At 37.7% G+C, this 144,179-nt stretch overlaps 1 protein-coding gene across 1 annotated transcript; it reads left to right on the top strand.

The window, feature by feature from the left end:
• Window positions 1-69,035: 69,035 nt before the first annotated feature.
• On the top strand, window positions 69,036-143,961 carry ANXA10 (annexin A10). Its single transcript, XM_077144521.1, has 12 exons — window positions 69,036-69,211; window positions 91,935-92,016; window positions 94,557-94,651; window positions 122,412-122,525; window positions 123,962-124,052; window positions 125,042-125,121; window positions 135,297-135,350; window positions 135,443-135,536; window positions 137,458-137,553; window positions 139,357-139,415; window positions 141,417-141,539; window positions 143,480-143,961. The coding sequence occupies exons 1-12, from the start codon at window positions 69,194-69,196 to the stop codon at window positions 143,546-143,548; spliced, it is 975 nt and encodes a 324-aa protein (XP_077000636.1). The 5' UTR covers window positions 69,036-69,193; the 3' UTR covers window positions 143,549-143,961.
• Window positions 143,962-144,179: the final 218 nt, after the last annotated feature.

Genomic DNA, 144,179 nt, shown 5'->3' with positions numbered 1-144,179 from the left:
ACTATCTGTGTTCTAGAACTTACAAATTAATTCTGCATTTAAGCAGCAATCAAGTACATGTAAAAATGGCATTTCCATCATTGCGTACGCTTGGTAGCAGAAAATATAAAACTTTCGTATCTGGATAGTAAAAACAGAAGGACAGAGAAAGCATTGTATTGCCTAATGTGTAGCAAAGCCTGTGACCAGTTATCAACAGAATGCTACATTCCAATAAAGGACTCTCAAGCACTCCAGTTTCAACAAGTCACCATTAATCGATACTAATCTAGTGCGAAAACATTTTTAGATTTTTATTACCAAACTAATTGTTCACTAGAACCAAGTGATGAGTTTTACTTTTCAAAATAATATTTTACTATATATTGTTGAGGTTTACTGTTACAAATTCATGTAAGTTATCTCCTTTGATCCTTGCCAGAGCTTTTTGAGTTAGTGACAAAGAAAGTACGTTTACTGTTACTAGATACAACATATTCTGAAGTCACTCATGAGCACAAGGGTTTATTTTTTCTCAAAGGCAACATCATCATCAGATTTCATATTTCTAGAGGCTGCATTCCCATAACTAAGGGGAAGAGACTAATTTGAATTTTCTGCTTATATGTAAATTTCAAATAACCAATAAGGAAGCTGAGATCAAATATCCAGTTTAGAACTTGAATTACTGACTTTGGCTGTATTAATATAATAAACTGAACAATGTAGCAAAAGACAATCTCCTCCCCATTTAACTGAACACTGCACACTTCTTTCTATGACCAAAATGTCATGTCTGTGCCTTATGAAGTGAATAAAAGTTGGTACGATGTCATAGCTTCCCAGCAAAGATTAATGTACTTTCTAGAAAGAAATGTACACTTCATGGCAGACGGAAAATGTACTGGTGGAGAGAATGCACCCTGAAATCATGCTGCTTAGGTTCAAATACTGGCACGTGGAAGGGCCCAAGACATGTTCCATGAATGAATGAATTAATCAATTAAATCGTTAGAACTAGAGCAATGTATGCAACAGTCAGTGGTCAGTGGTAGGTCCTCAGTAAAGACAGGAAATTTGACTCATCATTTTCAAGTGGAAAATCTTCCTCCTTTTCTGTATCTTCCACAAAACCAGAGTTCAATTTTGCCTTATTTGCTTCTAAGTTATCTTCCTTTCCCACTTTTAATCATTGAGATACGAGGAAAGATAATGAGGGTGAGACCAACGACCTTGTATTCTCACACACTGTGCAGAATGGTTTGGGAAAGAGAAAAAGAAATGAGTTCAACCTTAAACAGATGAAAATCACCCTGAAATCTAGAGAGGACACTCTAACTTGAACCTTATCATTAAATCCTGGAAAGGCTGGAAGCCTGCAGACTGTGAGATCAGAGTGAGAATGGGAAAATACGAGTGAATACATTGTTGCTTATACACAACTTAAAGAGAGTTATTTGGGGAATAGACTTCCATTTCCCTCTGTAAACTACGTATAAAAAGTGCAAAAGCATGCTCTGACTTATGTTAACATGGGCTTTTTTCTTTTCATTAATACATTCATTGCTTGACATATTTTTGTTTGTTTTTAATATTCACCAAAACTAAATACAGAAATTGTCTGCTAAAATGTAGTCTTCCTCAGCTGAATATCTTTACACTGATGGTATGCAAGCATTTTTCTTGTTATTTTATACCCCAGGATTTTCCCTGGCCACTGCAAATCATTGACAAATACATGTTATCTCATATGGAGAGGGATCACCTACCAGCTTGCAATGTCAAAGAACTCTATTACTTTCAGAAAGAGGAAGAGAAGTGAATTCCCCATTATCAGTAATCAGATCATACACACAGATGGAAGCCAGTCAGAGTTCCCTTCGAATAAGAGAGAGATGGAGGGAAACGACTTCACTGAACACAGACCTCGCTTCTTTAGCCATTTTAAACATTCCAGCATTCTTGAGAGGAAATTTTTATAATTATCCCCATTTTATTTCTGAGGCATCATTTTCCCAAGGTTTCACATTCTGCAAGTAACAAAGTCTAATACTTGTCAGTAATATATTGTGTTAATTTCCATGAAACGGGTAAGCTTAAACAATGGGGATTTTTTTGCTTACGACTTGATTTGTGGCATCTGCTCATCTCTCCTTTCTCTTCCCAGTTTCCAGGATTTCAGTTTCCTGCTTTCCTGACTTTCTCTTTCTCTGTCTGAATTTCATTCTCTTATAAAGGACTCCAGTAATAGGATTAAGACCCATCCTGATTCAGGCGGTTCACATCTTCACTGAAGAAGCCTCATCAAAATTTCCTACTTAAAATGGGTTCACACCCATAGGAATGGATTAATTTTAAGAACATGTTTTTCTGGTGTATATAAAATTGCATATATGGTCTAGTAGTCGCATTAACTTGCTTTAATTATACCCTGAAAAAGTTAACTTTTAGTTATAAAAGAAAGGGAGGGAGATGATGGTGTGGAGAAACCATTATCTGGTATGCTTATGTAAGTGTATTTTAGATGTTTTCATTCAATTCACACACATCCTATGAAGTAGGATAGCTGTCCCCACTTTTCAGAAGAGGAAACTGAGGGTGAATCAAGAGATTTACTATTTTGCTCCAGTTCAGAAAAGAGGTGAGTCGGGGTGCTGAGATCCGCTCATGTGTAGTTGACGTAAAGATTTTCTAGACATTTCCATTATTCCATATTTTCCGTAACATTCATCAGCTTCCCAAGGGCATTGATTCCTTGAAATCTAAGGATACAAGGTACTCCAACATCCATTTTCAAAACTTCCACTTCTTATTCACGTTTCTCCCTCACAGAATACACAATTTGTATTTCTAATCCTGAGATCAGGTTTCCATGTCTGAAAATGTGAGAGCTCCATCCTCAGAGTTTGCCACATTCCCAGCAGTGTTACATTCTATTTGCCAATTTTTGGCTACCCATAAAATAACCATTATTCAAATGATTCGCATATTTGAGGATCCTATTTGCTGTGACTTGAGATTTCTGTTTCCTGATGTAGAAAATTAACATCATATTATCAACACAGAATCCAAAGACAGTCAGTCCTCATGATTAATGAGACATTCTCCATAAAGTAAGGCAACAAATTAAATATTATTGGAGAAGAAGAGGTGAGAATTGTTAAATCTCTCAGTAGTTAATATACAGATGCATTATAAGAGTTCCATTAAAACCGAAGCCCTGGAACCAGTCTACCTGGCTTCACCGTTGTGTCATTGTCTGGTTACACACTCTTGGGTACTTCCAATTCCTGGCATATAGTAACTTCTCAATAAACATTACAAATTATTATAATTGATATTCTCACATGTGAAATTTATTCTAATGACTTGGACTTCTTAAAAGGGGACAGAATCTAAATGCTGAGGCAAGGCCAGTTGCTACCACATACACTGCATTGCACAAGGTAAAAACAGCTGATTGAAAGAAAAAAAAAATCAGTGTAAAATGGTACTTTCTTTTGCCACATATAGTCTTCTTCATTCTCCCAGTGCCTTCAGATACTTCCCTCCAACTAGTGTCAGATGTGCAATGGCACTATGTCTGAGTGTATGTGTACACTTTAAAATTGCTTTGAAAAGGTGAGTATCCATTATTATATGGGATATTATTGAATTCAGATATAAGAAAAAGAGTTAGAAATGTTGGGCTAAATTTTGAACATGATGTTTAACCTACCACTAATTAGGTCATATTATAAGTAGGTTTATGCTAGTTAAATTAATATTTCACTGGGCTGAAAAATAATCCTCTGAAATCATAAAAATAATGTAAATTGGAGCTATGGTAATATAAAAAGTTATGGTAAGCACTAAAAAACTTATTATTTTTTATATTAATTATTACTTTTCTATTTTAGTCAACTAGTGCTGATCCCAATGAAATAAATTGGTACAAAAGTGTGTCATATGTTCTTGAATACATTTCTGTACTTAATGATAATTGGTATCTCATTAAAATATGTAACATCAATTTGAGATAAATTTTCAGTTATTAATCTAGAACTCATTACACTCCTATTAATCATATTGTTGATATAAAATATTCTTTCAGAGACATATATGGGTAAATTTGAATTAATTGAAATACTTTAATACTGCCATTCTATAAAAGCTTAGAAGAAATGATTTTCTTCTCTTGAAATATATGTGCACCTCAATGAGCAAACATAAATATTTTATTACTTTTATCTCTTTAAGCAGTCTTACAATAGAACTAAGGTCATTAACATTCATTAACTTTCAATTGACTATTTATCATGGTACTATTGAGAATGAACTTTCCAACCCACATTTGAGATAGACTTTGTCCCTATTTCATTGGAAGACTCTGACCGCTCCAGGAGTTTGCACTAGGCATTTCATTATGACTGTAAGTGAGCGTGAAGCCATGCTTAGAATGAGCTCCACATGGCTTACATGTTCTATTTATGTGTTTTGTGGTTCATGAGATTCTTGATAATTGTAAGTAGAAAATCTGTTTTTTTGTGTGGGAAAAATAATTATTTGGGACAGCGGTGGCCGTGGGGGCAAACGACCACATAATTCCAACTATATTTATTGTATGTTATGTTTTAATTCAGAAATTCAGCATTAGCTAAACAACTTTCCATAATTCGTTACTGTTAAACCAAGCGAATTATATGTGTGCATTCAATTTTTTTATTAGAGAAGTTGTGAGTTTACAAAATAATCATGGATAAAATGCAGGATTCCAATATACTTTCCTGTTAGTAACACCCTCCACTGGTGTGGTACATTTGCTACAATGGATGGAAGCACAATTTATCATTTTTATATTTACTGTAATCCATGATTTCATTGAGTTCACTGTGTAGCACAGTTTCATTGATTCTTTTTTAATTTGTAATTCTATTACCATATATACAATGTAACATTTCCTTGTTTAACCACATTCACTCATATACTTTGGTGCCGTTAATTACATTCACAATGTCGCTTTATCATCACCACCATCAATTACCAAAATTTTGTAATCAACCCAAAAAGAAACTCTGTGTAACTTGAGTGTTAACGCCCCATCCTCTATCCCTACCCCATCCCCTGGAAACCTATATTCTAGATTCTGATTCTGAGTTTGCTTATTCTAATTATTTCACATGATGGGTTTATACAGTATTTGTCCTTTTATGTCTGGCTTATTTCACTCAACCTGATGTCTTCAAGATTCACTCAAGTTGTCACATTATGAGAACCTCATTTCTTTTTATGACTGAATATATATATATATACAATGAGGTATGGATGTGTTTTTGATATCCATCAAATGATGAATGGATATATTTTTAATTTAGCATACACTTCCATGACACATAAGATATGCCAGAAATTGTCATGTGCTTTATAAATTTTAATTCAGTTAATATTTATAACATCTGTCTTAGAGAATCAAACCACTATTCAGTGGTTTGCTGAAAGTCTCAGGAAAGCAACATAAAGTTGTACTCACAGCTAAGATTTTGAGAACAGAAGATAAAGTAGCAGAAAAGCAATTCATCAGTAAAAGTGAGAGAGGCTAAGTGCAGACTTAAGAATCTTCCCTTTTTGGCAAGAATTACAAAGGCCTGCTCTTCTTTCAATCTGCACCCAAAGAGACACCTGCAAGATGACTTTACTCAGTAAAGTCCACTTGAGTCATGAGGTCCAAAATTCTTACAGAAAAGTGGTCACATAAGCACACATCATGCAGATCGCAAACCAGGTTACAGGTACACTTCTGGAATCTTCACATTTACTTTAAATATGCTGACATTATCATTCCTTTCTCCACAATGGTTAGGTGTATAGAAAAATATTATTACCTGGTGACTATGTAAATATCCCAGGAAATTATCTCAGTTTTCAATCAAAGGCCCTTGCTGTAACTACAGTGATAAGCAAGAATGACCTAAAGTAGGTCTGCTCTTTCCTTGCACGATCCACTAAGGAAAGTCTCATTATTGCCGTCTGCATTGTTGAGTAGAGGACCTTGAGGGAGTTAATAGTATCTCAAAGTCATTGCCAAACCCAAGGTCACCAGCTTTCCTCTTATGTTATCTTCTAGAAGAGTTCTGGTTTGCTTTCTACATTTAGGACTTTGGTACATTTTGAGTTAATTTTTGCAACAAATATAAGCTCTGTCTCTAGATATTTTTTTTTTGCATGTAGCTATCTAGTTTTGCAGCACCAGTGTTTGTTGAAAAGATTATACTCCTGCCATTGAATTGCCTTTGCTCCTTTGTCAAAAGTAGAGTTGAGTCCATGTGCATGAGTCTATTTTGGCTCTCAATTTTATTTCATTGTCTATGTGTCCTTACTTTTGATAATGCCACACCTCTGGATCACTGTAGCTTTATCACAAATTCTGAACTTGAGTAGTGTCAGTCTCCCAAGTCTGCTCTTCTTCAGGAGTGTGTTGGGTCCTCTGGTCCTTTGCTTGTCCATCAAACTTAAGACTCATGTGTGGACATCCACAGAATCGCTTGCTGGGATTTAGATGATGATTGCATTGAGTCTACAGACTAGATTGGAGAAGACTGACCTCTCACTATTAAATGTCCCTCTTCATCACACGGAATATCTCTCCTTTAATTTTTATCTTCTTGGATTTTTCTTTCATCCGAGTTTTGTAGTTTTCCTCAAAACAATTATGTACACATTTTGCTAGGTTTATGCCTAAGTTCTCCATTTTTTTCTTTGGTGCTAATGCAAGTGGTATAGTGCTTTTTATTTCAAATTCCAGTTCTCTACTTCTAGTATATAAGAAAGCAATTGACTTTATATAACCTTGTATAACTTTGTATGTTTGCTTGAATTATCTAGAATTTTTTGTCAATTCTTTGAGGTTTTCTACATACACAATTGTAAGTTTTATGAACAAAAGCATTTCCATTTCTTCATTCCCAATATGTATTTATTTTGTTTCTTCTTCTTGTCTTGTTGCATCAGCTAGGACATGGCACAGGAATGATAAGGGACCATTCTTACTTGTTCCTGATCTCAGGTGGAGAGCATCCAGTTTCCCACCAGTAAGTATTATATTAGCTGCATATTTTTGTATATGTTCTTTTTCCAGTTGAGGAAGTTCTTTTTTTATTCCTAGTTTGTTGAGAACTTTTATCGTGACAGGGTATCGGATCATTGTTGCCTTATGGCACCGAGTTTAGAGAGTTGTTTGCTACCACAGCATAACACTGTCTTACTTAACATCAAATCTGAGGGGATTTCTTCAGATTTGAGGGGAACTTCATACTAGATATTTAGACATATTACAAAATCATGATTATAAAAAAAAATAGAACTGGGTAAGAACAGACAAATAGATTAATGGTAAAAAGTTCAACCTCCAGAGACACTCCAAGATGTGCACAGAAAGAACCTTGTTATGTGGTAAAGATATCACCACAATTAAATGGGGAAAGGATACTGGTTTAGTAGATGTCTCTTTCCTTTGAAAAAATTAAAACTGAAGCTTTATTTTATATGTTATTAACTATAGCTCCAAATGCATTATTATGTAAACATGTAAAGTAAAATTATATGTATATTAAGAGAAATTATAAGGATGAGTTTGCAACTCAGAAGGGAGAATATCTAAAACAAAAATAAATGTCACAAACTGAAGACTGATAACATTTACTAAGCATATGCTTTCAACAAAAGACATCCTAGATAAGACAGTAGAGAGAGTGAAAGTTGGGAAAAGACATTTATAATACCCGGAAACTCATGGGATTAACATTTAGAATAAAATCAACCCTTTTACATTAACATGCAAGGTACAAAAAACTTAGTATGACCTCATCCGGCAAAGACTGTAAACAGGTGATCAAAATGGTTAACAAGTATATGAAGCGACGTTCAAAGTCATTTTAATGAGATAAACAGAAATTAAATCAATAATGGGAGAACATAAACTTGGCAAAATTTGCAGTCAGAAGAAACCACATGTTTGTGGGAAAATGAAGGGCAGCAGCAAGTACTGCTGATGGGAATACAGTATTGAAGACAGTCTGAAGGAAACTGGTAGTACTTACTCAATTAGGTAATTTTTTTTTGTCCGATGACACATCAGGACCTGGTTGTCTATTCAAGGGTCCTTGATGAAATATGAATGAGAATGCTCACTGCAGGATTTTTGTGTTAAAATACGTTTTAAGCATTTCATGAGTTTGCTATTGCAGAATGTATAAAAATTATGATATGGGAAAAATACATCATGGGGTATTACTAAGCAATTAGAAACAGCAAACTTAATACGTGTCCTGCTATATTAAACAACAAAAACATTGCCAGGTGAATAAAAGTAAGAAACCAAAAGAACACTATATATTTTATAAGAATGCATGAAATTACAGCGATGGCAGGGTATTTGGATTGAGGAGCAGGGATTCAATTTGAAAGAAAACAAAGACTCCTCAGAAAATGCCTGTATGACCTGTAGCACTTTGAAGAAGAGGCAATGACAACCCCTAAGATTCCTTCAGTTTTTTTATATTTGCTCAGTTTAATGTAATACAAATGTGCGTACCAGAAAAAAAAAATGCCTAAGTGTTGGATGTGCTCAGGTACTTTAAACTTGTGTAGGCAGCAGCTCAAATTAGAACAAGTGTTGGTTGGTGAGTATAAACTATCTGCATATGTCAATAGGTTAAGAAATCAGGTAACATTTAACTTTACAATTCTTCTAATCCAAGAGTCACTATTAAGCAATCCTAAAACAAAAATTTGAATGATATTATACATGATGTACTTTTCACAGATCTCTGTCTAATGAAGATACTCAAATTAAAAAAATTCATTCACTAAACTAGGAAGGGTGTTATGTGTTTACAGCCATGGTGTTTGGGGGGTTTGCTAAAGCTGCTAATGCAATATACCAGAAATGGGGCGGCTTTTATCTTACTAAGTTACAACTCTAAGTCCAAATTAATGTCCAAATTAAAGCACCAGCTAGCGCATACCTTCTCGGAGGAAAGGCCACATCGGGGTTTCTCTCTCACGTGGGAAGGCACATGGAGACGTCTGCTGGCCCTTTGCTCCTGGTTTCATTTATTTCAGCTGCTGGTTCCAGTGACCTGCTCTCTGAGCTTCTGTCTATCTCCAAACATCTGTGCTCTCTGCTCTCTGTGTCAGCTCTTCTAAGGAGACCAGTAAACTAAGACCCTCCTTGAAAAGGGGGAAAACAACTCCATCTAATACAAAGGCCCCACCCACCATTGGGTGAGTCAGGTGTCCATGGAAACAACCTAATCAAGAGGTCCCACCCTACAAAATTGGATTCGGATTAAAGGAACATGGCTATTCTGAGGTAATAGCAGTTTCGCACCAGTGCACGTGGTCATATGAGTGTCGCATTGTAATGTGACTCCGCCTGTTCTACTCACTGTCGGGAGGGTGTGCCATGACAAAACATGCCACTGGGCAGACAGTCCAATTCATCGTGACCAGACTTGTATAGCGCCAGATTTCCTCATGGAGTACTAGCTCAGCTCTGTTTTCTCTCCATCCACTGGTTTATTTAGGAATAGATCTAGGTCTACAGTGCTGGCCAGTGAAAGACAAGAGTTTAGGGTAACAAAAAGGTGTTTTCCTAAAGCTTAAAAAAATACATGGTCACTTGATGCACAGTTTTCCCAGATAGACAGAATCGAACAAAAGGTTGGCTCTGCCCTTCTCTGCCTTGGTGGCCGTACCCTGCTGCTTTTGCGTGTCTGTAAATGCTGTGACGATGTTCCCATTTACACCTTCTTTTTGCTTCAGAGCTTTGAGCTGTTTTCCAGTTTTTCTGAATTAAGTCAGTAACAGAAAAGGCAGTCCCACTATAAGGCACAAAGGATGTCGAACCTTAAGCTCCCAAGAAGTTCAGATGTCAAAGCTGTTTATTAGTTCACATCTTGCAAAACGCAAGCATCTCTTGCTGACTTGTCCAAGTTAGTGTGATGCCCTGATACATCCAAGAGTAATTTGGGTAGAGAATAAAAAAGTATTTGCAGAGTCCTTTTGGGGAACTGGGGAGAAAGGAGGAAATATTCAACGTCCCCATTTGGAAAATTTCTGATATTCTCGCAAGCAGTGGGGACAACCAAATCATAAGATGCGCCCTCATCTTGGAGCTAGCCCCTATGAAACTTATTCTTGCAAAGTAGAAGCTAAACCTACTTATAATTAAGCCTAAGAGTCACCCCCAGAGAACCTCTTTGGTGGCTCAGATGTGGCCTCTTTCTCTAAGCCAACTCAGCAGGTGAACCCACTGCCCCCTCCCCGCCACTGGACATGAATCCCAGGGGTGTAAATCTACCTGGCAATGTGTGACCTGACTCCTAGGATAAGCCAGGACCTGGCATCATGGGATAGAGAAAGCCTTCTTGACCAAAAGGGGGAAGAGAGAAATGAGACAGAATAAAATTTCAATAGCTGTGAGATTTCAAACAGAGTTGGGAAGTTATCCTGGTGGTTGTTCTCATGCAATATGTAGATATCCCTTTTTATTTTATTGGGGTATTGCAGTATCTAGAGTAAAGTACCTGAAACTGTTGAGCTGTGTTCCAGTGGCCTTGATTCTCGAAGATGATTGCATAACTATTTAGCCTTTACATTGTGACCATGTGATTGTGAACACTTTGCGGCTGACTCTCCCTTTATCCAGGGTATGGACAGATGAGTAAAAAATAAGGACAATGAATAAATAATAGGGGGGATAAGGGGTAAAAAAATTGGGTAGATTGAAATACTAGTGGTCAATGAGAGGGAGGGGTAAGCAGTATAGGATGAATAGGTTCTTTCTTTTTTTAATGTCTTTTGTTAAAGTGACACAAATGTTCTAAAAATGATCATGCTGATGAATACAAAATTGTCAGGTGATATTGTGAGCCACTGATTATATACTTTGAATAGACTGTATGTGTGTGACAATATCTCAATAAAATTTTAAAAATAAATAATTAATTAAAATTTTAAAAATTAAATAAATATATAAAAAATGTATTGGGGGCAAACATTTGTGTAGTTAAAAAGGATACGAGCCAGTGGGGGCTGGTAAGGACATCAGACCATGATGCAGGTCTGAAGAAGACATTAGGTTGCATGGCAGCCTTTGGACCACGTGCTCCATAAGCCCCAGATAATGATGCCAGCTGATGCTCTTCGGGCAGGAGAGGCAATCCCACACTGATTATATACATTGGATAGACTATATTCCTCATGACCTCTGAACCCTACAGTCTAGCTCTTCAGACTTCCAATGGCTTTGGTGAGATTACCCACATTGCTGAAAGCAAACGCCTTGGTTGATTGTAATGCAGTCAACTGATTGTAGATGCAAACCCCATCTCTGAAATATATTCACTGTAACAAGCAGGCCAGCACTTGATCAAACAACTGGATACCATACCCTAGCCAATTTGACACATGAAATTAATCTTCAGACCTTCAATTCATCACATGTGTTAATCAGCTCCCTCTCTTTTTGATGACCTAGTTGTTTTCCCTCTAGGAATGCCATGCTATACTAACCATCTTCACAGCTTCCTACAGCTCTAGCCCCTTGGCTGTCTCTTCTACCTCGCAGGTGAAGATGGTTATTGTGGGTTCTTGTCTGGTAGTTACGCACGAACATCTAGATAGACTCTATTATTGCTTGAGTCCCACAGTCCCGTGATATTCATGAGTCCAGCTAGGTGACCACCTCTCCAAATATCAGCTCTGGCCTTCAGAGGAGAACCATCACTAGACATTCCAATAACGTGGTTGACTTCTCGCCCCCATATTCCCGATGGTGTGGTGAGCATTCTCTTAATCCTTCTGAGACATGGTCCTCTGGCAGTCTTTTGTCCTCGTATAATACATTCATTCTAACATGCCTCCTTTTCTTGCCCTCTTCCTTCCTTTCTCCACTAATTGCCAAGGTGTCCTGGGTACTTTACTCAGCATTGGCCATTGCTTTTCAGCCCCTAGGACCCACATTTGTCTATATTTTCTAGGTAAACTTGATGTTTCAGTTACTGATCCCATACACCCGGTCCTTGTACAAGTGTTAAATCTTGTGTCTCACGAAAGTACCTCAAAGTCAGTAAATTCTGTTTATCTACTTTATTTTCTGGCTTACCTGGTGAAGCACCCACAAGTTCTAATCCCAGGAACATTCCCCTGATTCTTACTGGTATATGCTATATGATTCTTCCTGTTAATTTGGTGTATAATTTCTTTCATCTTTTTACCAGCTGAGTTATTCAGGAAATTAATTTTAATTAAAAACCTTGAACCCAGAAAAGGATGTGGAAGTAACTCCTAGAGGCAGTTCTCTTTCCTTATAGAACAGAGACCTCTACATCACCATCCAGAGAAGAAAGTTATTAGGTGATATCAGGTCACCACTGTAAACATCGGTCTCAGAGCCAATATGCTCAGAGCTATCCATCCGACTCTGTGCATCCCACGTCTCTGGGTCCAGGGTCCTCTCAACCAGCACCTAAACTAATCATGCAGACTTGTCTTGGGTGAACCTTTAGGTATCTCCAGAGATCAATGACTCTTAAGTATCAAATCTTCTATTTGTTGCTTACTGGTTTCCACTCCTTCATTGCTAGGATATAGTCTACCTAGCAAGGTAAACAGAAGGATTTCTGGCTCTCACACTTATTCTTTGATTGCTTTTTAAAGGCCCTCAGATTTCAATTATTCTTAGGTAAAGCATCAGTACAATATATCAGAAACCAGCTTTACAGTGTTTGTGGGTTTTGTTTTCACATAAATTTCGAATGCCTTAATCATCGTACCTGCAAGGGCACGTCCTTCTATATGACACTTTTCCAGGTCACTCCTGTGGGCTAGCTGGCAATTAGAGAACACTGAGGTATTTGGAATTACCTATGACCCACATACCACGCCTGACAGATGCTGAGTGAGCCAGCCCCAGAACCACATCTGCTGCCTGTCTTCTCAGACCATGCCTGGCACCACCTGTGCAACTTCAGGTCTTCTAAGAAGGAGACAGCAAGGCAGGATTAGATGGACAAGTGATTTACTGAGGAAGACACCTGTGAGGGAAGATAAGAAAGGAAGGTCTCCTCCCTTTGAAGGAGAGAGGGAAGGAAAAAAGGATGTGTGGCTGGGAGGCCGGGAGTCTTGTGTATTTCAGCAATGGGCCCACCTCAGTGAGCCTGCCATGCTCAGTTAGTGACTCAGAACAGCTTGTTGGAAATGAGGCTTCTTCACAGTTTGGCGAAGATTCATAACTGTCGGTCAATTAAACCCCTTAATGTAGGAGGTCTGAAGGCGTCCATTTTTATGGACAGACAGAGAGCAGCTTAGAAACAGCCTTAATGAAAAGCATGCACCTAAAGAACTGCTTTCTGTCTCTGTCTCTGTCTCTCTCTCTCTCTCTCTCTCTCTCTCTCTCTCTGTCTCTCTCTCTCTCTCTCTTTTTCTTGAACGAAGAAGTATTATAAAGATGTAGGTTTTTCCACAGGAAATTTGGTGCAGGCCACTGATGCTTTATCCTAGTCTGGCATCTGCAACAGTGAGGTTTCATTTCTCTAGCTTACTATTGAGTAATATTTTCTAGGTAAACTTGATGCTTCAGAAAGGAATGAGAGCTCTGTCCTCTATCCAAAGTTATATTTGTAAAACATATATTCAGTATTGCCTTAAGAACCCATCACTCCTCTTTAAAGTTTGAATTTTCAATCATATAGTTACAATGGAAGTGGAAAAGGTTTTATCATTGAGCTACCACTTTCTGCTCATTTGTCATCCTTATTTACCCCTCAATTCCCATTAACCTGCTACAGATCCTTTATGCATGTGCCATCTTGCATAGCAGTGAAAGGAAATGATTGTGAACTCTCTTGTCACAGGGCAGAATAAATTCTACTCTCTCCTTATCATTTTACCTATACTTTGCAAAATTGGGATGAATACTATTAAAGAAGTGGAATTCCGCGCTCTGCTTATTTCTACACTGCCTCATTCCTATCTTCCCTACCTTTTCCAGATAGTCTTATATCCTTTCATTCTCATCTTATCTCTAACATTAATGTAAATATGAATATTGCTCATTAATATGATTTATATGAATATGGATATGAACCATACATTATGTAGCTCTTTGTTTCATATGTTAACATAAAATAGTCACTTACGATGTTGAGTGAAGACATCATCTGAATAAAATTTAGAAAATTCAAGTGATTTCTTTGAACACCCCTGTCAAGTACATATCCATACTGATATATACATATTAAAGGGCCAACAATCCATCACTGTAGTTGGCCCTTTAATATGCATATATCACCATTCTTTATTAACTTCTCTCATAATCCTAAGTAATACTCCCTGGGTCTAAAGGCAAATGTGGTGGTTTGAAGACACATGGTTCCCAAAAAAACCTGCTCTTAAATTTAATCCATTCCTGTAGGCTTGAACCCATTGCAGGCAGGACCTCCTGATGAGGCTGCTTCAGCTGAGATGTGGCTCCCGCCTCAATCACGACAGGTGTTAACGTGTTACTGGAGTCCTTTTAGGAGAATGAAATTTAGATAGAGAAAGTCACAGAAGCAAGAAGCTGAAATCAGTGACATGGGCGGAAGGAGCAGAGGCCAGCAGAGCCCTCCGTGTCCCTTGCCAGGTGACAGAGAAGCCAAGAATCACCAGCAGCTGAATTCCAGGGATAAAGCACCTCTTGATGATGGCTTGATTTGAACATTTCTCCAACCTCAAAACCAGGAGCGAATTAATCTCCTTGTTTAACTTGACCCATTTTGTGGCATTTGCTTCCAGACACCTAGGAATCTGAAATAGCAAATAACACCAACTTAAGGAAAATAAAAAGCAAACCAATTGTTCTTCATAATTCCTCCACTTCCTGACCCAGCCATATCTTATTTGTTTGATACATCCTTCCCTAAGCTTTATTCCTCTTCTGATTTCAACTCCACCCTCCACGGCATGACCTCCAGTACTTATCTGCAGATTTCCAGAGCATACTCTTTATACGTCTAAATCACTTCAATTAACTATTCTCTTCCCCATCAGAGCCTCATTTTTATAGGGGGATGAGAAGAGGTCTCTATGTCAAGACTAAATCCTAAAGCATGCCAGGTTATCTGCTATAGCATTTTGTTTATAAAGATGTCCTAACTCCTCTCCTATAATCAACTTCTTTGAAATGTGACTTTGCAGATCTTTCCATAAAGAGATAGAGTCTATTTCTCCAGTCTTGTGACATAGATCCATATAATATAGACAAAATAATATTTAAGAGTCCTCGTAAGATTCTACGTTTTCTCTTGAATTTTCCTAGTCTACAAATGAACAAGCCATAGATAGCTGCTGGAAAGTGAAAGAGTGTGTGAGTCAGAAATAATAGCTTCTCCTCAACTCACCCTAGGCCAGTGACGCCCGGCAGCTGGAGGCTGATACATGAGAAAGTTTAGCTGAGAGCAGAATAATCACAATGTTGAGTCCAGGACAACGCTGGACTACATAATTTTGGGTTAATACTTTTTAATACGAAAGTTGAGAATGCTTTTTACATAACAAATCTTCCGGACAGAGGGTATAGCAAAGGTGTTAAAACAGCATGTTTTGGTGTGTTTGGGAAGCAGCACAGAGACCATAACAGCTTAGCGTGGAACAGTTTGGTTCAAAGTGGTGAAAAAATGTGGTCAAAGGGTTGAGGTGCAACATGAGAGAAAGGCGACCAAATTCACATAGGGCTTAGATCAAGGCGCAGTCTTTGAAATTTACCCTGAATGCCACTGCACATGTTTGAGCTGAGTGGTCCAACCAGCAAAATAAAAGTTTTAAGTCATTGTGAAATGTAATTAATTGCCAGGCAGGGAGAGGGAAAATGACTATACATTCTTTCCCTGAGAAAAGAACCTTTGAAAGAATAACAGTGTACAAAGATACATGCAATATATCCTAATGATTTAATGAAAAATCCATCTTTTACTTGTTTTCAAGCACTGTTTTCACTTTGTGAACATTTTTCTTCCACAACAGGATATTTTTGTGAGATAGCAAGTCTGACAAATTTCAGTTGAGTTCTCCCTTCCACTATTTTGTATATGCTTGCTACTTAAAAATGCACAACAAAGAAGTAACAAATATTGTGGGCCAAACTGTTTGAACATGTATTATAAATGCTTTTATGCTATGGAGTAATATTCAGTCTTATTTTGAGAATCTTACAAAGAAAAATTGATGCATAAATTTCATTTCCTATACATTACTATAAATTGTCCCTTATATAAAATATCAGTAAAATTATTTGCTCAATGTAAAAAGAAAAGAATGCATGTGATGTAGAATAGGAAACATAAATAGTACCAAAAAATAAATCTAACAATCAGTAGATAGGAAAATAACAGCCATATATGAGTAAACTTTTAACCATATGTTATGAAAAAAGGCTAAATATGGCACCTTGAACTTGTTTTAGAAATCCCCAAAATAAAGCTTGTTATTTGTTAAAACGCTGACTTTTTTAGCAGTGATGTGGCAATCTATCCCTTCGGCAAAATCCAAGACTTATACCTCAGTTTGAAGATGTACCAGTTAAGACAGAACGGATCATTAAATATATTTATATATATTCCATCCTTACAAATTATATTTTTGCGTCAATAATGATCAATTCCTTTTCAAATGTTATGGACTTATATAGCATGGAGAGTAATCACATGCTATACAGAATATATCTCTTTTTTAATATTTTTAGGCATGGTCTGGGAATCAAACCCAGGTCTCCCGTATGGAAGGCGAGCATTCTACCACTGAACCACCCTGCACCCTCAGTGTATGTCTTTTCTTTTCACCCAGAAAAGAAAGCTCCAAACCAGTATTCTAATAAACTGCAGATAATATATTGGTATGCCAAAACATTATTTTTTGTATGTCAGGATTGAATGCCAATCTAATGTTATAATTGGAATCATAGTTTTTTAAATATTAGAGATTTCTTTGTTACCTCATTACATAAAATCAAGAAATAGTCATTGAATGCCTAACATATAAAGAGCTTACTCAGACTAAGAACTATGTGTTCATATAAAATAATTTAAAATATCATTAAGAAATCTCTTTTTTGCTGCACCTCTGCTGGGCACACATATGCGTTATGTAAGACGAGAACAGTCTGTAGTTTTCGTGTTCTCACGTCACCATCAGGTGGGCGCTCAGCTCCCCATGCAGCTAGGTAAGGCCGCAGGATTGAGCTCAGCGTTTGAATGAGTGGCCATGACGTGGTCAGTCCCAAACTGGCCCATTAGAGACGCCCATGCATGGTATTCTCAGCTCTGCTGCTGCTCTTGCTCGATGCCTGTGAGTGCAGAGTCTCTGATGCCACTGTGACGAAGGCGGTAGAGACCCAGGACAGAAGGGCCCTCTCCACCGGTCAGTCAGGGAGCGCTGGCCACTGGTTAGGAACGCCTGCTGGAGGTCAGTAGCAGGAAAATAAACTTCTGCAATATTTCAGTTTTTCATTATGCATTTGAAGATTTGCTTCTTTCAGGAGGTAAGATATGGAATATGTTGTATCATTTTATTGAGAAAAGGAAATATCTGTACTTTTCATCTAGAAAAATCACTTAGATATAAAGTCAACCACCTAAATTTAGAATATGCTGAAGTTCTAACAATTCTTGCTGCATCTCAGATATTTGATGTAGATTAAAATAGAAAATTCAGACAAATTCTGACATGTATAATTATTTTTATAGCTTTCAAACAGAGATATAATTTAATAATTCTACTAAACAATTCTCTAATTTAATAATTCTACTTTATGCAGAACTTCATAATTTGATTTAGGTGCCAAAAATGCATTCGTGTGTGTGTGTGTGTGTGTGTGTGTGTGTGTGTGTGTGTGTGTATACTAAGATAAGCTAAGGTTTTATATATAGGTATAAATATCATTTTGGTGTATTTTCTATATAAATTAATTATATCTATAATTCCTCACCCAGATGTATCAAAGCATCGAAGGAGTAAGAACCTATCCAGATAAATTTGTAAAATCAAATGTGAATTTCACACAATTGTACTTCCTCACTTAATTTTGACATCATATAGGAAATCATGTTGATTTTAATCCAATAAGAAAAATAAGTAGTAAAATAAATACATGTGTGTGTATATATATGTGTGTGTGTGTATATATATATAATGAACCACACAAATGTATAAACAGAATTTATGCTTCTTTCACCAATTTATGTACTGATGTTTAAAACCTAGTGAACATGTAAACTGATCGTTTCATTTCATGTTAAGCACAAACTTTAAAAGAGTCTTCTATCAAGATCTGAAAGACAAAAAGGGAGAAAGTACAGAGAGTACTTGATGGCTTTAGCCTATTTCCCACTCAGGAAATACTAAAACTAAAATCATTTTCCCATAGTTTTTCCCAGACTACACAGAAAAGTATAAGAAATTTCAGGAGCAGGCAGGCATTTTTTCAGTAGAGTTGTGAACATCTGAAAATTGCAGGGTGAGATTACAAGTGCTCTTAGCATCATATCTTTTAGTTCATAGTTGCTATTATGCTATTGTGAGCTAAACGCTCTTATTTGTCATCTATCACCATGTAGAGAAAAATTTTGCTATCCATAACTCTAAGATTCAAAACTTTTAGAGTCCCCGTTTTTAAAGTGGAGGAAGTAACTGTGATGCTTCGGTTCTGGTGTCACCTTGGCCAGGTGACGGTGCCTAGTGGTCTGGTCAAGTAAGCACTGGCCTGACCATTCCTGCAAGGATAATATGTGGCTGGTTGATCAACCGGAAGGCTGGTGCATTAAATCATCAGTTAGTTGATTGCAGCTGTGGCTGATCACATCTGCAATCAACTAAGAGCGTGTCTCCTACAAACGAGAAAATCTAATCGGTTGGGTTTGACCCAATCAGTTGAAGAGTTCATCCAGACCTTTCTTTCATCGGAGTTGCCTGCCTTGTGGCCTGCCTATGGATTTGGGACTCCTGCATTCCCACGGTTGCATGAGACACTTTTATAAATCTCATATTTACAGATATCTTCTGTTGGTTCTGTTTCTATAGACAACCCTGGTTAATACAGTAGCTTCTATTTCATTCACCACATTTTTATTCAGCCCAAAGTTAAATTCAGTTCAACATATGGCAACTGCTATCAGCTAAAAAACCCTACGCATGGCCTGAAGGAAGCACATCATGCAACTTGCATGAAGCTAACATGTCCATGGGGAAATTATACATGACCTCATTACAGGTTAAAGATTGTACAAGCATGTCTGATAGACCATGGGATGGGATAAAAGCAGCATAAATAAGAAGTGCTGCCAGAAAGAACCAAACTCAGCAAAATGGTATGAGTGGATATAGGGACAATGGGAGACCATGCTTGAACATCCAAAACCTCAATGTTTCCCCAGCCCTTACATCACCACCAATAGCACTGCTGCCGTTATGCTTATGAGAAGATCCTGGAAAGAAATATAGTACAACAAAACTAAAACAGGTGCCTGCCTATTAGTCCAATTAAGATAAGAGAGTTTGATTCAAGGCAGCTAAGCCAATGTTGGGGATTGAATCAGGTACCACACAAAAGGCATATTCAAGTTGAAATCTGAATTCCAGTGGGTGTGAACTCATTTATACATAGGACCTTTGAAAATATTATTATTAAGCAATGGAATCATTTGTGAATAGGAATTTCGAAGGTCCTACTTAAAAGGGAGCAATTTGAATCAGGGTGAGCCTTAATCCGTATGCCTGGAGCACCTATAGAGAGAGGAAATTCAGACACAGTGAGTCAGAAGAAGCCAGAAATAGAAGCAGTAGAAACACAAAAATCAGAAGAAGCCAAAGAAGAGGGCTCACCACGTGGTGAAGGACATCACCAACCCTGGGAGAAAGCAAAGCCTCGCCCGACAGCTTGATTTTGGATTTCTAGCATTCCAAGCCTTGAGACAATGCATTCTTGCTGTTTAAGCCAATTCACGGCATGGTATTTGTCACGACAGTCCGGGGAAACTAATACAGCAAGAAAACATGACTTCTTTGTCTAAGGTTCAGGAGATCTGGAGAACAATGGTGAGGACCAACAGCAGAGATAGGAAGCTGCAGGAAAGCCTGAAATAGGATAGATACCCAGTGGTGGTCAAGAACTGGGGTAAGCCGTCCCTAGATGGTTGAGTTTTGTTAATGTGTGGCCAACTGGGTCAGGATGGGTCTTAATCCTTTTTCTGAGGTGCTTATAGGAAAAAAAAACATAGGCTGCAAAGAGGAGCAGAAAGCTGGAAATTATCAGAACCCAGAAGAGACAGGAGAGGACATTGCCGTGTGACAGGCAAACCAAGAAACCCAAGGATTTCCTGCCAGTCAGAGCACAACCAACCCTTGGAAGAAGCAAGCAGTCTAGCCTCTGAACCAAGAGCCATAAAGTTCATGCCATTATGCTACCCCCTTGTGTGTGTGAAGTTGGAATAGCAAAGAGCTTACTAGTATTTAACCACCCATTTTACTCAGGAAACTACAAAGAAGAAACAAAAACAACTGAGGCAAGCCGACATACCAACCATCCTTGGTGGTGCTGACCAAGCCCCTGCATCCATGGGAAAGGAGCAGCTGTGATGGGCACACCTGCAGACACCCATCTGCTGAGCTCACCAAACAGGCCCACCCCACACAAGCATTCCCCGGGGCACCCCAGGACACCCTGCCCCAGACAGCCCACGTGGCTCGCATCCCCCTGCCTCCCTGTCCCGCCCCCACCCTCTCTTTGTTCTAAGCAGGGATATAAACTGTGTCTCTACCACTGTCTTTGAGCAGCAACTTTCTCTTAGTTCTGCTCCCACGCGGGTCACTTAGCTCAACAAATGTGTGCTGTGTCTTTGCTCTCAGAGCCTGTGCATCCGCTCTGAGCTGAGCTCTTTCCACTCGTGTCATGAGCCTGGGAAAATAAGACGCTCCCTTTTGTGTCCAGATTGAGTGTTTTCATCGTGAAGAGATGTGGAATTATATCAAAGTTGTTTTATTTCCTGCATCTATTGGGATGATAAAATGCTCTTTTATCTTCACTGTTAAGTTTTTCAAGTATATATTTTATTATATATTATTTTCACTGTATACTCTTAAAATAATTTCTGTAACTGTGGATGTATCAATGTCCACAGTCTCATTTCTGATATTAGGTATTTACCTTTTAATATCTGATAGTATATATTTATATATATTTCTCTATTTTGGATAAACCTATCTAGAATTTTACCAAAATTATTCATCTCCTCAAAGAATCAGCTTTTGGTTTAATTTTTGTTCTCTAATGTTTATGTATTTTCTATTCCATTGATAATTACTCACATCTTAATTATTTTGTCCTCTACTTATTTTGGATTTCATTTGTTCTCTTTCCATATTCTTAAGGTGGAAGCTTAGATCCTTAACTACTTGTTTTTATTGTAAGCATTTAAAACTATAATCTTATCTTTAAACACTGCCTTAGCTCTATCCCAGAAATTTTCCTGTGCTGTGTTTTTATTTTGCTTGGTTTGGAATGATTTTTAAATTCTTACTTGTGCTTTCACCATAGTTCTTTATTGTTTAGAATTATGTTACGTAGTTTCCAAACTTTTAGGATTTTCCAAATACTTTTATAAATCCATTGTGGTCATAAAACAGACTCTGTGATTTCAACCATTTGAAATTTACCGAGACTTATTTTGTGGCCCAGCATTCGATCGATTTTGGTGAATATTCCATGTTGTCATATAAAACATGTGCATTCTGCAGTAGTTTGATATCATGCTCTATAAATGCCAACATGTTCAGGTTGTTATTCAAATCTTCTACATTCTTAAGGATTCTCAAACCAATTTACTAGACAGAATTACTAGGAGAGGAATGTTGGAATTTTAACTGGAGTTGTGTATTTTTCTATATTTTCCTTTTATGTCGGTTTTCTTTATGCATTGCTCTATAATTAATTTCATGTATTTTTAGGATTGTTTTTTATCTTATTGGATTGACTCATTAACATAGAATATCTTTTTCTCTATCTCTGATAAATTCCACCTTAGCTAACAGAAACATAACTGCTCTTGCGTTTTAGTCACTAGTGGATTTTCTTGGCATACTTTGAAGTCATGGCAGTGGATTCTCTCTGCTTTTATTTGTCTACAATGTCTTCATTTCACACTCATTTTAAATGATGTTCATGCTGGCTACTCTAGAACATTTTAGTTTTCATTTTCTCTGTGCTTTGAAGCTCCTGTTCCACTATTGGGGTCATTGCTTTTGATAAGAAGTCAGCAGACATCTCCCTCTTTGTTACCCTCTATGCATCATGCCTCTTTTATCCTTGGGTGCTTTTAAATTTAAATTTAAATTTCTCATTATCCTTAGATTTCAGAAAGCTGATTAATGTGCCTTGCTATGTTTATCTTACATAGGGTTCGTTGAGATCTTTTGTTTTGAGGTTTAAAGTCTGTACCAAATTTGGGTGGAGAAAATTGGCCAAAATCCCTTCATACATGTTTTCTGCCCCTGAATCTCTGTTCTTCTGGAAAGCCAACTGTGCATATGCTAGACAGGTTGACATCGTCCCACAGGTCGCTAAGCTTGGGTCACTCGTCCTCAGGTTTCCTGTCTCTGCACTGTGTTTGGAAATGGTCCTGGGCCTTGAAGCTCTCTGATCCCTTTTTTGTGCATGCAGAAACCATCAGATGGTTTTTCACATCTGATATTACATTTTCCATTTGCAAACATTCTCTTTGTTCTTCTGTACACATTCCATTTCTCTCATTGTGTTCCTTTTTCTCTGTATTCTTGACCATATTTGTCATTTTTGTAATAGCCATTTAAAGCCTTGTCTGCAAATTCCATCATCTCTGTTATTTCTGGATCTGTCTCTACTAATTGGTTAGGGGTAACATTTACTAATTCCACATGAATAGTAGTTTTGTATAGGATACTTGATATTATATGTGTAATGTCTAGTGTTTAATGTGGTCTACTTGGCTGGGTGGAAGGTAAACAATTATCAGTTCTTGGGATTATTCAGATGGAATATGCTTGGATTCTTGGAGTTTCACATTGCGCAGATATATTAGTAAACAGCGAAAGATTCAACAGGATTCTCATGTGATCTGGAGTCCTTCTCCATTCAGAATGACAGTCCTTTGCTTCAGTGCCTCAGTTTCTCACAGCTCCCATCTCTGTCTCTTCGTTTTAAGTGCTTACCAGCTTGCTTATGTCCTCCCACCTTTTACTGTGCTCTGAAAAGTGCATCCTATTAAGTTTTCATGAAATTTTAGGCTTCATTTTATTTTCCTTTTTTTTGAGGTGTGTTACCTGTTGTAACAATGCCTGAAAATAGATGTTTCAAAGATGTTATCCAGATTTTAGCCTGCGGCGAATTCTGCACCAGGCGGCTTCACGTCTTCATGTCCTGAAGACTGTGACTTTAATTGGATATTTTATCTGGGAAACATTCTCTTGCTTCACCATCCAAAATATAAATAGGTTCTCATATTAATTGCCTCTTCCCATTTGATACTGTGCAGCAGCATTTGTATGCAAACCGATAGATAAGGCAGACATGTAATTTCTCTGGGATCTCTCCAAACTTTTTAAATCCTGTTATATAAAAATTTATATTCTTATATAACAATCCAGAAAATTAATCTCATTACGTTCTTCCTGAATCAAATTTGGCTACACAGTTAAAGTTCGTTATGAACGCACAACCATGCTTTGTTCCTGAGTTTTTTCAGCCGGGCATAATGCTCCTAATCTCAAAGATTTATGAGAGAAAAGAACTTAAATGCGTCAAGTGTGAATGCCCTCTTTTGGATGCATATTACTCTTAAACCAGTGAAAAAAATTTCCAAGAGATGGCATTTCACAAAATTCATGTTCATCTGTAGTTTAAGGATAAAAATAAACATCTATTAATGAGAATGCAGATGCCATGATCGATTTAGATTTTTCCAATAAATTATGTTTTAAAACAAAATTCATCTCTCAAAGAGATCTATGTTTTTAAGGTTTAAATGGCTTACATCCAATTACACCTGATGGCGGAACTGTGAAGTAAGAACGAGAAGACGACTGGACCCCACTCTACCTGGAAGGAGCGCTGTGTATCACTTTCTTATAGATACAGTAGACTGGTCTTTGTAAAAGAAATACAAACCAAATTATCTTCTACTGGTTACATTTCTATGAATTAGTGCGCATAAAAAATGTGTCCTGATGCAGGTTGGAGGATATTTTTAGATTCTAAAATAACTATTTAATGCACCAGTAATTTAATCTAAAATATAGCCATTATATTTGGAAGCCAATGTTGTTAAGTGGTCTAAGAGGTAATTCTACATACACTTAAAGAATAATAATAATTACTCAGGATTTGTAGTAGGTACACTTGAGTCATGGCTCTGATAATTGCCCTAAAATTCTTAGTCAACTGCTTGCATGGTTGCCTTATGCAGGATAAATACCTCTGTTTACTTAGTTCCAAAATGTGACTATAAATATTTAAATATAAGTATATAAATATTTATAGTTACATATGAAATTTAAATTCAAGAGAATTATTGAAGAAATATAGGTATATATAGGAACAATGTAAAATAACATGAACATTCTAATCTCATTATTAAAAAAGGGATGACGGTGATGCTAATTTTGTTCACAATATCCTGAACACAACGGCACTGAATTATGCATTTGAATATGGTTAAAAGTGTACACTATAGGTTCTATATGTGTTATTAGAATAAAAATTTAAAAATAAATCCATGGGATTGTACAATGCAAGCAATGAACCCTAAGGTACGCTGTGGACTATAGTTACTAGAACAGTTATAAAAATGTAACAAATGCCCCACATCAATGCAAGGTGTTAATAATCGGGTGGTTTATGGGAAGCCTGTATTTTATGCATGATTTTTCTATAAACTCACAACTTCTCTAAGTAAAAAATATTCACTGCTGGAGATCAGGAATTGCCAAAGTAAGAAAGTAATCATATACAGACCAAAACCAGCCTAAAATATAAAGAAAAAGAGGATAGTATTTCTAACAAGAGTTTGTCACTAGAACAAAACAGAGCTAGAAGATGCTCGCATGAACTTTTTCTGCTGGTTCAGAGCAAGATTCAGACCTGTAAAAACGTTTGCAAGAATTATTCCCTATGACTTATTGGATTTTTGCTCTGCCACTTTCTTTCTTTAGAAAATACAGGTGAATTTGGAATAATCACAGCATAAAGAATTCTGTTATTGCATTTTCTTTCCATTGAAATCTATTTTGTTTCCCAAATATGGAACAGAAGACTTCTGACAGAAGTTAGAGTGAGACAGTTCTCTGAACCAGAGGGGGGTCCGCTGTTTACTCCAAGGCTTCCTGTTGACTATCAGAAAGTAGGGAATAACGGGACACAGAGTCTGAGAGTCTGCATTAACAGCGACCCCTGCAACATGCATGGTAGGCGCCAGGTGCCTTTAAAAATTAGACACATGATCTCGAGAGTTTATAAGTCACAGGAAATTATAAAATTTCCTAAAATGCAATATAAGGAATTTTTAGGGATGGCAGTGAGAAACATAGTGGTCCAGGGTCTGTAAAATAAGGCAAATTACTCAGGGAAATTTTGTCATAGGAATTAATAAATTCCCTGTAATACAATATAATAAATCCTTCAGGTTTTAGCTATTCCCACAAAACACCTTCATAGTAAAGAGTAATAGCGAATAATACAGCACAAGACCACTGAGGTATGAAAATAAATTTTAAATCACTTCAACAGTTAGTTTCCTATTATTTAAAAAGTGGAGCCAATGATAGCACAATGCTCACCATCAAAGGAAAACCAGTCTTAGAAATGATTAAAGGGTACTCAGAAGAAAAATCTTAATATTGGGCATTTACTGTAACAGTAGCGTATAATTACGATAATTTTCGTTTTCTGCTCACAGCTTTTATCTGCTTTGGAGGAAACAGTTTGATTATTAAGCTTTGACTGTGGTTGAGCAAGTTTGTAGAAACCAACAGGCAACAGAAATATTCCAGAGACAGAACATTTTCCCAATGCCAGCAACATCAGCAGCTTTCGATGCACAATCTCACTGTTCAAAGAAAAATACGAATTTTGGGTGTATGAACACTATTGTGTTTTTCCCTAGCTGACTAGGTATTTTTAAGAAAAAGGTGTTGAATGCATTCACATTTTAAAGGGCAGCTTCATTAATAAACATTTATTTGTAATAAATGTGGAAATAATTTGTCTTCATTTGTATACATCCATAAGGATCCATAGTCTGAAAATAATTTCATTCAATAGCTAAGATTACTTTGTCAGTTTCATTTAAAATAAAAAGCAAACCTATTTGATCTGTATTTTTAACTGCTTAAATATATGCTCAAGTACATCATCTGTGTTAATGTTAAGAAAAGAAACTCAAATATGAATTACAGTGTGCAGAATAGAGAGAGGAAAAGAAAAGGTTAAATCCATAAGATGAAAATCTTTGTAGTACAAACATTTTTGAGTACATCTTATCTCCAGATGAGTAATGTATTAGCATTTTCAGTAGGCAGGATTGAGGAAGTGGCAGCTTTGAGGGGAATAAATATCCGGAGTCATAAGGATAAGATTTGCAAGATTAAAAAATAAAACAAATATAAGCTAGGTGAATCATGCACAAGCCACTATGAAATCTGAAGCTAAATGGGTTTTAGTCAACTTACAAAGTGAATGAAGTATTTCAATTCAAAGAAAGTTTAAGTAATTAAAGCTAAATATTGCTGAAACTGGCACTGATTTAGTCCTCAATTCACTGACGATGATGATTGTGTATCATGCTGGGAGATAAGCAGGAAAACAGAGATGTGGACCTGAGTAAAAGGAAAAACTATAGGAGGTAAACGATGTGAAGCCCGTCTATGGGCTATCACGTGTGGTTCAGGACATTTTACTATGTCGTGTCGGAGTGTGGAGAAGGAGAGAAAATAGGCTTATTCTTAATTCTAGTTTTAGCAGTACGGGGAGAATACTTTTTCAGACTCTTGCAAGTCAGTTTTCTCACCTTGCAATTGAAAAGAGTTGATCTGGTCTAAGTAATCTGTAGGATTCCTTCCAACTCTAAACACCCAGTTACTTTTTTAAATGAAGGAAAGGACAGCAGAATCAACTGAAGGGACTGAAGAATGGCCTAAAGATAAATAAAAATAATTTCCATTTGTTTTTCTTTCTGCAGAATATTAACTTTTGTTCAGTTATATCAAGCATTTCGTATACCTGTACAAAATGTTTCATTTGCTATTACTCCATGTCTATGATATACAGATTAATCTGCATCTAGAAGTGACAGTAGCAGTTAGGATAAAAATTATTTAAGACCATTCACTTTAATTTATGTATTTACAGTAGGTAGATTGAGGAGGGGATAGAACAAGAGGAGAAATAAATTTCACTATGAGGGGATGTTTTCTAGAATAGGGGTGTGTTGTTTGACCTTGTAGATTTGGTTTGTTGAAATAAAGGATAGAATTGTGCTATCACAATTACCAAGTGAAATTATTTCTATTTTCATTATCATAAAAAATTGTCACAAAGGTGGTTTTTTTGCTTTTGTTTTTTGTTTTTTGTTTTGCACATTATTTCACACATACACACAAAAGCCATAACAGTAACTATGGCCACAGATTCATTTCATTCAGGAAACATAAGTATCAAAAACCTAGTCAAAAAGAAGTTTAGTTTTGAGGATAGTCTGAATATAAAAGCAAGGTTGAATATATTATACCATTATATCATCGAATCTATTTGAATAGAGATTCCCTAAATTTTATTGTTGAAAAATAGGAGAGAAGCATTTATTTTAACTTTTTAACCATGACTGGGGGACTTCCATCTGTTCCTCATTTAAAATTTTCCAACACTAAGAAGCTTACTGATTTATAATAAAATGATGCCAACTCAATGGGTAGGCATTGATTCCTGCCTGCTGTATCCTGTGCTATCACAGCTTATGCTGGCTCAACTCAACACAATCTACCCTCTATATCAATGAAACAAATTCAACAGATAAAACAACACACGCCCTCCTCTATAAGGCATCCCTCCCAACATTTCTCCTCTCGGTCTACCTCCCCCCATGCTCAATCTATCCATTCCTTTAGTTATTGTTGAAATGGTTTAAAGACCTTTTTCATCTCAGTGATTTCTTCTGAATACATTTCAATATGTCTTCTTTCCATTAAATGTTATCAAGAATTGTATACTTTCCCATACCACACAGACTCAAACTTTGTTAGTTCTTTACTCATTAATTAGTGCAAACACTGTAGAAAAATTAAAGTTTTTAATGTCTAAAGTTATCATGATATATCCATTTATTTTTTTGGCTTGATGACTAGGTAATGAATTAAAAGAAAAGTTTGCATTTAATGACTAGAATGACCAAAATCACCAAGATTTAAAGAAAATTAAGGAGTAAAAGATATCAAGGGGATTGAATCCGATTGTAGAAACCTTAGTCCTAAATCAAGAAGCTTACTTAATAAGGAAATATTAGAGGCAGTTTCACAATACAAGAAAAGGACACCTACTACTTCTACCATCATTTAACTTTGTCCTCATGCTACTAACCATTGCAATTAGATAAGATAAATAAATTACAGCCTTAAGAAATGGAAAAAAGAGAGAAACAGTTGTCTCTCTTTGCTCACTTTGTCTGAAAAGTCCTGGAGAATCAACAATAAACCCAGTTCAAATAATAAATCAATTCAGAAAAGGAACAAAATATATAATTAAATAACGGGACACAATAGCATTCATATGCATACATTAAAATCATTTAGAAGATAACTAATGGAGAAAATGTTTGGATCAAAAAATTAGAAAAAGAACCAATGTCCCTACTATATAAAGAACTCTTAAAATTGAAGACAAAGTAACAACAAAAAAAAGTTAGAAAAAATGGGCAAAAGGCAGAAATAGAAAATTTTCTAAAAATAAATTAAAATATTCCTAAAATATGAAATTATTCATATTTTCAGTCATAGTAGAAGTGCAAATTAAAACAATTCTGAGGGTTTTTTCTCCCATTACATTGGCAAAAGCTGAAATTTGACAACACTTTTGCCTTGGTGAGCTTATGGAAAATGATCACAAACATACATTCCTCATGAAAAAATGCAAAGTGGCATAACTTTTATGGAGGGTGATTTAGCAATATATAACAAAATACATATTAATTTACCTTTTATCTCAGCTATCTCACTTTGGGAATTTATCCTAGAGACACTTATGAAAGTAGAGCACACACACAAAGCACACACACATGAAGTCTCTCATTGTTTACAATTGCAAATAATTTAATAAACTTAACCCACATAAATGCAATTTGTAATTGGTTGATTAAATGGTAAACCCACACAATGAAGTAATATGTGGTTGTTAAAAATTAGGACAATATCATTGAACTGATAGAATATGATTTCAAGATAATGAATTACTAAGTAAAGCAAAGCAAAGCACATGAATAACTTATGGAGGTAACATAGCTAACTCACAACTACATTTCCTAGAATTCTCTGCTTTTCTTGGTTCAAGGTTTAAGTTAGGCACAAGAATCTGTGCTAGATTTGGTACCTGGATAGATGGAAAAAAATACTCAATATAATCCTGTATCGGGAAAATGCTTGGTATGATCTTCAGTAGCTAAAAAACTGTATAGTATAGTCCCTTCACTCAAGCAACTTTGACGTTATTTGAAGCATAAGCATCCCTTGTTGAAACAGTTTGCTATTTGGTTTAATCTCAACAACAAAGAAAGCACACTCTGTTCTCAGAAACTCTGCCTTGCTCTGCTGGCAGGAATGAAACATCATTTGAACGAATACCAGCACCTTCCCCCTTTTTCAGGACAAGATCAAAGGACTGAAAGGTCAATAAAGAAAGCAGGGTCTACCAGGTAACAGGACATGCTAAGTGATCATTACTCAATTTTAATGAATCCTGTGACTTCTACTTATTTTTTTTTTCTCTCTCTACTTTCTTCTGGACCTTTGTCATGTTTTTGTTTGGGTTATAAAAGCCCAAACCACCCATTCCCACACCAAACTGGTTTTGGAAAGATTTTTTCCCTCTAGTTCCTTGACGATGCATCTTCAAAGACTCACCTTCTCACCAAGACAAAGTAAAGCAGCAGCCGTGTTCGTATTCTGAAGGTCACTGCAGAACTCAGAGCATTGTTGTAGTCCACCAACATTGCCCCAATCTGTTGGCTTACTGTGGTGGTTCAATGCCCCATCCTCATCTCCTTCAGCTTCTACGTGATCTTCTGATTCAACTTTTAGGAATATTGCACCAAGTTTACATGCAGCTTCATGGCAAAGGAGGTCAATCACCCCCGAAGGTCACACATGACATCAAGCCTGGAAGTAAGGAGAAAAAAATGCACTTCCACCTTGTGGATTCCATTTTTCTTCATGAATTCCAGGTTGTTCTTGCACATTCCAGTTTATAATTGCTCTTTTTCCCACCCAAAATTTCTTCTTAACAGTTTAATTGACTGTTTCAGATGGCAAATGCTGCTGGAATGCAATATACCAGAAATGGATTGGCTTTTACAAAGGTGATTTATTAGGCTACAAAGTTAGAAGTTCTAAGGCCAAATTAAGGCATCCATGACTATGTTTGGGGTTTTTTCTCTGTCACATGGGAAGGCAGAATTCAGAACAAGTTATCTGTTGCCAGCAGTCAAAGGAGGAACAGTCATAGGATTCATATTTCCATTTCTATAGGGAAAAATTGGAAGGAACACAGGGGTCACAGGGCCCAAATAGTTTGGGAAATCTGCACGGCAAACTCCATTAGATTTCAAAGTCTGAGAGTTATTTATCCTCAGGGCTTTAGTTAGTGGCATCCCCGCCTTTCCAAGGCCCTCCTTTCTCCAAATGCAACCTTGGTGGACATTGGGGAGACCACCATTTTCTCAGCTGTCTGTCATCTCTGGGGTACAGGTTCAACCTCTCCATGTGGTGGCAGCCAGGGTCTCCCCAATCTCCAAGGAATATGTTCCACCCTCTCCAAGGCCTGAGGTGGCACAGCTTTTCCACTGCAATGAGGTGGAAGGCCCTGTCTTTGGGGCAAACACATCCTCTCCACATGCTGGGGTGGGCCCACTCTCCTGGCTCAAGGCTTCTTGACTACAGCCCTTAGCTTCCATAGTTCTGCCTCTGAAGTTACTTTTCCTCCAATTTGTGCATTTTTGGTCCAGACTGGCAGTGGTTCCATTTATATAGATCCCACAACACTCTTGTTGAATTTCTATGCAGTAGGCTAGAATTATGCCTGACAGACAAAAGAACTTTCCACAAATCCTTCCTGGATAACTCCATATCAAATCCTGGCTGTTCTAGTTTGCTAGCTGCCAGAATGTGATATATCAGAAACAGAATGCCTTTTAAAAGGGGGAATTTAATAAGTTGAAAGTTTACAGTTTTACGGCCATGAAAATATCTCAATTAAAGTAAGTCTATAAAAATATCCAAATTAAGTCACTAATAAGAGGTTACCTTCACTCAAGAAAGGCCATTGAAGTTCAGGGTTTCACGCTCAACTGGAAAGGCTCATGTTGAACATAGTGACATCTGCTAGATTTCTCTCCAGGCTTCTTGTTTCATGAAGCTCCCCAGGAGTGTTTTCCTTCTTCATCTCCAAAGGTCTCTGGCTGTGTGGGCTCTTGTGGTTCTTATGGCTCTCATCACTCTATCCAAAAGTCTTCCTCTTTTACAGGGTTCCAGTAAATTAATCAAGACCCACATGGAATGGGTGGAGTCACATCTCCCTCTAATCAAAGGTTAATACCCACAATTGGGTGAGTCACATCTCTGTGGAGATAAGCCAATCAAGTTTCCAACCTATAGGACTGACTAGAGACTAAAAGAAATGGCTGACTCCACAAGGTTGATCAGGATTAAAACATGGCTTTTTCTAGGGCACATAATCCTTTCAAACTGGCACACTGGCTTTTTATGAAGTGGCTGACTGGTTCCATGCTTGATTAAACACTCATATGTGGCACAATTCTCTGGATTCTCCCTACCCCTAAGTCCAGAATTTTCCAGACCATCAATGTCTGGTTTCTTTGTATGCAAGAGTTCAGTTGTTAACTTATCTCTTTCCTCTTGCATTTTGCTATAAATTTCTGGGAGGAGCCAAACTGCATTTTCCACATTTAATTTGGAAATATTCTCTGTTGAATATCCTAGTTCATCACTCTCAAATTCTGTCTTCCATCTACAAAGAATGTCTTCCTTCAAGTTTGGAATAGCACATTTACCATTTCTGTCTAGAGTCTACATTTCTACCAATAGTATCTTCAAAGCACTCTGGGTCTTCTCTGTCACACTCATCACAATTCTTGTAAAATGTGCTTCTTATCCATTTAAAAAGCCATTCCAACATATTTGGAATCAGCAAACTGTAGCAGCACCCCACTCCCAGGTACCAAAATCTGTTTTAGTCATAAAGCTACTGGAATGTGATATACCAGAAATAGAATAACTTTTAAAAAGGAGTTATTGAGTTGCAAGTTTATAGTTCTAAGGCTGTGAAAATGTACAAATTAAGGCATCCAGGGAAAGATAACTTGGTTCAAGAAGACTGATGATGTTTAGTGTTTCTCTCTCAGCTAAGGCATATGGCAACATCTGATTGCTTTCTCTCCAGGAATCTTCAACAACTTCCCCCCAGGGTTCTGTCCATTTTATTGGCTCTGTTGGTTCTGGTAACCCTAAAGCTTTTTCCAAAATAATTCCCTCTTAAAGGGCTCCAGTAAGCAACCCCACCTTGAATGAGTAGAGACACATCTCCATGGAAACCATCTGATCAAAAATTACCTTCCACAATTGGGTGGGTCATATCTCTATGGAAACAATTTTAAAATCCCACCCAGCAATATTTAATGAGGATTAAAGGACATGGTTTTCTTGGGTATGTAGTAGCTTTGAACCAGCACGGTCAGGATCCCCTCTGTCAGCTGGGAAGTCATGCATCTGCTGGTCCCTTGCTCCTGGGCTCTGTGCTTTCAGCCTCTGTTCCTGTGAGGATTCCTCACTTTGCTTCTCTGGGATTGGCTTTCATCCTTTGGTGTCTCTTGGTTCTCTCCAAGTTCCAGCTTGCGTAAAATCTCAAGGCAATATTCTCTGGGTTCCAAACATATCCAAATATCTGTGTCTCTGTTCCTCAAGTGATGGCATCTGTGCCGACTCTGCTCTGAAATTTCTGTCAGCTCTATTTATGAAGTTTCTTCAAAATGTTTCCCCTTTTAAAGACTCTAGTAAATTAAACAAAAGCCACATAGAGCGGGCCACGGTGGCTCAGCAGGCAAGAATGCTCACCTGCCATGCCAGAGGACCCAGGTTCGATTCCCAGTGCCTGCCCATGTAAAAAAAAAAAAAAAGAAAAAAAAAAGCCACATAGAATGGGTAGAGTCACATCTCCATCTAATCAAAAAGTCACACCCTCAGTTGGGTGTGTCACATCTCCTTGGAGATGATCTAATCAAAAGTTTCCAACTTAGAGTGGTGAATCAAGATTAAAAGAAATGGCTGCTCACATAAGACTGAATCAGGATTAAAACATGTCTTTTCTGGCATGTTTCAAACTGGCACATTGACGAAGAAAAGAAGAGAGTGGCTGCAAATAAACAAAATCAGAAATGAGAGAAGAGTCAGTACCACGGACCCTGAAGAAATTTTTAAAAATCATAAGAGGATACTTTGATCAACTATATACCAATAAACTAGACAATTTAAATGAAATGGACAAATTCAAATTCATAGAAACATATAACCAATGTACACTGACTTGAAGAAATAAAAGATCTCAGCAAATCAATCACAAGTAAAGAGATTCCATCAGTCATCAAAAATCTTCTTACAAAGGAAAACTTAGAGCCAGATATCTTCAAAGAAAAATTTTATCAAGCACTCCAAAGAACTAATACCAATCCTGCTTGAACTCTTCCAAAATATTGAGGTAAAAGGGTCGCTGCCTAACTCATTTTATGAAGCTAACATCACTCTAATGCCAAGACTATGTAAAGATGCAATAAGAAAGGAAAACTACATACCAATATCCCTAGTGAATATGATGCAAAAATTCTCAATAAAATATTAGCAAATCAAATCCAATAACACATTAAAGGAATTGTACACCACAACCAAGTGGGGTTTATACCGGGAATGCAAGTGTGGTTCAACACAACAAAGCCAGTCAATATAAAAGAAGACATTAAATCAAAAGGGAAAAATTACATGATTATCTTGATTGATGCTGAAAAAGCATTTGACAAAGTTCAGCATCCTTTTCCGATAAAAACACTTCAAAATGTAGGAATCAAAGTTAACGACCTCATTATGATGTAGGGCATAAATGAAAAACCCAAAGCCGGCACGTGCTCAGTGGTGAGAGACTGAAAGCTTCCCCCTGAGATTGGAAGTGAAAGACAAGGATGCCCTCTGCCACCACTATGAGTCAATATGGTACTACACATTCTAGACAGAGCAGTCAGGCAGCAGAAATAAGAGGCATACACATTGGAAAGGAAAAAGTCAAATTTCCATTACTTGTAGGTGATACAATCTTAGACTTGGATATGATCATACTTGGAAGATCATGAGAAATCAATAACAAAGCTCCAGCTAATAAACACATTCAGCAAAGTGGGGGGATACAAGACTAATGTGCAAAAATCAGCAATGTTTCTATACACAAGCAACGAACTAACACAGGAGAAAATTAAGGGAAAAATTCCATCCAAAATAACAATTAAAATAATCAAGTATTTAGGAATAAACTTAACTGGAGATGTAAACGACCTGTGCATGGAAAACTATGACTGAAAGAAATTGTAGATCTAAATAGGTGGAAAGGCCCACTGCTTTCACACACACATGTGCACACGCACACACACACACACACACACACACACACAGCAGCCAGACCTTTCCTGTCAGAAATCTCAGATGGATAAAGGAAAATATTTGCTTTAATAAATCCCAAGTTAATCATGGCCACATGAGCTTAAAATCACTGTCTTTATTCATTTATCAATAGTATTAAATGACAGTGGCTTTCTTCAAATTTGTATTAATGTGGACCATAGGGTCCAGTCTTGGTGTATAGATATAAGGACAGAGTATTTGAAAATATGAATTCATAAACTAAATACCTAGGATAGTCAAGCGCTCCATATATACTGTTAAGTAATTTCTAGTTCACTGAATTTGTAGAACCAGATAATATTTTTTAGTATTCTCTAGCTAAAGCTACCAGAAAACAAAAATTAATAGCTCCTTAAGAATTTTTAAAATTTCAGTTTTTCTGTGGCACATTTTGTTAAATATGTTAAAACATATCAAATATATTTATTAACCAGCTTCATGCATTCTACATATAAAGGGAAGACTCTTCAATCTATATGCCTTTATATTTTAAATATTTTTCACATTTTGAAGATGTTTAACATTCTAAATATGTTTCTATATTTAACATATACCTATGGCTATGTGTAACCAAAACAGCTTTTGTCTTATACTTTTTAAACCAGTCACTTAATAGTAATGCTAACAGAATTCTGTTTTGAGAGCTGTTCAATTCTAAAGCATAATAAGCAAACAGAACCTGCTCATCATTCCCTTAACTCTTACTGTCTCTCTAACTTTGAAGTAGCATTTCAGAAAATAAATATTGTATAACATTGAATGCTTTTCAGTAAATTTACAGTTATGCAAACATCAACCCAATCCAGTTTTAGAAAATTGTTATCACTACGAAAATATCCAACTTGTCCCTTTTCAGCCAGTAACTGCTTCCTGTAGCCCTCAGTCCCAGGCAAATTCTAATTTGCCTTCTGCTCTATAGCTTTGCCTTTTGTGACTATTTAATATTTAAGGAATCATACCATATATAATTTTTGCATCTGGCTTCTTCACTTATAATATTTTAAAGATCATCCACGTCATAGCATGCATCAGTAGTTTGGGCATTTTTATTGCCGAAGAGTATTCCATTGAACAGCTACCACATTTTTACAACTAGCCACCAGTTGATTGACATTTTCACATTTTGGTTATTATGAATAGTACTGCTCTGAACATTTAGGTACAATTTTGTATGTAGAGCTGTGCTTTCATTTCTCTTAGGTAAATACTATGAAGGTTAGTTCTAAGTGTCACCTTGCCTTTGCTTTAATCAAAGGCGAACTCAGGTACTGCTGTGAGTATTCTGAAGGCACGGCTAACAGCCACAATATGTACATTTTGAGTAAAGGAGATTCCCCTTGAAAATACAAGTGGGCCCATCCAAGCAGTTGAAGGCTTTAAGAGCAAAAACTGAGATTTTCCGTGAGAAGAGAAGTTCTGCGTCCAGACTGCAGCATAGAAACCCTGCTGAGTTTCCAGCCTGCTGGCCAGCTCCACAGCCCTAGGATTTAGCAGCTTCCACAATCCCGTGACGCTGACGTAAATCTCTTCACGTGTGCAAGCACACACATATACGCAGACACATTGCACAGCCTGTGGTTCTGTTTCTCTGCAGAATCCGGCCTGTGCAGATACCTAGGAGAAGAACGGCCAGATGATGTGGTAAGTTTATATCTGACATTTTAAGAAACTGTCAAATTGTTTTCCAAAGTGTCCACAGCATTTTGCATTCTCACCAGCAATGAACGGGGGTTCAAATGTGTCCACACTCTTGTGAAAACTTGTTACTGTCTCTTTTTGATGATAGCCGTCCTAATGAACATGAATTGGCATCTGAATTTGGTTTTAATCTATATTTCCCTAATTACTAATGATGTTGAGTATTTTTCATAGCTTATTGATTATTTGTAAATCTTTGGTAAATGTCAATTCAAATATTTTAACCATTTTAAAACTGGTTATTTGTGTCATTTAGTTCTAAGAGTTCTCTATACACTCTCTATAAAAGCCTTCAATGAGATAATTAACTTTCAAATATTTTCTCTGCAAGTGTGTAACTTTTCTTTACAGTTACTTAAGAGTATCATTTAGAGGTTAAAGGTTTTAATTTTAATGAAATTTAATTCATCTCTTTTTTCCTACTACTGATTTTGCTTTTGCTGTCTTATCTCAGAACTCCTTGCCTAAACCAAGTCTCAAAATGTTTTTCTATAATCTTTCTTCTAGAGTTTTAAAATAGTATTTTTTACCTTTAGGTCAATGTATGATGTGAATTATTTTGTGTATTGAAGTAAGGTCTGAATTCATTTTTCTCCACGTGGATATTAAGTTGTTCCTGTACAATTGATTTGTTGAACAGAGTATCTTTTTTGTTGAATACTCTTGGGTCCTTTGCTGAAAACCAATCGACCGTAAGTCTATTTTTCTGGATTCCTAATTCTATTCCACAGATCTGAATGTGTATGCTTATGTTAGTACCAGCCTGTATTGATTACCATAGCTTTACATTAAGTTTTGAAATTGAGAAGAGTAACTCTTCCATCTCCCTTCTTTTTAAAAATTGTTAGGCTAATTTGGGTCTTTTGCATTTCCATATAAATTTTACAATCAGCATGTCAATTTCTGCAAAATTCCTGATCGGATCTTTATAGAAATCACCTCTCTGAACAACACAGAATCTTCCAATCTATGAACCTGGAATGTCTTTCCATTTGTTTAGCCACTTTCACTTCTCTCAACAATGTTTTGTAATTTTCCAGATACAAGTCTTGCATGTTTCTGTTAAACATGAACTTGTTCACTTTAGTCTTTTTATGCTTATGTGATTATATTCTTAATATAATTTTAATATTATTTATTGCCCATAAATAAACATAGCTGAATTTTGTACAATATTCTGTGAACTGCTTAACTTATTTGTTAGCTTTAAAAGTGTTTTTGGAATTTCTTAGGACTTTCTACAAACGGGATCATCATCCTGCTATGAAAGTTTTACTTTTTCCGATTTGATCTAGATGCCTTTAATTTCTTTTTCTTCCCTTATTTCACTTCCAGTTCAATATTGAATAGTACTTGTGAAAGTGAAAACCTTTTCCCTGTTCTCATTACCATAAGGATAATGATAGTTGTGGTTATTTCATAGATGCCCTTTATCTGGTTGAGAGATTTATTCTGCTGAGAAATTTTATCACAGAGGGTTTTGGATATTGTTAAATGATTTTTCTGTGTGTATTGAGGTGCTGGTGTGGTTTTGTTTTATATTAACATGTTGTATCACATTAGCTGATTTTTTGTTGTTAATCTTGAATTTCTGGGATAAATCTCATCTGTCATCATATATAACCCTTCTTATATGTTGCTGGATTTGATTTACTAGCATTTGTTAAGGGATTTCACATGTACATCTGTAAGTGACTTTGACCCATAGTTTTCTTGTGTCGTCTTTGCCTGGCTTCAGTATTAGAAAAAAATGGCCTCATAGATGAGTGGGAAGTCATCCTTCTCCATTTTCTGGGGGACTTGTGATGTACTGGTGTTATATCTTCTTTAAATTTTTGATAGGGTTATTCCTTTTTTAATTCCACTCAAAGACTGACTTCCCCCAGGATTCTGCTCAGGTATCCTCTTTATAATTTTGCACACTCTCCTTCAGTAATCTACCCATGGCCTGTCAGCTGCGAGTTTGTAGACTGAGAACATCCAAATCTGTATCTCCAAAACCAACTTTTTCCTTAAGTTCCATATTTCTCTTTCCAGCTACATTCTGGTTATTTGTATCTAAATGTTCACTGGCATTTCAAGTATCCAAGTCATCTTGACTGTGTTAATGGGACAAAAGCCACTTGATTGTACCCAGAATTGTAGATTTACTTAATTCTACTCTTCACCATCACACATTCAGTGACCACCAAGTGTCATAGATTATTATTTCAAATTATATTTAGAATTTTTGTCCTAGTCATCTCTTCTGACACACTCATTTTTTTCTCACTTGGATTGAACCATTTACGCAACTGGTTTATGTGTTCCAGTTATGTGGTTCCCTTCAAATTACATAATTGGAATATTAATAGAGGTGACTAGAGTGTCCCCTGATGTGTGACTGGGTCTTTAATCAATAGAGAGATAGTGTCCTCCGAGACAGCTCCACCCTACAAATACAGGGAATGACGAAGATGCCTTATTGGCATGTGTGCTTTTTCTCACCACTTGATAATGTAAAATCTTTGCATAAGTAATACTAATACTATGTTTTCTCCATTAAGAATGCACCTTTCCTTTAATTATATCCTTCAAGGGTATTGTAAAATTTATCAGCTCTTTATCAAAAGCCTTAGATCCACCACGTAGGTTACCAGATGTATATTAACGTCAGAAACTCAACTATAAATAGCAACATTCTAAGATAATTTTCATTAGCATACTCATTTGAATGTCTGCCCATACCATTTCCCCAGAATATACAATAATCTTTAAAAATACTTTTTTTGGCTTAAAAAAGCTAAATATAAATATATAATATATGAAATATATAAAAGATACAACTATAGATGTGATAAGATTGGGGGGAAATGACAAGAAAAAATAAATTATTATCATGCCGCTAATCCTCAGAACAATAAATGCAGTACGTTTGCTTGATGAATGGATATTGTAAAAATAAATTCATAAAAAATAATTCGTGACAGGCAGGCCACAGTGGCTCAGTGGGCAGAGTTTTCACCTGCCATGCAAGAGACCCGGGTTTGATTTTTTTTTGCCTGCCTACTCAAAAACAAAAAAAAATAGTTAGGGACATGTTTATCCATCTACATGTGCAATGCCGGTTGTGCTGAGCTCTCCAATAGTATTCATTTAAATTGCAACTGCTGTTAATAAACACCTCTGTTAAAATTCTTAAAAAATCAGTTCACTGTACAAATGAAGCAATAGTTATTACCAATTATCAGTTGTCAAGGCAACAGTGGAATAGTGAGGGTGAATGCTTTGCTTGTTTAACTGTGTAATCTACTTCCCGGATGGGGTATATGGTAGCAGGTATCTATAAGCATGCAATGGTGAGGTCAGATACTCTTTCCCTGGCATTTACATGCTACCATTTATTGCAATATTGTATTACAAAAAGCTATATTGCAACACCATTCATTAAACTGATTGCCTTCCTGCCTAGTTTTTAAAACAAGAAATGACAGATTATGTATACTCTGAAGCATGCCAAATTACAAGTTAGAAAATATGTTTTCCAATATAGTAAGATTTCTTTTCCTTTTATTAAAATAAGTCACTTTATTTCAAATTAAAAAGATTTTTGTGCGGCCATAAAAATCATATGCATCAAAACTTAAAACTAATGTTACATATAAGATAAAATCAATTTATGATACTTTTTCTTGATTCATGATTTTGTAAATTTTTAAAATATACCTATAAGAGAATTTTTGTTTACCACCCTTTCTTCATATGATATTATTCATTTTGTATAATCTTAAATTTTAATTATGTAACCCTGAATACTTTGTACTCTCTTGTATACCAAAAATAGTATTTAAACTAAAATTTTATCATATTTCCTCTAGGTGAGTATGTGGTTTAAATTAGTTTTTAAAATCTCGATTTCTAAAGATCTTTTGTAGGTGGAAATATATCATTAATTCATAACCATTGCTACTATGTCTCTGTGATGTACTCAGAAGTAATTACAGAAGGATCACGACAACCATCACTACAACCACGAAGTTTCTAGGCAGGAACAGTCTCTAGCCTAAGGCTTCTTGAACTGTGATCTCTGGACAAGCACCCTCAGCATCATCTGGGAAAACGTTGGAAATGCAAATTCCCAGGTCCCCTCCCAGCCCCAGTGGGCCCGGGAGTCTGTTTGGAGTGGTCCTACAGGCTACCTGACGGCCTGGAGCAGCGTTTCCCAAACCCTCTCCCCAAACCATGCTTGCTTCCAACAGGAAAAACTTACAGGTAAGTCCAACTTCTTAGAAAGCCTTCAACTTACTCTAAGATGCTTGTCTTAACGTTTACTGGTATTAAAATGCCTTCTCTTTATTAAAATAATGGTAATGTTAAGTCTCTTTTTAGCGTTCTTTTTCATCAAGATCAAAAGTTGCCAATTCTATGTTTATTTTTAATTTTCCTTGTGTGTTGGGTGGGGAATATTGGGTCGGTGATCAGTGCACTGCTAGTCTAAGGAAAATTCCCTTTAGTCTAAATGTGAGCCTGCAGGATTAAGGCAACTTCTCTCAGTCAAATAACTAACAACATGCGAAACTGGACCAACCCCAAATCCGCTCACCATGAAACCCAGTGCTATTTACTGTATTATACTCTCTCTCTAGGATCAAGGGGGACTTCCAGATTTAAAGGCACATGGCTAAGCAGGGATGAAAAATACGTATCTGGATCTGTGGGAAGTACAAGTATATATAAGAATATATAAAGAAAAGTAGGGAATGGGGGAAATTTGATTAGGGAAAAAAGAAAAAATGGGTGGGAAGGACTCGTGGACCAGCTGGACTGGACAGAGGGTGAAAATAACTGGAATGAGCCCACTGCATGGAGACTCTACTGTACTTGAACGTCCCTTAATTTTTTGTGTTCTTTTATTTTTTTCTTTCTTTTCTTTTTTTTTCTTTTTGGCATGGGCAGGCTTTTGCCTTCTTTTAGACCCACATGCTCTGTTTTCCCCTAGCGTGCTAGCATAGTACATGGAATTTACATTAAGTGCTACTTTCTTTCACCCCTAGCAATGGGCATGTTGAATTTCACTTAAGTTTTAGATACCCATGGTCACAGCTAATGAAAATTAACGAAATTGGGGATATATTTAAAATCTGATTTTGAGTCATCAAATGGAAAAATGGAATGGAGAGAGGAATGATGAATAAAAATAATTGGCTGGTTCAAAACAACTAGTTATGACCTTGGTTTATAACAGCTCAGATGAGTTTGCGTGAATAAGAAGGTTTATATTGAGGACTGATTTTTATATAGTAAAAGTTGTCTAAGGGGAAGCAGAATCAACAGTAGTAAATCAAGTAAGGAAAAGAAGGTGATATCTGTCTATAGTAGCTTTTGCTTTATAGCCTTTTGCAGCTGAATTTTTCTCATCACAGACCAAGAGATAATCTTTCCATACTTCTCAAAGTGTGAATATTGTCTATGCAATGTGTTGAAACTGATTAAAACAAGAAAAAAAAACAACATAAATTGTAACCATCTTATACTTAGGTAAGACATTAGAAAATATTCCTGTTTATAAAAATGATTAGAAGAGATAATATAATATGGGTATAATTTTTTCTGAACACAAAACAGTTCCTATTAGAGTGTTGTATGAAAAGTTATAGCTCAATATATAGTGCCATCTAACACACCAAATTAACATGATGTATTTATTCAACAGGAAAATGGACTTAAAGGCTCACCATTTTTTTCTTAAGGGGACTCAAATCTATACTGCAGAAAATCAAAAGTTAATCAAATGCCTTTAATCGTCTATATACTTTATGGCGCTATATAAATTCTGCTTACGAATACATCACTGGTTGCAGTATGAGAGTTTTCACCCAATATCTAGGATAAAGTTAACCAAATAATGAAAGCAGACACCTAAGAAGCAGCCTTCCCTAGCACTGCCAACCTGCCCTTTGTGAATGTAGAATAGATAGAATTCTGGAATTATTTTCTGATGAAAAATTCTTCATCCCTTGATGTGAGAAATTTAACAAAAAACAAAGTCATTCCTGTGCATTCAGCACCACTTTTCCCACATATTTCCATTAAAAATACAATTTATCTTGGACCTTAACCCCTCACCTTAGAAGGGCGGGTCCTAACAGTTTGCCTTTTGTCTCCAGTGTGACCAAGGGCAGCACAAGAAGCCTGTGACCCTGGACGTAGGGAGGGGAGGAGAGGTCACTGCAGAAGCTACTTCTTGCTATAAAACTTGGGAGGGGCAGAAACAAAATCACTTTTGAGTTTTTAGAGGTTTGTTATTAGCACCAAACCTTATAGTTACTCAAAGTAGTCCTTTGCCCTCACAACTTCAGAGAAAATTCTTCTGTCAGGTCCTCAATAAATCCAGTTATTATGCTTTGATCTTATTCATCTTGTTCTTACTTCTATCCACAGCATTTATCACATAAAAAAAAACAAACAAACAAACAAAAAAAAAACCCTGATCTTGGCTTCCAAGCTATCACTGTCTCCTTATTTTACTCCTACTCTTTGACTACACATTTCTCATTTCCTGGCTCTCTTAAAACTATTTGTTTCAACACTCAATCTTTGGATGTCCACTCTATACTTGCTGCCTTGAAGAATTCATTGAGCCTTGTGGCTTTAAATAAATCTAGAGGATGAGCATCCACAAATTTATGCCTCCAATCTTGAGTTTATACCAGAAATCCAGTCTAGTAAATTCAACTTCCTATTCTCATCTCTACATAAAGGTCTAACAGGATATAAAATTCAACACGTCAAAAAATTCAGTTCTCACTCCCCCAAAAATAAACTCCTTCAATTTTTCCATCTTAATTATAGAAAGGCAGATCCTTCCAGCTACCCAAGCCAAAAGCAATGCAGTCACTTGACTCAAATTCCCCTTTCACACTCCACACCTAATTTGTCCAGAAACTGAATTGACTCTCCTTTCAAAATCGGAATATCTCTCATCACTGCTATTTCCTGGACTCATTTCATGATTGCTTTAATTTGGGGGCCTCCTACTTTTTTGCTTTCTCCTTTACCCTCATTTCATCTATCATCAACACAATAATCAGACTCACTCAATTAAAACATGCCAAATTACGTTACTTCTCTGCCCCAAAGTATCCATTGTTCTCTGAGTCCTCCCAGAATAATATCAAAAATTTAATTTTTGCCTGCAAGTCCTTAGGTGACTCTGGCACTTACTTCCCCTCTGTGATCTTACAGTTTCCTAGTTTCTACACTCTCTCAACTATAGCCAAGCTAGCCTTCTGCTAATTTCTTAAACAAGCCATGACATTTTAATTTGAGAGCCTTTTCTACACTCTCCAAAACCCAGAATACGCTTCCCTCAAATATCTTCATGGCCTGGCCTACCATCTATAATTCTTTGCCCCAAAGTCCTGTTCTCGGTGAACTTGCCCTTCCACCATTTACTCAATGTGCACCTACCCTATTTAAAATAGAATTTTCCCTCTATTTCCCCTTTCTTGTTATCCAACTATTTACCTACTCCCTATTTCCCTTATCTACTCGATTTTCATTGTGGCACTTAAATAATATAGTATTCTTGATCTTTTCAATTTTATTTTATTGTCACTCTTCCTCTTCTAGAATATAAACTACTATTTGGCAGTGATTTTTGTCTGTTTTGTTCACATTTGTATTTTTAGCACACAAAAGTGCCTCACAAATAGGAAATATCAATAAATACGTTCATATCAATTATTGAATAAGTTATCAAGATTGCTTTGTTGAAGAATATTCATCTGGCAATTTTCTTAGAAAAGAATGAAAATGGAAAGTGATTCTACAGTTAGACTAAAGGCTTGGAGTAAAGTATGTGCCTGTGCCTTTCCACATACTCTAATAGTGATATGAATATTTTGGTAAACACTGTCAATGATTTCTTATCATTTACAAATGAATTTAAAATTCTTTCAATACAATTAACGTCTCAAACATAGGACATCATTTAGTTTCTTTCCAATGATATGGCAATATGTCCATTGATTGCTTGGCATACTCCATATACAATATAGGCTCACAACTTTTCCTGTCTTCCTTCCTTCCTTATTCTTTCCCTCCTTCCTTCCTTCCTCCCTTCCTTCATCCCTCCGTCTCTTCATCTCTCCCTTCTTCCCTTTCTTCCTAGGAGGACCTTTTGCCAACATTCCAACAAGTTTAGATACACATAGCAATACATCTGCTCAATCTTTCAATGTCCCTTACAATATTCAACAATAGATCACCTATTCCTAACTCCTTTAATGAAAATCATATTGTGATGATTCCTGCTATGGAGAATCCTGCTGTATTTTAACTTAAAGAGTTTGGTCTCAGTGACAGAATATATCCTTATGTGCAATTACTCACAGCAGTCTCAGCAGCATGCAGGCTGGCAGATATTTGTGACTGAAAGTTCTTGAAGTCTCCTCTACATTTACTGCCATTACTTTGATTTGTAAGTAGTATAAGTCATTCAAGACAGATAATTTCTAGCAGGTATAAGGATCTAGAGCTTTTAACTGCATTTAATTTTCAACTGATTCTTTATGAGCTATTGCAATTGGAAACCTAGTGAATGAGGTAGATTTTACAGAAAGATCCTAAAGAAGATTTCCCCGTAATGTTTGGACTTCTTGTTCAAATGATAGACACATGTCTACACAAGCTGCAGAGATTTCCACAGCTTTCATGAAGAGATTGCATTAATTATTTTAGGAACAGCTCAAATCCCCCTTTTGTTTAAAAGTCATAAAACTCACTCATAAGGATCCCCTAGACATTCCACATACATTTTCTCAGACTAGGAATGTGGCAGGGTAACTGGAGTTCAGTAACATGAAATGAGGGTACATTAAGGGATTGCCAGAGCTCAGTAGCCTTAGTTGCAGCTAATCTTTTAGCTCTTCTCTGTTTTCTCCCTCATGCACTGTCTTTTATACATAACACGAAGTCATCTTTGCTTTAAGTCAGCATTATGTCAATTCACTAACTTGAACCAAAATCATTTGAGTTCATTCCTTAGATTTTGATTTATGACTTGTGGTCTTTCACTCTCAAATAATGATAAGAAAATAGGAGTCACATGACAAAAATTAATTACCAAATATTATTTGGGAACACATTCATTAATTTGAAAATACTTATTGAATGCCTATTATTTTCCAGCACTGTTCTAAGTACTATGACATATGAAAATCTACAGAGAAAAGATTGGCATGTGGTAAAGGATTAATCTCACACAAACCTAGGCTGGTCTCTGTTCTCAGTTCCTGGGAGGTAGTGTCTAGAACCTCTGACTGTCCTGCCTCACAGGAATGTCCTTCTTTACCTTCAGGCTTTAGCAGTGTCCTTTATAATGGGGGCTGTGCCTGTTTAAATCTGTTGTGGGCCCCAGAAAAGCCAACTTCTTTAATCCTCATTCAATACTGCTCCATGGGAGCTTTTTTTATTGTTGCCATTGAGATGTGACCCACCCAGCTGTGGGTGGTAACTTTTGATTAGGTGGTTTCCATGGAGATGTGTCTCCACCCATTCAAGGCGGGGTTGCTCACTGGAACCTTGTAAGAGGGAACCATTACTGAAAAACTTTAGAGCCAGGAGAGCCCACACAGCCAGAGAACTTTGGAGATGAAGAAGGAAAAGACCCCCAGGGGAGCTTTGTGAAAGGATATGGGGGTACAATGGCCAGTGGGATGAAGGTAAAAAATTGCATGAAAATAAGAATGTTTGAACAGACTTTCTGTGAAGTTGCATGGGCCCCTTTCTCTAAATGTATTACAGCAATGGATATTATGTCTGATGAGCACTTCCCCTACCAAGCACCGAAAAACACAAGGCATGTGTTGGCCAATATTGATTGAACATGCCAAATGGGAACCAATAAGTTTGTCTCAGCTCACACAGGTTGTAGATTTGAAGCAGTATAAGATAACTGATGACAAAAATGAATCCCTGAACTTGCAGTTGGTGTCAAAAGTGAGGTTGCTAGGGAACTCTGCATCCTCTAAGTTCTCAATAATTGTGCTTAAGTAATTGAAGAACTACAAACGGTGTTTACAAAAGAGATTATTAATGGTCCAGCATATGCTCATCTTGTCAATGGTGGATGTTTTTTGCTATAGAGTCTATTGAATGTATAAATATATCATATAATTAGCACAATGTAATCAATTTGTATCCCTCTCTGGTTTTCATAGTACTTATTTTATTATCTAATTACATTTGCTGAACATTTCATGACAATCTTAGTCAGTGGTATATAAACATAAAAAAATTAAGCCATGCTCACTTATGATAAAATAAATGTAAATTAAAACAAACAGTACAAACATTGTATCTACAGGATTGTCAACTATTTTTAAAGTTCCATATTAACCTGTCTTACACAGGAGCAGAGGAAACAGTGGTATATATTTTTGGAAGGAGTGTTAATTCTTACTAAATCTCATACATCAATTTCACAACATATATAAAAATTGTAAATACACAAGCCCTTTGACCAAGTAATTTCATTTCCAAACTTTTCTCCTATGAATATATTAATGCATATGTGCAAACGTTTATTGTCTAAACCAGAAACAGTGAAAATAACCATCAATATGAGAACAGTTAAATATGTTAGGAAAGACACACTCTTGCCCTTGATGGAATAGCTGAGCTTCTTGGATGAAGCTGCAAAGAATATGACTAATATCAATGCATCCCTATTGTGTTCCATTTCCTTTGTTTTAGTGGATCTTGGTTTAAGAGAGAAAGCAACTTGTAAAGCAAGGCCAAGTACAAGCCGTACCCTGACTTTATGCTTCTCCATCTGTGCCTCCTAACTGAACACACTCAAAATTGCGCCAGGCCTATCTCTAGAACTTAGAGCCAAAAACAACTTCTGTGTCACCCTCTGATGGCCTAGTTTTTAAAAATATTTTTATTGCAGAATATCCACACAGGTACAGTTCAATCATATTATATAATCAGTGGTTCACAATATCATCACGATTCTGTATTCTTAACCATGATCATTTTTAGAACATTTGCATCCCTCCAGAAACAGAAATAAAAAGAAAAAAGAGAACTTATACATCCCATACCCCTTGCCCCTCTCATTGACCCACAGTACTTCAATCTGCCAATTTTTACCCTTTTTTGTCCTCCTAAAATTCATTTATTTTTTATCCTTAGTTTTTTTTCACTCATCTGCCCATACTCTGGATGAAATAAGTATTAGACACAAGGTTTTCACAATCACACAGCCACATTGTAAACATTATCTTTATACAATCACCTTCAAAAATCAAGGCTACTGGAACACAGCTCAACAGTTTCAGGTACTTCCCTCCAGCCACTCCAAAACACCATCAACTAAAAAGGGATATCTATATAATGCATAAGAATAACCTCCATGGTAACCTCTAGACTCTGTTTTAAATCTCTCAGTCACCGAAACTTTATTTTGTCTCATTTCTTTCTTCCCCCTTTGGTCAAGAACCCTTTCTCAATCTCTTGGTGCCAGGTCTTGGCTTATGCCAGGCTTTCTGTCCCATCTTTCCAGGGAGATTTGCACCCCTGGGAGTCATGTTCCACGTAGGGGAAAGGCAGTGAATTCACCTGCCAAGTTGGCTTAGAGAGAGAGGCCACATCTGAGCAACAAAAGAGGTTCTCTGGGGGTGACTCTTAGGCATAATTATAAGTAGGCTTAGCCTCTCCTTTGTAGGAATAAGCTTCATAGGGGTGAACCCAAAGTTTGAGGGTTCAGTGTTATGGCCCAGTTTAAGGTAAGAAAAAGACTATGAGGAAAGCTTCACTCTGGGAGAATAGCAGAAATTGGAAACAAAGAACAGATTCTTCAAGTTACAAATTACTCTTTCTCAAGTATTATTTGGGGCAGCATAATTGTCCTTTATAGCCGTGGTTCTCACATGGTAGTGTGTATTATAATCATTTAGAGGGCTGAATAAAACAAATATTCCTGGGCTTCTTCTGGAGAGTTCCTGATTCAGCACATCTGGGGTAGGATGAGAAAATTTATATTTCTTTTAATTTCTCAAGTGATACTGACTCTGTTGGTCCAAGGGTCATTTGGGGGAACCATTGCTTTAAGATTATATTGACCTATTAGCAATGTGTGGACCTCTGATGCTATATCTTTGGACAGAATGTTAAAGTCCACTGGGCTAGAAATAAAAGTCTTATTGCTATTTTTGTTTGGTTGTTCTCTATTCTCTATATTGTCTATGAAATTAGTTTCTAATAGGGCTAAAAATTGGGAGGGGGAAGAATTAATATATTGACACTAATAAAGCAATAATATTGTGCTTATTTACCCACTTTAAAATGACTTAATATCTTCACATAATAGGCTTTGTTTTAAAAACATAAAAGTATAATGCTCTAAGGTGAACTTGGATTAAATAGATAAGGTCTCAAAAATTAATCAAGCTACAGTGATTAATAATGACTATGGTAATTCATTTATATCTCATCATACTAAAATAAATAAATGAGAAATGTATTTTGGATTACAAAGTAATTAGAAAATGCTACAGAAAAAAAAATGAGGATAGACCATGGTGGCTCAGCAGGCAGAGTTGTCACTTGCCGTGCCAGAGACGCAGGTTTGATTCCCAGTGCCTGCCCATGTAAAACAAAAAAATGCTGCAGAAATGCTAGCAAGGACCTGGAGCCTACTATATCTCATGGGTATACTTGGGTCGAATCCTCACTCTACCACCTATTAACTGTGAACTCTGGCCAGCCACAGCCAGATGGACTTTAATCTGCAGGGTCATCTATAAACATGGGACTGACTCTTGATCAAGAAAAGGGCACAGGTGTTAAAACTAATGATTTATAATGCACTGTTTAGAGTTCAAAACTCTCCTGGTGGCACCAAGACCTTGTGAAGCCATTGATAGCTTACACCTGGTATTACTGATTAGAAAACCTTGATTGATTCAATGACCAAGAACATAAAGGATCTCACTGTACACTTTTAAATTATTTCATTAAACCAAGACTTATCACATGAATCTTATTGTCCAATCGAGATCTCCTGCATGAATGAGAGAGACCGTGAGCAGCTATGTCTGGAAGTTTCTCTGGGACCTTGGCATTTGTTCTAGTTTGCTAGCTGCCGGAATGCAACACACCAGAGACGGATTGGCTTTTAATAAAAGGGGATTTATTTTGTTGGTTCTTCAGAGGAAAGGCAGCTAACTTTCCACTGAGGTTCTTTCTTACGTGGAAGGCACAGGATGGTCTCTGCTGGTCTTCTTTCCAGGCTCCTGGGTTCCAACAACTTTCCCCGGGGTGACTTCTTTCTGCATCTCCAAAGGCCTGGGCTGAGCTGCGAGTGCTGAGATGAGGAATACCGAGCTGCTTAGCTGTGCTACATTGCGTTCTCTCATTTAAGCACCAGCCAATTAAGTCAAATGTCACTCATTGCAGCAGACACGCCTCCTAGCTGACTGCAGATGTAATTGGCAACAGATGAGGTTCACTTACCATTGGCTTATGTCCACAGCAACAAGATTAGGTATGCTCACCTGGCCAAGTTGACAACTGAATCTAACTAACACAGCACTTACCCACACTTTTGCTACTGCTGTATACCTACCGTCATGAAAAGTTTGCCTGTGCATTTTCTGTGGAATCTGGGAGGAGCTTTCAATTACCTGAGCTGTTGTAATCTGTTCAGTTTACACAGTTAGCTAGATTTTTGGAGTGACCATGGATTTTAACTTCTAAGTAATAGTGAAGGTTCTGTTTGGGAAAATTTAAAATGAGGAAGATTGGGAACTATTGTTAGTGGGATGACTCCCTGTCCATCACTGGGTGAAGGTTACACAAATGTTGCAACCACTGTTGGAAAGATATTCCTATGAGTGGATGCTGGAGAGGAAGAGCCAAGGCTGGAGAAAAAGCCTACATTGAATCACAAAAGACATTCAGAAAGGAGGGGAAGTCAGTCATGAATTGCTCTGGAAGCTTTGGTCTGTTCTCCTGCAAATGAAAGCAACAGAGAATTAGCTTGAGGTGTCAAAGGCTGCAGGGTTCAGAATGCAGAGCCCAAGGGGAGTTGAAAAGATCATCTATTTTATCCAAATATGGTGACTATATGAACAAGAATCACTAAAAGATTACACAGCTCACAGAGGAGGAAATCAAGTTATAACTGAAATAAAGATCTTCAGTTAAATACTTAAGTCTTTCTATAGATTGTTATCATGAGCTCATTTCTGAACCTCTTCTGAAATGGTGGTTGTGCATAGGAAATCAAAGACCTGATTCTCTTGAATTAGATAACATCAAATGGATAGAATTTTTAGTTCTTAGTCAGCACTCCATTACTGTGGCTTTCGCAGAAATGTGAACCGAAGGTCAAATTCCCAGTATGTTAGTTGTGTAAAGGCAAAGGCACATGACAAAAAATCTGGAAAGGAGAATTGTCCAGCCTTAGATATTAAAGGGAATACTTCTTCTGAGTCTGCCAAAATGTTGATAGTATAACTTTTGATTGGGTGTAATGATTCTAAAGCTTCTCTTAGTTTTATTCTTTCAGCGGAGTGATAATTGGTACTGTGATATAAAGGTTCTGGCTGCTTGGGCTCCTGATATGACCCTACTATTATGAGGACAAGATGAGGGAAAGGAAGCTATGGGGTAACTCCCTGTCCAGCTGCTAAAAAGGAGTGTCAGTGATGGATTATTCAAAAAGGAGGAAATAAGAAAAAAATGGGTGAAAAAAAAACTTCATGAAAATTAAAGCAAATATAAGTTTCCAGAATGTTGATTTAAAATAGCATGAAAAAAGGAGATAGATGGAGTCACAACTAAAGTTTTTATCAATTGCTCTATAAAGATTAGGAAATTTGGCTGCCCTACAGTTTCCTCAACCTGAAGGGACTATGACAGACTTGCTCATTTTAAAGCTTTGATGAAGTTTTAAAAATCTGATTCATATGAAAAGAGGAATTTATAATCCCTTCAGAACCAATGTATTATTGGAATAACCACGATGCTCAAACGGGGCTCTTTCCTTACTCAAACTATTAGGGAAAAGGTTGTCATATAAACCTGTTCTTCATCCTCTTTTAATCAAGCACACTGGATGAGAGCATTTAAAGTCACCTAAGTCCATTCAAGCAGTTATTTAAAACAACTGACATAAGCTATGTAGTGTAACTATGGTGCATAGAGAAATTTTGGTTTTAATGAAAGATCTGGTGCATGCAGGTATATCGGCATCCACAATTTCTTGTTTAATAGTCCAGTGCGGCCTGAGAGAAAGCTGACGAATGCTGGAGACTGATTGTAGATTTTAGAAGTTTTAATAAAGAATAACACTCATCATATGAGTGGTGCACAATATGGTATCAACTATTCAAGCTGTGCAGCAAACTAAGGAGATTGAGTCTGTGACCAACTTGGCTAAAGCATTCTTTTCCATTTCTACTTAAGGGTAATTTCAAAGCCAATTTGCATTCATGTGGGATGGACCCCAGGACATATTTACTGTACTCTCACAAAGCAATTTAAACTCTGCTTATGTCACAACCTGTTGAGAAGAGACTTAGATTGGATTCAATTGGAAAAGGGGATATTCACTATACTAATGATATGATGATATCTCAGTCCGAACACTATACTAAAACTGAATTACAAAAGCTTGTTGGTCATATGATGTGCAAAGAATGGCTCATTAACCCAACTATAGCAGGAGTCAGAAAACCCAAAACAAGTTGCTGTCTCTGACAGCTCCAGAATCAAAGCAAGCTACACAAAGAGTGATTAGGTGGTTTGGTTTCTAGAGAAATCACATACAACAGCTGAGAATTTCATTAGCAACAACTCAAAAACAATCTAGAAAAATCTCTGAATTTGAATGGGTCTCTGAACAACGACAGTTCTTTTCTCTTTCTTAGAGCTGCAAAAACCTTGTGACGTTCAACCTAGACCTTGTGATGTACGACCCCAATGCTCTCTTTATGACCCCCAAACTCAAATAATTTTGGAAGTGTCCCCTAAAAGCAGTCATGCCAAGCTGGGCCTTTGGCAAAACTGTGATTGTCACACAGTGGTAACTGCCAGTATTTTGGACTAAGAAGTAACCTGATGCAATTAAGGGCTGTACCCCATTTGAAGTCAATTCTTGTCTTACTTTGTTATTGGGGTTTTAGTTGAAGTTGTTTCTTTTATGCAAGGAGATAAATTTATTTTGAGGTCTGAAATGTCTAGCACATCCTAGGTTATGCCAGACCAACATTCCAACACAGGTGGAAATTCAGAGAATAATTCCCCCATCAAATGAAAATAATACATTCAAGAACATGCAACAGTAGGATCCAATAGCATTTCAAACATATATATAGGTGGTTGCCATCCCCTTGAGCCCTTCATTCACTCTCCCTGGGGAGTGCAGTAAGAACATAACTCAAGGGTCCCCTCACTAGGACAAGTTATTAGACAATGTCAACCAAGCACAAGATTTACAGAAGATGGTACACAAGGGTGAAAGACCAAGTGGCATGCAAATCTTGAAAGCAGCAGAATTGTTGACAGGTCACTTTAACAGAAGAAGGAAAGGTTAATTCTGCTCACTGGACAGAATAAAGAGGGGATTCCTCATGTCATCAGAACAACTAGATAGTAGAAAAACTGACTTCTGCCAATTCTTGGGTTTGGCACTATATGGTCCAGAAAGTAGGTCTTAAATAACCAGAAGATAAAGGAAACTCATTGTGGGGGGAAGCTATGTTATGAAATTTTTTATGGAATTGGAGGGGGAAATCAAAAGGTAGTATGTTGATGCCTATCACAATCATACACTCACACACACACACACACACACATCCAATTCCCAAAATAACAACCTCAACAGATATTACAGGCTTGGCCACATAACCAGAGGGCCATGAAGGAATCCCCAGGAAAATTTTAGGAAGTTCTCCCAAAACAGGGTTGTTTGCACAAATGACGGTTCCATCTAGAGATGAAGCATGCTCTTACAAATGAGAAAAACCATGAGAAGCAGACCCCTGAGATTTACCTTCCCACTTCCTTCTGCTGTGCAGCTTCTTTTAACTTGGTTAAAACCCTTCTACACGCATGCCGTGGGAGTCTTGTGAGTCCTTTCAATGATCTCAACGTAATTTTCAATCTGTGCAATACCCATCTGTATCATGCCTACTTCATAGGGTAGTTCTGTGGAAAAAGTAAATCACTTAAAGTGTTTAGAACAGAGTTGTTATATTTTTAAGCATTAACTGCTCAAACTATTATATTTGATCACTAGAACAAAGGAATCATTACAGTAGCTAATGTATAATCTCCCATGATGAAAAAATACATACTTCGATATATAAAGTGTTATGTGTTTATTTTTAAAACTATTTTACATTCACACATCAGAATGGAATCTCTTATTTTACTAAAATATATTTCTCATTTTAAAGGACAAGATTAGCACATGCATATGTTGAAAATAAATGATTTTTATCAAATGATATGCAGCTTATTTATTTATTTCAAGGGAAGCTTAATCAAGTTTAAGACTATACTTCTGATGAGATTTGCTCCATGAGAAAACATGTTCTTCAATGTTATCTGATTATTCAGTAAAAAAATGAATAAGACGTTTAATGTGCAATTTATTTGAAAAAGAAAGAAAAGTTATATATAAACCAAAAGGTAAATATAACCCAAAAATACTTGGTGCTACATTTTCACGTAATTTGTTTTTAATATTAATTTTTAATGAGGTGAAGTTAGCCGCACAAACATTTCTTCTTCTTTAATGTTAATACTTCTCTGACTTCTAATTTCTGTGAAATATATGAAAATTATTATTCTAGGAATGTGAATTTTCTTTCAAATTAATATACATGACTAATATGCTGGAATCTAATTTCCACAGTGATGAAAATAATTTTATACTACATTACTTTTTCCTTTGGCTTTTAATTAATTTTTTTCTACAAGGATTTAGAGATCTGATTTGAAAAATAATTTAAAATGTATTATTTTTATCCATGACTTCTTCTACTACAAAAATGGAAAGGGTCTGAAAATTTCCAATTAGGGTGGACCTTAAGTGGACTTCAAGAAGAGTTGTTCAAAGAGCAGAAATGAATATCATTCTCAAATCATATGTTGCTCATTTAACCACAACTAGCATATCTATTTGGAATTGTATGCATATTTACCTGACAAGTTGCTCTAAATTCCAATATTACTTCTCTTTGTCAATCATAACAAATAGTGGCATTTTGAGTAGGACAAGTGTGCATGCAATAAAAATCTGTTGTCCTAAGTTCTAAGCAATATAATTCAGAAAAGACCATTTTTGTTACATTGTATACAAAATGTGAAATTTTGGAGCTTGCCAACTAGGGTTATCTCTAACATTTCTTGAAGTTCTGGGGAAAGAAATGCAAGTAACAACTGCAGGGTGCCTGGGGACATATAACATGGGTACTTAAGCAGCAGATGGTCTCCACACACATTAGAGATAGAGAGCCCTGTCTGAGGAAATGGCCACCAGAGGAAACCCAGTGGTCCCACTGACATGTTTATTATCCTCAATTCCAAACTCTTAGAAAACCAAATTCATTCATGCAATAAACATTTGTAATTTTTTCACTTGTATATACTAGTCTATGTATTGAGAATAGTCCTGAACAAAACCAAGGCATTCTCTATCCCCACAGAGTTTACCTTCTCGTGGTAGAAAATATTCAAATTTAAAAGGAAAAATTATAATTTTAGTAAGTGAAGAGACAGAAAATAAAACAACATGTATAGATAATGATGCAAGTGGAAGTGTCTATTAAATATAAGATGACTAGGTAAGGCAGTAAAGAAGTAATCTTTAAGTGGAAGTCTAAATGAAAGGAAAGAGTCACCCTTGCCAGCACATGGGAGTAGGGGGTCTAGATAAATAAAGATAAGTGTTAAGGTTCTGAGTAAGAGTCAGCCTGGATGTCTTCAAGACACCAAGAAAGATGGAGAAGAACGAGGTATGGGAACAGAGGATGAAGAAACGGCAGAAAGGTAGGCAGAGCCAGGTCAGGTAAGACCTTGCATGACTTGTGAATTACTTCGGGTTTTACGCGAAGTGCTATCAGAGTGACTGAAGGACTGTGTGAATAAGCAACATATTTAATTTAATCTGGTTTCTGAGTGGGAAATGGACCTACCGGCTTCAGGAGCTGCATGTGGAGGGTTTTTGCAGCAGCTTCAGCTGGGAGTAAGGTGGTTCTGGTGGGTGTTGTGAAAGGGACCAGACTCAAGACGTATTTTGAAGATAAAATCAACAGAATTTGCTGAGAATTCAGGGCAGGCAATGAGAGAAAAAGGTAGTAAAGTGTGAAGTCTATATTTTTTGCCAAGGCAACTTAGTGAATGATAATGGCGTTGGTTGATATGGAGAAGCAGCTTTGTCAGTGATATGGAAGACAAAGCTAGTTTTTTTTACATAAAAGTGTTGAATAAACATCTTGGAACTCAGGGACAAGATGTAAAATTGAAATGTATCAACATATAGATGGTTTTATAGCCAAAGGTTCTATTTGAAAACTTAGGGCAAGTGTTGGCATAGAAATAGAAAAAGACCAAAGACTGATCCTGAGAACATTTCCAAATCAGAAAGTGGATAGTAGGATTTACAATAGAGCCTGCAAAGGTGCAACCGTATTCGCATCCATATTTCTACCAACTGTCTCTTCAAAGCAATCCAGGACTTTCCTATTTACCTCCCCACAATTCTTCCAGAATCTTCCCCTTATCCATTTATAAAGTTGTTCCAGTATCTTTATATTTGCATATCATGATACCCAACTTGTCTAATACCAAAATCTGTTTCAGTTTGCTAAATGCTGTAACACAATATACCAGGAATGGGTTGGCTTTTATGAATGGAATTTATTAAGTTACAAGTTACAATTCTAATGTCCAAATTAAGATATCAATAAAGGAATACCTTCTATCAGAAGGCCAATGGAATCTGGGTTTTTTCTGTCACATGGAAAGGCACGTGGCAACATCTGCTATCCTTCTCTCCAGGCTACTGGTTTCAAACAGCTCTTCAGAATCTCCAAGAAACTGTGTCTGAGCATTATCCAAAATGTTCTACTTTTAAAGGACTCCAGTAAGCTAATTATGACCCATGTTGAATCTACAGGGTCACATGTCCATGGAAACAAACTAATCAAAAGGTCCTACCACACGATAGGTCCGCCCCCACAAGACTGAATTAGGATTAAAAGAACACGGCTTTTCTGGGGTACATAACAGCCATCTGGTAACCTATATTTGTGATTCTGATTCTGAGTCTACTTATTCTAATTCTTTCAAATCAGTGAGGTCATACAGTATTTGTCCATTTGTTTCAGCCTTATTTCTTTCAACATGGTATCTTCCAGGTTCATCAATATTGTTGAATGAATCAGGACTTCCTTTCTATAGCTGAATGATATCCCACTGTATTTATATACCTCATTTTGTTTCTTCATTCATTGGTTGATGGGCACTTGGCTTGTTACGTCTTTTGGCAATTATGAATGAAGCTGCAATGAACATCAGTGTGAAAATATCTATTTAGTCTTGTTTTCATTTCTTTTGGTTATATACCTAGTAGAGGGATTGCTGGGTCATATGATAGTTTTACACTTAACTGAGAAACCAACAAACTGTGTTGTGGCTTCATGATTTAACATTATCACCAGCAATGAATGAGTGTTCCTATTTTTCCACATCCTCTCCAATACTTATTCATTTTCTGTTTCTTAAGAGCAGCCATTCTAATGATTGTGAAATGGTATCTCATCATGTTTTTTAACATTTTTTATTGTGAAATATAACATATATACAAAAAAGCAATAAATTTGAAAGTAAATTTTAACAAGTAGTTATAGAGCATATTGCAAAGTTTGGTATGGGTTACAGCTCTGCAATCTCAGGTTTTTCCTTCTACTGCTCCAAAATACTAGGGACTAAAAAGAAATTATCAATATAAAGATTCAGTAGTCCTACTCATTTGTTAAATCCTAACTTCATTGTTATAACTCTCCTTCTCCTTTGATCCTTCACCCAATCTGTAAGGATATTTTTGTTATTCCCTTTCTAACTTTTTTCATGTTGAAAAGGGCTGTCAACAATATGTAGTAGAATGACAGAACTGGCTGATCCTCATGGAGAGACTGGCTCCCCTGGGCTTCAGGATTTATCTGGTCCAGGAACCATATGAAAGTTTTAACTTACTGAAAAGTATAATTAGTGAATGAAGCATTTGTAGGATCTCAGTTAGAGCCCTGGGTGTTCTTTAGGACTAACAGGAATGATGTTGATTGGGATTTGGCAAACAATGGCAATTAGCAATATCTAGCTGCAGCTTCTATAAGAGTAGCCTCCAGTGGGTGTGAGGGTAATTCAGTGGTAGAATTCTCACCTGCCATGTGGTGAGAATTCAAAATCCCTGAGTTTGATTTTTGGTCCATGCACTTCCCAAACAAACAAACAAAAAAACCAAAAAAAAAGAATTCAACAAATGGTGCTATAATAATGGGATACTCACATGGAAAAAGAATGAAATATGACCCCTACCATACAGAATACAAAAAAAAAAAAAAGTGTAGCCTCCAGAATAGCCTCTAGACTTTATCTGAACTCTCTTAACCAACAAAACCTTATTTTGTTACGTATCTTTTCCCCCTTCATTATGGTTTTGATTTGCATTTCTCTAATTGCTAATGATGTTGAGCATCTTTTCACGTGCCTTCTAGCCATCTGTTTCTCTTTTTGGAAGAGATGCCTATTCATGTCTTTTTTTCCCATTTTTGAATTGGATTATGTGTCTTTTTATATTAAGATGAATGATTTCTTTATACAATTTGGATATTAAACCTTTATTGGATAGTTTCTCACAATGTGCAGGTTGTTATTTTACATTCAGGATAAAGTTCCCGGAGCCACAAAGTTTTTCTTTTTTGATGAACTCCAACTTATCTATTTTTTTCTTTTGTTGCTTGTGCTTTGGGTATACAGTTTAACAAACCATTCCCTAACACAAGATCACGAAGATATCTCCCAATCTTTTCTTCTGGGAGTTTGACAATTCTAGCTCTTATATTTAGGTCTCCGAGCCACTTTGAGTTGATTTTTTATAAGACATGAGTTAGGGGTCCGTGATCAAATGTTTTTTGCAAATGGAGGTCCAGCTTCCCCAGCACTATTTGTTGAAGAGACTCTTCTTACCCAGTTGAGTGGTCTCTGCCAACTCGTCAAAATTCAGTTGGTCATGAATATGAGGCTTGATTTCTGAGTTCTCAATGTAATTCCATTGGTCCGTGTGTCTGTTTTTATACTAGAACCCTGCTGTTTTGATTACTGTGGACTTGTAATAAGATTGGGAAGGGTGAACTCTCCAACTTCATTCTTCTTTTTCAAGATGGCCTTAGCTATCTTCCCCTTCCATATAAATTTGATGATACGATTTTCCATTTCTGCAAAGGTTTTTGGAATTGCGTTGAATCTATAAATTGTTTCCCTTAGAACTGACAACTTGAAGATATTCAATCTCCCAATCCATGAACATATTGCCCTTCCATTTATTTAGGTCATCTTTGGTTTATTTTAGCAACGTGTTAGTGTTCTTTGTTCAAGCACTTCACATCCTCGATTAGTTTATTCCAGAGATGTTTGATTCTTTCACTTGCTATTGTGATTGAATTTTTTTTTTTTTGATTTCTTATTCCAAATGTTCATTGCTTGTGTATATAAATACTACTGATTTTGGGGTATTCCCCTTTGATGAATTCATTTATTATCTCTAGGATGTTTGTTGTGTATTTTTCAGGATTTTCTTTATATAGAATCATGCCTATTTGCAAATAGGGAAAGATTCACTTCTTACCCTCCAAATTGGATATGTTTTATTTCTTTTTCTTGCCAAACAGCTGTGGCAAGTACTTCGGGTACAAGGTTGAATAACAGTGGTGACACTAGGTATCCATGTTTTGTTTCTAATCTTAAAATGGAAGCTTCTAGTCTTTCACCAATCTGTAGGATGTTAGCTGTGGGCTTTTCATATATCACTCTTAGCATGTTGAGGATGTTTCCTTATATTTCAAGTGTTCTAGGTGATTTTATCATGAAGGGTGGTGTATTTTCTCAAATGCTTTTTTTTACATAAGTTGAGATGACTGTGGGGTTTTTTTCCTTCATTTTTTTTAGTTATGTAGTGTAATATGTTAATTGATTTTCTTATGTTGAATCAATCTTACATACCAGGGATAAATCCCACTTGATCATGGTGTATAATTTTTTTAATATGTTGTTGGATTTGCTTTGCTAGTATCTCACTGGGGATTTCTGTATCTATATTAAGAAGACATAATGGTCTGTAGTTTTCTTTTTCATAGCATCTTGTCTGGCTTTGGTATTGAGGGTAATGTTAGCCTCCTAGAAAGAATTGGGGAGCATTCTCTCCTCTTCATTATTTTTTTGTTTTTTGGAACAGTTTCAGAAGAATTGGGTTTAAGTCTTCTTGAAATTTTTGGAAAATTCTCCTGCTATGACTTCTGGTCCTGGACTCTCTTTGTTGGAAAGTTTTTGATTATTGATACAATCTCTTTACTAGTAGTTCATTTGTTGAGATATTATATTTCTCCTTGAGTCAGTTTAGGTAGTTTGTGTGTTTCCATGAATTTACCCATTTCATCTAGGTTATCAAATTTAATGGCATACAGTTGTCCCTTTTCATTTTAGTGGGGTTGATAATAATGTCCATTTTTCATTTCTGATTTTTATTATTTATACTCTCTTTGTTCCTTGTCATTCTAGCTAAAGGTCTCTCTCAATTTTATTGATGTTTGCAAATACCAACTTTTGATTTTGTTGATTCTCTCTATTGATTTTTTTCTCTATTTCATTTGTCTCTCAAATCTTTGTTATTTCCTTCCTTGTGCTCACTTTGTGTTTAGGTTGGTTTTCTTTCTCTAGCTCCTCCAGTTTTAGGTTAGATCTCAAATTTGAAGTCTTTCTTCTTTTTTAATATAAGCTTTTAGAGCTATAAATTTTCCTCTCAGCACTGCCTTCACTGCATCCCACAGTTTTTTTTTTTCCAACGGGGACTGGATATCGCAGTTAGTGTTCATCCTTGGAGGGGTCATCCCACAGTTTTGGAATGTTTTATTTTCATTTTCATTGTCCTGAAGATATTTCCTAATTTTGCTTCTGATTTCCTCTTTAAGTCATTGGTTCAGATTATGTTTTTTAATTTCCATGTGTTCTTTAATTCTCCATTTCTCCCTCTCTTATTGATTTCTAGCTTCATTCTTTTGTGGTTCTTGGGTGCTTTTGAAGATGAGAGTTGCTATAATGTGCTTTGGCCTAATGGAAATAATTTGAATAAAACAATTTGATGATGTGGAATATAAATGAGGTAATTGTAGACTCAAAATTCTTACATGAGTACAAGATAATACATAAGCCAATCATTTAAATGTAGATAGGAACAGGTACAACAGCATTATTGAAGATTGGAAGGAAGAGTATAAAAGTACAGATGCACACGATGGAAGGATGAAAACACTCCTATCTATTTGTGCTAATGAATTTGTGCTAATGAATATTTCTTCAGTAAAACAATAAGAATGGTGTCAGCTGAAAATGAGAAAGAGGATGGAAGAATCTGGAAATTTGATGTCTGATGAGATTGAAGATGTGATAAAGACATTGAAGAGAATGGAAAAGTATACAAGGATTACCAGAATTTATCATCACCTATTTGATATTTGCCAAATTTTACCAAAGCCCAAAGCAGTCTTGGGTTGTACGTGTGTGTGTTTTCAACATTAATTATTTGATTATAAATATTTCTCAACTCACACATAAATTTCAAACATATGTTTGTTAGATTTAGATAAACATAACAGAAACATGAGCTCTACATTAAATCACATAGCAAGCATTATTAATATCATTGGTAAGCCCTGTTTTTCTTAATGTCCCAATAGTTAATCAAGTAGTTATTGTTACTTTTCACCAAGTTCATTAAAAGACCTTCTAAGAAGAACGTTGAATTATGCATGAGTACAGAACAAAATGTCCCTAAATGCAGTCTGGAATATAATGTCCAGGACTTGGTAAATATATAGGTCTTTGTTACCTGATGAAAGGAAAATATTAAATTATAAATTAAACATTTCTGGGGTTGCTTTGCCCAGTTATGCCTAATATTAACTCCAACAACCAGATGTCTCTAAAACAAGAATAACAGTAAAATTAGTCATCATTTGATAGTTTTGGTTATGGTGTATTTACTAGAAATTGAGATAAATTATTTAATTGGCTGGGTAATAAAGCCTTTTGAACAAAATGCATTTGTCAATCAACAAATTGATATGTATTTTGATAAATTACAATGTGCATGTCACTCAGAACCTCACAGAATTGAGTCATATCCATGTGACAAAGCTTCTATTATCATCAAAGTGTTCATCTGAAAATGCTTCCCAGAGTTTACATCTACTAAAAAAATAAAATCAGAATGTATGTTCTCCCCTCTCTCATTCAGCTCATCAAGAACACTCATCCATGGATATATACAGTTATTGAGAAAATATTAAAGCCATCTTTAATATTTATAATATATTTGTAATGTATATTCTTGGTAAATTTGCATTATTGCTGTAAGGAAAACTCAATCAAGGAGAAAGAATTTTAACATTTAGAGCCTTACATTCACAAAATTAAAAAGGAAGCAAATTTCAGTGTTTAAAGGTAGCCCCTCCAGTAATGGTATCCAAGTGAAGTGGGTGTGTAAACAACAAGTAACAATCATAAAAACCAGAGGGAAAAAAAGCAAAAATATCAACTATGTAAAAGCACTGAAAATTGTCCAAAATCAGATTGTAGCTGGAGGAAATTTTTGTCTTAAAAACAGAGTAAGAAATGTGAAGTCACAAACAAAACAGATGGATTGGAAAAGAAAAAGTAAAACTGTCTTCAAAAAGATGACCTGATTGTTTATACAGAAAACCTTAAATGCTTCAAGAATCAACAAACGAATTTCAGAAGGTTAGAGTTGTACATAGACACAAATCAATAAAATATCTATTTACTGAAACTAAATAATCATAAAATAAAATAAAAATACAACATAATTTTCGATGGAATCAGAAAAAACGTATTTATATCTCAACAAAATAGCTACAACTCCAGCTCTGTGCGCAGGTGTGGGACTATGAAGTGGCACCGCCATTTTGGAAACCTGTTCAGAATAACTTTAAGTGTTTACAATGTTCCTATCACAGTGTTCCAGTTTGCTCGCTGCTGGAATGCAATATACCAGAAACAGAATGGCTTTTAACAAGGGGAATTTAATAAGTTGCTAGTTTACAGTTCTAAGGCCGAGAAAATGTCCCAATTAAAACAATATATAAAAATGTCCAACTTGAGGCATCCAAGGAAAGATACCTCGGTTCAAGAAGGCCAACGATGTTCAACGTTTCTCTCTCAGCTGGAAGGGTACGTGGTGAACATGGCAGCATCTGCTGGCTTTCACCTGGCTCACCAAAAAGGAACTCTCTCCAAATATTTCCTCTTTTAAAGGATTCCAGCAAGTAACTCCACTTTCAGTGGGTGGAGACACCTCTGTGGAAATCATTTAATCAAAAGTAACGACCCACAACTGGGTGGGTCACATCTCCATGGAAACTATCAAATGCTCCCACCCAGCAATATTGAATGAGGATCAAAGGGCATGGCTTTTCTGGGGTCCACCACAGATTCAGACCAGCACACACATGCTCAGTAATTCCATTCCCAGGCATTCTCCCAAGGGGAATGAAAATATAGTCTCACAAAGGCTTTTATGCAAATGATGAAAGTCTATTTATTTATACAATGGAATACTACTCAGCAATAAATAGGAAGGAATTCTTGAAACACAAAACAACATGAAAGGAACACAAAACCATTTTGCTGAAACAACCCAGACAGAAAAGAATGCTACTGTATGATGCCATTTATATGAAATTCTAGGGAATGTAAACTCATTTATAGTCGTAGAGAAGAGGCAAGGTATGGAGAGAGGAATAGAGAAAACTTGTGTGGTAGATGGAAATGTTCTGAGTTTTGATTGTGATCGTTTCACAGCTGTAAACTTACCAGATGCTGTACTTTAAATGAATTCATTTAAGTGTAAATAATTTGTACTTTAATAAAGCTGTTTATGAGAGAAAGGAATATTAGTGGGAAAGAGTTTGTGGCTTCCAGATTTAAATGAAAATAGAAATATTTACAAGGTTGAATTAGAGAAAAAAGTAAATGTATAAACATAATTCCTTTTATAAATACATAAGAATGTAGAAAAACATTTGAACATAAATTGCATCATGACACACTTCTAGAAGGAAAGTAGAATGCAAATAGTAAATTGGAGAGAAAGAAGAATGATGTAAAATATTTAACTTTTATATAAGAGCTTATTGTATATTTTTAATAATACAGAATGATTGTAGGCATTTGAATTGCTACAGTTTTGGGATCTCATTCGGTGCTTTTTTGAAGAGTAAGAAAAGAGATTGCAACTATCTAAACTTGAACAAAATTATTTTATAGAGCACCTTTAGCAGGGGTAAAGAGGTACATAATTTTTCAAAATTCTTTGGGAAACATTGATATATGACAATTTGAAAACCACAGTCTACTTTGAAAGTTATTTGTTCTATTTGTAGTCTCCTTAGGATTGGTATTTCAGGCAGTTTTCAGTGTTCACAGAGGCAGTGCTAATTATACATGAGAATATATAAACCTATATTAGATAACCACACATTAGTTATACATTTTTCATTATGTATAAATAAAAATGCAAAATCATCAATTAATAAATATGATACCACAAGGTTGAATTTTTTGTTTCATTAAATGTTATATCTCCAACATCTTGAACATTGCTCAGCATATATTAGATGCTTAATAAATATTTATTAATAAACTAATTGAATAATATTAAACACAAATTTCAGGAGGGTTAAATGCTTGTATAGTATGGCATACTACAAAATAATTCAAATTTTATCTACAAAATTGCCTCATGAATAAGTATTAAAAATAATTACAATATTCATTTTGAATGTCTTCCAGTTGCGGGAGTGTGATGAATTCTGCCAAAATTGGGATTGCTGCATAACAAAGGCAAAATCTTAAAGCTGATGATCTCCTATGAGCCTGTTCACACTGGCTTCTCATTTAAGTTCTCCAATCTGGGAAGCGCTATTTTTATAGCAGAAGGCAGAAGTGACAGAAAAGAGCAATGGAAAATTGCAATGCTTCTAGAATTTTGTAGCATGCCATACCTGCCTATGTCCCATTGCTTGAATTAAGTCACATGGCCAAAGCCAAAATCAAGAGCACCAGAAAAAAAAAACAGAAGAGGGCGGGCCACGGTGACTCAGCATCAGAGTTCTCGCCTGTCATGCTGGAGACCCGGGTTCGATTCCTGGTGCCTGCCTGTCATGGTTAGGGACAGGTGTCAACTTGGCCAAGTTGTGGTACCTGTTCATCTGATTGGGCAAGTGCTGGCCTGTCTGTTGCAATGAGGCCATTTCATAGGATTAGGTCATGATCACGTCAGCTACATCCACAGCTGATTCCATTTGTAATCAGCCAAAGGGGAGTGTCTTCTGCAATTAGTGATACTAAATCCAATCATGGGAAGCCTTTTAAGGAGGACTCAGAGGAGACAGGTTGCATTCCTGCTTTGGCTGGTGAGCCTCTTCTGTGGAGTTCGTCCAGGCCATCCATTGGAGTCATCGGCTTTGCAGCCTGCCCTGTGGATTTTGAACTCTGCGTTTCTACGGTCACGTGAGACACTTTCATAAATTTTATATTTGCAAGTGTTCCCTGATGATTCTGTTTCTCTAGAGAACCCTAACTAATACACTGCCCATGCAAAAAAAAAAAAGAGGAAGAAAAAAGGTACAAGAAAGCAAGCTCTATTGGACATAAAAAGAAGAATGAGTAACTGTGAGCAATAATACAATCTACCAAAGGGATATACTTAGTCAAAGACCCAGCATTCCTGGTACCTAAGCCAATGAATCACCTATGCAGATAGCTACGTGCCTCACTTTTTTATGCCTTTCCTGCTGATCCATTTCCCCTCTGATTTAACTGCATTTCTTTTAATTAAATTACTAATTTCAAAGGGTTTTAATTATGCCATTGGCCCAGGAATCAGTCTGTCCTTTTAGACAGACCTAGCCTATCTCCTCTGTGATCCAGTATGTGCTGATTTCTGATGAGGGGAACTTATCATCTCCAAGATTCTGGATGTTGCTAATACTTCTCCTTGTACCTACCAGGTTGAATTTTAAATCAAATAAGTAAATCAGAAAAATGCATTTTCTGATAGACCATATATAACCAACACTCAATGTCAAATTTAAAACTTAGACAACTGAGTACACAACTGAGAGCCCCCCCACTGATTCCTGCTGGTGCTGCTCTTCCCACAAGGCTCATTCGTCCATCTCCAAGCACATCTCAAGGATTCAGCCACCTGTGACGTCTTCTTGATTTCCTTGTTCCCTAATATAACTTGTCTCCTATGGAATTGTCTGCCATGGTGTATGTAGCTTGCTGATGGCAATTACCATTTTCATCTCTTTTTCTCTTAATTCTCTCCATCTAATAAATTACAAATCCTTTGGAGTCAAAAAACATGCTTTTTCTAGTTTTCTCTTTTAATTGTTGCCTTGTTTTAACCCCTAACTGAACACCTGTACAGCATGGAGCTTACGGTTATAGATTGTGGCATTGGGCTGCCTTGGTTCAAATCTCCACACTACCGTTTTTGAGGTGTGACAGGTAAAGTTTCTGACTACTTAGTACCTCAGTTTCCTTCCCACAGAAATGGGGTGATTATAGTTCCTAACCTATAGCGATGTAAGGGTTGAACTCGTTTATATAGGTAAATTCATTGAAATAGTGTCCAGTATGGAGTAAAAGCTTCATTATCAACATCGTTTACATTGCAGAGAATAAATTCATAACTGTATTTAATTATGAGCAAATAAAGTGAATCCAAATCTTTAGTTTTTATTATGAAAATTTCAAATTCATATAAAGATGAACTGTCTTATGAACTGTCATCTCCCCAGCAGTTTTCAAGATAGTGACATACATGTGTCAAATCCCCTCCCATATTTTCTTTCCCAAAAAGTACATTTTTAAAAGCCCAATCATAAAAGGTTGACTAAAAATATCCACTAATTTGTCAGTTCTGGGAAGAAATTCAAAAATATTATCAAATGTCTTTTCTCTCAATTATATTGATAATATTAGAGGGAAAATCTGTTTGCTTCACTTATTTTGACAATTTTCATTCCATATGGACACATTTAAACTACAATTTAAGTTATAAATCTCGCAAATTTTAAAAATAACAATGAAAAAGAAAATAACATTTAAATTCATTTTAAAATCTCTTACGTAGTTTTCTCTATTTCTGAAACCCACACATTTAATAGGTGTAACTGTCAGTTAGTACTAAATGATGCCGATATAAAGAGAGAAAATGCAAGGCAGATACACACAGACACGCAGATACACACATGCAGATACACACACACACACACACACAGGCAGATATACACACACACAGATACACACAGACATGCAGATACACACATGCAGATATATACACACGCAGATACACACACACAGATACACACAGACATGCAGTTACACACATGCAGGTATACACACACACACAGGCAGATACACACACAGGCAGATACACATACAGACATGCAGATACACACGTGCAGATATACACACACACACAGGCAGATACACACACATGCAGATACACACACACACCGGCAGATATACACACACACAGATACACACAGATATGCAGATACACACATGCAGATATACACACACACACAGGCAGATACACACACACGCAGATACACACGGACACACAGTTACACACATGCAGATATACACACACACACAAGCAGATACACACACAGGCAGATACACACAGACAGGCAGATACACACATGCAGATATATACACACGCAGATACACACACACAGATACACACAGACATGCAGTTACACACAGGCAGATGTATACACACACACACAGGCAGATACACACACAGGCAGATACACACACAGGCAGATACACATACAGACATGCAGATACACACGTGCAGATATACACACACACAGGCAGGTACACACACACGCAGGTACACACACAGGTACACATAGACACTCAGTGATGCACACGGTGTGCCCGACCGGACTATAACGCCTTTGAAATCAGACCTCATGCTTCTTTACATTTTCATAGCACCTAGTACATTATTAAATTATTCAGAATGTATTATGAATTGGATGCTGGAAATTTTGTATTTTCTGCTGCCCATTATATGTGGTATATTAAGACATCCTACTCAATGATTTTTATTTATGTTTTTACATGAGATTTGTTGGGGTAAGGTACTTCTAGTGATATGGATGCTGAGCACTTGAGAATTGTTCTATAGCATTCTGTCTCCCTTCCAATAATCATCTACCCTGAATTCTTCAAAAACTTTTAAAAATTATATAGCTTAAATGGATACTTCCATACCATTTGCCAAATGGAAAGTAGCAGTAAAGCAATATAATACACATTTATCTTGTGATTATTTTGGAATGATGGATGGAACTTATGGGGAGAGTCATCCCCTAACAATGTATAATAAATAGTCGAGGTTTTTAAAAAAATGTTTCCTTAAAATGTAATATAGTTTAAAAATAAAGCTATTTAAATACATACATTATATAAACACTAAAGTTCGTGTATGTATATGTATATGTATATGAAAGTGAATGTGTAAAAATGATTGCGAATACACAATTGCCTCCAAAGACTCTAACATTGCTGGGTAATCAATTCTGTTTAAAAATAACCAGGCATACAGTAGTTGAAACATTTAAAGAAAACTATAGATGCACATAGGACAAATGTGAAATTTGTCTTGAACAGCTGGAAGAGACTGGATGTCAAAAATGATAAAGCAGAAAATAAATTATTAGCTTTGTGATTAATCAGCTTACCTTTCCATAAGTCATCAGCTTTTTCAAGATTACCCTTCTTTAATTTGTTGGTCACAGGTTCCTAAAATCAATATACACCAGGGGGTTAGGTTAATGGTTCTGTTTATTTTGTACACTAACCTGCTTACGTACATATGGCTGATAGCTTGTTATAAATATGGTATCTGAGGTTATCCTGCACCAGGAATTGCCCTCATTTTTTCTTGTCTGGGAGACAGAGGTGAAGGGTGGACATATTTAAGTTTGATTGAACAGTGAATATTTTTCTGACTCCAAAGTGAAACAAATCTGTGCAACTACTCACACACTGCAAAATCTGTTGAACCACTCTGAAATTAATCACCACCATCAAGATGTTTTGCGGAGATTATGTAAGTATAACAGCTATTTCTGTAAAACTTTCTGATGTTTTGAGATTTGATCCTTATTTGTAAAATCTCATTCATTTTATTTGACATTTTTAACAGGAAATGTTTGGTGTTTTAATTTGTTTTCGTTATGTTTTTAATTAGTAAGTGTTCACTATAAAAGCTAAACTGAGTTAATTTTACACATTCTCAAATCTGTACCATTTTTTAAATAATGCACTATTCCATGGGGGCATCTTAGTTACTATAAGAAATGAAATATAAATTTAATTACTAATTTGTATTTAAAATTCAAGCTCCCTTCCGGGACAATTTGTTTTTGAATAATTATATGTTGAATTTAAGTGATGTGTGTGTCAGTTTAGTCATTTCTTTTCCTTGCCTGCATCACCTAATCCAACTGCTCTGCTAGTTCACTAGTTTCGAAAGTCCAAGAGAGATGTTGTTGTATAAATACGTCTGCTTTGAAAGTGCATCTATTTACATGGCTTTGGAAGTTAGATATAAACATGCATGTGTTAATGGCAATTTTTAAAAAATTGCAAAAAAATTGTACAATTCTAAAAATCTAAAAAAAATTACAAATCTAAAAAAATTCTAAAAATTGTTTTGCTGGAAGCACGTTTGCAGAAAGCATCATTACATAGTTATTTGCTTGAATTTTGGTCCAAGAATTAATATAAATTACTTATCTATATTGTATTAATTCTTAAAAAAACATTTGCTTACTTTGTTTTTCAAGTAATGACTACCTAAAACATGGCTACTTTCTGTCGTTGTTGCCTTTAGAATCTTAATTTCATGTTGTGATTTCAAGATCTTATTTTGCAATTGAAAGGATCATTTGTGTTTTATTATTTGAGAGGCAGTTACATTTCACTGCAGAGGAATAAAAGGAAAAATATTTAATTTATAAAAGGCTACTGCTTTTTTTTGTATTCATTTGAGAACAAGCATTTGAAAATCATTAATATTAGATTCTGTGCTTTATATAGTCTTATTTAATATTAGTATGCTAAATTGTCATAAGAAACATTCAGAAATTATTTTAAATTAGTTTTAAAACATTTAAATTATATTTCAGAGATTATTAAAAGTTACTATAATAGCAAGATTTTAAAGAAATAAAATCATTTGCTCTGCTTCTGGAGCAGATGAAGAAAATTTACAATCGAAGTGTTGGGTTTGAGCATATCCAGCAATTTATTTTAATTATTTTTGATCAACCAAATCAGAGATACATTTTTGATTTTCTGTATTACCTGAACAAGTTTTGATGCTAAAATATTTTTATAATCAAAGTCATTATATTTTAAACAATTGTCTATTATCTTAAAATATGGCCCAAGTGGTTAGAATTTTGTGTTGAAACCAACTCTTGAGGCCAAGTTCACCTCTTAATGTCCTTTGGATTTGGAGCCCTCAAGCAAAGACAAGCTCTTCCATTGGCAAGAAAGCGGAGGTTCTGATTGGTTCTCTAGTGTGGCTGATCATTGGCTGGGCTGCTTGTTAAAAGTAGATCCCTTGACCCTCTATGCAGTGATTCTGATTAATACACATGATGTCTGAACTTGTTTATGCCCTTGATTTACATATTATCTTTCCTGAGAACCACCAACGTAATCCATCAGTGTCAGTTACAAAAAATAATACATTTAAATATACGTCAGCAGGGTACAAAGATCATATAGAAAAGCAGTTGCATTTCTGTAGTACATACCATATGAAAAATCTTAAAATTACTTTATAGAGGTATCAGTTGATTGGCTTCTGGTGATGATGGTAGTTTATGTGGATAAGTTACATTACGAAGGTAAATTCATTCTTCGAAGCCAAGGTGTAATTTACTCGTGCTTGAGTGCAAGAGCATCTACTGAAATCAAGATTTAATTGAGTGATTATGTCAAGCCTGGAATTGCTTTTGTTTATTAATTGGTCATATAAATCACCTTTCAGGAAGATATAATTATAATGCTTTTTTTTCTTTTACAACGGAGGAAATCAAGTTATAGAATAGTAACTAACCTACCTAACATTCTATAGCCAGAGTGTTTTGAAACCAAGTTCCAAACCCAGCCATCTCTGGATCTCTAGAACTCGAACTCTTCTTCAGAATATATAGCTCTGATTCCTCCAGTGAAATTCACGTCCATTTGTCCAGTTTTGTTATGAATTAATTCCCACTTTTTGTATACTAGCATTTTATTACCTATAGATTGATTTATTAGATTGTGCCCTTCTTTTTGCCCTGTAAGTTAACTTTAATTTTATTCCTCTTTCTTTTGTTTTCCACCCTTTTCCTATTTCTACCATATTTATTGACTGACAAAAAAAAAATTAGTCATAGCAATATTAGAAGATATGCACCATTGATATCATATTCTGTTTCTGAAACAATTTACTTGTTACACATCAAGTGGAGAAATAATCATAATTTCTAGAGTATCTACTATACCTCAGGAACTCTACATGCCTTGTCGAATATAATTCTCAAAGCAAACTGTTCTATAAAGAATCCCACCTAATGTGCAAATGTTTTGAAGATCTCCCCAAATGCGCTAGATGTTCTGCTCAGTGGTTTTAAATACATTACTTTCAGCCTTCATCCATTTCAGGAAACTATTAACATCCTCATTATTCACTGAGGCTGAGAGATCTTAAATGCTTTCCCCAGGGGGCAGAGCAAGGCTGCAGTAGACATAGGAGCCTAGCCAACTCCAAAACCATTGCTGTGCTCTTTCTGTGACACGCACACACATACACACACACACACAGGTAAGAAATACCTAAATATGAGTCTCTTACACAATTTCTGACTTCACAGTGTAAAGCAAAAAGCAGATGCTTATGAACCCAGTAGGGAGTATGAAATGAGGAGCAGTCTCTTTCCAAGGTATTGCTGCTTATCAGCTCACTCCCAGCTGGTTTCAAAACAGCACAGAAGTCGGTCAACAGCAGGTGTGAGCGTCCACTGTGGGCCTCAAGGCAGCTGACATCTTAGCCCAACTAGAATGGAAGAAATTAGTGCTTTTTAGCAGCAACTTTACACATGGTGAAGGAAAATCACTCTGCCACCCAGAATCAAGTTAAAGAATTCTACTGAGGAGTGATTCTAGGCTAAAAAGAATGTCCACCATGGAAGCAGAGGCTGTTGATTAGGCAAGATATTTTCTGAACCAGGCTTTCCCAGTTGAAAGGTTTTCCTGGAAGATAAACTTCATTCCAAGACATCTGACTTTATCTGCAGTAAGTGTGACTTACTGAACAAATATTATTGAAAGGTTGTTCTTACTTTAGATTGCTTTTACTATCACAAGGGTGTTGTCTGAACTTGGTACATTTTGACTCAACAGAAGTTATTAATCATGCTGGAAATGGCTTCAACCTTTGCCAGTGCTTCAGTTGAACTGCTCACATATTACCCTGGAGGAATCAAATGTAGTGACTTTGATTCTTAAAATGATATACACAAGTATATGTACTACAGCCACCACCTTGACCACAGAACCCAACCCCATGGCTTTAATTGTAATCTGTGCACAAAGTCTTTTCCAATTTCCATCTCTGCCCAGTTTCGATGCCAGAACTCCAGACACAAATATCCAAGCGCCTGTTGAGTGAGTGGAAACTCCATCCTCTCATTTACTCTGGCAAAATAGATAAATAAACAAACAAACAAACCGAACTTGGAGCTATCCCTGACTCCTCCCTTTCTTACCTTACAGTCAATCCACCAGTAAATCTTTTGATTCTATATGCATCCTATATTCAAATATCACCTTCTTTCATTACTTCCAGCACAACTACCATCATTACTTGCCAATTTAATGTAATAGTCTTCTAACTGGGGTCCCTGCTTCCACCCTTGTCCCTCACTTCTAATTGCTGAACCTACAGCAATAAAGATCATTGCCAAAACTCTACCTTGCCTTAACATACGTGCCATTGATATGTATCAACCACCGTCATCTAGAATTAGAAGAAGGAGAAATAGGAGGGGGGGTGTTCAGTAAGGAGGAGATTGCGGGAAAGGCTCTGGTCCAGGTTTGCAGGTTTTGAGAGTGTTTATCATAATAGCGAGAACAACAAAGGTTTACATCTACTGAGTAATTTGCATTTTCAAAACTTCTTTCAGTATGCATATAACAGGAGCTGTGAAAGATGACTACTCTCTAAATATTTTTGCTTCTCTGGAATGCTAAAGTTTTCCAGGTGATTACAAAGCTCTGAAAGGTGATAATATACTGCTACTATTAGAATTAACACATTGTGTTCATTTAAACAAGCATTTGTTTAAACCCAGAACTCCTTCAAATTCAAACAGCGTTGACAGTTCAAATAACAGAGAACATGTTTAACAAAATTTTTGGTTTATTTTTCTTAGTTGATCAACCCATTTAACAAACAGGACCAGAAAAAAATCCATCAGATTATCACAAATCAAAAATTTTCGAAACCATACTTTTTACCACGAAGCACTAAGAAATTATGTTTGAGCCATATGAGTCACCGTCATTTTAATGAGTCATGTGTATCTGTGATTAGGTGGGGCAGAGAACGCAGGCGGAGAGGCCCCACACAGTGGGATTTACTTCCTGACTCTCCAGTTTGCACTGCAGCCTCCCAGACAAACCCCCGCCCTCTATTGTCCCTGGCTTTCCTCCCTCAGTAGAACTTCCCTGATATCAGGCGGAGCTAGCCTGCTTCTCCAGGAAGAAGGGGGCTACAGAAATTACAATTTAAAACGTACTCGCAGTCCATGAAGGGCCTCTTCCTGCCTTGGTCTCCTCCAGACGACCTCAACGTGTGCAGAGAACACTGTTCATGACTGCGGACATGCATTTCCCATCAGGGGTGACGCCAGGTCTTCTCCTTGGGCCCGTTTTCTTTGCCAGCATTTCATCACACTCCAATGCATAATCATGAAACGCACTTTCTCATATACATTTTTTATGTCCTTCGGGCATACTGGTAATTATGCTAGAAGCAATCAGGAACCAAAAACAATAATAACAGTTAACAGACCACGGATAGCATCGAGTACAAAACAAAAGTAATTATAGGCCATTTGTGTAGAAGATAATGTGTTTTATGTGGCCCTGTTATGGATAAAGTGGGGCTCAGCTTCACTCACAAGCTACTTTGGATTGGCTTTTCATCTTTAGTTTGAGGCAATTTGTAATAAAGCAACAGGATATCTTAATATAGTTATCATCCTATCTCTTAATTCCAACTTTTGTGCTATTGTATTTTTAAATAAGCCAGAACAGAAAGCATTATAAGAACGTTTTTCAAATTATGAGAAAAGGAATGCACTTGAACCCAGCAGCCACATTGTTCTAAGTACTGTGTATTAGTGATGCTTCCAAAATTAAAAGGCTCATATTGTATTTTATAGTTGAATCATTCTTTTTTGTTGCTATTACTATAATAGCAATATTCTTGAATTATTGTTCAACTCCTTAGAGATACTGCATCTAAGCACACATTTCCTCTAGGCATTCATTTAGCTGCCAGCTTCTCAATGCCATCATTTTAAAAGGAAAGCAAGAAAACAGACAAAAGTGCTGAAAGGTGGAGGGGCGCATAGGCGCCCGGGAGACTGGTATCTTTCGTCACCTGTTGTGCTGACCACCGTGTGTTTAATCAAGCTGGTAGCTGGCAGATTAAAAAGTAAATATTCCCAGTAAATTCAATAGTTCCTCTGCAGCACAAAGGGTTAGATTTATGAGTCTTGGTCATAGGTGAGCTGATGGTTCCGAAGTGGGAATCGATTGTTTAAACAAGGTCACAAATGAAGCCATCACAATTTCATGATTAGTAGAAACTTCAGGATCTCTGCAGTGCTTTTGTCTCATCACATATATTATGAATACTAAGATGCTTGTGTATGGATATGCCTGGTCGTCCTTCAAGATAGTCAGTGACTTCTGATTTCATGATTGAGAGGACTTGGTCTTTTTCTTGTGTATGATAATGCATGGAATAATATGAATGCTCAAGAGAGGAAAGTGTTTGGAAAACAGCATTGTCATTATTTAGCAGAGGGAAATAAGTATTAAATAGTACCCTTCAGAATCAGCTTTTGCCATTGGGAACTCTTTCAAGTTGACTCTCGTGTTCTTTTGACTTGCTCCCATCTTTTTTTCTGCCCACCCCCCACCCCCACTCTGAGAGTTCTACGACTTTTTGCTGCTACAAGATACGCCCATCTCATGTTGTATTTTCTTTTCCCCAGTCTCTATGCTCAGAGAATGAAAAGCATGGCTATCAATATTTACAACATATTTGCTAATTTGTTTGACCTAAACATACATATAGTTTAAAATTTGATGAGCCTTAACATTATAAGAAACAAGTTTACCAATAAAAGTACAGTGTTTGGGCACAGTTCTTTTCGTTTTTAACTGTAAGAATCCAGTCAACATGCTGCTTTCTAAAGTTCCTAGGGCAGGTCACTCCCCAGCACTTCAGTGTGGTTGTGATATTCGTCTGAAACACACACACACTCATTTGCCACAACCTGCTTTCCCCTTGGGTTCCCCCTACATCCTGATTGATTTTGTTAAATTTACAAATAGAAAAATATACTGTGTGGAATCTAGTTGGACGAGTTTTGAGAAACACCGAGTCATATATCCATCACCACACTTCCTTAGAAAATGTACCCACCATCCATCACCCAACCATCTTCCCTGCTGCCCTTCGGCAGTCACCCCCCTTCTCAACCCCTGAGCTCTGGCAGAAATTGATCTGATTGCCATTCGTACAGTCCAGCCTCCCCTGGACAGCATCCAGACAGAGCGACAGCCTGTGAACCCTTTGGGTATGGCTACCTTCACTTAGCAAAATGCATTTAACAAAAAGACTTCTGGGGAAGATGACAGAGTAGGGCACTCCAGGACTCAGTGCTCGCACTAAAGCAACCATTAACCAGGCAAGAAACTGGGCCTGTTTGCACTGAGAAAGACTGACATAGGAAGCCCTTCTTGTTGACATCCTTACTCCAGAATTTCTCCTCCAAGCAAAATTACCACGAGGCAAGGAAAGGAGTGTAAAATCTATAAAGGTAGGCAGTCTGGAACAGAGGCTTGTCATATTTAAATAACTGGGAGAGGGACATTTATCCCTTAGGAAAAGGAAGGAACAATCAAATTCCTGTAAACAGGGGACTCCAAAACAACTAATAAACAAAAGCCCAGGACAAGACAGAGGCCCAATGAGACAGGAAAAACCCTACACAGTGTGTTTTGCCTTGAGAAAATCTTCCTGATAGGAGAGCTGCAGCTCAAGAAAATCTCTGCCATCTCCAGCTGGTGACAAATCCAAGAAACAGATATCCCAGGTTGTGGATCCCAGAGTTACCATTTTAACCTTTAAAATGTACAATGTGGAACAAGAGAACAAGACAAAAAAAGAAACAAGAAATGACCCATCCAAAGGAAGATGATAAAATTCAGAAAACACTAATAAAAAATATGAGAATGAGATATACCAATAATGCTTTTATGCAAAAGGTCTTAAAAATGTTTAGGGAGATGAAGGAAAATATAAAGAAAGAACTACAGGATTTCAGGAAAACTATAAATGAACAATATGAGAGTCTAAGAAAAAGAGATAGAAATTTTAAAAAGGGACCAAACAGAGCTACTGGAGTTGAAGACCACAGTAACTGAGATGAAAAAAATGCCCAGGAGGGTCTCAAGAGGAGAACGGAGATGGTAGAAGAAAGAATCAGTTAACTTGAAGACAGGGCGTGTGAAATGTGTCAGACTGAGCAGCAGAAAGAAAAAAAAGAAATATTAAATGCAAAAATACCTTAGGACAGCTATGGGAAACTATCAAGCAGATCAACATACATGTTATAGGAGCCCCAGGAGGAGAAAAAAGAGAGAAAGGGTAGAAGGAATAGTAAAAGAAATAATGACAGAAAAATTCTCAAACTTAGCAAAAAACATGTATGTACATTGAAGAAACTCAGAGAACACCAAACAGGAGAAGCATGAATCAAGGTAAAAAAAAAAAAAAAAAAAAACCAATTAATGTACTACACAACAATAACAGAATGAAGTTAAAAAAAATGACTATCTCAATGGATTGAGAAAAGGCATTTGACGATGTACCATAAACTTTCTTGATAAAAACACTTAGAATGCTAAGAAGAGAGGGAAACATCCTCAACATGATTAAGGATATATGATAATCTGACAGCTCACATCCTACTTAATGGTCAAAGAATGAAAGTTTTCCTTCCAGGATGAGGAAGAAGACAGAGATGCCCACTGTCACTTCTGTTATTCAACATTGACTAGAAATTCCAGCTAGAACAATTGGGCAAAAACAAAGAATTAAAAGGCATCCAAATTGGAAAGAAAGAAGTGACCTATTCAATGATTATATAATCCCATAGTCAGAAAATCCTCAAAATCAAAAAACTTTAACAATGAAAAGACAACCTAATTCTTAAATGGGAAAAATGAATTGAACAGACATCTTCCCAAAGAAAGAATTTGGGAAAAACACATAGAAAGTTCCTCGACATCATTAGCCACAAGGGAAAGGAAAATGAAAATCACAGTGAGATACCATTTTATATCCATTGGAATATCTGCTTTTAAAAAAAATGGAAAATATCAAGTATTGAAGAGACTGCAGAGAAACAGGAACACCCTTTCATTGCTGGTGGCAATGTAAAATGGTGCAGCCCCTGTGGAAGACATTTTGGCAATTCCTCAGAAAGCTAAGTATAGAACTACCATATGACCAAGCAGTCCCACTACTAGGGAAATACCCAAAAGAGTTGAAGGCAAGGACTCGAGCAGATATTCATGCACCAAAGTTTATAGCAGCATTCATCACAACTACCTCAAGACAGAAGCAACCCAGGTGCCCATCAACTGATGAATGGATAAACAAAATGTGTGTAAATATACAACGAAATATTATTCACCCACAGAAAGGAATGAAGTCCTGACACATGGGACCACATGGATGAACCTTGAAAAATCTTCTTAAGTGAAATAACCCAGCCACAAAAGGACAAATACTGTATGATCTTACTGATTTAAACAATTAGAAAAAGCAAACTCGTAGAGTCAGAATCTGGAATATATATTACCAGAGGTTGAGGAGTGGGAAGGAAAAGGAATGGGCAGTTAAGGCTTAAAATCTGCAGCATTCCTATTTGGAGTGATGGAAATGCTGTGGGAATGGATGATGGTGATTATGACCCAGCACAGTCAATACAATGCACAGCAATGAGATACACAGCTGCGTATGATTAAAAGGGGAACATGAGATGGTTTATATGGTAACAGAATACATTTTCTAAAATCCATGGAACTATACCTCCACAAAACCCTAAGTTTAACCACAGACTTTAATCAAATGTATTAATAATAATTAATATAATTTCACTATAATAATGTGCTCCCATCAATTGTGCAAAATGTGGCATTGGTGGTGGTGTATGGAATTCTGCATTTTAATATGCTGCTGCTCTGTCTATAGTGAATATGCTCCACCCATATTAACAGTGCCACTTTTTTCACTGTAATTCTTTTACGTGTGTGTGTGTGTGCTTGTGTGTGTATACCTTGACACCCTGAATAGAAGAGAAATTCTGTGCAGAATATTTATTTAAATCAGCTCAGGTAACAATCAACCTGAACAAAGCAGCCACTACTACTAACTCTGCCAAAACTCTCGTGTTAATGATATCAAGGTTAATTTCAAAACTTTTGTTTGGATTAAATATCTCTTAAGATAGAAATCTAAAAGTTCTTTACTATATAATAAAATGACTAATTTGCGAATAACCTAGCAAAGATTATTTTAGTGGCAAACTGCTGTACTTTAAAGACATGCTCTCTCGATTCAGTTAATATGAATTCAGAAACTTGTAAAATATTCATAAAATCAGTTAGAAACAAGGAGTATTATAAAGGTAATGTCTTCTGGGAATAGAATTACAGGGATATTTTCCACAGCAGCCTGTCAGTGTCCAAAAAGAAAGAGAAATAGTGAGGAAAAGAGACCATTCCTTTCTCATTAACATCTAGAGAACATACAGTTCATAAGATAACATTCTCATTGATCTCTGCCATTGAAAGTTAAACAATTTGTTTAATCATCATGAAGCTGCTTCTGAATTTTTTGAAACAGATTTATAGGGCTTTGAGAGTGCTGGTTGCTAGCCTTTCTAAAAATATCAAATTAGAAGAAACTTGCTGAAATCTAAACACCATCTTTCATCTAAGGGCTGTAGCATCATTTTGTAGAAATTGTTCTGATAAATCCATGAAATGCAATTTTTCATACATTAAATGTCAGCATAATGTCTAACTTAAGTGTGAAATTCAGAGCTGCATGTGCTATTTCAGGATGAGCAATCATTTATCTCCTGTAGAGAATTTGTTTCTCATTTAAAAACATTTAAAAATTTTAACTTATATGTTTCATCAACTCTAAATTAATGTATGTGCATTTGTAACTTTTTAATCCTTTTTATAGGAGACACAAACAAATGCAAAACCATAATTAATTTTTAGAAATAAGAGAATAACACAGAATAAAAAAGGAGAGAAAAGAAGTAACCTGTACCGGAAAATCCCAGGATTTAAATTCAGAAGACTATATTATTCTAAGCTGCCAATTATTAAGCCAGTGGCTTTGAATAAATATTGAGTCATCATTTTTTCATATGTAATATAGAAATAGGAGCACTTACCTTACTCAATACAGGCTTGTTGGTAATATCACATGAGATAACACAAAGGTGCTGCGTAAATTGCAAAGTAGCTAAGCAAATAATGAAAAGGCACCATGCCCCCTTCCCCTCCATAACAGCAGGCTGGCAAAGCATATTTGCACATTATGGCTCGGGGGTTATGAATATGTCCATTAGATTTAAATGCTATTTTGATTCTCTTAAAGTAATTAAAATGAAAAAAAAAGACATTAGGACATCTTACAATTCATTAGACAATTCATAAGGATGATTGAATAGCATTTTTAGATCTGACCCATGATATTTAATTTTCTTCAAAGATAAGAAAATTGCAGAACTTAAAGAAATCTCCTTTAGAGAAATACAGTAGTAAAAGAAAAGGCAGATTACCAAATAATAATGTAATGTGAGACTCCATTTGGAAAAAAAAATCTTATAGCTATATGTAAAGATATAAAAAGCACTTAGACGATCTCTTGGCATAAACTTTCAACTATTATTCCTATTTATCCTCTTATTATATTGATTTAAAAGTTAACAATAATTTGTAGATCACAAGATTATAAATGACTTTTAACTTTTTGTGATCAGAGATTGTTTGCCAAATTGAGTGTATATTAATCTTCTAATGACAAAAAACAGGCCACTTGGATTTCTTTGGCACGTGGAAGGCACCTCGTCCAGCAGTGAAGAGCTTGGACTCTGGAGTCAGGCAGACCCGGGTTTGAATGCAAGCTGTATCACATACCGACCACATGATCAAACACTAACCTCTGTAGACCTGTTTCCTCATCTTCGGCGATAGCACCTGCCTCATTTGTTTGTTAATCGTGGAAAGCTAGATGAGATGAGTAAATTATTTGGCAAAGTGTCTGACACATATTGAGAACTAGGCACATATTGACTGTTTGGATTGAGGTATTAGTGGTATTGAAGAACTTCTTCATTTGACTTCGTCACACAGCTCAGCTCTCATTTGGTTGGAGAGGGGGGCTATAGATATAAGTTTCCATTTGCTCTTTCTTGTCATTTATAGTTTGACTAGGTTTAAAACTTTGGAGTCACAGAATGGCAGATTCTAGAATGGCAGATCAAATACCTCCTGAAATTTAATTGTACAGAAGAGTGTTCTGATGATAATTCAATTCTTTCCTTTGTAAGCAACCTGACCGTGTGTGAAGATTGTTCTGAAGGTTCAATATTGCCCAAATGAACCCTTTCCATCTAGAGATGTGATTATTACCTAAATTTCTTCTGTACTTTCTTTATTTCTGTTTTTCTTCCGTTTCTTTTCTCTCTCAGAGGTACAGAGAGTAGATACAGTGACTGAATCATGTTCTTCATGTTTTGTGTTTTCTTTAACAATTTTCATTTCTATGTCCTTTTTTGCCAAGTTATGAGAAAATTTCTCAAGTTAATTCCGCTACTCATTGCCTCTGTTGAGTTAGTTTTTGTTTTGTTTTTGGCTTTCTTTTATAAGGATAAAGTTATAAGCAAACAAAGGTAGCTTCTAGGAAGAGAGTTGTGCTGTGATTCCAAAAAAAGTTTCCGGTTATCAAAATGCTAGCCAGACCGTGCGCGCTGCCAGGTCACATCCTGGGCACCCCTGTCCTCAGAGTAGGCGCCTTCGTTTGCTCCTTTCTCAGACTTCTCCAAATGGAAGCATTTCTTTGTATCATTTTCTTGCCTGGGAGACCTTCTTAAATGGTGGTTGGGTGACTTTATCTGAATGGAGAGCCAGAATGCTCTGAACTTAACTGGCCAGGTAATTTCAGTGAGAAGCAAGGTGACAGAAGGCAGGAAACAGGACATCTTTTCCCCAAAACTACCGATATTTTATAATGAGCAAATGCTATATTTATACTTAATCCTTTCATCTTCCCCAAAACCATCAGCAAAATGCCATCCCGGTACAATTCCATTGGAAGTTCAGGACAAAAGACTGATTTACATTGGCACTCCTGCAAACAACTTGAAATGAAATATTAGACATACTGTTCTTAAAAGTATTGTGATGTACAACCAACAGGAAATCCTTGTTGACTACCTTTCTCTACACTCTCAACCCAGATGCATAATTTTTTTTTTTTTAGAGACTTTAAAATCTTTTATTTGGAGAAATGCTTTCAGATCATGCCCTCAGGGCTCTCACCTTCCCTATCCAGTGTAATTCTTCTTTAATAAGAAAAATACCTTTGTGAGCTCAAGTGCTAATTGACCACTAAAGTAAAATTAGTTTTATTTGTAGTGCTCAACAAAAAGTTCGAAAATATAAAAGATTAAAAATAAAATTTAAATCATTATCACCTAACCAGAGTACAGATCATGCTGTTAATAGTTAATGATATAGGGTATTTCCCTCCAGTTTCTCTCGAGTTAAATAAAAAGATGTGTAAATGCAGCTCACATACACATTTATTTACACGTTACATGTAAATTATACACAGTTATATACTTAGACACAAATGTACACATACATAGTTGCAAATCGCCATCACTCTGCTTCTGTACTGTGCCCTCCTTGTTTTCCTTTACTAATACCCCAGGTGTAGAGGCAGCACCAGGCACCTGTGAGGGTTGGAGGTGCCTTAGCTGGGACAATCCACTCATAATCAGATTAGAGGACATCAGATAGCCTGGAACCTGCTGAGAGCATCTGGGCAGAGCCGCGGGGACTTCCATTGGGCTCTTATCCACTTCAGCCTTTGAAATACTTTTGTGGATGAGGAGAAAGCAGGATTCCAGTTCCAAGTAAAGCAAAATATTAAGCAGGATACTCAGGGATTCCGAGAGTAGAACATGAGCTAAGAAAGCACGACCCACTGAGTTCGTCCTGCTGAGGAAGGAAAGTGACTTCAACAGAAGTCTCGTAGCAGCCGAATCATCACCACTGAAAAACACACGCACAATAGTGACAAATTTCCTTCACACCCCTGAATAGTATATCAGATATTGGACACTCTAAGCTGAAATATAAATATTTTCGGGAACAGGATATTTAGACCTAGTTATTTAGGGCTTTTCTAATATTATCTACAACTTATCTAACATATTTGTGCTTGAAATAAGGACATTTGTTTGTTTGGTTGGTGGATTATTTTATTACCTGCTCAATGTGAGCATCTTGCATTACAATAGTATTCTTCAGTAAAACATAAGGCAGCAAAATAATCATAAGCATCTGAATCTTTGATAGACTTGACTTTCTAATAACTTCCTTAATTCAACAAAATAATTATGTTTGTAGGAAGCCAAAACCAAGATTGAGTTATGCTTAATTCCAAGAGTATCCAAGATATGCATTGATTTAAATGAAATAGAGTCAGTGAAAAGGTAGAACTTTGCTAAATTCTGACCCATTTGTATAATTGTGAGTTTTGAAACGGTGGTAAATAGATGGATTATTCATTCTTCCTCTCTTGGAAAGCTCCCTTGACGTCAACTGTTAGTGTAACATTGGCAATTTTATGCAGTTTATAATTTGCATAATTTTAAAGATTTTCAGCTATAAAATAGCTTCTACTAAAGGCCTCCTATGTGCAAAATGCATTATCAGTCATAAAAACTCTACATTGTTTCTGAGCAACCTGTTCTTCAAGTATTTACTCTGTTCATTTAGAGAGATTTATAGCATATGATTTAGGGCTATGTGTTAGTTTAAAATTTTTCTTGCCATTGAAATAGTCCAATAATAGATGTAATAGTTTGGATTTTTCTTTATAAATATAATAGGCTCTGGTGATTTCTTTTTCCAAAAATGTTTCAAGGATTTCTGCTTCCTATTCCTTATTCAGTATACCCAGAATATTTCTATGAAAGTTTGCTTAATATCCTGGTAACTGAAATTCTGACCTTAATTGAAAAAAGATGACACATATCATAAATTATGTTTCCATGCATTTAACCTAAATTTTTAAAAGGAATTTTGCATATGTTTATTCAGTATAGTCTGTCATTCATGAAAATTAGTTTGTATATGCTTATTCTTCTCTAATATGTAAGTATGTATTTGTGGCTCCTCATTTCCTTGTAAATCTCCTGACTTTTAGTTGGTCTGTGATGTAGGAAGCAAATTATATCTTTTTCTACCTTTGCTTTTATGTTACAAAATGAGACAGAAAGAGAGACACAGACAGAAACTCCCTTGCTATGGTCCCTGCCATGAGTGAGGCACCATTGTCGTTTTATCTTTTATATGCAAACCTTACCCTGAGTGATGAACAAAAAATACAGACCTGTCTTGCCTGGCTGTACTGAATAAATGCTTAGCTAGGGTTCTCCAGAGAAACAGAATCAGTGGAGATATTCATAGACATAAAATTTATAAAATGTCTCGCATAACTGTGGGAATGCAGAGTCCAAAATCCGCAGGGTAGGCTGTGAAGCTGAAGATTCCGATGGAGGGTCTGGACGAACTCCACAAGAGAGGCTCACTGGCTGAAGCAGGAAGACAGCCTGTCTCTTCTGAATCCTCCTTAAAAGGTTTCCAGTGATTAGATTAAATGTCACTCATTGCAGAAGACACTCCCCTTGGCTGATTGCAAATGCAACCAGCTGTGGATGCAGCCGACGTGGTCATGATTTAAGTCCATGAAATGTCCTCACAGCAACAGATGGGCCAGCACTTGCCCAGCCAGACAACTGGGTACAGCCGCCTGGCCAGGTTGCCACATGAACCTGACCATGACAGAGGGTTTGTGTTCTCTCCATGTTTCTAAAATAAAAACTCTAGTGCGTGCATTATTAGCATGATGAATAATGGAGTTCTATTTTCTTAGAAGTCAAGGACGAGAAATATAACTCTCCATGTATTTCATTTCAACCCATTGTGCACAATTTCCTAATTTTAATGCTCGAAGTATATTTTAGGAAAATATTAAAGTGCTAATTTTCACTGTTGGGCATTGAGGAAATTTGGTTGCTTATTCAGTTGCCTGTAACCAGAACTTAACATCAACTAAAACCCATCTCAACACCTTGGCAGCAAGTCAAAAGAATTTCTTAGCAAATTTCTTGTTTTGAGATGTCTGCTGCTATACACTGGTATTCAGAATATGTATAGTTTATTGATAACTGATTAGGCAGCATTCTTAGTACCATTTTAGATTTTTATGTATCTCACCTTTTTTGGTGGATTAGTTAGAAACACAAAATTTCCAACTGAATAAACAACATCAAACTTTTCAAAAATTCATAGGTGGCAATCTAAATCTTAACCTCGCAATCATCGAGTTTTTCTTTATAAAATCCCTCCTTGCTGTTGCTTAGACTTAAAATGTGATTAAAGTAACAAAGATTTAAAGCTTCAAGTGACCTAGCAATAGGGATATGGGTTTTTTAAAGAATTTCAATATTATGCTTGAATCATTAATACTGTGTGCTACATCCACTAGGTTTTAAAAATAACTAAGGTGTGACACTAAAGACAAATCTCTCACTTTTAGTCTTGCCTCAACTAAGACATGCTGTTTTCCCTATTCTTTCTCTTACTGATTTCACCTTTCCATCTACTACTGTCTCTCTCTTTTTGCTCACTTCTCTCTCTTTTTGTTCCCTTCTCTCTCTTCCCTTCTTCTCTCTTTCCATACCCCCGAAGCTTTCATCTTTGTCTTTAAACTGATTTAAATAATAATAACTCAGGTTTTTTAGAACCTTTTACCTGTAGGGTCCTTTGTAAATGAACATACAATTTTCTCGCAAAAAAAAAAAGGAAAAGGGAACTCAATAGTACCTAAGACTAATATTTTACTTTAAATGAATTATATCTTTAATATAAGTGGCACCAGCTATGAACTTGAATGTTGCTTTCATAACCCATTAGCTGTATGACTTTAACAACCTACTCAAAGTCTCCTCAACTGTGAAATAAGAATTTTAGTGTCAGTCTCACAGGTTTCTGACCAATTATCAGTTTCACAAGGTAAAGCAAAAGCAAACCTAGAGCCAAGCCTCCTTATATGGGCAATGAATTAAAAGAAAAAACTGCTGGATAAACTAAAGAAATGACTGTGGTACATGTACTTTTATACATCACATAAACATTCCTGAGCCTTCATTATATCCAAGGCACTTTCCTCATGCTTTGTAGAAAAAAGAAAAGAAATGCACCTGCCCTCCGGAATTTTAAAATGTAGAGATGAAGATGGATATAAAATGCCAGATCGTGTGGTTCAAGGGCTCTGAAAGCAGAGAGGTTCTGGAAAGGCTTCATGGAGCTTGAGCCGGGTTTGGAGTTTGGGGTGGGATTTTAGTTCTTGCAAACGGAAGCAATTTTGTTCTTGAACATGTGTTTAAGGAGCATGTGGACAATTAGACACTCTACTGACAAGCATGGCTAAAACCAGAGACCGAGACTGGAGGTCTGCCCAGCTGGGAGCGTCTGGGCCATAGCACTGAACCCCAGCCGTCTGGCCTCCCGTCAGTCCTTCCTTGTGCACCTGGCCAAAGACCGATGACCATGCGCATCATCAAAGATGGGACGGGCGCCGTTGACCGCGGTCCATCACCAGAATTGTGATAACAAAAGTAGAAGAATGAGTATCTCCAGCCATCTCCCCAATAAAGGAAATGCCTGCAACGCTCCAGTGCCTAAGTTACCTCACTCTTATGGTTCAGACACATCTGGGTATCTGGTTAGCTTTAGATTAACAAAGTCAGTCCTGATTTACCTTAGTCCTTTCCATATCAGCTTCATTCCTATTGCTACTCAAAGTCCAATCCCCTTTGCAACTTTTTTTTAAAAAGTTGTTTTTTTAAAAAAAAAAAAAACTGTATGGGTGCTGCTGATTTTCATAGCTTCAGAGCTCTAACCTTGAGCCTCCACTCCATGGTTTCTTGCCACGTTTGTCTTACCAACTGATTACTAAGCTTCTTGTGAACAGGAGCATATTCCCCATGCAATGGTTCTGCCATTGTATAAAGGCTGGGGATTTGTGAAACTATAAAGAGATAAAGGAAAGAGCGCCTTTCGCCTTACTAGCATGAGACACCAAACAACTGAGCTTTAAAAAAGAGTGAATAAAACCATCGCACACCCTCTCTTTCACGGGCAGTGAGCAGTAGAGGCCCATGTGATGGGGAGCCTCACGGCTGCAACCCCAGCTCCCTGTTTTGGAGGAAGCTAGCACAACTCTGCAGGTCTCACTCACTTTGCTTAACGCTGTGTGCTCAGTTCCTGAAAAATCCTTTGTACCGCCAACCTGAGGGAGAAGCGATTGTCACTCAATTCTCTCAGACCGGTGGGGAGTCCACACTGGCAGCAGGGGCCTGCCTTTTTGAATAAGTCACCCCAAGGCATGGGGAGCTGCTGCCTAACTCCCAGCCCCGCCTGTTATTTCATTCACAAGGGCCTTTCAAGCGCTGCAGAATAGAGTCTGTGCTGTGGAGGTTTTCTCCCTCAGGACGTCTCACAATGTGGAAGGTGAATTTTGGAGAGTTGTTTAAAAGAAATACATATATATTCCTAAACTAAAATCAAGGAATATATACAGAGAGGTAGGTGTATCTTTTTAATTGAGTAAGAAGCAGTTCTGAAAATATCATTGGAATGTGTAATGACACTTTTAGGTCACTTTCTATTCTTTATTTGGAAAAGAAATAATACCAATAGGTCAATATTTTTATGTGTTCATCTGCATTTTTCTATATTTTATACCATTCTAAATCATCTGGCTAGTAGAGAACAATGTAAAAACAATCAACTGGAAATTCTACTGGTTGAAAATATTTACTATCTGCATTTCTTGTTTTTATACTCACTTATGCATAATCTTATTTGATTTAATGTTTCCTTCGATACATCTATTCCCTACGATGTGGAATGTGCTGCCTGAATGGTTCTTATCTCTTCTTAGTTCCAAGCAATAAGTGCTATGTGGATTTGTGATGAGGAAATAAGACTGGAAATAACGTGATACAGTGAAAAGGGGAATACAGGTGTCAGTCCGTAAAACTATCTCAGAAAGTGATGGGGAGCCTTGTGGGGAGTGAAAAAGCCTACAACGTGCATCCATGTAATAGGAAATTGACAGTAACAGCAAACTAAGAAAACGTGAGTGCTTTCCAACGCACCGGACTCATAAAACTGCTCTTCATTTAGCAGATGCTTCTTATGTTCAAGTGAAGTGATTATCACAGAGCCCTAGAATTTCAGATTTCCAGGAGAACTGGGAGACCCCGACGACAGCATGTTCCGTGGGGCCGCGTTTGCGTCTCTGCTGCACAGAAGACGCCGCACGCGGGGGCGTGAATCGAAAGGCTCGACGTGAGCTTTGCGAGACTGTATCACAAGTGCAGGGCGGGTTAAAATGATTCAGGCACCTCTCTGTTTAATAGACGTGCTTTAAAAAATATTTTTATACAATTCAAATTCGATTATTCCTGCGCTCGAGCAAAGGGCTGGCCTTGAGATTTTAGAAATAGAGAGAGTGCCAAAGGAATCCTTCCTATTTCTTCGGGGCTTATGATTTGGTTATGGCCCCAAACAAATGATCTGTGTGATAAGCCAGTGCTATGAGGGTGTCTGTGCATGTCAAATAAATGATGCAGGTAACTGGGGAAAACAAGCGTTTGGGGCTTGAAGCTCAGATAAATTGGGGTTCAAGTACCACCTTTGCCACAACGCGGCTGCGTAACCACAGTAGGTTCCTGCACATCGCTTTCTTCATCTACAAAATGAGGGTAATGATGGCTTTACCCCCAAAGGATGGCTCTGGGGATGAAACGCAGTGCTGCACAGGAGAGCGTATGGCGAATACCCAGCATGCTGGAAAAGGAGCTATTATACCAGGAAACACCTAATGGAAGTGGATTGGAATGGAACTCGAAATAGATATATGAACCTTCTTATATAAGAAATTCATGAAAGGGAAATCTAGACATGAAGTTTGCATCCTAGAAATATGCCAAATTTGACAAATTACTAGATCATTTTTATTTAAATCTAGTTCCTAAGAACTATGAAATTTCTAAACAATGCATTTCTACTTGTTGAAATGCAATCAAATGTGATGTTTTCACCTGAAATAAGAACTATGCAAGAAGTCTTCCCTTGAACACTTTCCTATTTCTCACTTGAAGATTAACACTTTCTTCAAATTCCATGGGACTTTGTTAGACAGTTACGATATAACTTCTCATCTGTCTTGAATCAGTTCTCTATGCATAAGTTACCCACAGCAGTAAAAATATCCGCAATATGTAGCACAACATAATATGCGTATTAGTTGTTTATTTAAATTTTCTTCAAAGAATAACTGAATAAAGTGATGAGGGATATGTTAAGCTAAAATCAAGTTTAAGGCACTTTAAATTATATAGAAAATACTTGCATAAAATAAGAAATTATTTTACCTGTGAGCTCCAAGTGGCTTATCTAATTATGCAACATAAAACCTATACATTATACTCTATAAAACGTTATCAAAATATGTATATGTTTACAAGTTAATGGTCTCTTTCAAAATGCTCTATAGTATCAGCATTGAAAATGATTAAAACATATTATCAATGCACTAAATTTTTGAAAATAAAAATTGGGAACATTTGCTTTGTTACTCAACTATATACCAACTTTAAGTCTTTTGGTTATTCGAAGTCCTATTCCCCCTTCTAGAGTACATTCTACATTTTTCTTTATTTTCTTACACAATCGCATATCCCCCCGCACAGGCTCTTTTCAGACAGATGCACTCCCTTTTCATTACTCGCCTTCCTTATATAGCATTATTCATCTCCTACCAAGACTCAGTCTCCAAACCCATGTCAAATTCAGCCTCTTCAGGTGGGCAGTGTGTCCCACGGCCTCCAACCTCCTATTCTCATTAGAAACAAGAGTAATAAGAAGGAGAGGGTATGCCTGTCTGAGAAAAGTAAAAATAATCTCACCATATGCACACATGTATTGTTTTTCATTGTCATATTTGAATATGCTCATTTTTACAAAATTTCAAAAATATTTTCTGAGACCAAAAAATATTAAAAACATGCATAGGGTGGGCCACGGTGGCTCAGCAAGCAAGAATGCTTGACTGCCATGCCTGAGGACCCGGGTTTGATTCCTCGTGCCTGCCCATGTGAAAAAAAAAAAAGAACATGCATAAAAGATATTTCTTTAAAAGTTATCAGTACTGAAAAACACCCCCCCCCAAAATGTTTCTGATTTTTCAGAAGACTAATCTACAGTTACTGAGTTAATTAACAATATGTCTTAATAGTCGGTTTGTTAAATTATTCAGGTAACTGAGCAATCTGTATTTACTGATGAGAACTTCTATGCCTCGGTTTAGGTCTTCCTTATATCTCAACTGAGTTTCTAAATTAGCCACACCTGCAACCCATATTTCTTCTGTTTATTTCGTTGTTTATGTTGATATGGAATGACATGACAAACTCAAATCAAACGATGAATTCAAATCAAACTAGAATTCAAATCAAATTATATCACTCCGTCTAAAATCTTTAGATAACCCTTAAAAGCCTTGCCCCTGCCACCCAGCTCTGTCTGTCGCCACCCACATGCCAGCTGTCAGCCATTCCTCTACTCCCCATTCCCGAGTCTGGTACTTGCTCTCTCGGTGTGGGAAATTTTTGCCCTGCCAACTAAAAGCATCCTCCCTCCTCCATAAGCTCTTCTCCAAACTAATTACTGTTTGCTTGTCTGGTTTATAGGTCTCTCATCTGCTTTCCTAATGCAAAATATGTAATGGGGGAAAATGTTTATCATATTACTCAACATAAAATAAGGTCATTCATCCAAAAATGTCATTAAAATTTTTTTTTTTAGGAATCATTTAACCTGATAACATCCCCCAATAAATGATGATTTTATTAAAAATCACATTATAGTCAGCTAAAGCGTAAAAACTGACATAGAATGTAATGATTTAATATGCCATATAATTCAGCATGAATGACAAACACTACCAGGAAACTGTGTTTTGTGAATTCCTAAGTGTTCAAAATTCTTCGTACTTTTACTGTCCAGTGTGCTTGCAAAGCATTTTTAGCATGTTTGTTTAAAAGTAATAAGTAATCACAAATATGTTGGTATTGGTACATGTACTGATATTTATTTATCAAAAAATTATATAGAACCTTGTTTTCATTGATCAATTGCCTTCTGGTAGACAATGGGGAAAGCTTCACCCTGGGCTAGGAGGTTGCTGCTGCCAAGAGCTGAGTGAATGTGAGTTCTTCCCAGCTGCTGACCTGTCTGCTGTGGGAAGGCACTTTCCTGTCCAGGGACTCTGGGCACACTGCCCACGAACAAGGGGGATGCTCCCTTTCTTCTGAATGAATTTCAGTGGACAGTTCTCTTGTGCCGAGTGTGATCGCATGGTGCCTTATCCTGGCTGGCTTTGTCTGAAATGATGGGGCACATGCATTCGAAACCTCACTTAAATGTTCTGCTGTTTTATTATTGACAAGAGAGAGAATGTACATGGAATCTTGGTTGGCCTTTTATGTTTTGCTCTGCAGCTTCAGCTAGAAAATGTCTGCCCTACCTGTATCACCTAGGTTTTATGAATCCAATAGCACAAATTCAATTATTTCAATTTTCTCATATATGATATCAGGTCCCCTTAAGTGCAAAAAAGCTCAATAGGCAATAGACTTTTAACTTCTATGAATGACATAAATCCCTCAATAGAATGCTCTTTTCAGTTGCTATAAGTTGGGCTCCAAAATTCTAGGAAAATGCTTACTGTTTATTAAGAAAATATATGTTTTATTTGAATCTTGTGCTTTTTAATTTTAGGTTCTAGTATCTCAGTCTCCTAGGTAAATAATAGATGACAATATAGTAAAGGCCAGGTAATAGAATAAACTCAAATTTGCTCTCTAAAATTAATATATGATTAACACATCTGTTCGATAGACTTGTGTGTGTTATAGTAATTTAAACATTTAGAATATACTTCGGTTTTCTTTTTTTCTAGGTAAAAAATGCTGAGATATTTAATGTGAATTCCTGCAATCTCTTTCTCTTACCACCAGGTACAAGGAACCATCTTCCCAGCCCCCAATTTCGATCCCATTTTGGATGCTCAAATGCTAGGAGGAGCGCTGCAAGGGTTTGGTAAGCCGGTCATCTCTCTGATCTTAGATTGCAATTTTGTTTTGCTTTCCCTTGTTTTAAAAATTAAAAAATGGTATAAAATAGCCAATGCCCAAAGAAATCTAGGCACATTTTTAAAATTTGGACAAAGAAGTAGGAAGAGAAGGAAAACAATAGAAAAGGACAATTACAGGGAACAAATTTGCTTTTTCTCTGTTGCCAATCTTATCTTGACACTTTTTTATCTGAAACCCTGAAACCCGTCATCACTAGGTGCTAATAAAATCCTAAACCAAAGCCCTGGCTCTAGGAGAGGCACCCTCTTGGCTTGGCCATTGTTTGTTTTCCCAGCCTGTTTCTGTTGCTATTCCCACCTCTAGCCAAATCAGACTTCTCTCCACTCCGGTATAGCTCTGCCTCTTCTCGTCTCTGTAAACTGCACAATAAACCTCCTGCCAGGAAGCCCGTTTTCTTCTGTCCACGTCTCCTCGGGATTCTCTTCCTTCAGGACTGGGTGCCCGGCCCCGGGCCTCTGTGGCTTCTCTCCGAGCACTCCGAGTCCAGCAGCCCCCGCCCTGCCTCCCTCACCATCGCTGTCCCCCGGTGTCCCTGCTGCACCGTGAGCTCTACGGCCACAGCCTGGCCTAGGGGGCCCCGAAGTGTGGGTGTCAGCAGAAGGAACTGGGGTTAGAAAAGGAAGTAGGAGGAATAAAGGAGGAAACTTGTTAGGTTTCTTAAAAGGTGATTTAATCTTTAAATAAGTTATGGCGTGAAGCTGTCCATCATCTATGTATTTTCCTTAAGTGACACCTGTTTTAAGAAGACTCCTGTTAAGTACCAAGGTGCACTGGCAACAAAAAAGAAATGTTTGCAGAAATGCCTTTCATAGGAAAGCAAGCTCTTGACTTTAAAGGTTTTCCTTTATAAGAGCTTTACTCTGCACATGTGTGGGTGCACGTGTGTGTGTACCTCTGGGTGTGCGAGTACATGTGCATGTTGTGTGTGTGTGGAAACGTGCTTTACTCTGCACATGTGTGTGTATGTCTGTGTGTGTGTACATATGCATATGCGTGTGTGTAAATGTGCACATGTGCACATGTGGGTGTGCATGTGTACGTCTGTGCATGTACATGCCATGTGTGTGTAAATGTGCACATGTGCGTGTGCACGTGTGTGTGTGCATCTGAGTGTTTTATTCACTAGCAGACCCCATAGAAAGAAAAGAAAGGGCTTTAAATATACTCCCTAAAGTCTCTTTTTTTAAAAGTTTGCAATGCTTTTGTCCTGTTAAAAATATCAATCATCCCTTGAAACATACAAAGACAAGGTAACAAAAACTTGTAGATTTTTTTTTCTTCAGGAGTGCATTTTTTGCTTCAAAACTATAGATCAGAGCAGTCTATTTGCTTAATTGTTCTTTGTTTGCCCGTTTCAATTTTCCTATCATTGTAGTTTTAGGGTTGGAGTATGGATTCATTTTGCCCATGATAATCTTTTGTTTGTTAGTGTTTGAAGCTGAAATATATCAGGAAGTTTTAGTCTTGATTGCATAGTATACACTGCAAATGCCAGCGAAAATTTCACAGTTCAAAATGCTAGAAATGCCTATCCTGATGAACCTGGCAAAGTACCATTGAAAAAGACAATTACTAATGGTTTCCTTGGTGCCTATGTTTTAATTCAGAAAAATCAGACAGTGAAAATGTACTCTAAAGCAAATGGAAATGGGTTCTTTTTAGCAAAACACTGTGTTGAGATGTATAAAATTTAACTTAGACTTAAAAAGAACAGCCCTCAGGTGATGTTCCCTAAATAGTGCCTTCCACTGTCCATCTCCTCACCATTTGAAGCTACTTCCCCCTGCACTTTTAGACTACCTTTTTATTTTGTGCCTATTAGCAAATATAAATTGGAATAACATGTGTGAGGTGCTAACAGCTGGAATTATTTCTAACCCATCCACCTAAATCTTGATGAAATTCCAGGCTTGATGCAATTATATAGGATAAGAAAGAAGAAAACATAAAATGATTCTCAGAAAGAAATAAAACATTGTTTGCAAATGATCTTGGATATCAAGAAATCCAAGATAATTGACTGAAAAATTATTAAAAACAATAAGAGAGTTCCATAACATCTCTGAATACAAAGTAAATATAATATTAAAATCATTTCATTGAGCACTTATGTGCTAACAAATGAAATGAAAATAATATAATCACTAGAAATACAAATTTGAATAATTTTAACAAAAAACATTTTTAAAAAAACCTCTACAAATGCAGAACGCGGGGGCACCCCGCTGATTTTCACTCATCGGAGTCCACAGCCCAGCAGCTGTCAGCTTTCTGCATCCCACAAACTCCCTTCGCTCTGCATTTTACCGCGGCGTCCCTGGGCTCCATCAAGGGCTCTCTGTGGTTTTAGACTTTAGTTAAATCGCTTTCTGCTGTGAAGTGCCCCCAGGGGTGACGTGGCGTGTGCGTTTTGGTCCTCGAATAACGGGCTCTCCCCCACCCCCGGACAGCAGCTCCCTTAGCCTCCCGCTTGTTCTCTTCCAGACTGCAACAGAGACCTGCTCATCGACGTGCTCACCCAGCGCTGCAGCGCGCAGCGGCTGCTGATCGCAGAGGCGTACCGCAGCATGTACGGCCGGGTAAGCGCGGCCTCCCCACCCCCTGCTAGGGCCAGACCTCTGAGAGACAACCACACCCTCGGAAAACGGGGGCTGTCATAGTGGGTCCTCGGGTTACAAGGACTTCAGGCCTTGTTACATGTCAGAAACCGCTGACTCCTCTCCATGTTTCAAGGGATAACAGAGAAAGGTGAAGCATGAAGCGTCCACGCCTTCACACTTACAGTGGTGCTTCCATCGGTCCTGCCCAAAAACGCAGTCAGCTTCCAAAAATGAAAAGTGTTCATAGCCTCACCCTGCCAGTTGGCCCAATTAGGCTAAAAATGTTGTACCGGAAGCACCCCTGTGTAGAGCTCTAGCGATGGCATTAAAAAGACTAATGATCACCAGGTCAAAAAAATATCTTTTTCTGCAATTCTCCACATGTCCTCACCTAACTCTCAATCAACAGGGATTTTCTATTAGCTTTCCTTCTCACAGCAGGCAGTCATAAAGACCATCAGAGAAAAAATGGCAGTTTAAATATGGTTTAAGGCAATAAAACCATCCATAGTGTTTTAAAGTAATCACATTCTAATTTCAATCAAGTGCCATTAAAGATTTCTTTCACTATGCATTTAAACCACAGATTCAGAACAAAAACTCTTCAAGCCCAAAGATCCTGAAATAGCAATTACTTTGAAAAGTGAACGTTATTGGTGTGACACCATCATAAAACTTTCTATAGAGTTGGTCCACAGAAATTAATTTCAACTCTAAACATCAGCATCTGAATAACTATGATAAATTAAAGGATAGTCCCATGTTCTGGAAAGAGCTAAAAAAAAAAATCCAAAAAAGCCACTGCTGCAAGGCAAATTAGTTGGCTGAAGCCAATGAGGCAAGTTATGCCTTTTTACCCCAGGTGGAATGGTCACCTGAGCTTATGTTTCCGTGAAAGCAGGGTTGGTTTTCTTCCGAAGTTGTTCGTAAGGCTATCAGGGTTGTGTCGATGGTATCCCAATACTGCTTTCTGTGCACACTGTGCACTAGAGACAGAACAAGGCCACCACAACAGGGGGGCAGAGGGAGGCTCAGTGCCCCTGCAGCTGAGGGGAGGAGCTTTCTAAGGGCTGGGAGGGGGTCCTGGAAGGGGACTGAAGGGGGCAGCCAAAGGCTGGGCATGCCCAGGACATGCCTTCGTCTCCTGACTTCACAGGTTCTGTCCAGACTCTGTAAGGGCGAGGGGCGGGAGTCAGGCCGTGGCAGCGGGAACAACCCCATCTCAAGGGCGGTCCAGCTTCAGGGAAGCTAAGGCGTCTTGGTCAGGCACACAGGGGATGGGGGATTTCTTAGCCTAGGCTCTTTTCCCGGATCACAGGGCTCAAATTCAATATGTCAGGCTAGAGCATTATTTTATCAGATTCAACAAAATTACATTAAAGCAGGTTACAAATCAGTGAAGAAATGAATGAGGTGCTCACTCTGAAGACACTTTAAATCTATTCGAGAATTTATACCCTAACAGAAGACCTTTGACTACGTACATGAGTCTCAGAGTATGTTAGATGCTTGCTTTTGCTGATTAACCCATACCGCTGGGAAAAGCACGGCTCTGACACCAGGCTGTGCAACCTGGAAAACAGCCACGCTGCCCTTCCCTCTGAAATACTCGACGTTCAATCAGCGAGCAAGTCCTACAAATTACTTCTCTTACTTTTTCCTTTTTTTTGTCCTCACTTTCTACAATCAAGCCTTCAACATGTAACCGAGAAGTCAAGATATAAGGGATGATTCTGATTACTGAATTGTTCTACAGATTTTCCTTTTTGCTTTCTAATATATTGAAGTAGACAGATGGAAATTCCTGACATCTCTGAATTGTAATCCAGCTGCCTTGATCTCTGAGGATGACTGTACTGCTTTTATCTTGAGCCCCCTGTGATTGTAAAAACCTTGTGACTCACCTTCGCTTTGCCCATTTATGCAGTTTTTCAACTTCGGTGTCTTGTGGGCACTGGAGTCAGCCCCTCGTGTTGATTGATAAAGGATTGTGGAGCCCAGAAATACCCACCCCAAGTCTTGATAGCTGAGGCTGGATCTAACCGGTGGCCCCGCCTGACATGCGCAGTGGCTTAGACTTTAACCCTCAAGTCACTGGGACCTCATTATAATACTAAAAAAGCACACTTTTTCCCATTTTTCCCATTTTCTTACATACGTTACGTACATTGATCAAGCATGTAATCAATTTGCGCATGCTCAATAATCAGCTCAGCTCTAACTACACCATCTGGGGCTACTGTGCTCATTATCCTAAATTGTGCCCATCTTTTAATTCTGTAAAACTATCAGAATTACTGCAGTTCGGGGAGATGGATTTTGGGCCGCGAGGCCATCTGTTCTCCTACTTCCCACCTAGTAATGAACTCTTCCTCTCTCTGAAACCTGGGGTCTCAGGAATTGGTTATCGAGTGCATCAGGCAGGAGCCTGGGCCCTTCTCTGGTGGCATCATTTCATGCTCTGACTCACGTCCCTTCAACCCCTAGTCCCTCTCCTGCCAGAACTGTGTGTAAAATCTCGACCTTCACAGCTCACCTTCCTGCTTTAATCCTTCAACGCTCACCCCATCTGTCTCTCACTGATATCTTCGTGGCTCTGCCTTCACAGGGAACACAAAACCGTGGTTGCCTTGTTTCTGCTCTCTCCTCCTCATCCCTTCCATCCTCCCACACCTCCACATGCACCCGAAGCAAAACCCTGTAGTTCTCGGGACTCACAGCATTCGCTGGGCTGCGCATACCCTTCCCCACCGTGGTCCATCTCAGCTCCGTGCCCTGGTCCTCGATTTCACGTGCTGCCCAGCGGCTCCTTCCTGGGCACTCGACACCCTCCCCACACCACTGCGCGCTCCCCGGTCAGGAGGAAATGACTCGAGCGGCTGCTGCACCTTTACCTGCCTTGCTCACAGCTCAAATCACCAAGTAGTGACGGTGTCCACACGTTTCCCCTTAGCAGAGTGTGGAAGAAGAACCCTCGCTCATCCCCGGAGCCAGGCACAGACTCTAACATGCCTGGATTAACACTCAGCGGATGCAGTGACGGTAGAGCCCCGCCTGCCCTTGGGGCACCAGCTGGACCCGCGCCCTCTGCTCTGGGCTCCAGGCCTCCCGCCCGGCTCGCAGGGTCACCTGGGCCTCGTTCTACCCTGACGTTTGCTGCACCGGGTCGTGCTGGTTTGCTTTTGTGTCTTGCCAGCTAGACTGAAATGTCCTGGGAAAGCAGGGAAAGAGCGCTGCTGACCCTCCAGACCTCAGCCAGGGCCTGGCATGCCTGGGGCGCTTGCTGGTTAAAATAGACGAATCTAGGGAATTACATTCTTGCTATTGACTCTTTCCCTAAAAGAAAAAAGGAAAGCATCTCCCTATAACCTACTCCGTAGTTGAAGTGGAAGAGCCTGTGTTGCCTCCATCTCTTCCCCTCGTCCTTGCCCCAGCTGCTCCCAGGTTAGCGTGGCTGACCTCCGCTGGGCTCCTTGACCTCCCCCAGGTTAGCGTGGCTGACCTCCGCTGGGGTTCCTTGACCTCTCCCAGGTTAACGTGGCTGACCTCCGCTGGGGCTCCTTGACCTCTCCCACGCTCACTTTCAGAACTACCGTCTCCATTTGGCCAAGGGGTATCTGCTCTTACTTTCCCCCTTTTCCCATGAGAATTTATAGATTATCCTTTATGTTAATTGTTGATTTTTTGAATTTTACCAATATGGATAACTGATAGTTGGCAAAATTATTTTCTTAGCTGCAGAGTAAAGCACAATTCTAGCATAGTCCACATATATTTATTACTTAACATTTTACATTAGTGAGGAGATGATGAATTTCATCAACAAGGCTGTTACGTAGCAGAAACTAACCTCTAGACTCAAGTGAAAAGCCTTTGTAATGCCTCCAGTTACATCTGCCAGTGTAATTAATGAGGTCACTGCTAATCTTCCACACCAAAGCAAATGCGAGTCTATTGACAGTGCAATTAAACCAATGCAACAATTAACTGCCTTGTGGGGGGGGAGGTGCAGAGGGAGCTATGCGGACATGGGGCATTGGCAAGCAGACAGTGATTCCTGGAGGAGTTCAAAGTCAGCATGGAAGCAATTTGTTTTCTAGTCTCTCATAAAACAGGAATGGTCAGTTCTGAAACAGGCTTTCTGGTGTTCATTTAACCCATGGTCGGGAAACTACCCAAAGGCACATGAAGGTAGAACTTGAGCCAAGGTTACCTGACCCTAAATCATGCCTTCCAATGGCTCTCAGTAATTCCAGCTGAGTCAACAGAACATATCCCGACTGATTCCACCTCACTGTCTTCAAATGCCAACTCGCGAGACGTCCACTCACATGGCCCTATTTAATACTGTAACACTCTGCAGCACTTACACTCGACTGCAGAACTCCCTCCCTTGCTTCTCCTCTTTTGTCCATACAGGTATTGTCTCCTAACACACTGCACCATTTACTCACATCCTAGGGCTGTGGGTTTTCATTTCTCACCTTCCTCTAGAGTGCAAGCCCCACAAGGGAGGGGTCCGATTTGTTCTCTGAAGTGTCCCTAGTCCCGTAACAGTGGCAGGCACACAGTAAGTACTCAACAAACAGACGTTAGCACAGGGGAAGTTCATGCTCCGAGCCCATCTTGTTTTATAAACACATGTTTTTCTTATTACCTCCCAACTTTGTCATTAAAAATGCATTTTGTTCAAAGAATCAACATATCCAGGAAGCAGGAAGGCAGAAAATTGCCTTGGTACTTTAGACGTAGAATTATCAAGTCACTACTATCAGTAATATATACTATACATTTTCCTCTGGGACTCACTTCCAGAGGTCAGGAATAAGGGAGGTGGATGTGGGCTGAGCTCAAAAGTTGGATTTCAGTATACAGCTTACCACAGATGAATTTTATGAACATGAATTAGATGTCGTTTTACATAACAGGTTAAATATACTCCAGTTGGTGAAACTGGGATCATCAGGAAAAATAATTCATAATTTCCAAAAGTTTTGCCATAGAATCAATCAAAGTATTAAAAGTTTAGAAAGCAACCACCTGCAGATCTGTGACAGTCTGTACCATCACTTCTATTTGGGATAACATACACACAACCTCCGCCTTGGAGGGAGAGAGGGAGGGGGGAAGGAAGAAGGAAAAAGGTAGGAAAGGGGAAAGATTCGAGATATTGCTAAAGCCAGACCTTATTAAGCCTCAAAATAGTCGTTGAAGCAGTTCCATAAATGTATACTTCCACAAGCAACGTACGGAACGGCTCCCACTTCCTTCATCCCCACCAGCACCATCATATAAAACTCATCAAGTTCTAGACAATCTCACGGGTACAAAATGAATCTCACTGTGATTGATTTTGACTTCTGTTTTCCCCTGATAAAGTGCAATGTTGACCATCTTCACGTACATTTCTTTTACATACAGTCTTCTTTTAATTTAGCTCTTCATAGCCTCTGTATAGTGGTCTTTCAGCAGCTTGTCATTTATTATTGATTTGTAGATATTCATATAATTTGGACACTAGTCACTTATTGAGTCTGTAGACTAAAAATATTTTCTCTAAATATATTGATTAATTTTCATGCTATGTTGTAGGATCTTAGGTCACCTGGGTTTTCTGAGACATTAACCTGCTTGTGAGAGATCAAGTTGACCTGCCAGGTAACACGAGTGACAACATAAGACATGAGTCTCCTGGGTCAGAGATGAGACAGTTTATTACTCACAGTAATACTCATAGCCAGGGCAGCAGCATTTCTGCAGCATTTCCTTGACCCTTGATTCCCACAGGTCAACGTGAAGATGGCCAGATGACACTTGTGCACGTAGTGGGCTGCATTACAGAAGAGAAACCATGAGCTTATTACGCATGCCAGCCCTTTGCTTAGGAAAGATAGCTGTCGCCACCTCCCAAGGCTATTCACTGCATAAATATCCTTAGAAAGGTGGTCTAGAGTGACAGGCAGCTGCTGCTCACTTTTAATAACATGCAGAAATATTAAGCCCACTGAGAATTATCCCCCTACAATATCCACCTCTCATTTCTCTACTATCCTGACTCCCGACACATTTTCCTAGGACTATGCCAACCCCTGTCACTCCTATTATTCTGACCAAAACGGCTAGGCCCAAATATGTCATTTTGCCTTACGGTGTTTAGTTAAACTACTATTAACCATGAACAGGACACGAGGCAATAGGAGGTGGGCAGCTAGCAGTATGGGCCCCGGTCAAGATCCCAGACCAAATGAGCAGAATTAGAAAACCCAGGTGGGCTTCTCTTAAAGCTTTGGAAATCATGTGTCCACTTAATTTGAATTATTAATCTAGATACCGAAAAATGAGTAGGTGATGGCAAAGAATTCACCTTGGCCCACGAGGAGGAAGCTTAGATCAATTTAACAGTTCATAATAAACTAGGCAGTGAGTTGAGACTCTTGAATGCCTTCTAGGGCTGATGTGGTACAAATGTTTACATCAGCATAATTCAGGAAAGAATTCTGCACCTCTTGTTCTAATTGCATGAGCCTATTTCACAAGAAAGCACGCCTGTAATGAGCCACTTTTCCCTCTAGGAATCTCACTGATGTAACCAAAAGTAGTCTCACAACAGAGACATCTTGCTGTCATCTGAGGGCTACGTGATGGACTGGCAGGATTTCTTTAAACACTTGAAGGTATTTTATAACTAATCCTGAGGGGTAGGTCCCTAGTTTTTAGGAGAAAAGCAAGTTGATGCCTGCTTCCTTGTAAGAAACAAAACGCGGGTGTGCATATGCTGTGCCTGCAAAGAAAGTGTTATTTACAATTTGGGGTGTCACCAAGCGAGACCCAGGAACACAGAAAGAAAGCCCCCCAGGTGACCTCTGAGCCAGCTGGTAGACCTCAGAGTCTCCAGTGTTAAAGGAGCCCTGTCCTTATTTTTGGTGGAACTGCCAAAGGGCTGTTGGTTCAGCCTCTCCTGTTCATCCCTGCCACCCGCCAGAGGACATCTGTGCACCCCAAAGAAAGGCTGAGCAACGGCTGTAGGGGATGGGTATGGGAAGGTACCTGGAGGTATCTGGGAGGTCCAGGAGGAGGAGCCACTTCCTGATAACACTGGTGTTTCGGGGGAGAGAGCTTCTTCTTTAATCTACTATGTTTCTTTAGAAGGCCCAGGTGTTATTGTTATTACCAGAGAAACATTAACAACCCCTGTGTCCGTTGAAAATAGTATCATTAAATAGACTGTGAAAATATCATTAAGTGAAGCTGCTCAAAAGTATATTCACCTGTAACTACAAAATGTCAAAGCATCTTGCAAAAATGTTTATATACAATGCACATTTTTCCCAGGAGTCACACAGTGACAGCCAGTGTGGGTAAGAGTTCCAAGTTAAGCTTTAAATGGGCCTACATCTCTGAAGATTTAAACAGCAAGTGTCGTTTTTTCATGTAATAGAAAAAGGCATAAAGACATGAAACTGTTTCCCTGGAGCATATTCAGACAAGTAAAAGTGAGTCCTATTTCTACTTCAGGCCCCTGATTAGGCATAATGGGAGAAAAGTATAGAATAGGGTCTGGTAAGAGGACACCTTGTGGTTTAAATGGAGTGGTCAGAATCCCAGCAACCTGGCTAATCAGCAGTTTCATCAACAACTTGAACAGCTCAGTGTGAAAAGCGAGTTCTCATTAGCTTAATGTAAGGTCAAGCTGTGATTCCTGTAGTGGTTGCTTTAGGGCAAGTCTTTGGAAAACAAGAAAGCAGAGGCAGTCGGGCTGGAGAGAGTCTTACTTCAAAGGTTGCATCTGCAAAGTTATTTATGTAACACAAAGTGAGAATTCAAGATTTTGATTAGAGAACATATTGGAAGGGTCCTCTTTTGCACTTGCAACATTTAGTTATTCAAATACATTATTCAATAGTTATCTTCCCAAATAAAAGTAATGCTTCCTTCTCTGAGTCGCTTAGCAAGGCCATCGTATCTGCCCCTTCACTAAAGGAAGCAGCTTGAGGACAGGGACCTTGAGTTTTTTTATCTTTGAATTGCCAAGAATGACTACAAGCAAATACTTCATTCATTCATTTCCCGTGTATCTATTTGATACCAACTTGGCAAGTGCCGGCTATGAACCAGGCACAGTTCTAAGTGATGGTGGACAGCCTTGAACAAAACCGAACAAAAGCCCTGCCATGATGGAACTGAAGTTCTACTGAGGTGTGACGGGTAATAAATAAAATAAATTGGTAAAATATGCCCTATGTTCATGTTAGAAAGCAGCACACGGTATGGAAAGAAGAAGCCAGAGGAGAAATACGGGAAGTAAGGAGGTCACCGGTAGTTTTCGAGTGGCCAGGGCAGGCTTCCCTGAGAGGACACTTGAGTAGAGGCCTGAAGGGGGAGAGAAGAGGAGAGGCCTGGGTGGGAACCCAGGGGAAGAGCAGGCCAAGCAGCCGAGGCCGGAGCAGGTCTGCTGCCCCAGATGCAGTAGGAAGACCACGGCAGCTGGAGCAGAGAAATCACGAGCAAGGAGAGGGTTGGGAGAGGAGGGTGGAGACGGGACAGGGGACCTCAGGGAAGGCCCTGTCAGCCGCTGCAAGGGCTTTGGCATGTACGTGAGTGCAGTGTGTGCTTTCTCCTCAGATCAACTGCCAGAAATAACGTTACATTTCATCCTGGTTTGGGGGTGGAAGACACCACGGAGGCAGAGGCATGACTAATCTGATGTGTGTTTCTATAAGATCCCACTGTCAGGTTTGCTGAGGGAAGACTGCAGAGGACAGAGAAGAAAGGAAACTCTGTGGGAGACCATTGCATTACACAGGGGTGTGATGGTGGGGCCTGGACTAGGGCTACAGCAGCAGAAGTGGTAAGAAATCATCCATTTCTGGATGTAGTAAAAACTGTAAGAAATACGGTATACTAGATCACTGAAGTAGAGAGAGAGAGAGAATCTAGTATTGGCACAGCTGATAATTAGTCATTTTGATTTGAGTCAATTATTTAATTTTTGCTCCTCAGTTTATTCAATTAAAATGGGGAAAAAAGACATTTTGACAGCTGCATGCAGCCCACCCCAGCCCAGCATGTCCCCCGCCCTGTGCGTGCGTGCCTGGCCCCCTTACACCCCAGCCTATGTGCCCCAATACCCACGAACCCTGCACCCCACATTCACACAGCAGCTCCCTGCCCCATCCCTGCCCCCGCACACCCGCACAGCCCCCCAATCTACCTCCCGCGGCACCCTGCCTCTGGGTCCACATGCCGCACCCTTGCTCCTGTGCTCTAAGGCCTACACATTGCACCCTGGCCCCAGGGCACCCACACTACCCCCCACAACCCTGCACCCAGCACCCCATGCTCCCAAGCACCAAGGTAACACCCCTGCCCCACACCCTGTGCCACAACCCATCACTGCACTGCTGCGTCCCACCCCAAGCCCCACCTCCTGCCATAGCCCCATCCCACTAATACAAAGCTTTAGACTACTGAAGGGAATTAACTTCCAAAGGAACCCTCTCAATATAATCATACACCTCAAAGGCAACAGATGATCATAAAGCATGTGAAGATGCAGACAGATGTAGCCCCCTAATGACCAAATTAAAACACGGGAGGAGACCCAGACTTTGAAACAACTAATCAAAGATGTTCAGACAATAAATTCAAAGAGTTGGCTAATGATATAAAAGAGATCAAGAAGACACTAGAGGAGCATAAAGTAGAGTTTGAAAGAATAAATAGAAAAATAGAAGATATCACAGGGATTAAAAATGCTATAGATCAAATAGAAAATATACTCGAGACACACAACAGCAGATTTGAAGAGACAGAAAAAAGAATAAGCAAACTAGAGGACATGACAACTGATTTTGAATGCACGAAAGAACAAATGGCAAAAAAGAAGGAAAAAATTGAATTGGATCTCAGGGAAATGATGGACAAAACAAAGCAGACAAGTATAAGAATCATTTGTGTCCCAGAAGGAAGAGAGAAAAGGGCTAAGAAGATTAGTTGAGGACATAACGGTGGAAAACCTCCCAACCCTTATAAAAGACATAAATATGCAGATCAAAGAAGCCCAATGGACCTCAAATAGAATAAGTTCAAATAGGCCTATTCCAAGACACATACTAATTAGTTTGTCAAATGTTGAAAAGAAGAAAATTTTGAAAGCAGCAAGATAAAAACCATCTACTCCATACAAGGGAAACCACATAAGACTGAATTCAGACTACTAAACCAGCACTATGGAGATGAGAAGGCAGTGGTATGATATATTTAAGATCCTGAAAGAGAAAGACTTCCAGCCAAGAATTCTGTACCAGCCAAACTGTCCTTCAAAAGTAAGGGAGAGATTAAAATTTTCACAGACAAACAAATGCTGAGAGAATTTGTCAATATGAGACCAGACCTGTAAGAAATCTAAAGGGACTTCTGTTATCTGAAAGAAAAGACAGGAGAGGGAGGTCTGGAGGAGGGCACGGAATTGAAGAGTACCAGTAAGGGTAACTTAAAGTATAAAAAGAGAAAGAGAAAAAGTGCATTTAAATCTGACGAATAAAATCCAAATTGTAAGATGGTGGATTCAAGAAATGCCTTTACAGTAATAGCTATGAATGTTAACAAACTAAACTTACTGATTAAAAGGAACAGATTGGCAAAATGGATTAAGAAATATGATATAGCTACATACTGCTTACAAGAGACTCATCTTAGACCCAAGGATACAAATAGATTGAAAGTGAAAGGATGGAAAAAGATGTTCCCCACAAGCTGTAGTCAAAAAAAAAACCAGAATAGCTCTACTAATATCAGGCAAAATAGACTTTAACTGAAAAGACAGCATATGAGACAAAGAAGAACACTGCATATTAATAAAAAGGGCAATTCACCAAGACGATATAACAATCATAAGCATTTATGCTCCCAATCAAGGAGCTCCAAAGTACATGAGACAGACATTGGCAAACTGAAGACAGCAATAGATGTTTCAACAATAAATCATACAACTCAAAAACAAAAGAACAAACAACCCAATTATAAAATGGGTTAAAAATATGAATAGGCATTTTTCTGAAAAGCAAATACAGATGGCTCAAAAGCACGTGAAGAGATGCTCATTTTCACTGGCTATAATGGAAATGCAGATCAAGACTACAATGAGATACCACCTCACACTTATAAGAATGGCTGCTATTAAACAGGAAACTATAAATGTTGGAGAGGATGTGGAGAAACTGGGACACTTATGCACTGCTGGTGGGAATGTATAATGGTGCAGCCACTATGGGAGACAGTTGCTGAAGATTCCTTAGGAAACTAAATATCAAGTTGCCCTATGACCTGGCAATACCACTACTTTGTATACACCCAGAAAAGCTGAAAGCAGTGACACCGACACTTTAACACACCAATGTTCACAGCAGCACTATTCATGATCACAAAGAGATGGAAACAAGCCCAGTGGCCATTAATAGAAGAGCAGATAAACAAAATGTGGTATATGCATACGATGGAACACCATGCAGCAGTAAGACGAAATGATGTCCTGAAGCACATGACAAGATGGATGAGCCTTGAGGACATAATGCTGAGTGAAATAAGCCAGACACAAAAGGACAGATGCTGTATAATTTTGTTTTTATGACCATGGTAAAGGTAAATCCAGAAGCTTATAATATAAGATATAGGGGACCTAGAGATACATGGAAGCTAGAGATGGGTGAACAGTTAGCTAATGAGGTTGAACTCAAATGTAGGAGAATGAATAGAAGTAAAGCAGATAATTAGTGGGTCTATAAGTAATATTGCCATATTAAAAAGTATTGACAAAGTCCCCTGTGGGACAGTGAAACATCTGATACTGTCTCAAACATTACGGACTTCCAAGTCAATAGGCCAAGCCCTTTATCTTGAGGCTTGCTCTCTGAAGCTTATATATATGGCAGAGAAGCTTAGCCTACTTATAGGGATGCCTGAGGGTTACTTATGGAGGACCTCTTTTGTTGCTCAGATGTGGCCTCTCTCTCTCTAACTCTGCAATGAAAATCATTACCCTCCCCCTTACATGCGACATGGCATCCAAGGGTGAAAGTCTCCCCTGGCAGCATGGGAGATGACTCCCACAGTTGAGCCTGGCCCTGGCACCATGGGATTGACAATGCCATCCTGACCAAAAGGGGGGGAAAGGATTCTAACAAATAAGGTATCAGTGGCTGAGAGAGTTCAAATAGAGTTGAGAGGCTGCTCTGGAGGCTACTTTTATGCAAGCTTCAGCTAGAAATTGTTACTTATGGTGGTTTGCCAAAACCCAACCAAAGCCATTCCTGCCAACCTAAAGAACATCTAGGGCTCTATCTGAGATTCTACAAAATTCCATGCACTATGATTACTTTCCTGAAAACTACAACCTCCAGATGGGTCCCTAGACCAGAAAAGTCCTGAAACTTAGAGGGGCCAGCCTCTCCAGAACATCAACTAGTACCATCCCCCTGTCTTATATTGTCAACATTCCCTTCCAATGTGAAAAATTTAGAATAGGCATAGCCCAAATACCCCTAAAGTTTGGGAGAGAGATCAAAAGAGAAGATAGAGCTATACAGAGAAAATAGGATTTAATAAACGAGTGTGGCTGCTGAATCATTATATTGCTATTTCTTTTAGTCTCCAGTGTCTTGGAGCAGCTAGAAGGAAAAACCTGAAACTGTATCGTAACCCATACCAAACTCTGAAATCTGTTCTACAACTAATTGTTTCCATGTGCTTTGAAATGTACTGCTTATATATATATATATATATATATATATATATATATATATCTTATTTTTCACAATTAAAAACAAAAACATGATGTTACCATTGGAGGAAAGTGAGTGGAGGGTACATGAAACCTCTCTTCTCTTTTTGCAACTTCTTGGTAATTAAGAATTATCTCAAAGTAAAAGATCTTTTAAAGTACCAAAGCCTACCCAGGGGAAAAAAAATGCTTGAAAAAAAATTAAATGGCTCTATTTAGATAATAAAAGTGTAGGTGATTTTCTTCTTTAAAAAAAAAAAGACACTTCTGGATGCCTATCAGGTGTCATAAATTATTATAAAAATTTCACCTGAGATGAATCAGCCCTAAGAGGTAGGCGCTATTATTATTTTCATTTTATAGGCAGGGAAACAGACACACAGATTAAATAACATTCCTGAGATCTCACAGCTGGAACTTTGTGCAAGTGCCCTGCCCCACAACCTGTAACAGGACATTGTCATGGCATTAGCTGCTATCTGATATAGTCTTTCTTTCACTGAAGAAATTACTTCATTGTAATCTTTTCACAAAATCAGTATGTTATGTAGCAAATTTATATCCTATGTTTATAGCTGTTCAAAAAAAGATATAGAAGTGCCATCTAGTGGTACTACTAAGCTTAGTATTCAATGAAATGTATTCCTAGATATTCAGTAGTAAGATACAAAGATACAATATGAAGAGGAACTAATGGTGATGTTAGATCCGTGGTGGGGAGGCATTAGTCATCAAAGTAATGCGGCTAAAGGTTAAATAAAACTTCTGCAATGCCCAAGTCACCTTCATCTTGAACTTGCCTTTATCCTTTATATCTAATCAATATTTAAGGTTTTTTATTCTTTCTAAATTCATTCATTCATTCACGCACTCATTCATTAGTTTATACATTGATTTATATATTTTATCTACCATATACTTAGCACATCCTGTATTCTCAGCACTGTGCTGGAGCCTTGTAAATAGTCTATGCCCTGGAATTTTTTTTTTAATTTTTAAAGTTTAAGATGTTTTTTTTTACATTTCAAAAATTTATTTAATTTTTAGAACAGTTGCAGGTTTACAGAAAAATCATGCAGAAACTACAGCACTCCCATACCCTGTCCCCCCATTTTGTGTTAGTGTAGTGCGTTTGTAACTATGGATACACCAATATTGCTATAATCCCATTATTAACTAAAATCCATAGTGCACATTAAGAGTCACTCTTGGACTGATGCCTTGGACTTTTCAGGGAGATGCACCATATAAAACGGTTATAATGCACAATGGTCGTTAAGATGTAGCTAAGTACAAAGATAGAGCAATGTTGGCAGAGAAAATAACTTCACTTAGGGTTGGAGGAAAATCATGGAAGCGGTGATAATTCAAACATTTTTCCTTTCCATAAACTGCCAACCGCTATTATCCTCTTGCAAGAGAAGCAAAGTGAATTGGTCCATTTGCATGAAAGCTTTCAATGCGCTACCACCAGATTTAAACGCCCAGAAATGCCACATTCCCCACCCGTTTCTGCCTGATAGATCGTTACTGGTCTCCCACGGCTTGGGTAATGTAAGAAAGAGCCTGCAAAGCCGGAACACCTGCCTTCAGATTCGGGTTCCATCGCTTGCTTGTTGAGTTACGTGGGACGAGCTGCACACATCTGGGTGCCACAGCCTCTCAGCTTTCTAACGGTTGGTCACACTTCCTAACCCATAGAGTTCTTGCGATGAGTTGTCACACCTGTTCCAGTACTCAGAATACTGTCCCGCAGATAGCCGGCACTCAATGTATCTGGTGGTTATTGCAATCATTCTCCTGCCTGAGCTGCTCAGATTTCCACTGCTGGGGACTTGCTGTCTGCGGTAGAAGGGAGTGGACCTACTATGTCTTAAGTCTCTTGTAAAACACTTAGACTCACAGCCATCCGACATTGATTGAAAGCTAGTTTGTGTCTTTCATGTGCGCAATCTGCTCTCTCCTGCTGGTTTCTTCTCTGTCCTTAAGCATTGTCCATCTTGTATCTCCAAGCCTCTGCCTAACCAAACCCCACCTCATCTTTCAAGGCTCAGCACATTTCTCTATTTTCCACACCCTCTTTCATAAACTTCTGCAAATCTTATTCCTACAATTCCGTGAGTCCTAACGCACTGTCTGTAAGGGCCTCAATTTGACCCTTAATAATAAAAAATGTAGCATTGCTTTAGGGCATATGTGTTATTTCTACCATTTCAGTGACATTCAGTTGGAGGAAAGAGCAAACATCCCACTTCCAAAAACAATTCTAGGTTAAACTCATCTGAATAATTTCACAAACTTCCTCCCTAATAAAATTCTCATACGGCCCCATCACCAGCCCTATTAAAGATTCGCTGCCCTCTGGCACCAATATTAATTATGCGGTAAAATTTTCCAGATGTTCACTGGTGCACAAAAAATGCTAAAATCCATTAAATTAGATGATAAACAACTTGAAACCAAGGGAGACCTAGTGAGGCACATAAACATCGTGAAGGATCTATTGGAAACAGTTAAAGAAATGTTAGATATAGAAAATGTTAATCTTATGGATGCTACAATAACATTTAAACATTTAAAAATAAAATTAAAAAATCCACATTATTCAAGCATAATTTATATAATATAAAATACAGTGATTGTAGGGTACAGTTCGGTGAGTTTTCATAGATATGTAACCACAATCACAATCAAGATACAGAGAAATAAGGCATTTCTAATACCTCAAATTTTGTTTCTGTCTTTTTGTACTGAATGCTTTCCTCATCCTCAAAACAAACACCAATGGGCTTTTCATCTTGCCTTCAAACATTACCTTTGCCACTTACATAATTTCATAAAAATGGAAGCCAGCAGTATGTGGTCTTTTGTGCCTGGCTTTATTTTCTTAGCATATTTTTTATAAGATTCATGTGTATATTAGTAGCCATTTCCTTTTACTACTGAGTATTATTCCATCATATGGACATATGAATATTTATTGGGGTAAATAATAATGATGGACATTTAGATTGTTTCCAGTTTGGGGCTCATTTTAGGATTCTTGTCTGCCCAAGCAGATTCCGTGCACTGGGTTGGCTCAACAGTGGGAATTTATTAGCTCATGGTTTGGAAGCTAAGAGAAAATCCAAATCAAGGCATCCTCAACACAAAGCTTCCTCCCCCAGGACAGCCATCAGAGCTGGCTGTGGGGAGCCTTGGCCTGGGGCCCCCCCATCACATGGCAAGGCACAGGCCGCCTCTTCTGGCCTCTCTGTTCTCTGCTGTTCCTTGAATTTCAGCTGCTTGCTTCCTGGGGCTTTCTCTCCTCTCTGTCTGGGTCTAATCCCTCTTATAAAGGACCCCAGTAGCAGGATCAAGTCCCATCCTGATGGAGTGGGCCAAACCTTAACGGAAGTAATATCACCAGAAGGTCATTCTTACAATGGGCTCACACCCACAGAAATAAAGTTTAATAACGTGCTTTTCTGGGATATAAACAGCTCCAAGCCACCATAGGGCTGTTATGAATAAAGCTGCTATGAAAGTTCATGTCCAGGGATTTGTTTGCCCGTAGTTTTAGACTTTTTTTTTTTTTTGACTAATAATTGATTCTGGGTTTGGTGAGTCATTTGTAAAATATATTTACCATTAGAAGAAACTACAAAAGGGTTTTCTAAAGTGCTTATAATATTTTATATACCCACCAATAAAAATATGATGGTTCCAAGCGATTCACATCTTTGTCATACCTGCTGCTATAAGTCTTTTTAGCTCCAGCCACTGCAGAGAGAGTGCAGTGGTACCTGACTGCGGTTGTAATGCCCGCTGCTCTGGTAGCTGATGGGGTCAAGCATCCACTCAAGAGTTTATTTCTGATTTTTATATTTTCTTGGGAGAAGTGTTAATCCAAATCCCCTGTTTGTCATTATTGACTTTTAAGAGTTCTTTATACATACTGGGAACAAGGTTTTTGTAACACATGTGAACTGACAGTCTATGACTTGTCTTTCCCGTAAGACAGGGAGTTTCAGCTTTTCTTTTTAAGTGGATGTCTCCAGTGCAGTGAAAGCAGATATTCTTGCCCTATTCTCTATTTGGGGGATTAACATTTTAGTTTTTCACTAAGGATGATCTTAGTCTTAGAACTATTTATAAACTTCCTCTATCAGATTGTAGAAAATTAATTCTATTCTTTCTTTTCTGAGACTTTTAGTCATGATTATATGTTAAACTTTTGCAAATGCTTTTGCTGCATCTACTCATATCATCATATGGCTTTTCTCCTTAAACTGCTAGTTTGGTGAATTTCATTGAGTAATTTTAACATGTAAATCAACTTTGCATTCCTGAGACAAGCTCCAATTTGGTCTCCAAGTGTCATTCTTTCTATATATTCCTGGATCTGATTTACAGTTATTTGGATACACAATTTTGCATCTTTGTTGTTAAGGGTTGTTGCTCTGTAGTTTTCTTTTCTTGTGAGTTATTGATCTAATTTTGGCATCAAGGCAGTACTGTCTTCAAAAATAGAGAAGTCTTCCTGCGTCCCCTATTTCCTGAAAGAGTTTGCATAGGAGGGGTCATGTCTTCCATAAGGATTGATAGATTTTACCAGGGATGTCACCTGAACCCAGAGATTTGGGGCGTTTTTAAACGGTTGTTTTTTAAAATGGTGGTGGTAGTTTTTAAAATGAATTCAGAAGCTTTAATTAATACAGGTAAATTCATATTTTCTATTTCTGCTTGATACTAATTTGGTAAATTTGTGTTTCCCAAAGAATTTATCCCTTTCTACTAAATTGTAGTGTCATAATTATGTTAGCAATATTCACTTTTTATATTTTTAAAAAATAATATTTTTAATGTAATGTCTATAACATCTGAACATTCTTCTCTTACATTTCCAAAATTTTTATTTTGTATCTCCTCTCTTTTTTTCTTAATCAGTCTAATTGGAGTTTTATCAATTTTATTGATCTGCTCAGAGAATCAGGTTTTGATCTCACTGATGGTTTCTAAAGTTGGTTTTGATTCAATTGTTGGTTTCTAATATTTATCAGTGTCTGTTTCACCAATTTCTGCACTTATCCTTCTTGTTTCCTTTCTTCTTATTTTGGATTAAATTTCTTTTTCTAGGCTTTTTTTTTTTTAGATGAAGGCTTAGATCATTGGTTTTAATTTTTTCTTTTCTTCTGATATAAATATTTAAAATTTTGAAATATGTTCAAGCACTGTTTTAGCTGCACTCTTAAATTTCAATATTTGTACTTCCAGCTTCATGAAATTCAAAATATTTTCTAACTTCCTTGTGATTTACTCTTTGATTCTTAGATCTTATGGAAGTATTCTGTTTAATTTCCAAATAGCTGGGATTCCTTACATTTATTTTATAATCTATTTCTAAATTAATTATGTTGTGGTGAAAGAACACTCTCTGGATGATTTCGATCCTTACAAGTTTACTGAGATTATTCCATTTTTCCCAGTATCTGATATTCCCGATGAATGTTCTACGTGCACATCTATACACAAAGTAGAGAGAAAATCTTTATATTCTACAGAGAAAACAGACACATTACAAAGATGTGCACGATGATTTACACGACTTCAATTTCATAGACGTCAAAACAAAATGCATTCCATCCTGACCGAAAGGGGGAAAGAAGTGTAACTAATAACGTATCACTGGCACAGAGAGTTCAGATAGAGTCGAGAGGTTACTCTGCAGGTTGCTCTTACGCAAGCTTCAGTTAGTCCTTGCTACCTATCATAACCTGCCAACCCCCAACCAGGATCATTCCAGCCAATCCTAAAGAACACCTAGGGCAATATATGAGATTCCACAAGAGTTCCAGCCACTAGAGTAACTAGAGTAACTAGAAACTTTCCAGAAACCTACAACCTCCAGATGGGTCCCTGGTCCAGATAAGTCCTGACACCCAGCCCAGCCTCTCCAGAACATCGGATAGTTCCATCTCCCTGACCCATATTAGTGATGGACGCTTCCAGTATAGACAATCTAGAATTGCCACAGCCCAAACACCTCTAAAGAGAGGGATAGAAAGGTCAAAGGTGATGGTGGAGTTATACAGAGAAGATAGGATTTAACAAATGTATATGAATGCTGAATCATTAAATTGATATCTCTTTTAGTCTCCAGTATTTTAGAGCAGCTAGAAGTGAAAACCTAAAACTGTGGAATTGTAACCCATACGATATTCTGAAATATATTCTGCAACTAATTGCAGTGTTGTGCTTTGAAATTTATAGATTTTTTTATATGTATGTTATTTTTCACACACAAAAAAAGAAGGAAAAAAGTCAACTGTGGAGATAAAAAAATATTTAAGCCTTCTAGCCTCCTATATTCTGGAGCAGCTAAAAGGAAAAATCTGAGAGGATCATATGGTAGCCCATGACAAACTCTGGGATCTATCCTATAATTACTTGTTGAAGAGTGCTTTGAAACTTACTACTTTTTTATTTCTTTGCAATATATATACTTTATGCTATAAAATACAAAAGGAAAAAGAAAATAAGATAAAAGGGGCATTTTATAATGATAACAGGAAAAATTCATCTGGAAGATATAATAATTATAAATGTTACACACTTATTAATAAAACCTCAAAGAACATGAATTAAAATTGACATGATTAAATTGAGAAATAGACAATTTTACAATCAAAGTTGGTGATTTTTCCATCCCTGTCTTTGAAATTGACAGAATAGTTGAACACAAACACACACACACACACCAGACAGACATGAAAGTTTTCATTGATGTTTATAGCACTCTATAACTAACTACAGAATATACTGTTTCCAACTTCATATTGTAAAGTCACCAAGATTGTTCATATACTGGGCCATAAAAAAACCTCATAAATGTGAAACAATTGAAGTCATATACAATATAGTTTTCTGGTGGCAAACAAAACTGAAGTAGAAATGATAATAAAATATTTAGAAAAGCCCTGAAAGTAAAAGAAGACATTTCTAAATAATTCAGAGTTGAAAGAATAAATCACAAGGGAAATTAGAAAATATTTTGAACCAAATGATGATGAAATTAAAATGTATAAAATTTGAATTAAATTGCTAAAGTAATAACTAGAGGGAAAAAACATGAAAGGTCAAAATCAAGGACCTAAAGAAGCCACAAAAAGAAGAAAAATGTAAGCCCAGAGTAAATAGAGGAAAACAGTGAAGAGCAGAATCAATGAAAGTAAAAGACAAATTGGCAATTTTAATAAATTAGCAGAGAAAAAATCTGGATTTTTAGAAATATCAACAAAATTGTGAACCCTTAACCAAAATGAATGAAAAAATAAAGAGAGAAGGCAAAAAATTACCAATATAGCATATCAAGAAGGCCCTATGATACTTAGAAGTCCTGTGGATATTTGGAAATATCAACAGTTTTGTGCCAACAAATTCATGATTGAGTGGAAAATTTCTTAGACTAGAACATCAACATTAACATTATAAGAAATAAAAAGTCTCAAATAAGTTACATAGACCTATATATATTAAGAAATTTGAGTTTATTAGAAAAATAGATTTTTACACAAGGAAGAAAGTCTTCAGTTGCTTTTGAAAAAATAATGTATAAAGCAGAAATTGGTCAGCATCATTAGTCAAGAATATAAGCGAGAAAGTGGAGTTCATGGGTGGTAAAATCCCTGTGGCAATTTCGTAGAGAAAACCCAAATGCTTTGGCTGAGGTCAGCACCTACTGAAGGCAAAACACCTTGTCTGGGAGGAATTTGGAATGGTACCTGTACGAATATTTGAATTTGAATAATTGAAATTTTTTCACTAGTTTTGTAAAGTTTAATACAAAAGAAGAGTTGCTTTGTTTTTCCACATGAATTTCAGTTGCCTAGCTAGAATGGCATAGAACACACAGAATAGGGCATTCGTGAACTTACACACCTGTTGAAATAATAACGCATACAATTCAGAATGGTTATGGTGTAATTACATCTGGGACCTTCTACTGCCACAAGGTGGTGACTAAAGAAAGAAATGCCCCATATCAATCTCCAGAGAGTCCCCTACACGTGTTCTCTTCCTGCAACGTCCTCCTGATTTTTCTTAATTAACTCTGCTGTCATTGATGTTTCCTAGCAAAACTGGTTTAAAAAAAAAAGGTATATCACAGAACATAACTCTTTATCAATCGAGATATTTAAAATTTTCAGTTTTCTCGTACAAAGAAAGCCCACGCAACATTTACGACTCTGATTTACAAGTAAGCGGAAGACAAAATTTTCTGCCACAAAAACTTCCACAACTTTTCCGCTCAAGTTCAAGGTAGGAGGTCTGACTCAAGTTTGCTTCAAAGACAACATGAAAAATTCTGGTTTGGGAACTAGTTCAATACTCTAATAAGTTCCATCTGATTGTAGTGTGTTCAGTTACTACCCGCAAGGACCAATGACAGAACCGGGCATCTGGTCACAAGGTCCACGCAAACAAGCGGCATCCTTTGCAGGAGCGCCATCTTTTACCTAGAACTGCTCAGAACAGGCTTCTGAGTCTGGCTCTTTAGTCAGCAACTCAAGGGTTCTATCAGACAGACCGATTAGCTGACCCGTTGGGAAATCAGAGGGCACAAGGACTAACAATCAGAATGCATAAGTTCTACACAATATGCTGCTATATTGGGGGATGTTGAATTGAGAAATTTTGTTTCTTCCTGGTGTAGCCATTTGGGGTACTCTTGGTAAAAAGGCCTCATGAAATTCTTACCAAAAGGAAAAAGAAGAAAAGGAGTTTTGAATTCAGTTAAACCCACAGTAATTATTAGCAAATTTTAGAGGGAGAACCTGTGCTTTCATCAAGCGGAGATTCTGTATCTTCAAAATGAAGAGCTTCTTGGAAACAAACGTGCTATTCTCAGTGACTGTACACGTTTCCTCTGCTAGTTTTTTGTAACGCAGCAGACAATAGTGCACGTTCTTCACAAGTATTTCTCACGTGGAGTTGCGATGGTAAAATATCCCCCGATCCTTGATGCACATAAGGCTGCACCAGGAAACCACATCTCCAGAAGCTTCTGTGTCTCCTCAAGACTGTCAAGGTCATAAGAAACAAGGAAAGACAGAGAAACTGTCACAGAAAATGAGGCTGAAGAGCCGTGACAACCACATGCAGTGCAGAATTCTGGATTGGATCCGGGAACAGAAAGGAAACAATAGTAGAAAACCTGGAGGAATCCAAGGGAAGTCTGGAGTTCAGTTAACAGTAATTTGCCAATGTTAGTTTTGAAGTTTTGGCAAGTATATTGTGGTAATATAAGATGTTACCTGGGGGGAGGGTTCTATGCACAGCCTGCATTATTTTTTCAACTCTTCTTCAAATCTAAAATTATTGGGAAACACATTAAAAAAATATAAAAACACCTGACGTAGCATTTTCACTGGTAGGATCTACCAAATATTCAGGAAAATAGTGTTACCAACTTTTCTCAAATAGAGGAAGAGAGGACATTGTCCAGCTTATTTTGTGAAGCTAACCAACCCTATCAGCAAAAGCTGAAATTATGTTATTTTAAAAATACAGCCAAATAACTCTCATCTTCATGGATCCAAAAACCCTATTAAAACACTGGTAAATCAATTCAAGCGATATACAGAAATGATAGTATATCATGTCCAAGCAGGAGTGTAAGGTATTTGATAACCAATCGATGTAAATCACCATCTTTACACAGTAGAGGAGAAAAACAAAGCACATGCTCATTTCAATAGATGCATAAAAGCATTTGAAAAATGTTACACATGAAAATGAATCCTAACAGTGTCTTTGTTCTCTTTCTTAATAAATTATAATTTAGGCAACCGTATAACTATTAAGCATTTTTCAAAATAGCATGTGGCTTTATAATAAAAAATCTTAAAAACTAAGTGAAGGCATAAATAGAGAAAACCTGGTATCCTAGAAAGATCACAGGCTTCGGATTTAAATGATCTCTGGTCTAACACCTGACACAGGTGTGTGTGTGTGACACAGGTGTGAGAGCAGAGATGTAATACTGGTGTAATGTACTTCATTGGTCAGAATTTCCATTTTCTCAGTTATGAATTTGGAATCTTGAAATCTGCTTAACACATTTCCTATGAGCTTAAATCAGCAATCATGTTTAAAATATCTAGGAGAGCACATGTCCTTTAATAGAAATTCAATAACTGCTAGTTCCCTTATCATTAAAATCACAAGAGCATCTTTGAAATGGCTTTGCCACAGTACCAAATAGGGAATGAGAAAAAATGAACTAGAGAGATATTCAAAAGCAATTACTGTAGTAATTTCTTTTCAAGAAAGCTTTGCCATGATCTATATCTAAACTTCTTCTTGAAATTATCATAGGAAGTGATCGTTTAGATCATTAATAATGAAAATCCAGAATTCTCCTCAGAACTTTCTCCATTATTCTTGGATCAGATTGTAAAAGGTACTTTTTAATAGGCCTTAATTTCAATTATTAATCCATTTCCCCAGTATGTTGTCAGTACCAAAATACATTAAGGAATTAATTTTTATTCCCGATGTGATTTGGCAGTTGACAAATGTATCAGAATAGAAATCAGTTACTAGTATGGACAACTTCTTCATGAGTACAGTTTTGTTGTCTATGCTTTTTAAGTTAAGCTATTTCTCACTGTTTTCCTACATGACAGCTTAACTTCAAATACATTTCAAGAGTGTTTTATACTTTACCTTTTGGAAATCCTGGAACAGGGGATTTTATTTCCTGACTGCTGTTGCTTTGTTTCGGCTCCACTTACTTTGACATCCCGGGTGTATAATAAATATTTCTCACACTCACAAAGGGGAATATTCCGCATTGAAGGAAGCATCTCAGTCACATCCTAGATCCTCCCTGGGCCAGAACCCCCATGGGGCACGTTGTGGTGCCCACGGGGGAGTGTGAACCAGCAGGACTGAGAAACCAAAAGAGCAGTCAGACTGCGCGGTTAGGGCTGCGAGCCAGCTCCTTCCACGCCTGAGGGTAAGCGCGTAAACCGAAGGGCAAACTGAAGTGTGAGTGCAATTTGTCAAGACACACTAGAGGAGGGAAGTCTGAAATCCTAAAAAGCAGACCCAGTTCACCTTTTAGAGATCAATCCCGCCGGGGCCCAGCAGAAGCTGGACAGACTCTCCCGGCCAGAAGTCGGTCCAGAGGCAGCGAGCGTGAGCTCGTCACAAGGGCCTGAGGTCACACAGACCTGCCCCTCTGCATCCTTCAGCTTCCCACAGCACGCCCCAGGCGCGCCTTGATAATGCCTGCGTCCTCTGAACCGCCTCAGCTGAACCTAAACCCCAACCTGCATAGGTGTTTTCAGGATTAGGTCAAACAGAATTTGGTATATGACACAGTCTGGTACATAGCAAATGCTTAATGAAAAGTAATTGTTAGACAATGCAATAAATCTACTCTGTGGATATCTGAATCCTTTAAAAGTTTATCTTTTTTTTTTATCTTACATCGGAGAGTTGATATCCCCATCCCTTCAAAAAATGTATAGCATTTTTGCCTTTTAAAATAACAAAACAACTGGTTGGAAATTATTTAAGAAAATAAAGTCTAAGTACGTAAGACTTCTCAAATTAGAGACATTTCACATTTTTGAAGTGCTAAGAGAGTGATTGTTAAAGTTAAAATAGTTAGTATTGATTAAGATCCATGTATCTTTGTGATGGATATTGACAAAGTTGGTCATTAAAAAGCCATAAATATACTGTTGAATTAATGGAATATCTTTAGCTACCTAAAGATTAAAAATGGAAAACTTTTTTGTTTGTTTGTTTGTTTTGCAAAAGAAGGTAGAATTAAAACATATTGAGTTAAAACACTGTATGGCCCATGGAAGTTGGGGAGTATTGGGATTTAGGGAGTGTGTTTTAGAACGAGACTTAGAAGTCACTAGAACAAGTACTCCGTTAGTCTCCAGAGGACTAAGTCGGACCAGCCTATGCATCATCAAACAGAACCCAAGAAGTGTAAATTTGCTCTGCCACCTCTACGAGGGTGTGCAGGGAACAGGCCCTGGAAACCCTGGCTGGCCAATTAATAGCCATATGTGACCTTGAGTAAATCATTTAACCCCCTGAGCCTCGGTCTCCTAACCAGGAGAATGGGGACGATGAGGCCAGCCTCACCGGACAGTGAGGACTATTGAGACACAACGTGAGCACTTAACAGGTGTTCAGTCCACTGGCCCAGGTAAGCCGCTGTACTTCCAGACGTACCTTGGAAATGACGTCACCAGTCCATCCAGCTGCCCGTACAGACCGTTAGCACTGGTTTATTTAAATACTGGTTTATGACCTCTCTGGAAGCTGTATTTGTGAACTTTGTCACCTGTGTGGGAAACAGGATGTCTTTTATAACAGGAAGGAGTAGTCTCTTACCTTCTGTCATTAAAAAGCTGTAGAAAAATCCATTCCCCAAATCCCAGTACCGTGAATCTGAACATATAGAACAGAACGGGAGATATTTTATCAAAACAATCACCTCTCCTTGCTTCAAGCAGCCGCCTGGAAAAGAAGCAGGTTGCACCAGCTTCTAGAATAGCATAGCTGTATAAAAGCAGGAGGCCATCCCAGTGAGCCTTTCTTCATTCCTTAGTCCTTGGTGAGTCTGGGTCCCTTGGCAGCAAGTGAGGCCACTTCTAGGTGGTTCCACCTGCACCCCAAGGCCCCAGAACCTGGTGCCTGGGGCATGTGGTCAATAAATGAATGAAATAATGAGCCAATGAATTAATTACAGCCTTTTTAAAGAAATGCAATTTTTTAGATGTGATTTGTTAGGCTTTTCATATTGACTCACATATCAGGGATGGATCTTTTCAGTGCAAGTGTCTTCATGTCACCACATAAAGCACAGTCATTATACCAGCACTTAGTCTCCCCTCAAAATGCCGCTTTTCTCCAGTCCCTCCTACTTCCTCTGTCCCATTCTGGGCTCGTGGGCCTCAGAAAGTCAGTGCCCTTCCACGCGGTCTTCCTGCCTCCTCCCGCCATGCTCTGCACCGTGCCCGGAATAAATTACCATCAGCTCAGCTCTTTCAAGCTAGGTTTTGGCTTAGGTTTCCTTTATCACCAAAAGCTAGCCTAGTTTCTGAGTTCCCCGGAAGCAAAGATCCTCAGTCACACAGTCCTGCACAGTGCATCTCATTTCTGCCATCTGTTCTCTACTTGGATCCTTCGGTCTCTTCAGATTGACCCGTTCACCCCCCTGAACACACTCACATGGCCATTAGCCCTGGCCCGGCCTTCTCTTTTGCAGACTGACCTACCTCTTCAATGCCTTTTGGCACCCATCAAACTGCTACTTGTCCTCTTGTTAAATGCATCTCATATCCCCAAAACCTTCCCTAACCCAATAATCCATCCCAATCGCTTACCTGAATGAGTCTTGGGACACTGCTTTTTAATATAAATAATTATAATATAAGTCTTAGAAAATGTATTAGCTAACATTTTTACCTATATTTCTCTGGGTATATGGAAAGTGAAGTCTCCTTGAAAAGAGAGTCTGCATTGCCTTCTTCCGTATCCACCACCATGTCTGGGAAACACTCACTATTCAGTAAATAATGATTGAATAACAGCAATCTTTCATTCAACAAACATTTATTGAGCTGCTTCTATGTGGCAAGAACACAAGCTCCACAGACTCGTAAGCTGAAGGCTGCGTTGTCCATTGCCGTGGCCACAGCTCCTAGAAGAGTGCCAGGTTCACGGTAGCACCTTAACAATCGCGTGCTGAAGGAATTAAAAGCATGCAATGGTGAATAATAAGGAATGAAATAGATGATAAGCTCCGTTGAAAGGGGAGATCATACGCTTCTTACATAAGCTCCAAGGGCCGGCCCGACTCCGGACACATATTCACACTCAATGCGTTGCATTGACATTAACAAAAATTCAGTAGATTCTGTTTTGTCACTTAGTACCTGATGGATAAATATTTTTATTTGCTAAAAATTAAAATCCACAGAATTGAAAAGATATTGTAAGAGTAAACCATAAAAAAGAAATTTGTGACTTCTTTTTATTCTGATACAGCTCATTATGACTTCTTAGCATCTTTTACTTGAACTTTATCATTGAACCTTCTTAGAATTAAAATACTGTATACTTTTAAGTAAGACAGAATATGGTCTACGCTTTTCATCAAGAGACTCTGAATGTAGACCATATCTTTCAGATTTATTTACAAACCTACAGAGAGTAAATTCAGCATATTTTTAAAATTGTACCTGACATTAGTAAAATAATTAAAAGTTAAAAGTTTCCATTTCACATAATTTTGCTTCTGCATTTTAAAAAAGAAAATCTAGAAAGCTTTTCTTTTCCTCTTTATTGCTTAACTTTCAATACTGTAAATAAGTGCCTCGGTGTGGCCATTATTGAAGAAAGTTCTAAGTTTATTTACATGCTCCACTTATATTAATGTTTTGACAATAGTGTAACCAAAGGTGAAGCAGTGTAGCCAATAGTGAAAGAGAATGCTACAATGATAAAATAAAATAAAATAAATATTTCTCTAAGGAATAATGTTAATTAATTCCACACAGGAAAATTAAGAATTCCCAAACAGAAATGTTCTTGGGTTTCAACTTCTATTTATCTTCAAAATGGAATCAAAAGAGATGTGGAGGTTGGAGACTAGAGGAACAATATCTTTCTATTTATGTTAGGAACATACTCATATTATCAAAAATGCAGATATATCATTAGGTCAACCATTTCCAAACCCATAAAGCCCTAAGCTGGTATAATTCTGTTTCATAGATGTACCAGTATATATACATGTCTATATACAAGCATCTGTGAATTAAAACCTGACCTAATGTGTGAAATGGGACGGGAAAGGATGTGCCACAGAAGACCTTCTGCAACTGTGCTCTTCTCTTATGAATTTGGTAACTTATATCTTAAATTATTCTTTTCCCTCTGCAGGATCTGATCGGAGACCTGAAGGAGAAGCTTTCCGATCACCTGAAAGATGTCCTGGTCGGCCTCATGTACACGCCGCCATCGTACGACGCGCACGAGCTCTGGCATGCCATGAAGGTAGAGGTCCCACCCAAATAAACTCTCAGCAGACACAGGAGGATATTTCAGTGGACAGGGAGTCCTCCATGATGCTCCACGTGCTTGCCTGATGGAGGAGAGGACACGGACAACCTGAGAGAGGATAGAACAATGGAGAAATTACGGTCAAGGAAAGTGACCTAGCCAAGAAGGGGGAGCCCGAAGAGGGCAGCAGCTGGACCCAACCTGTTCGTTTGTTGCACAAACTCAGGTGTGCCCAGCCAGCTTCTTACCCAACTGCCAACAGGAAAGGAAATAAGCTGCCAGGGCTCTTCAGTTGTATCTCTCCTCGATATTTAGTCATTCATTTAGGGGGTGCAGTTACAAATCATGTGAATCTTTTTATTTGTAAAATTTGGCTCATTAAGAAAAAAATTGGATATTAATCAGACTAAAATGGATTCCAATTTTTCGTTTATTTTTGTGTCCTTAAATCAGCCTTTTGCAAAAGCTTTCGATCAAATGCATCGAAATTTTACTTCTGAAGGATTAGAATAATTTTTCCTTATAAGAAGTTATTTCTATGAAATGAATTGACTGCAGATCTGTTGCCGATTTTGTTGGGGGGCAAAGAGAATGCTTTTTCCAAACGCTGATTTTGGTAGAACTGCTGAAATTATTCTACTATAAAGTATGCCAATGACCAGATCTCCACAAGCTGTGACAATGTGTGGCAGGAAAGAGGAAAGAGAGGGGGGAAAATAACTGAGCCTGGATTTTGGCCGTGATATTTGCTGATCAGAACAGGCCTTTAATAAAGTTCACGTGAATCACAATGAATTACTTTTTAAAAATATGACAACTCTAACCTCTTGCAAGATTCTGCGCTTAAAACTTTCAAGAATAAAATCGCATGTTGCTATTTAAATGAAACTGGTATGATGTAACAGTACTTTATAGAATGGAAAGGATTCTGAAACTTTGCTGAGAATGGTCTGATGTCCTCCAGACCATTGAGAGATTGACACAGGCCTGTGGCCGGAAGACACCAGAAGGCGCCTAACCCAAAGGTTTAGGCAAATTGCACAAAATTCGCATCTAGGGAGAGGCAGGGCAGGTCCTGAAATATCCTGAGAAGACCAGTTTGCTTAAGAACTGCTATTCCCGCAACAAAATGAAATGCTCAGTCATGATTAGAGTCCAAACATACCTTTTCCTGCATTATTTAGAAATGCCCTCACTGTTTTTGGATGAAGGAACAAAGTTTCAGGTAATATTATCTGCTCAGGGTCAAACAGCTATAGATGGGAGAGTCTGAATTCACTGGGCCTATTTCACTTCCAAAACATGCTTCCTTTCCCCTCTGACACGCAACCTCTCAGAATGCCACGTGTGCCATATCTCTTTATTGCACACAAGATTTACGATGATTCCTGATAGAAATACCTTTTATTTCTCCCTTTTTGTCTTTCTAGGGAGTGGGCACTGAAGAGAATTGCCTCATTGACATATTAGCCTCAAGAACAAATGGAGAAATTTTCCAGATGCGAGAAGCCTATTATTTGCGTAAGAAATATATATATACATAGATTTTGCACTCATATAAACTTCGTATTTTTCAAAAACACACGCAAATGTTCCAGTTTGTGTTTTAAGGAATTTTTCTAGGCACTTATATTTGAAATATGATCCACTCAATCCAATGAACTCATTTAAAAAATTGATGATTAGGATACTAAAAACGTAATTAACAAGCTAAGCAATTTTTCTAAGGAAAAACCACCAGTTTATGGGAGGATAATACTTTCATTAAGACAGGCGAGTGTCTAATACTTTGTCAGGGAGCATTTTACCTCCTACTCAGGAGAGACGGGGCACATAGAGAAAATAAAGCAAAGTACAATTGCTGAGTGTATTTGATAAGGTTAGGTAGCTACTTCAGTTCAAATAAACTTCACAATCCCTATATTCTACTTCAAAAGCACGTTTTTTCACATTTTAAAAGTACAAAGGTCACCTATTTTCATTTTCAAAAAAGTTGACTGCATTAATTTCCATCACATTATATATTATGTGAAATTGAATGTCAAGAAAAATATTAATTGGATCCTCAGCTCTGTTGCTTCTGAGCAAAAGCAAGACCTTCCCAAAGACCATGAAGTAAGAACCTCCCTTCATAATGTTGAAATGAGACAGTGTACGTGGGAAGAGCTCTGGGCCGGGCAGCAGTCTGTGGAAAATGGATGCAAGATTCTGAACCTGGAGAATTGGAGAATGTGAAATGACTCTCAATGTTTCCGTGTGGTTTTACGATTTTAGAATAGAGACAATAGCTTCTTAAGAGAACAGACCGATGCCCAGGCTCCGGGTAGGGAAGGGTCCCTGGCTGGCTGTTCACTGGTAGAACCTGAGTGGAAGGTAACAAGCACTGAGAAATGTCAACAGATTGATTCATTTCCTGCACTTTCCACTCATGTCTCGGGGAACAGCATTAGCTTACTGGAATGTGGGTCTAGAGTAAATCCCATCTTTAATATGGACGTTTTCTTGCCCAGAATACAGTAGTAATCTTCAAGAGGACATTTACTCGGAGACCTCAGGACACTTCAGAGATACTCTCATGAACTTGGCCCAGGTATGGCATCCAGAATTGAAAATGTTTTACACTATTATAAGTAGATAGGTGGCGTGTCGGTTTCAAGAGCAGGGCAGGAAGCCCAGTGGGCAGTTCACCCTGAAGTCTGTGCGCCGCTTACCCAACAGCAGCTAAAATCAAGACACTGCACTGGAAACTTGGCTTGGGGTGAGGGACAAACCGATACAAGTAAGGCACCAGCTCTGCTCTCAAACACGTAAAACTCTGTCACGCTTAGGACAGCGCGAGGATATACATACTGTATATATGAGGATATGTTCCAAGGCAATTTGAAGACTAAAATATTACAGTTAGAATTTATGATTCTAATCAGGAATTAGAATTATATTCCTAATTCAGGTTTTTAGAGCTGCTAAACAGTTTGGGCACAGCTAACTTTTCTTAGCTCCTACTATATATCCAGTCACATGCAAGGAGAGAAGCATATGTTCTCATTTAATAACTGTAAACATGCTGTAATGTGAATATTCTTATGAGCACTTTGGGAATGAGGAAACAGTGGAGGAAGAACTGTAAGATTCTTGTTTCCTCTGTCCAGTGCTAGTCCATATAAATCCAGAATTTGAATTCAACCCTATAGACCCCCAAATGTTAGCATATAATCCTCAGAACCTCCTGGAAGCATTCTGTAGTACAAAGGAACATTATTTCCAATTGAAATTACATCTTGTCACTTGTCTTATTTTTCTCTACTGATTAAATAGAATGTAATTATTTCCATCCAATTAATGTTGCTTGAAAACATTCCACATGTTAGCATTGTAATAAGAAAACCATTTTAAAAATATAGTTATCTGTTATCTTATGCACATTCTTGGACTGTGCCTGTCATCTATTCAGCAGAGGCATTTAGGAATGCAAAGCGACAGAGAGTCCATGTTCACCTGCTAACTAGCAATAAAGAATCTAGAAGCACATGACTGGGGAAAAATATCTGAAAAGTCAGTATTTTGGTTTGGTTGTGTGTGTGTGTGTGTGTGTGTGTGTGTCAGAGAGAGAGAGACGAAGCCAAAGCGTTTTTAAACTTCGAAACCTTCCCTGTACGTGAATAGAATTTCACTAGAACTGATGAGTCCATAGAATTTTGTGCAGGGGGATGCGATGTTGGGAAAAGATGCCATTGTCTTTGAAGAAAGCAGTAAAGATGAAAGCCTTCTTAGTGGGGTCAGAGTCAGCAGAGACACCTAGAAGGAGTGAGAAAGAACAAGCGAGACGAGACCAGACCAGAGTGGAAAAAGCCCAGAACCTTACTCTCAGATGAGGGGACAGGATACCAGGTAAAGACACAAGAGAGTGCCATTCTATTCTTTTTCCATTTCTCTGAAATGCTTCGGTAACTGTCGCCTCCAAGAGCTCCCAGATTCTATATACACATGTGTGTGTACATAAATATATATATAGTTAGCTAGATCCATTTACATTCACTTTTATTTTTTAAATTAATTTTATTTACAAAGATTCCCTGTCCACTGGACATACCCTCTCTCTTCCCCCTTCCCCCTTCCCTTGTTTTGTTGTTTTTCTGAGCCTGAACTTTTCCACGGCTCCTGGTGCCAAGGACAAGCTCTCCTTGCTTTTCTCACTCCACGGCTTTGTATGAAATGGTGCTGTGGGTTCCAGCCTCCTTGAGGCCTGGGCAGCTCTCACAGCTCAATTTTGGCAAATTAAGATCTGGGTTTGTTATGTCTTTGAAAATGCAAAACTGGACCCAAAAAATGGAAGGATCCAATCTACTTGCTTCTAGTCAATTCCACACACCCCTTAGCCACACCCAAAGTTCTTTTGTAAACACATTCCTCAAAGATGAGCTTATTTCTTGGTATACCTGCACAGGGCTTGCCTCTCCTTTTAACAACTTGAAGCCTCTCAGAAAATAAACTTAGCTGTGTGCTGACTGCAGGGCTGAGCTAAAAGCCTCTTCAGGTCCCAACAGATCAATCAGCAGTTTCTGCTTCTAACTCTTAGAGACACTAAATTTCTGCATTTTCTCTCTATTCACTTATTTTTGCTTGCAAACAAGCGAATTATTTGCAAAGCCCATCTCTTTCTTGTAATTCGTGGCCACAACGCTGTTTCTCAGCACGCATAGAGACCTGAACAGGTGCTCCTAATGGGCACGCAGCGCGCCTCAGGTGGCGGTTCAGGGCTCAGTGTCCTCCTGCAGTGCCTCACCCATCTTCACACCTGGCTCCTGACTTCCTCACACCTATGGCTCTCAACCTCAGAAGCAGAAATGCAGCGGAGGTTTCAGGGACCTGGGAATACCCCTTCTGTTTACACTCTTTGTGCAGCTGAGCTACTAAGCTTCTTTTCAAGAAGGAGCTGTAGCTCCTGTCAAGGGCAGGTGTAAGCTACTGTCCGTCTGTCTCCAAAGACAATGCAAGCCCAGCTGTCAGTTGTTAGTGTACCTCAAAGGCGAGAAAAAGGACTGATAAGAATGTAACCAACAGAGGCAAACGGGAATGGAAGATGGTAAGGAAGAAGATAACTGTGTCAAAAAACAGAAGATATAGAGGATGACTATATTAAGCACACAGAAAATTTTCAAAAGATAGCTAAATATAAATAAGCTGATAAACTTTAAAACTGCCCTGCTCTCCATCTTAAAAGTATTTTAAAAGGATAACATCTTTACATTTTATCCATGCTTTCTGGTTTTTTAACATATCTTTATCACTTCACCGTTTCAAATGGCCAGTCTATGAAGATTTATTGTTCCTATCTCTAATCTTACTTGTAGAATTACGAAGTTCACTGTGCTCTCAGAGGAGGAAATCAAATATTATGTAAAAATAAAAAATATATCACCATAATCTGAATATATCAGCTATGTTTTAAATTTTTACATAATTAATTCTATCATGAATAGTTAGTTTCCATGATGAATAAAAGGTAAAGATGAAGCTATATTTCAATCTTTTATTCTTTCTGTTTTGTTTTTGGTCTAGATAAAATATGTGTAAAATTTGCCCGCCATTTACCTGTATTATTTTATTTTGCTGAGTTGTCCCGACAAAGAACATACAAAGAAGTTTATATAACATTATATTGATTGGTTTGCATAGCCATCTTTTCCTATAGACTGAGTTTTTCACACTTGAGGACTCTGCCTTATTCAGCTTTATAACTTTGAAACTAAACTCTGTGCATGACAGGTGATAAGCAATTCATATTTTGGGAATAAATAGTACAAATAATAAATTCTTTAAAAATCTGACAACAAAACTTCATTCAGGCTAAAGTAAAAAAAAAAAAAAGAAAGAAAAGAGGATCTCAAACCCAGTGGGTCTTGAATATGACCCTGGAAGCATGGGTGCACACAGAAAGAAGGACATTTCAGAGCGGGCAGACAGGTACAGCATGCTTCTGGCTCGTAGCACTCCTGCTGAGTAAGGAAAACGTGTTCGATTAGACAGCTGGCCAGGAGGTTAGACTGCAGAGGTTCAACTTATTCATGTAAGCAGTGGAGAGCCACTGGAATTTTTTGAGCAAAATGTGAGACAATCAGAAAGATTTCATCTATTATCACTTCCAGGTAGGTAGGGAAAAAATGAAGTTGCCCAAATTCATTACGGCAACAAATTGAAGAAATGTAGTAAGAGTCTCACTTGTAAATTGAAAGAACTTGATTTAATTAAAACTCATTTTCTCATTTGTGATAAATTAAAAGAATGTGATTTGCTAAAAATAACAGTTGATGTTCCCTTCTTAATATCTCTTTACGTTCTGTAATTCCATTCTTCACTTTGAGCGTGTGCTGATCACATCAATCAGATGATGAGCACATGCTAAAGTGATAGAAGAAACCATGGGAAAGCTCAGCAGGAGGCAAGAAACAAGACTCTAGGCAGGACGATACTATTAAGAAGAAATCCCCTATTTTATTCCTCAGAGTCTCTTACTGGTCATTTCTAGCATTTAGATCAGTCAGGCTAAACTCAAGAATTACAAGCTCAGATTAGGGAATGAACGGGAGCTAAGAATATTCAGGTCAGGAAAAAAAAATGTGGAATTTTTCCAAACATTTAGAAGAATGCAACTACAGTCATATGGTGATTTTCCCACAAACTTCCCCAATTTTCTAATTTTTGAAACTACAAAGCTTTATCTTAAAAAACATAGACAACCTTAACTCCACTTCTTTATTTAAGTACACTGTTTGTTTACTAAAGCAATTGTAGGCGTAGAGAAAAATCATGCGGAAAGTACAGAGTTCTCATAGACTTCCCTCACACACAGCTGCCCCTGCTATCAACATTCCATACTAGTGTGGCGACTTTGTTACACTGATGAGAATAATATTATAATTGTACAATAAAATATAATCCCATAGTTTATATTAGGGTTCACTCATTGTGATGTATAGTTTCATGGATTCTTTTCCATTTTTCTTCTGGCAACATACATACAACCTAAAATTTCCCATTTTATTGGTTTTCATATAAGCTATTCGGTGGTGTTAGTTACATTTGCAGTGTCATGCCACCATAACCACCATCCACTAACGAAATTCTCTATCACCCCAAACAGAAACCCTGGATCTGTTAAACATTAACTCACTCCACCCCAACCCTGTCCCCGCTGCCCTGAATTCTAATTTCTAACTATGAATTTACATACTCAAATTATTTCATATAAGTGAGATCACTTTTGGATCTGGCTTATTTCATTCAACGTTATGTCTCCACATCTGAAGTTAAAAACTTCCTACTGTTCTCCACATGCATTTTGCATGATTCAATTAAAGAATGAATACATACCCATGCCAAACTGGAACGCAATCTAATAATTTCATCCATTGCCAGGCAACACGGATTTTAATCCTTTTCTATTCTTTTTTTTTTTTTTGATGCCTAAGTTATTGTCAATTTTGAACTAGGAATAATTCATCTGAAATACATTGTTGCTGAGGAAGCCAAGTATTAACTGGAAGAGGCTGTTAATTGGGGCTGAATGGATTCTTTCGTATTGTTTAGGTGAAAAAAGTACCATATTACTAAGCAAATCCATTGGTCTCCCAATTTAACTTAAAAGTTCAACTTTTAAAAATAAAATTTTATCAAAAAATCAAGAATTTGCTTTACCAGTTTGGTTTTGGTATGGTTTGATTTGATGTTCATGTTTTGGCCACACAGTCGATAAAATTTCCCATACCACCAACCTCAGTAATAGGTCTTAATGTAAGGATTCTAAATTTCTAGGTCAATAACACCAAAAAAGAGAAGACATATAGCTTGGTTTTTCTGGTACAACTTGAGACTTCTGTTTAAGTTGTTGTAGGAATAAGCTTATTTTAATTTATAAAATTACAGGGAAAAAAACACTTTTAATAATAAGTATTATTATTTTAAAACAACCTTATTGGCAACATGTCAATAGGATAAATCATAACTCTTTGATTACCTAAGATTAATCTTTATTAAGAAATTTCCTCCATTAAAGAAGCTCAGCATTTCAAATTTGAAAGCTATCCTGCTATAAAATGAAAACTAAAATAAGTTTCCACTAAGGTTATTCTTGGTTTTGACTTTGCTCTTAATAGAATAAAGCCAACTAACTCACTTTATAGTTACAAATAATTACAAATCTACAAGCTGCATCCAAATATATCAAACAAGATTCATTTGTGGACCAAGAAGTATTAGCCAGAGCTGCAAAGCAATAAAGCATTTATTCTGCAATTCAGGTAACAGATGCAGGTAGCAACTAAACTGTGTCCCCTGCTGGAGGGAATCAAGGAAAATCAAGGAAAAAGAGGAGGATTACATAAAAAGTCTGTAAAGAATTAGGACTGGTGGATGTTTGGGACTTTCCAGATGTCCTTCAAGTTAGTGATGTGATTTCTTTATTGTGTAGTTGTTTCTTGGAGTCCAGATGTCCTCCAGGCCCGTTGTTGCTTTTGGTTTGCCCACCTTGGCAGTGTGGATATCTGGGGCAGGTGTGCATGAGGATGACTTCCCGAATGGCCTCCGGACTCCACTTCAAATCTCTTAGCCATAGTCACTCCATTGTGTTGGATCTCCTTTCTTACACTGAAGAAAAATGTTGTCCTGTGGGTAGAAAACTTTTTTTTCATTTCATTAGTACTAGATCACAATCCAGCTTCTCCCCCTGCCAAATCCTGCTTCTATTACTTCTGTTACTTCCTGCTTCTGTTAATACTTCACATCCACATTTGCAGACTAGTTTTTATGGCAGCATTATTCACAATTTGCAATGAACAGAGCTTGCCTAAGGGTAAACCGCCTGATGAACAGAAGGGCAAACTGTGTATGCATGAGATAGAATATCGAGCGGCTGCAGGAAAGAATGAAGTTGTGAGACATGCAACTAGATGAATGAAACTTGAGGACATCATTTTGAGTGAAATAAGCCAGAAATGAAAGGACAAATATTGCATGTACTCACTAATATAAACTAACTCTGTACAAACTCTGAGAATTGAATTCAAGAACATAGGTTATTAGGGGATAGATATTGGGCATTGATTAAGAGTACAGAGTGTTCGATAAGGCTCATTGTAAAGGTCCCTAGATTGTAAACTCTTATAGCAGTCACATCTGTTCCTGAGTTTTAACTGTTATTTCTAAATTCTGAGATGCTGAGCTCTTTGTTTATAACCTGGAACTTTGGCCATGTGTGTGACACCTGAGTCTCAGAGTTGAGTTCAGCAGCTCTGAATATCAGCATTATTCCATACAGTAAACAGAAAAGAAGCTGAAAAAGAGAACAGACTTCAATTAGAGATATAAATGAAACAGACCTGGTTAGGACTAAGGTAAATCCTAACATGGTAAAAGATGATACTGTCTGTATTTGCAAACCTCAACTTCTATGTGAGACAAGGGGAAGAGATGTTTATTTGGTCCAAATATTAAAGTTTCTGTAGCATACTATCTCATTTAACCTGTCTGGTCAGTCTATTTAAACAACATAATTGCATGGAACCTACAATAGGGAATGAGATCTTGTTTTTCTGTGCAGGTTAGTGTAATACCCTAATACATTCCAGAGTATTTGGGGCAGAAATTTTAAAAGTACTTGCAAAGTCCCCTTGAAGGTCTGGGGGGAAATGTGGAACTGCTAAACTTCCCCAACTGGGGGATTCCTGATATTCTCTGAAGAATTATGGACTCCCAATTTAACAAGCCAGGCCCTTGATCTTGATTCTTGTCCTTATTAAATGTATTTCTGCAATGGTGAAGCTAATCCTACTTAGAATTATTCCTGAGGGTCTCCCCAGAAAATTTCTTTTGTTGCTCAGATGTGACCTCTCCCTCTAAAGCCACCTCTGCAAATAAACTCACTACCTTTGTTTTAGAATGCTAGGCTGCCAGAATGAAAAATACCAGAAATGGAACAGCTTTTAAAAGGGATATTTATTAAGTTTCAAGTATACAGTTTAAGGCTGTGAAAATGTCTAAATTAAGCCACCAACAAGCGGTTACCTTCACTCAAGAAAGGCCGATGCGATCTGGAACACATCTGTCATCTGGGAGGGTGCATAGCAATGCCTGCTGGCTCCCTCTCCTCGTTTCATAAAGCTTCCCCAGGAGTGTTTTCCTTCTGCATCTCTGATTGTGTGGGCTCTGTCAGCACTGAAGCTTTTTCTAAAATGGTTCCCTCTAAAGATCTCCAGTAAGCAACCCCACCTGGAATGAGTAGAGATGCATCTCTATGGAAACCACCAAATCAAAAGGAACCACCCACAATTGGTTTCCATGTCCATGGAAACAATCAAAAAAATCTCACCCAACAATACAGAATGAGAATTAAAGAACATGCTCTTCTGGGGTACACAGCACTTTCAAACCAGCACGACTCTCCCCGCTGGGTGGACCATAACTTCCAGGGGTTTAAGTTTCCCTGGAAACATGAGACATGACTCCCAAGGATGAGCTTGGTCCTGCATTAGGGAATTGAGATTGCCTTTTTGACTGAAAGGGGGAATAGAAATGAAACAATGTTTCACTGGCTAAGAGATTTCTAATAGAGTCAAGAGGTCACTCTGGAGGTTACTCTTAGGCAAGCTGCAGCCAGATACTGCCACAGTATGGCAAGGTTCAGCCAACAGTATTCCTGAGAATCCTAAAGAATACCCTGGGCTCTGCTAAGACTCTCTAAAGGTTTTTCTTAGAAGTTCATTTTTTCAGAAATCAAAGGCCTCCAGATTATTTCTAGGCCAGATAAGCCCTGAAATCCAGAGGTACAGGCTGTCCAAGAACATCAGCCAAGTTCATTCCTCTCCCCCATAGGGTCAGCACTCCTTTCCAGCACAAAGAAGTTGGAATGGTCATTGTCTACATACCCTGAAGATGGAGAGAAAGATCAAATGAGATGGAGGAGGTGTAATGGAGATATTCAGATTCAACAAATGATTATGACTACCGATCATTATATAGATACTTATTTTTAGTTTCTGGTATATTAGAATAGCTAGAAGGAAATACCTGAAATTGTGGAACTGTAATCTTGTAGCCTTGATCTTTTGTAATGTTTTTATGACTGTGTAGCTTTTATCATGTGACCATGTGATTATAAAATCTTGTGACTGACACTACCTTTATCCAGTGCACAGGTGGATGAGTTATAAAATAAAGACAAAAATAATAATAATAGGGAGATAGGTGATATGGGGTGTTTTGAGCTCTGTTTTTATTTTTATTTTTTTGAAGTAATGAAAGTGTTCTGAAGTGATTGTGGTGATGAATATACAACTATATAATGATACAGTTAGTCACTGTGTGCTTTGGTGGGGTTAGATGTATGTGAATATAGCTTAATAAAATTACATTAAAAGAAGAGGGCACCAGTGCAGAGGGGTGGTGTGGTATGTGAGGTCTCTTTGCAGTGTCCTCAGATCAACAGGACATGATGCTGTTCTCGGTTACAGAATGGCAGGTCTGGGCAACTCCAGACATGTAATCCATGAGTCACAGAGATCTAGGGCAGGATTTCTCAGTCTCAGTTTGCCAAAACATGCAGCTAGTTAATTGAGGACCGTTTCTCTGTCAGTTTAGTTGGAGCCAAGTAATCTTTCATGGTGGTTTAGCCTCCCCTCTGCTCTCACTGGTGCTGGCGAATTCCCAAGGTTCAGCTGCGTCTCCCTCATGGTTCTGTCCCATCAGTCTAACCTGTAGCCTCTTAGCTGCTGGAACACTCTGTTCCTGCCGCAGTCATAAACAATTCCATCTGGAAAACTCCCCCTCCAGGTTCTTTCCATTCAACTAGAGAAATCCACTCAAGACCAGGAAAGAAATTTGGAGTCCCATTTATGCTATTTAGGGATTAAAGTTAATTCGAATGAGTTGTACCCAAAACCAGCCTGTGCTGAATTTTGCTGTATCGCTGAGATCACCACAGTGTGGCCATTTCCAGATTCCTTAAAGATGGCAGCGGCAAAAACAACTGCACCCTCAATATTCTTTCAAAATAGTTTTAAAAAACAGATTCCCTTATCTTGACCAAAAAGAGCAGGTTAAATAATCTATTTTACCACTAGCCTACTCTTCCTCTTCTTCTCCGTTTGTCCTCATAATCTTCTGGAAACAGAGGGTCCCACATTGGCCAGCTCCCCCCCACTCTCATTGTTTAAAGGGGGCATCACTTAGGTAGTATTACACAGTCAGTTCTGCCATACCTTCTCTCGGCACGGTCGAGGGGGCGGATAAATCAATAAATTGACAAAGTCTTTTCACTTCACAAAATATGGATTTCATGATTGTTTTATTGTTGAACAAGTCCTATTTTGCAAGTCTGAGACTATTAACCCATCCTTTCTCTCTTCATTTTCACTCTCAAACAGTTAAATTCCACCCCTACCACCCACTGACAGGCAGTAGATGCATAAGGATTCAGCTGAATTCAACCTGTTAGAGAACAGGAAAAGTGAAAAAACACAACATTTTTCAAAGATCACTGCAAAAAAAAAAAAATTAAAACATAAAGAACCTACACATTTTTAACACCCGAATAAAACCTGTGTAATATTTCATAAACTATTCAACAAGTACAGACTATTTGACTCCAAATAGTGATAGAGCTTTCTCAGGAATTACCAGTGTCTTGGTGGTTTTAGGACTTTTTTAGCAGAACTCCTATCATGGTGGTCAGTTAAGAGCGTTCACAAGGGTACACCTGTGCTTCTTCTACAGGGGAACAGAGAAGATGGGTATGCGGACCCGGCTGTGGCTGCTCAGGATGCAATGGTAGCTGGCGCCCACTGTCAGACTGACCAAAGGGACCTCTGCTGACCACTCTGGGTGGTTCTGGTTGACTTACAGTCTATGCGATGTTTCAGGTCCTGTGGGAAGCCTGTCAGCAGAAGTCACCAGAGCACAAGACCATGCTGCAGACAATCCTGTGCAACAAGAGCCCTCAGCAGCTGTGGCTGGGTAATGGGCCGTGTTAGTGTGCAAGCTGCCGGAATGCCAGAAATGGAATGGCTTTTTAAAAGGGAATTGAATAAGTTACAACTTTACAGTTCTAAACTTATAAAGATGTCCAAAATGAGGCATCCAGGGAAAGATACCTTAATTCAAGGAGGGTGATGGGTCAGGAACACCCCCATCAGCTGGGAAGGCACGTGGCTGGCATCTGCTGGTCCCTTGCTCCTGGGCTCTCAGCCTCTGTTCCTGTGGGAGCTCCTCACTTTGCTTCTCTAGGGCTGGCCTTCATCTCTTGGCTTCCCTTGGCTCTCTCCAGACTCTGGCTTGCTTCACATCTCATGGTAACATCTGCTGGGCTCCAAACATCTCCAAACATCTGTGTCTCTGTTCTCCATGTGTCTGCATCTGTGTCAGCTCTGCTCTGAAGTTTCTGTCAGCTCTGTCATTTCTGAGGTTCCTCCAAAATGTTTCCTCTTTTAAAGGACTCCAGTAAACTAATCAAGAAATGGGTGGGGTCACATTGCCATCTAATAAAAGCTTAATACCCACTATTGGGTACGTCACATCTCCATAAAGATAATCTAATCAAAAGATCCACCCTACATTATTAAATCAGGATTAAAAGAAATGATTGCCTCCACAAGATTGAATCAGGATTAAAACATGGATTTTCTGGGGGTACGTAATAGATTCAAACCACTGCATTAGTAATTGGGCTCTTTCCATCCACTCAACTGATTGTATAATGAAAAGCAAATGAAGTGAATTTTTAAAAAGGAAATGCTACCCAGAAATAGAGAAAAGCCAATTCAAAGTATTTTTTTTGAATTACATTTCTACAGACATGTTACATTTAGTGACAGTATTAAGGAATACATTTTCCTTGTAATAATATTTCCAATAACTGAATTCTATCACCTCCAAATAGTGCCTACTTTAAAAAATATCCGTTTTGATGGGGAACTTACTCAAATACATCACCTATCTCTTATTAATTATATTGGATGTTGCCTCCCAGAGAATATACTGGCTACAGTTTAACCAGTTCATTATGAATTAAGGTTATCATTGATACCATGGTTTACGTGATGTGCCTTTTTGGTCTTAGAGCTTTATGCATGTTCGTTTGCATTTTGTTTCATTTTTACCCCAACACCTGCATCTTCTTTTTGCTCTTATTTCAAAATGAAGACACTGTTTCGCTTTTTCTGCAAAAATAAAATAGCCAACACATCTATGGGAAATTTTTAAAGATGGTCTGTGTCCACCTGCCTTGTTCTATACTTTATATGGTGATTACAGCTAAAAAATCACTTTCCTGCTCCTTATTTTCCATGAGAATTAAAATTCTCTGTGCAAAAGCCAGACAAACAGGCTCTTGAAATAAGGGAGCTTAATTAAGCGCAATTCTCAGTTCGTGAACTCTAGTTCATACCCTGAAGGTGATTTCCTATGTCTCAGAAGCACTCTTCCTAAATTCCGTGACCAGTACTTTGTCACTCAGAGAACTTTCACACCTAGATCTCAGGATCTGCCTCTGGTAGAACGCTTGCTGTTTGCATAATCTGACTGATTACTACATATGTCCTAAGCAAGGGTCCCATAAATAATGACTGGCCATGTACTTCCCCTCCCTTAAAATCAGTAGTGGGTCAGTGGTTCCCCAGATACGGCAGCTGTCCCCTGGTAGAAGAGAGCGACAACAGGTCTCTAACGATCGTAAACACTCCAGATGAATGCCGGCTGTACTAACTTTGAGTATTTGCACTTGTTTCAAAGACTACTTACCTGAAACACAACTGACAGTAGTCACATTTCAATTATTTTAGGGAAAATATGTATCACCACTTTGTATAGCAATTCAATCAATATGTTTAAATTCACAATATGTGCAAAAGTTTATTTGAATTATATCAATTTGTTAAAGTTTTCCAGGAATTTCAAAATATTTCTGGGCAAGACATGGTTGATGCCATCAGTGAATGTTATGACGGATACTTTCAGACGCTGCTGGTTGCAATTGGTAAGTGATAAATTCCTTGGCATACAGCAGATCTGTTCCACCACAGGAAATGCTGACTGACTGTGCTGGATTAAAGATGCATGGATAAACTCTTAATCGAGGCATTTTTCCTTAAACTCAGTTATCTAAAAAGGATGTTAACTCTATATGGGAATGGTATATCAGCTACCAATTTAATGCACTAAACTGGCAATCTGATGCTTTCAGTAAACTAATTTCCTTCTCTAATAGCCGGTTCAACCTTCATACTAGGAAACATTGAATCCTCAGACGTTTTCTCTCTCTCAGGTAATTGGGATCTCATACCTTTACATCCGTTTTATATTTTCAGGCTTACATTCCTTTGTTCAATAGCAGATAAATACTAGCAACTGTGGCTTTCTTTACTCCAAAAGGAAAGGTTTTTTTTCTTTTTCCCCCATCCTTTTGTTAAAGAATTTACCTGCAGGAGTACATTCTCCCAGAAAAGAATCGCCTACTTGTTACTTAGCAACGATTTCAGCAGGCCATCATAAAACATTAAATAAGAAAAGCTATCATTCAATAGAGGGAAAAACAGTGGTTGCTCTCCATAAAACCTGCCATCCAACCGACCATGCTCTACCTGGGTTGTGTTGTCGCAACGTTTCAGGGAGGCGAAGTGGGGGTCACCGTGAATATCCCCACAGGAGGCACAGAACGGCGACTTAATGAATGAATCCTGTGATTTTCCATGCCCAGGAACGGCACAGACATACGTGAGCATGAGAGTTGAGAGAGAACAAAACCTTTATAGTTCATGCGGCACCAGGTTTTAACCTAGGAGTTCCTAAAAATGCCGTGGAGTGTTCTATGAAATCCCTCAAATTGCCTACCTATATGAGTATCTCTATCTGTGTAAATGTCTGAGAACATGGAGCAAATTCTCGATGGAAATGAAGAACGACGTACCCCACCAAACCCCTCACCTTACAGACAAGGCCTAAGGGGGTCAAATGATCGCTCCAAAGACTGTCCGCTGAGCAGCACAGTTCTGCCCGGAGCCCGTGCCCCAGTCACAGTGTGCCCAGACCACCCCCACAAACAAGGCGCTGGGCGTGCCAGTGGGAACAGGGGACATCAGAAGTGCCGCAGAACATTCTAGACAGGTTCATTCAGGGAGCACCTCCTCTCCTGGCCACTGGTTCAGGCCACCGCCGCCACCACCAGCCCTCGACCTGCAGGAGCCTTGCGTTCTAGTCGAGACTCGAGCCTGATTACGGGGCTCACTACACTCTAAATAAAACAAAAGGTGAGAGCATGGTCTCACAATCTGGAGTAGTGACTTGGACCAAACATCATTTTGATGATTTTATTTTTCCTAGAAAGTCATGGCTTCACATGAATTCATTTATTAATTAACTTTCTTATTCAAATAAATAATCATGCCTGCAATCACAGCAGCCAACACTCATTAGGGCAGCTGGAAGTCAGGCTCTAGGCTGCTCGAATGCCACAGTGATTTTGCATCACCATGACTCAACCCACAGACTTTGCTGGGCTGTAAGAAGAAACTAAGAGCATTCCAACAGATAGACCAAATGGAAATCTGAATGCGTCAGTATAATACTGTTGGCTTATGTTTTTCTGTTTAGACTGTTTATACTGCTCTAAGTGTTGAAATCATAATACTATGTACAATAAGGAAACCCGCATCCTTAGGACTCTTAAAGAATCACTCTTCAAGGATTATAACAGAAAAAAATGTTCACATCATTTCTCAAATTCTGAAGAAAATGCATATTGTCACCACCATTTTTTTCTTTACCCTCTGATTTCTCGCAGTTCTCTGTGTTCGAGACAAGCCAGCCTATTTTGCTTACAGACTACATAGTGCAATCCATGTAAGTATCACCCAAATATTTTTTTAAATTTCTCCAGGAATTGGGTCCACTCTTCCAAACGACTACTGTGACTTCCATTATGAAAATATTAATTGCCATTTTTTGGTCTTATACATAAATGTTTAAATTTCAAAGACAATATGCCCAAGAGGAAAAAATGTGCAATGTTCCAAAAATGAGACCCATCAAATAAGGAGAATGTTCCCCTTTCTGTATCAAATTTAGGGGCCTGAGAACTGTGAGTCCCTAGGCTCTATCTCCTCCTAAGCTTTAGAGTTTATAAATGCTTTTGTATATTGCCAAAGACCTCCAAATTATCCTTACCCAAATACAAAGCATATGGAGTCAAGAAGAAAATGTCAAAACATTACCAGAAATTGCTACATTTCTGAATTTTTAAAATGCAAAATAATTTCAAGAGTTATTTTTAAACAAAGTGTTACTTTCAAAAATTCCTAGAGAGCTTGACAGCAATAAGTTCTAAAGCTATTTTTGTAATTAAATGGAAATGTTTGTTCACTCACACATCCTTTGTTTTAAATAAACAAACACCTACATGTATGAAACACATTTGGAAAAAGAAAGTCAGATACACGCCATTATACATAGGCCATAGTCTTTAAAATGCAAAGCGCACTATGAAAAACAGTCCTTTTGACAATAATTTTCAGAATCAGAAAGTATTTTATCCTCGGTAAATTTTTACAGGCCAACTACTTTACCGTAGGCAGTGTACTGTAGGGTTACACTAATCCTCCACAATGTTTTTATTATACGTCCTGTTTATATGTTTTATGTGCACTAAGAATCTATTAAAACTCAGAACACAGAAGAATATAATCTCTCACAGTCCCCCTACTTCTCTTTATTCTATTTCCAAGCAAAAAAAAAAAAAAAAAAAAGTCGATTTCATTATTTAAAACAGTGTATTGGGTAACTCTTTAGAATGATTTCAATGCTTTCTTTTTCAAAGAACCAACCACTGCAATGACAGAATATATCTTCACTTGTGAATGAGGATAGGAAAATAATCACAACTATCCTGATTCTACTTATGCTTAAATTTGGAGCTACTTTCTCTAAAAATAAATAGAAATATAGCCCTGCTGTATGTGTATTGCAAGGCAGAACGAATGCATGTGCACTCACTCACAAACAGTCAGAAGAGAAATAGGGGAATTGCATATTCTAGAAATCAAATTTTTGATATTTGAGGACCTTTAATAGAAAATATTGGTAAACAGAAAAAAAAGTTTTCATCATGCCTGAACCAAAGCAAACCTCCCTTTTGCTGCAGTATACTATAAACTATTTTATAATTTAAATATGGAAACTTGGTTATTTCATTTGTATCCACAAAATCTATGAAAATTTGGTTAATAGTTCTACATTCAAATCATTCCGACATCAGAAATGAGACTGACCTGACTGGCCACCGGATGTCACCATTACTCCATTTGAAAAGAATTTAAAATATTTACATGTTATTTCTGCAGCTAGTGAAAAAAGAACTTGTTTTTTGTATTTTTCAATATTTTAGTTTAAATAGGCAAATATTTCAAGTGCCTGGGGTTCTTATTTCTACAAATGTTCGATGACAGAACACAAGACCAGGGGCCTGGTTGTGGGTGCAAACATGCCGACAGGCACCTGACAAAGCCTGGGGAGGTTTTCTCCGGCAGAAATCCTCACTCGGGAGAATGGCGTGATCAGATTTGCATTGTATGAGTGCTGTGTTGGAGGATGGAAAACGGGAGGTACTACTGCAGGATCCAAGGGTGAAATGATAAGGACAAGAGGGGCCGCCCGGTGGAAGCAGGGGCCAGAGTGACCTTTGCGGAGAGAAGCGGGCAGTGGGTTGAAGAGGCAGAAGCCAGGGAGGGCACGCAGAGGGGTCAGCGCTGGTGAGGGGCGCAGAGCCGCCCATGCGGGGACCGGGATGGGCCTATTTCACAAGACTGACTTGGCTGTTGCACTCCTTCCCCGGCCTTTACCTCCTAGGACTTTGGTTTCCACAATAAAACCATAATCAGGATTCTGATTGCCAGAAGCGAAATCGACCTGATGACCATACGGAAGCGATACAGAGAGAGATACGGGAAATCCCTATCGCATGACATCAGAGTAAGTCTCCTGCAAGGGACTGAGTTTGACCCAGATTACATCCTTTTTTAAACTGAGGCAACAGCCTTAGTTTAATTGACTTTATATTAGAATCTAACCAGTTGAACAGCTCACAGGCATTCAGAGAGCTGTTAGCACAGCACAGATGCTAATTTTAGAAAATCCCTTCACCTCTGGGACAGAATTTGCACTCTTTAATGTGTCTTAAGCAAAAATTATTCATGTAGTCAAGAAAAATAGTCAGCCTTTATTATTGTGCTTTATAGACTCAATTCTGAGGAACGATCAGTGTTATCACGAGATACCCCTCAGGGAAAAATATATGTATTTTGCAGCATGAAAAGGTTTACTGGGAAGAGAATCCTAAAGATAGGCTCACTTCTCCTCTCATCTCCCCGTGGAAGGACGGGCCACCAATCCCATAAACTGATAATCCAGAGGAATTTAACACTGCCAGCCATGCAAAAGTTTCTCTTCAACCCAGAAGGGCTGAAAAGGAGTGACGCAGAAGGAAACAGTAGATTTCTTCATTCTGGCACTTCTAAGCTTTTGCCAAGGTTTTGATGAAACCTAGCCAGAATATGTGGGACCAGGTATTTCTGAGGATCTCAGTGAAAGATGAAAATGTTTGACCCTTTTTCAAAAAATTATTAAGAATTTCAAGATGTTGAGAGCAAAGCATTAAGCCAAGCTCCAGGCCTGAGCATTAAGTGTAGCACATATCTGTACACAGCGAGGAAGCCTGTGACCTTGTCCTCCACGTTTTCAACTGAAACTTTCAATCACAAGAAATAGTTGTTTTATTTATTGAGATAGCGGTTCAGAAGCAACTTGACAGCTCAAGAATCTAGACAAAAATGAAGGCCTTGTAATTCCTAAGCTGGGAAAGCTGGTTTCTAAGAGCAAGAGTTGATGGAGCAGTTAGGAAAAGTCTTACTCACATTTCCTTGCTAAAACTCCTCTTATTCCCCACTGTCAAACCCCTAAACTCTTCGGTGGTGAACATTTTCCATTGAGAAAAATGTCATAACTTATTTTCCAGATGAATAAATTAACTCTTATACATTTATTGCAAATTAATCACAACCATCCCAAAGTTTAATAATATTTACAAATGATTAATGCAAAACTGGGTACATTTAAAACAATGATTTATGATTACATGACCTTGTACGGGACAACATGAATATGAGCGACTTTTAACAAAGATAGGTTTCCTAATTGCATTTATTCATTATTGTTGTCATTTTGGAAAATATAGCAACCATAAAGGAACATAAAAAGAAAATAAAAATTACCTTAATTCCTCACCACAGATAATCATGAATAAAACGTTGTTATAGATGCTTTCAATCTTTTATGCAAATACAAACATTAATAGATTTACTACTTAAATAATTTTTTAAATCATGATATTTCATTGTATGAACTGTAAATTATATAAACTGTTATAATATTATGATACATAATTTTGAGCACAAATCTGTGCTCATCAATAATTAAGAATTAATTCCCTGTTACATATTTCTTAGAATAGAAATAGTGCATTAGTTAGCATAAAGATTTTTCAGCTTCTGAAACATCTTGCCAATTTCCTCTCCAGAAGGACTCTACACTGATTCATAAAAACAATACTAGGGTTTCCATTTCAAAGTTGAGAAGATTTAGCTCTACTGTAAGTTATTCTTATTATTCCATATTAGATTTCAATCAACTTTATATAAACCACATTATATTGACTACAACCATGAAATTTTTCAATGATTTCCACTGGAGTAGTTCTTAACACCCCTTAAATCTTTAGATGAAAAAGGAAATGATTTTGGAAAGGCTTAGTGTCCCATGGGTCTTTCAACCTGCAATTCAGAGGCATCCTGGCTCTTTTTTTTAGAAATACTATGACATTTCGTTTCAAATATACTATATTTTTTTCTTTCCAGAATTTTGCTTCAGGGCACTATGAGAAAGCGCTGCAGGCCATTTGCACTGGTGATGCCGAAGATTACTAAAAGAAGGAGAGAGCTTCGAGGGCATGCGCACCCCTTCACAGGCACAGCAGATGTGCCAGTTCTGAGATCCGGTTTAGCACAACAAAACCACAGAATTATATTTTATCTTCTCTTTTAGAAATTATTCCAAATCAAAGAAAAATCTGTTGATGAAAGTATATGATACTGAATGTGCAAATGTGGTCTAAGTCAGTAATTCATTAAATTCTGTGTGATGGAATGATAGTTACAATTCTCACATTGAAGAGAGTTCATTTGAATGTGATGCGATGATACCCTACCCCAAGAGAGTTCTGCTCAAATGTCCCTTGCATGCTTTAGGAAACCAAGGAAAATGCAGTGTGCAGACTTCCCTCTTAGGGGCATTTTCAAGACTTTTGTACAAATGCAATAAAGCTAAAATGAACACCTGACGTAGCCTCTCAAGAAAATAAAAATATAAAACAGAAAAATGCAGCCTGGGATACTTTGGCGGGCTTATGTGAACAAGAGACTTGGTATAAAAGTGGGTGTATGAATGTGTGTGTTTGTATGTGTGCTTGGCAACTACTTGCTAAAGGCAATTCGTCTCTAGCTAATTTCTTTCTTTCTGGCGATTGCCTCAGCAATACCAGTGAATTCACTGCGCGTG

The sequence above is a fragment of the Tamandua tetradactyla genome, chromosome 26, assembly GCF_023851605.1.
Source record: "Tamandua tetradactyla isolate mTamTet1 chromosome 26, mTamTet1.pri, whole genome shotgun sequence".
NCBI lineage: Eukaryota > Metazoa > Chordata > Mammalia > Pilosa > Myrmecophagidae > Tamandua > Tamandua tetradactyla.
This window is presented reverse-complemented; position numbering and strand designations above follow the sequence as displayed.

Coding starts and splice junctions, on each gene's coding strand:
- ANXA10 (XM_077144521.1), top strand. Junction 94,652..122,411: donor ACCGCAGCATGTACGGCCGG/GTAAGCGCGGCC, acceptor TTCCCTCTGCAG/GATCTGATCGGAGACCTGAA. Junction 122,526..123,961: donor AGCTCTGGCATGCCATGAAG/GTAGAGGTCCCA, acceptor TTGTCTTTCTAG/GGAGTGGGCACTGAAGAGAA.